This window comes from Crinia signifera, chromosome 6 (genome assembly GCF_055691185.1).
Source record: "Crinia signifera chromosome 6, ASM5569118v1, whole genome shotgun sequence".
Classification (NCBI taxonomy): domain Eukaryota; kingdom Metazoa; phylum Chordata; class Amphibia; order Anura; family Myobatrachidae; genus Crinia; species Crinia signifera.
Genome location: NC_139222.1, coordinates 224,777,495 through 224,921,673, shown reverse-complemented (window position 1 = coordinate 224,921,673; position 144,179 = coordinate 224,777,495). Strand labels below are relative to the sequence as shown.

General features: G+C 43.4%; 2 protein-coding genes across 4 annotated transcripts in view; both read left to right on the top strand.

The window, feature by feature from the left end:
* The first annotated feature begins 33,609 nt into the window (after window positions 1-33,609).
* Window positions 33,610-107,676, top strand: TBC1D12 (TBC1 domain family member 12). Of its 2 annotated transcripts, XM_083149013.1 has the most exons (14): window positions 33,611-34,368; window positions 60,076-60,199; window positions 65,949-66,005; window positions 78,596-78,711; window positions 79,754-79,836; window positions 87,121-87,238; window positions 89,404-89,510; window positions 89,626-89,706; window positions 91,125-91,219; window positions 98,509-98,580; window positions 99,475-99,603; window positions 100,947-101,056; window positions 101,577-101,835; window positions 103,347-107,676. In XM_083149013.1, exons 1-14 carry the CDS (start codon window positions 33,806-33,808, stop codon window positions 103,410-103,412), a joined length of 1,980 nt encoding a protein of 659 aa, XP_083005139.1. In that variant the 5' UTR covers window positions 33,611-33,805; the 3' UTR covers window positions 103,413-107,676. The 2 variants fall into 2 exon arrangements, with proteins under 2 accessions (XP_083005140.1, XP_083005139.1); XM_083149014.1 differs by lacking the exon at window positions 65,949-66,005 and having other exon boundaries at window positions 33,610-34,368.
* A 20,413-nt stretch (window positions 107,677-128,089) lies between these two features.
* The window catches only part of NOC3L (NOC3 like DNA replication regulator), a 61,199-nt gene continuing 45,109 nt past the window's right edge, over window positions 128,090-144,179 (top strand). The window contains exons 1-7 of one of the 2 annotated variants that reach the window (XM_083149012.1): window positions 128,090-128,244; window positions 131,438-131,645; window positions 133,426-133,549; window positions 135,245-135,402; window positions 135,503-135,553; window positions 136,664-136,794; window positions 138,549-138,710. In XM_083149012.1, coding sequence (XP_083005138.1) covers window positions 128,236-128,244; window positions 131,438-131,645; window positions 133,426-133,549; window positions 135,245-135,402; window positions 135,503-135,553; window positions 136,664-136,794; window positions 138,549-138,710 — 843 coding nt within the window. In that variant the 5' untranslated portion in view covers window positions 128,090-128,235. Of the gene's footprint in view, window positions 128,245-131,437; window positions 131,661-133,425; window positions 133,550-135,244; window positions 135,403-135,502; window positions 135,554-136,663; window positions 136,795-138,548; window positions 138,711-144,179 lie in introns of both variants that reach the window. The other variant, XM_083149010.1, reaches the window with a different exon arrangement.

Below are 144,179 nucleotides of genomic sequence, written 5' to 3'. Positions count from 1 at the left end.
GAGTGAATTTCAAATTAAAAGAATTAGAGTTGAGGTGTGATACAAAAGAGAGTGCTGAAGAATAGTCCCCATCCCAAATAATAAATAGATCATCAAAATTATACTTGACTATATACACCTTTGTTTACCTCTCTCCCTGCCCGGCTGCAGGGAGAGAAAGAGAAGTTGCGAGTTTGAACATCAGCCGCCAGTGAAAGTTATGTACTAATTTTTATCTGCACTCTTATCGTGGTGAAAGGTTAAGGAAAATCTTCCAGTACACTACCATAAAGGCTACTGTGTGCACCAATTGGGGTCACACCATTGTGTTTGAACAATCATATTGTACTTGAGAGTGTATTATTTAAAAGTTTCTATAGATCCTTTCATATCAGTGAAACTTTAGAGAACCTTCACATAATGCTTCTAGAAGTTACTGATTGACAATGTTCTGCATTCTGCCAAATGTACACTAACACTTGTCACCACAAGCTGCAATACAATATGTATTGCAGATGAGAACAATAGAATAGCCATGGCTAGCAATGGCCAAAGGAGCAAAGATGAAACTTGCTCCTACTGTAATGTACTTGAGATCATAGAATGGCAGTTGTTGCTGTCCTCAATCACTGTTCTCAGCTAGTCTACCCATGCATATCCATATTGTACTAGGCATGCCTTCCAGAGTCAATTCTATTCTAGTGGTGCCTGTAAATACAGTATACTATGATACGATGAATGATTTCTAGAGCACATCTGCCCCGGCAATTATGTTTTCTATTTAATTCAGTGTATATTTAAGTAAAGTTTATAATCAAATTATAGTCAACTGAATACAAAAATACACTAGAAACTGCTTCCCTGGACTCTTTAAAACACATTGGAGAAAAACATTTCTGATTCAATGTTTGGTGCTTACAAAATCCTAGAACAAAGTAATCCTGTATCCTTTGGGCTTAAGCTACAGTACTCTATTGTCTCCAGATGTCTAATATTGTCCATGTCCTGATGATCAAGTGCTATTCCTTAAAATCTTCCTCCTAAATCAGTTTTGCATAGGAACTAACCAAGGAGCAGATTTTCTTGCTTTCATTTGCTCAAACCACAGGTTTTTCTGCACTTAAATATGGGTTGGAGTTTGTAAACCATATGGTTAAGTAAGTAGACCAAACCAGAACTGCCGTTAGAAATTGTGGGCCCGGTACTGACGAAATAGGCAGGGCCCCTTTTCATCTTCTTGAACCCATGGCTTGCCTGGTGAGACTAATGGTGCTGCAGTACTGGCTGCAATATTCAACCTCTACATTGCTTTAAGTGAAATGTGAACTTTGTTTATGAAAAATTATTCTTGATAGACTCCAGTACTTGGTCCCCTTCCTGTCTGGGCCTGGGACTGAAGTCCGCACAGACCCCTCCCCCGATGGCCGCCCTGGACCAAAGACAAAAGGAATCACATAGGGCCAGATGTACTAAGCTTGAAAAGTGATAAAACGGAGAGTGATAAAGTGCCAGCCAATCAGCTCCAAACTGTCATGCTACAAGCTTTAATTTAAAAAAAATCACAGAAGCTGATTGGTTGGTGGTTTATCACTTTTCAAGGCTTAGTACATCTCACCCATACAGTGGCAGGTGGCAAACGACGTAAACCATAGTTTATGCCCAAAAAGAGAGAGAAATTAAACAAATCCTTGATCCCAAATGACTTGTGAAAAATTGCTTTATCTGGTGGATTACAAGAGGAAAAGCCCTGAAGAACCCATCTCGCAGATAATGGAATGCCTAGTTCCTGTGTATATTTAATTTAAAAAAAAAATCTCCAGGCTAGTTTACTTGTGACCCTGACCAGGATCCTTGCTCTCTGCCCAGTGTTTGTCCTACCTTGTCTATCTAGTTTGGTTATCCTGGCACTGGGACCAGTGAATATCTTGCAGTGGAACAACAATCCTTAGCTGGGCTTCCTGGGAATGCTGGGTTGAGTCAGGAGAAATTCTATGAGCAATTGGATTTACATCTGTCTGCATACTGCAGATACCATATTGAGCAATTGTTCTCTTCCAGGCTGATTCATCTTAGGCATATCGGTATTGTTGGCTATAATTGATGGTGCAGGTGCATGCCTTCATCCTAGGCTACAGCAACGTTCTCTCTCAGAAATACCAAATGTCATGTTTTTCTCTTCATACTGTAATTTCATTCCACTATTTATTCTGTTTTGAAAGTGTGTCCTATACAATACACCAGCAGGCAATTATCCTTGATATTGTGACTGCCAAGCTTGTCAATCATAGTCTACTCTCAACTGAAGACGTAGGAATGTTTATACTGAATGTTTATAATACAGACAGCTGCCTGGCATCAAAATTGGTACAGCAATATGTTTACTTAATAACCGGCATGCTGACACAGTGGTAAGTATTGCTGACTTACTTATGCCCCTTTCAGACCGCACTAAAAAAATGGTATTTTGCTGATTTTTAACTGTTTTAAAATGGTAATATGTGCGGTCTGAAAGGTGCAGAGTGATTTTACCGTTTCCAAAAACCGTTTAAACCGGTAAAAAAGCAGGGTCCTACCCGTTTCAGACCAGTTTTTTTGCTGTCTGAACAGGTCTGAAACAGTACCCAGGCAGCAGTGAACACTATTGGTCCCCAGCGCAGTGCATATTTAATGAGCCGCTCATTACGTATGCGCATATGTAATCAGCCACTCATTACATATGTGCATATGTAATGAATGGCCGGCTCATTAAATATGCACTGCGCTGGCTCAGAGTGGACCAGCTAATGCTCAGTGTCAGACCCTTCCAGCGTCCTGCAGCTCTCCTCCCTGCCTGCCTACTCTCTCCCCATCGCTGCTTTCACACCGCAAACCTGCTTTAGATCAGGTATTTACATGTAATGTGAAAGGGGTAAAACTTGCTCTGACACGTTTTAAAAAAAAAACGTTTTAAATACCTGGTCTAAGCAGGTTTTGTGGTGTGAAAGCAGCATTATAGTACTATTAGGGATTTTCATTCAATTTTTCATAGAAGGGGAAAATATTTAATTTTCGGTACTGTGAGACTGAATGGCGTCTGGACCTACCTGCACTTCTGGTACAAATACTGCTCAGCAAGACTGTTCATGCCGCTTGGGGGCTGGTGGCTTAGAAAGCTGGTTGTTGAGGGGAAGGAAACCCCCAAATGGCCCTTTGGGCCACCAGCTACCTTTGCATGGCAAAAAATGCCTGTGTTTTCTCCTGGATGGCCTGTGTTTGATGACAACTAGCCTTGTTGACCGTCCAGATGCGGGTACCCTGCAACAACATCATTGTATGGTTTAGTTTCTACCACATGTAGTCCATATGCTCGGTCTGGCACTCCATAAATGAGATCTGGCGCTGGCAGAATCTGTGGAGAGAGCATCCTGTGTCCTGCACACGAGGCATGTTGGACTGTGAGGTGGGTAGTGGTGGTTGCAGCTACTGTTGGGTTGGCATAGGTCTTAGTTCCTCAACAAAAGTGAGGAACACAGTGTCCTCATCCTCCTCACATGATGACTAGACCACCAGCATTATTTGAGGAGGCTGGACTGGAGGGGCTGGTGGTATAAGGAGCGGCTGAACACAATACAGGAAGGACCTGAAAAGGAAACCAAAAAAGCTAAGTAAAAATACTTGTACTTTACCAAAAATACTGTTCCTAGTCATTTAGACCACCTGTGATAAATATATCCATGCTTGATGACTGCTGTATTCAGTAGGGACTCCATTAAATTAAGCAAAACACTGCAATGGTCCTAATTCAGCCCGGAATGCTAATTAGAGAAAAAACAGCGGACTGCAAGCAGTAAGCCACTGTTTAGACAAAGAAAAAATGTCATCACAAGTAGTGAACCATTTGCAGATCAATTCCACAAAAACAAACCAATGAACAGTTTTTTATATCTTCACTAGCCTAGGGCCTTTGGGTGGCGATACCCTATAGAAGCCTATGGGCTTCTTTTCGCCGCCCGCCAACGCAAACCCGCCGATTCGCCAACCCCCCTCTGGCTTACCTTCCTGAAGGGTCCTCCTGGACCCCGGAAGGTAAGCCCTGCCTCCCCCTAGTGAAGCAGCCGGACATCCTTCCGGCTGCAGGGGGGAGGAGTAAGCGCCGGGGACAGCATGCATAGCTGTCCCCGGCTTGAGGGGAGAGCGTGGCTGCAGGGAGGTGACGGAGACCCCCCGCACACCAGTGTACAGGCATCGTGGGGGCCTCCGTCACCGCACCGCGATGCCAGCCGCATATGTTAGTGGCAGCATCGCGGCGGGGGGGGCGGCGAAGGGCGGCAATGTATTTTAATACATCCCACCCTGAAGACCACAAGCTAGTGGCTACCATCCAACCCTCCAGCAGTGAGCCGGTAATGAAATAAAAACTGTGATCATCTCATTAATACCCGAGCCAGGGGCACTATAGGAACATACACTGCATTACATATTGCCTTGTTAAGGACTTTATCAATTTTAATATTATCTAATCATTACATTTCATTTGTATTGTATCATTTGTCAATTTATAATAATGTGTGCAATATATGCTTTTATTAAATAAATTAAATTTTATGTTAAGTCAATCCAATGTTCATCTAATCATCATTTAGCACTGCTCGCTTTATTCCTTGGTACACATCTGTTGTCAGGGGTGACTCCCGTTTTTTTTAAACAGCAGCAGCTTAGAGGATCCCCAATACAGGCACCTACCTCACCAGGCTTGTTGGTCACCCTTCCTATTGCCTAGTTGAAGCTCTAGACTGGTGCAGATGGGAAATAAATGTTTAATGGTTCTACACAAATTGTGTTTGTTGGATGTACATATTACACAGATAACCAAATGTCCCCTAAACCCCGTACACACGGGGGGGAGATATATTGCCCAGCAATATATTGCTAGCAATATATTCCTGAGCAATATATTGCCCAGTGTCTCCTTTGCATCAGCGACCAGAGATGATCGCTGATGAAAAGGACCTCTGCTGGGGGAGCTGCAGAGGTAATTAGCTGGTCGCAGGAGCAAGCTCCTGCGACCAGCGATTGCAATGGGGCAGAAAACGGGAGCACACACCCGGCGATTTATCGCTGGTGCGCACTCCAATCACTGGCAATATGGTCGCCTGCGACCATATTCCCAGCAATTATAGCCCCTATCGCCCCCGTGTGTACACAGCATTACTCTGCTAGGATCTCACACAGTCATACTATTGAAGAATCATAGTATTTACAAACATGAACACATGTCCCATACACACGGGGCAAATGGTATCTGGTATTGCTCAGAACAGACCACTCAGCACACAGCACTGCACCAGCAATGTGTGCTGAGTGAACTGTCACTGCCTCAATTTAGAAAACGCTGGCAATTTACTACATGTATACGGCATGCCGTATAAATCTAGTGGGGCGGTATTGATGGACGGCATTTACTGCAACTTTCATGGAATGCCACATCTTCATCCGTGGGCATAAAGCTTTGGAAAATCTGCTACCATGGCACAGACCAGGTTGCAGTTCCTCTAGCTCAGGCATGTCCAAACTGTAGCCCTCCAGCTGTTGTGAAACTACACATCCCAGCATTCCTTAATGGCAAAACTGTCAAGACATGATGGGACTGTTTCACAACAGCTGGAGGGCCATAGTTTGGACATGCCTGCTGAAGCCGACTTTACACCCAGTCTGTGATTTCCCATGGGTATGTGCAGTATCGGACACCTCCTTCTCAGTCTCCTCCGGCAACTCCTCCCTCTCCTGATCCTCCAACTAATTAGTGCTGCCCTTCTTCATACTCTCAGACTGCTGTTCAACAACCTCACTGTCTCCCTAATCTCTTGTAAGCCATGCTACTGCAGATAATCTCTCCTCCCCAAAATGTCTTACTTCCAAAGTTGGATTTTCCACAAGGCAACCTAGGTGCCTGCCTATTGCCCAGCAGGTCTCAAGATGAAGATATCCTGGCTGACGAATGTTCCCAGAGGAGCATTGTGCAACTACCCCGTGACGTTATGACATTTCATGGACCTTCTTACACACCATGGCTCTAACTGTGCGGAGTTTGTATTTTCTCACTGTACTTGTGTGGGTTTCCTTCGGGTGCTCCAGTTTCCTCCCACAATCCAAAAATATACTGGTAGGCTAATTGGCTCCAAACAAAATTATCCCTAGAATGTCTGCGTGTGTGTACATGTGGTAGGGAATATAGATTGTAAGCTCCACTGGGGCAGGAGAAAAAGGGATAAAATTATCCTCAAAAAGGCGCTGGGGTATGGGTATGTAACGCTAGTTAAGCAGCAGTCTATACAGAGGGGGAGTCAACCCCAATACAATGGCAAAGGAAAAAGAAGTGGTCGACTGCGCTATACAAGAGAACTGAATAGTAATAGTATACTGTAATAAATAAAAATAAAAATAGGTCAGGTGTATGATGGAAAAGATTTAGACAATTTATTAAAAATACTTAGAACATCAATTTGAATAAAAGCAATAAGAACAAGAAATGACACTGATGTTTTATAGTCACCCTTCGATCGGTCAGAGAGTCCGGTCCATTAGAACTTTGTAATTTGTAATCCGTTTGGGATATTTGTGTGGATGTGGGTTCACACTTCACAATGTTCCTGTTAGTAGAAAGTCACAGCAGAGTGAGGGGCCAATTCACTTAGCTGGTGATGTCTCAGATTGGTAGGTGGGTGTGCCAAACAGGTCGATGGTGTGCACCGGTGGGAAGCACTGGATCCTCTGTTATTGTTGCCGGGCTGTCTTTAGGGGGTGGCGTACCTCCAGATGTTATTAGCCTCGGATGGATACTGGGACCAAAGTGCCTTGCTCACCGATAGTGCAGGGGTTGTCAGTATAGGCAGCAATCCCACCGAGATTAAAGAGCTCCTTGCTGGAAAATTGTGGAATCCCAGATCACGAAATAGGACCGTGGGTGCCGATTCTGTAGGGTGGTGGGGGTAACTTGAGTGCACCTACGCGTTTCGCCGCCCTAAGCAGCTTTTTCAAGGTCTCTGCTGTGACTTTCTACTAACAGGAACATTGTGAAGTGTGAACCCACATCCACACAAATATCCCAAACGGATTACAAATTACAAAGTTCTAATGGACCGGACTCTATGACCGATCGAAGGGTGACTATAAAACATCAGTGTCATTTCTTGTTCTTATTGCTTTTATTCAAATTGATGTTCTAAGTATTTTTAATAAATTGTCTAAATCTTTTCCATCATACACCTGACCTATTTTTATTTTTATTTATTACAGTATACTATTACTATTCAGTTCTCTTGTATAGCGCAGTCGACCACTTCTTTTTCCACTGGGGCAGGGACTGATGTGAATGTTCAAATATTCTCTGTACAGCGCTGCGGAATATGTGTGCGCTATATAAGAAACTGTTAATAAATAAATAATAAGATGGGAGTCCTACTGAAGATGTGATGTTACCCATAGCATCCAATGAGATTCCATAAATTATCTTCTAGAAGGTGCTAAATAAATAAGAACCCAACATCCCATCTTCAATAGAACTCTGTTCTTTGTTAGGATAAAAAATGTTTGGACACATAAAATGGTCTCATCCACTGTATGTGGGCTGTCAGTTTACTTTAAATGTGACACATGTATTAAGCCTACTTCCAGTAAACCTAGAGCCGGATTCTGATTTGTACGCAATGCCAATATTCACGCACCTGAGCATTTATCGGTAGACTGTGCACGCTCCAAGGTACTCTATCGATGCCCCCTGGAATGTGCCGCAAAAATAGTCCTATGGACTGTTGGAGGGAGGAGGGCCCCAAACTTGTATCTTGCCTAGGGCCCAGTACCAGATTAAGCCTTCAGGGGGCCCGGGGCACTTTAGACAGGGGGGCCCCCTTGCACTTGTCATTACTGGCCACAAACTGCATGGGGGAATATTACACTGTCAAAACACAGAGTAAAGGCAGTATAAACTTGGTCAATGGGTAACTTCAGGGAATATATATATATATCTATTGGGAGAAAGAACAAGAGGGGCGCTCCATAGTGCGTAAAAGATGATTTTTATTACAGGTAAAACCAGTACCACGTCTGAGCAACAAAGTACCCGTACCGTTAATTTCAACACTGTGGGCTGGGTACCACAAGATATCAATATTGACAACCAGGCATAACTCCTACCACCACGCCGGGGCACCGCCGGGAACCACGAACCCCCGCTGGAATCACCAAAGGCTCAGGCAGCGTTTCAGGATACCGGACGGGAACAGCAGTTGGGGAGAGAGCCGGGCAGTAGAACAGAGCGGACGTCACAGGCCCCGCCCTAACGCGTTTCGTAATAAAACTTCGTCAGAAGTTAACGGTACGGGTACTTTGTTGCTCAGACGTGGTACTGGTTTTACCTGTAATAAAAATCATCTTTTACGCACTATGGAGCGCCCCTCTTGTTCTTTCTCCCAATAGATACTTTACTCCTCCCGTGAGTCCCGGGAGTTTATTGAGGAGGCTGCAGTCCATATTGGATTTAGTGCTACAAGCTACAGTGTGGATCTCTGTCTAGCCCTTTCCAGCTGGTGTGGAAATCAGTAATCAGCGCCGTGTGTCCATCACCTGCCCTTATATATATATATATATATATATATATATATATATATATATATATATATACACACACACACACACATTCATACATACATACATACCACATGAAAAGCCTGTGTTTGTCCCTCTGCACCTCACTCTGTAGGAGACCTCACAGTCCCAGTGCTGCCTCTGATTAAAAACCCTCCTATGACTAGGATGCTGCTGCTGTTATCCATGGGCCTGAGAAGCATGTAATGAGCTCCACCAATCAGAGCTCAGCACAAACATCTCAGCCTCTGCCCCCTGGTGCAAAGTGTCATGGGACTTAGTCAACTCCCAGTAATGCACTGCACACTTGGCTCCCAATGCTCAGCACCATTAATCATTGTCACATTGGCAGATAGGTGAAGCTGCAGCACTACCCCACTCCCATGCACAAAACCTTTAGCTAAAAAAAAAGTATTTTTTTTTAAATACATGCCAACTACAGGGGCCCCTAGCTAGAGGGGGGCCCAGGGGCACTGGCCCCTTGTACCCCCATTATAATCCGGCCCTGCTAGGGCCTCATAAGGTCTAAATCCGCCTTTGCTCACTACCTATCATAGGGCAAAATTGTTTATATAGGGTATGTGAGGGGCCAATGGGTTTTAAACTATGCAAATAGCATAAGGAAAATTGCATTCCAGTTGGTCAGAAACTCACACACCTCCTAGAGTGTTATCTCACATAAAGTGTCATGCAAGTTATGTTTGCGCCTGAAAACTGAGGGGCAGATTTATTAAGATCGGTGAAGTGATAATGTGGCTGGTACTTTATCACCGACCAATCAGCTCCTAATTGTGAAGTTTCATGCTTGGTTTGGAAAATGACAGGTAGGAGCTGATTGGCCGATGATAAAATCAGGCACTTTATCACTTCACGAGCTTAATAATACCCCTTTTCCACTAGCAACCTGGGTTAGACCCGGTATTTTTTACCCGGATTGATACCGGGTTGGACCTGGGTTTAAGACACATTTCCACTACAGTGCTACCCGGTAAATTGCTGGATCAGCCCCGTTTACTTAAGTGTAAACGGGGCTGATCCAGCAATTTACCGGGTAGCACTGGTAAGGCCTGTTTTTTCCTATAGATTACATAAGAAAATGCCTTTTTAAAGGGCTTTACCAAAGGGGAGGTCATAAAACAGGGCCACCATTACCCAAAAGGGCCACCATTAAACAAAACATTTTCTGATTAAAGAATAGACCAGAAATATTTATTTAAAAAAGTTTTGATTTTATTTTAGTCCCAAATATTCAATATGAAACCTTTTCAAAAGTGTCTTCACACACGACACGTAAAACTATTGTGAAAACTGTTGTTTGCAGTATACTTGAGCCATTGGTGTACCTAGACATGTAAAAAGTGCACATAAACACTTACAAAATGCACATAAAAATACCCCAGAAGCTCCAATCAGCTCTGTTTTTCAAATATACCAGGTTGGGAGCGTTTCCACTAATCCTGAACCCAGGTCCAAACCTGGTTAATTCATAGGGAGCATTTCCACTATCAGATTGGTCTAGTAAAAGTAAAACAAATGTCATTAGTTGATAGGATTTTTACACATTTGCACCATTGTTGATACAGGAGCCAGTTAAAGCAAATGTACAAGTGTGTAGCAGAATGTGATACTAAAATACTGATCACTTCTGGCTTGTGTTGGTGTGAAAGTCTGGAGCTGGAGCATCTTGTAGGAGGTGGTAGCACAGGGGCATAATCCAGCTTCTCTTCATGTAGGAGAGTACCATGCTGGAATGACAATGTAGAATCAGAGAATGACCCGAAGACATGAAGACAATGTAGTTTATGTTGAAATGGAGAGCAGATAAATATACTGAAGAATGCTGTAGACTGCAATGTATCAGCTGGAATCGATGGTGGAGTCAGGAAACAAGTGGTACCACCGTTGAGTATGAATATCGGTAGATACTGTTGTGGCTTGGATATTAGCAGGTACTGGTGGACAGTAGGTACCGATGGTGAGTAAGTACAAATGGCGACTTGGGTAACAGTAATCACTGGTGTAGAGTTGAAACTGGTGATGCCTTGGATACCGGCAGGTACAGAGGGACAACAGGTCAACATCAGTTGTAACCGATTGGGGAGGTCAATGTCATATGGGACTAATGACAGAGATTGGTGTTGGATTGACCTGATGGCAGAGGTCAATATCGCTGGGACCCATGGCAGAGGTCTATATGGCCTGGGAACGATGGAGCCAGGCAACTTAGCAAGATGGAGGTTGCTGTAATGGAGAGAATCCAACAGGAGCTCATAGGTGCCGAAACCGTGGGTGCTCCGGGCCCGAGCACCACGGAAGGTGGTGGCTGTTTTTTTTGGGGGGGAGGTTGGGAGCACCCACCTAAAAAAAACGGAAATCGGCGCCCCTGCAGGAGCTTCACTTGAACCAAACAGCTAGGCTGAAGACAACATTGCACTGGAGATTTGGGAGTGGTCAGCTGTCCCCCTTTATATTTGTCAGTGAAAGATGATAGGCTGCAGGGATCAGCTGACAGTAAGCAATGACAGGATAGGCTGTAAGATGGATAGGTGAAAGAATCCAACATGGCTGCACCACGTCTGTGTTTTGGAGGGAATTCTGGCATAGCAGAGGTAGGCCAAAATAATAGAGAAATAGAGAGAGAGAGCAAAATGCCGGAGAGCAGTGCTTGGAGACTGCTTGGATCCAAGAGGCACACTGTACAGCGGTAACATGGACTGTCCTTAGTACTCACTGGGAAGAGGACTGAGCAACAATCTATATGCTCAAGTGTGAGCGTACTCTGAATGGAAAACCGCAACACTAGCCTGCCATCTTAATGGTAAATAAATATTTTTAATACCTTGGATCCTGACAATACCATGATGTTTGTCTGCTTTGACTGCTTTGCACAGTTTAATATATTAAAAGATTTATGGGAATCACTGTAAAGCCATACTAGCAATATGAATTAATTCCTTCTGGCAATGATTGTACTAACAGCAAAATAGGAATTACAAATTCCAATATGGAAAATAAATAATGAAAATGAGATGCTCTGAAATGAGGGGCATTCTAAGGTGTAGCTCAAAAAGGAAATGAAAAACCCTAAAGCAATCAACGTGTATAAAGATGAATATATTACATATTATTATATTTTTTATTACAGTATTATTATTAGGGGATTTAAATCGGATCGGTACACATTGTTATACCTGTTTATCTGTCTCCATAACATAATGATGTTGGCCTCAATATGGTAATAATTTACTTTCTGTCCATACAATACTCATCAAACACCCAAATTTGAAAAAGCCACACTGAGCGCGGCGAAACGCATCCTAAGAATTGGTCTACCATCAAAGATCCCAACTATCTTTGTTCCTGTACCCCAAAGCGTATTGACAGCCACCAACATCAAGGCTCTCAACAGCAGTCGCAATTAGCATTAAGCCGAAAGAGGAACTATACCTGAAAGTTCCCAGGTTACAGACAGTGGGCAGATGTGTTAAGCATGGAGAAGAAATAAACTGGAGATAAAGTGAATGGAGATAAAGCACCAGCCAAAGAACTGTGTTGGGAGTTGATTGGCTTGTGCTTTATCTCCTTTCACTTTATCTCCACTTTATCTCCAATTTATCTCCAGGCTTAATACATCTGCCCCACTGTCTGATAAGAGACCTGACCTTTGTTCCAACGGGCTGTATAGATGCAGCAGTCCGTTACCGTGGACAGTATGGCTTACTCAAACAACACAAGGTACTGTTTGTCTCTTGCTACATGGGACCCAGGTCAGCACAACCCACAGCAATCGATCAGCTGTGTGAGCCTCAGTGCTAAAGCAAGGAGGTGCAGGCTATTGAGCACAGGCAAGTCTGGAAAGGGGGGTGTTCACTGGAGGAGAGAGGTATCGTGCACTGCAAGCACCTATAACCCTATACTATTAAATCCAGGGACATTATTCAGTTGCTCATTTAGAGCTATTACAATTGGACAAGCAGATCCACACCTAAGGACTTTACATCTAAATATTAACCCCTTGAGTGGGTAGGTTTCCCTGGGGCAGAACAAACCTGCTCCCCTGGACTGCTGCATCTGGCAGTGGCTGTGTGCGACTGCTCGGGATAGTTCTGGGCCACTAGGGGGTGGCTCGGGAGAGTTCGGGTGTTCGGGCATTCAAACGCCCAAGCACTCCCGAGTGGCCCCAATCTTCACTGAGCAGTGAGGAATTGGCAGAATCGAATAGCGGCGGAGACCAGCGGCGGGTGATCGACAGGTAGGGGTGGGAGCAACAAGGGGAGAGTGCACTGGAGCTGCTGAATGGTAGTGTGTCAGTGGTGCACCACTGGAGACATCACTGGCGCACACCTGCTCATCAGTAGCATGCTGGATATTTCTCAGGAGAGCCCGCTCCTGCCGTGCAGCTCAGCCCAAGAAATTTCCAGGCATACCACCAAAGTGGTTAATATAGTATATCATGCTTTCCCGCTCCTAGTCCAATATTGTGAGTGGATGAGGATACCTATGTATGGTGAGCACCAGATATTGATCTGGTCAATGAGCTAATATTTTATATTACATTTTTTTTATATTGTCTATTATATTTATTATTTAATGCCACACATGGTAACTTTGACTGACTCAGGGCTGTAGTTCATCCAGCTCCGCAGAGTGCAATCCACACCTCAGCACTGCCCCCTGTGGCAGCTGAGCTGTACTAAATCTGGAGAGTATTGCATTGGAGGCGGAGTTGCTGAGTGCTGCTGCTGAAGCAGGGCTGCTCGCTGCAGAACAATCTGGAAACACCACAGGATTTGATGCTGCTCACAGGTATCAGAAGCAGCATAGTATCACAGAAAGGTGAGTACTGTAGCATGACCACACATTCTCACTCACAGACACACAGACTTTGGCTAGGCAGTGCACATGTTGTTGTTTTATTATTAGCTCTGTGTTTGCTGTGCTGTGTAGTACTTTTAACTTTCATTTTACAGCACCAGATTCATGAAGTAAAGATCCAGTGAGCTGGGCTCCATCTGTCTGTGTCTCCCACTTGCTGTACTTCCTGGTGTATGACACCTCTATTACACCAGTGACCACTAACAGCCATGTGCTACATCATTGTCTGATATCCAACGGTCCCCTCTGTCTGGCTTCATTTACACACTTGTGTGTGTGGTGTTGAACACACTGAGGCTTGACGTTGTGAAAATAATCATTTTAGCGGCTGTATCGGACAAGTGGGTCCGGTGGCATATGGGATCTTATCGGAGTTCAGCAGGATAAATAGAAAAATAAGTGAAAATAACCACCTGTGGGATTAATGTATGAAATTCACTTTACATTACTAGAATCGATTGAAATGTAAATAAAACGAACAGATACTACACTTAGTACACTCAGGGGGAGGCTCTCTATACTAAAAATGCTGTAAAAACCCTGTTATCAGGGTTTTTACCACACTTTGGGATGCTCTATACATCCCCGCCGGGTAACCGCGACAGGGGCATTGCCAGCAAAAGCTCGCGACCCACCGCCGCCCCGCACTGACCCCCCCATTACCTATGTCCGGGCAACACTGTGCTGCTTGGACCTGTAACCTTCTCCTCCCTGCACTGTGATCCTCTTCTGGGTGCAGGAAGGAGGAGAGCCCGGCACAGCAGCAGCACAGACAGTACAGTCAGTGTAAACTGTAAGCCGGCCGGGTAAGGGAGGGAGGGGGGAGCCGCTGAGACCCGCTGACTCTCACCGCAAAGGACAGCTCTTAACACAAGAGCTGTCCTTTACCATAATTATCGCATATGTTAGAGCATACGCAATAATTATGTAGGCGATGGGCAGTGAAGGGCGGCGGAGCTGGGCTGAAGATGTTAGAACATCCCGCCCTCAATCTGTAAATAATTAATTTTTTCCCAAAGCGAGCCCGTGAGTCACCCAAAAGAACCAGATCTCTTCACTGAGCACTCATTTTTTTTGATCCCTGCTCTCTTTAGTGAGTCACTTTGCCCATCTCTACCCCCGGGAGGTTTATGTATGTGTACAATTTATGTTGTTTAATAAATTTATAGTTTTATTGAAATTGTTGGTTTGTATCTTAAGGGCCACTTGAATTTGGTGTTTCTGTTTATGTATTGGAGGCTGGCATACCTCCATCATAGTGGCTTCTGACATAGAAATTGTGTGACCCCTCTAGGCTTGCTGACTATCTTCCTACAATACTCATGGCCAGATCTTGTATGCACTGGCAAATCTAAAAAAAAATATGGTAATAGGTGGTCCCAGATTCAACTACTCCTCTAGTAGTAATGCTCCTTACATATGCCATACAGTTATGCACCTCTATATATACCACACAGTAATACCATTTTATACACACAGAAATGCCCCTTACATACTGTATGCCACACAGAAATTTCACTTTATACACACAGTAATGCCCCTTTATACATAGCAATGGTCATTTCCACTGCAGGCTAAAGCAGACAGGGGCTGTTAAGTGCCCTACAAACCGCCGCTGTCAACTTGATTAACACCGAATCGGCATCATGTTTAATAGGTCCGGTCCGGTGCACCCTCAGACCACCCCTTAGATCTGCCTATGCTTGTATGTAGAAATCACATATATGCCTTACTTTCTCATAATTCCATACAGCCAATACAGCTGCACATATGATGCATTATTTTACACACGTCTTAAGCAGAGAACAATCATCAGTAACTTTAACATATAAGATTTGTACATGATATAAATAGAATACGTTATATATTGGATATAACAGCTTCTCTGGGCTAAAATAATATTCAATTATAAATGACTTCAAAGATCATGTCTCTGAGCATCTGCAGTGCTTTGGACAGCTGTCAAGAACACATTTAATACAGCACCTGCAGTACAGTACCTTGGACAGCTGCCTTGTTGGCAAGCACTACAACGCCTAATTGGCTTCCCAAGATTACATAATATATTAGGCCTGGTGGAGGTTTATGGTGTATTTTTACATTTAAACCGCAGGTTCTAAAAAAAAATAAAAAAATGTTGGTAGATTTTATTTTTAAAAAACTGACACTGGTAGGAAAATTGCCAGTATACAGTAACTTCTCAACTAATCAGAGAAGATTTTAGATATCCCTCAAATGTAACTTTTATTTTTAAACTTTATATTTGAATCTGAACTTACATATAGAGTTTTTTCATGTTCTTTCTTCACAAGCCTATACACGTCGATCCTGGGATTCTTAAATAATGTGCACGGTTGTCGGACATACCTGCCTACTTTTGAAAATTACTTTCAGGGAGATTATTATATTCTTCAATAAGAAGCATTAGGATAAACCAGCCAGGATTGGTAACACTATACAGGGTGAGTATCCCTTATCGAAAATGCTCGGTAGCAGAAGCATTTTGGATAATAGATTATTCAGTATTTAGTAATATTTTACATGTCAATGAGGTATTTTGAGGAATCTTGCATTTATGCTGTACAAGCACATGAAATATAACAAAATATATGGTACTTATGTAGTATCTGGGCTGCCGATTTTTTGATTGTATGCCTTAAGTTAAGGCATACAATCAGATGCGATGCGATGCGATATCGCATCGCATCGCATACGATGCGATGCGATGCGATGACCCGATTTTTCCATAGGATTCAATGTTAAAATGGACTGAGTCCATTTTAACATGGAATTCATTGGGAAAAAGGGGTCCTTTTCATACCCCTACTATCCAAGTGGGCATGGAGTTGGATATAAACCTGTGGCGAGCGTAGCGAGCCACCGAGCCCGAAGCGTGGCGAGCGAAGCGAGCCCCGCGAGGGGACGGTATTCTGCGTCCCCTCGCGGGGCTCGCTACGCTCGCCACGCTTCGGGCTCGGTGGCTCGCTACGCTCGCCACAGGTTTATATCCAACTCCATGCCCACTTGGATAGTAGGGGTATGAAAAGGACCCCTTTTTCCCATTGAATTCCATGTTAAAATGGACTCAGTCCATTTTAACATTGAATCCTATGGAAAAATCGGGTCCATCGCATCGCATCGCATCGCATGCGATATGGTCGGGTGCGATGCGATGCGATGGACCCGATTTCAAAATCGGCAGCCCAGTTACTACATAAGTACCAAATATATTTTATGTGTGCATGAAACTAGGTTTCAAAACATGAAAAAACGTTTGTGTATTATCTCAGGCACTGTATTTGAATGCCAAGCTATCATTTTCTTGTACATATTTAGTGCCAGTTACATATCATTCCCCCAGTAATGACAGATACATATCATGTTCCCAGTAGTGACTGTTACAAATAATTCCCCCAGTAGCTCCAGTTACAGATCATGTCCCCAGTAGTGTCAGTTACATATCATGTCCCCAGTAGTGCCAGTTACATATCATGTCCCCAGTAGTGTCAGTTACATATCATGTCCCCAGTAATGCAGTTACATATAATGTCCCCAGTAGTGCCAGTTACATATCATGTCCCCAGTAGTGCCAGGTACAGATATCCCCAGTAGTGCCAGTTATAGATGTCCCCAGTAGTGCCAGTTACAGATATCCCCAGTAGTGCCAGTTACAGATGTCCCCAGTAGTGCTTTTAGCACACAAAAAATATGTGCCATAATATTGACTGCTCTAAACTGGTCATTCCAGGACTACTAGGGTACAATGCTCTTCTCTATACCCGCAGGTTGTTAGATATAAAATTTATTATTGTTATTATTATTATTATTATTATTATTATTATATTGATCTTTACAGATGTCAAGGCTGACAGGGCATGATGGCACTTAGATAAAAAAAAAACAAGTGCCTGCTTTGCCCAAGCTTCAAGAGAATGCTGGCACCTGAAGTCCACTTATAAAAACAATATTAAAATAAAGACAAGATGCCCACACTGTAGAAACTTCTTTTAACAAATAAACACTCCCCCTAACGCAATGTCTAAATATTAAGTGCTCACTCAATCCAAAAAAGATGCACTTTCCATATAGGCATCCATGTAATTTGTAAAAAAAAAAAAAAATGACACAATGGGGAAATTTATTTAAGAATATGAATACGATTTTTCGTATTATATCTCTGCTGGTATAATCTTCTTGCATTGTTGCATTTCATAGTTATATCTAGTGTTATCTGGTTTCGGCACCTGTGTATTGTTACACGAACTGTTGTTTGGGATTTTGGTCGCAGGTAACATCTTATGCATTGTTGCATTGGTGGGTCTAAACCTGCATTTGAAGGTGTGTGCTCTCAAGCCTGTTAATACCCATCTTGTGGCTCTCTACCTTCTGCAGCAGCCTTGTCACCCATAAGACCTGGCGGCACCGGGGTGGGGGTGCAACTAATTTACCCACACGGATGTGGCTGTTATAGGTGAAGCCCTAGTTTGCAGGAGGCCATCAGGACAGTGGAGTTTCCACAACAGGGTCCCCGTGCACACCTTTCCTAACAGTGGGGGTCATTCTGATTCACTCGGAAAGGCACAATCACTCTCTAATGGACAAAATCATATGCACTGCAGGTGGGGCTGATGTAACGTGCAGAGAGCGTTAGATTTGGGTGTTTTATTGTTTCTGTGCAGGTTAAAAACTGGCTGCTATATTTTTACACTGCAATATAGATATCAGTTTGAAGTACACCCCCCACCCAAATCTAACTCTCTCTGCACATGTTACATCAGCTCCACCTGCAGTGCATATTGTTTTGTCCATTAGAGAGTGATTGTGCCTTTCTGAGTGAATCAGAATAACCCCCAGTATTCCTTATCCAAATATCTGTTATTCAAAATATTTTGAAAAGTATTGTTTTCAAAATTTACTTTTTTTTTCTTTTTTGGTAAAAACCTATTGGGTACATCTGTAAATGCCACTACTGGGGAAATGATATGTAGCAGGCACTAAATATGTGCAAGAAAAAAGGGGAATAAGCCTGGATTTGGCATATTCGTATGCAAATATAACTGCCTACATGTATTTTTGGCATTTACTATGTCGAAAATACGCCAATTCGTATTCATGGCACATTCCTATTCGTATTTACTAATACAAATGCATACATCATTGAAAGAGTACTAGTAGGAATAACCATTCAGTCAAATGGTGTTTCCTAATTTACTAAGCAGGTGTATGTAATATGCGGCTGCTAATTGCTGTGAAAATAAACCAGGAATATACAACAAATTTTCCAGGCGTATTTGGCTTTAGCCTGCACGGATCAGATCCTCAGGCTTCAGTGTAAAAAAATAGAAAAAATAAATAAATAATTAAAAAGACATGGCCCCATGGCTATAACCAGCCCTGGGCTCAAAGAGCTGGTCGTGGTTGTAAAAATTCAGGGACCAATGAAAGTCAATTTTAAAACCAGCATCAGGCTCAAAGGCCGGTCCTGGTTCCCAAAATACAGGGGACAAACTGATTAGGAATCCACCCTGATGAAGGTTATTATAAATCAAAATGGTATAGTACAAACGCACGAAAAAGGGGTGGTGGAGCGCTAAATAGTACAATTTAACAGGATATGACCATTTGGGTAATACAATTTTATTTCTACTAATAAAAAAATACGATTAAAAAGCAATTGAATAATAATAATAACAATATTGGTGTACAGCCTGAGTGGGTCTCATGCATTAATGGGGACAGATGTATAATACAGTTTCTCACTTGTTCCTATGGTTACTCTCACGGGTGGATAGATCACAATCTCCCAGATAGTAGTGGGGAAACGCTGGAATGGCGGGTGTCCATAAACCTGACCAGAAACAAGAACCTGATCCTGATAGAATTGGGATACTTGGTCTCAGTCCTTTAGTAAGGCAGTCCGGTGAGTAGCAGGTAGTGGTGTCCCTTGTGGTATCCAGTTTAAGTTGTCCCAGATGGAATGGCTTGGGGAGTGGAGAGTTGGTCCAAGTGAGGGTAGTTGCTGTTTAAAGTCCCAATAAGGATGGTATCTGTTTGGAGTCCCAATGTCAGACTGAAACACCTGGTCTGACGCGTTTCGTTGTCCACAGACAACTTTTTCAAAGGTCATATGCCTGTTAAATTGTACTATTTAGCGCTCCACCACCCCTTTTTCGTGCGTTTGTACTCTGTTTTTTGGGGGCTGACCTCCCCACGGTGTGAGCAGCTTACCAAAACAACTCACCCAGAAGCGCCTGAAATACACTTTTCCACCTAGGTGGTCAAGTATGTACTTTCCAAAATGGTATAGTAGCCTTGGGGAGTCTGCAGGGTTGGCCCTAATCAATTGCATGCCCTAGGCAAGAATTTGGCTGGTGCCCCCTAGCACCAGTGCTAGTTCTGCGCTTGACCCATCATCAATCGGCATAGATCATAACAGCAGCAAGCAACATCTGTCACCCCTCATCTAAAGTAATCCTCATTCACAAAGCCATAAATAGACATTTTAATGCCCTATGACACAAAGAGCATTGGTACCCCACCATTTGAAACATGGACAGTTTGTGCTGAAGGTGAACACCCCAAGAAAGGGGCGTGATCTTGATGGAAAGGAGCGTTGACACTCAATATTGCCCGCAAAACAAATGGAACAACCTTATTCACATTACGTCACACAATAGTGTCCCTTATTCATGTTACGTCACACAGTAATATCCCTTGCACCATATTAAATCCCATACAGTGGGCCATATCATGCCCTACACCACAATGCCCTTTCACCTAATTACGCTCCAAAAAGTACAAATTACATGTACTATAAGTCACCAACAGTAAAACCAAGGCAGCACTAACCTTTAAACTTTGCCAATGGTTGATATGTTCTTGCTTGTTGCCAGGGGTTTTCCCGCTTGTCACTTAAACAAAAAAAAACATACACCTCTGTCACTTCTAATAAAAAAAAAAAATTCACTGCACGGATGAGCTCCTTAGGCGCACGATTGAGCGTCCCTCCTCCGGATGCATCAAAGTTGGAAGGTATGTTATTATTATTATCCTTTATTTCTATGGTGCCACAAGGGTTCCGCAGCGCCCAATTACAGAGACCACATAATCAAAACAGGAAAAAAGGGACTTACAGTTGAAGACAATACAGGACAAATACAAGGCAAATGATTATAGGAACATCAGCTGATTACTGCAACATAAGTATCCAGGTGGCATAAAGCAGCATGCTTTGGTGTATTTGAAGACTATTAAAGTAAGAAAGGATAAGCACATGAGGTAAGAGGTCCCTGCTCGTGAGAGCTTACATTTTAAAGAATTGTATGTATTGGTAAATACCGCCCAGATTGCATTGCATATGCGATCCTATATTAATTTGGCCCCATAGAAAGATATCGGTGCACAAGAAAGAAGATGTCTACGGTTCTACCGACCCTTAAAACCTTCCCACGGCTCCTTGATATTTCATCCTTGATTATATGTGCCTTGATCATAATGCACCTCTCCACACCATTGTTCAGAACTGTCCAATTCTGGACAACTTAGGACCAATGACAATGTGCATTTTTCCGCTGGAATTTTCCATCAATGTGTGAATGCATGAAGTCCATTAAGTGCTGCAAATAGTGAGCAAGCATTGTAACATAGCAGTTACTGTCAATTACATGTTCAGATGGACCTGCGGAACCAACCCATGCCATGTGAACACACCTTAAACCATTATGGAACCACAACCAGCCTGCATGGTGCCTGGTTGACCACCTACTTTTGCCTTTATATACTACTATCCGATGTCTTTTAGCACTTCATTACTAGTTTGCTTCCTTTGTTCTGTACCCATCAAACTAATATTGCTATAGTAAATGATCCTCTTGCTAACTGTTAATATTCCACTAGGTGGCAGCCATGCACTGAAATAAAAAAAAATGAAGAGCAACATCAGAATAATAAAATCCATGGATTGCTTTACACCTTGAATGTTCTGTATAATGTATTAGAATTTTGCTGTCCCATACAAATGTATCTGCTTTAGTACTGTATTAAATACTTCACCTATTGAATCATTGTTTATGTAACACACATATAGCATACCTCCCAACTGTCACGATTACAGCGGGACAGTCCCGATTTTCGGGTCCTGTCCCGCTGTCCCACCCGCGGCAGGCATTGTCCCGCTGCGGGGGGTGGCAGTTGGGAGACCCCCAATCTAATAGAATAGACGCTGTGCGCATGCGCACAGCGTCTATTCTCGTATGAAAATGAGGTTGCGGCTAATTAGCATAAGCTGCGGCCTCATTTGCATATGCCCCGCCCCCTTTTCGGGCGCTCGTCTTCAGCACACAAGTTGGGAGGTATGATATAGTATTATTCTTATGTGTAGTGCTGGAAGTGGGAATTTAAAAGTAGGGGTATGGAAATTTGGGTAGCCACAATATCTTCTGTTCTTGTTTATATACATACCTCCCAAATTTTGAAAGTTGCAGGTCAGGACGCCCGCAAGTGCCCTAAATTTGGAGGCGTGTGCTAGCAGTCAGGGGCATGGTCTATAAATCGCGTCACCCCCACTAGACCACACGGGCTATACAGTGTATGTTAGGCTGTATAGCCTTCTGGCTGTATAGCATTCATAGCTGTAAAGTATTGTTAGCGTTAAGTATTTCATATTAATATAACTTTGGAGATACACCAGGGTTGCCGACCCTCCCGGAATTTCCGGGAGTCTCCCGAAAATCGGGACCCCCGGAAGGGTGGGCAACCCTCCCGGATTCAGGGGGGACCCCCGCTGTCCCCCGGATCGCGGCATTAAAATGCCGCAATCCTCGGGTCTCAGAGGAGGGGGGCGAAAGGGGCGGAGCTACACGGACGGAGGGGCGTGGCTACACTGACCAGAAGGGGTGGAGCTACAAGGGAGCAAGACTGCCTGAAGACAACAGGAAACAGGACAGGATGAGCTGCCACCATTGTAAAGTATACTAATGTCGGCAACTGATGTGGGCACGTGTGTAGGCAGCACTACTAATGTCAGCAACTGGTGTGGGCACATGTGTAGGCAGCACTACTAATGTCGGCAACTGGTGTGGGCACATGTGTAGGCAGCGCTACTAATGTCTGCAACTGGTGTGGGCACGTACATAGGCAGCGCTGCTAATGTCGGCAACTGGTGTGGGCACATGTGAAGGCAGTGCTACTAATGTCGGCAACTGGTGTGGGCATGTATATAAGCAGCACTGCTAATGTCGGCAACTAGTGTGGGCACGCATATAGGCAACGCTACTAATGTCGGCAGCTGATGTGGGCACGTGTATAGGCAGCGCTACTGACGTCGGCAACTGGTGTGGGCATGTGTAAAGGCAGCACTACTAATGTCGGCAACTGGTGTGGGCACATGTATTGGCAGCGCTATTAATGTCGGCAACTGGTGTGGGCACATCTATATGCAGCGCTACTAATATCGGCAACTGGTGTGGGCATGTGTGTAGGCAGCACTACTAATATCGGCAACTGATGTGGGCACGTGTGTAGGCAGCACTACTAATGTCGGCAACTGGTGTGGGCACGTGTATAGACAGCACTACTAATGTCGGCAACTGGTGTGGGCACGTGTAGAGGCAGCACTACTAATGTCGGAGCTGGTGTAGGCACGTGTAGAGGCAGCACTACTAATGTCGGCAACTGGTGTGGACACGTGTATAGATAGCGCTACTAATGTCGGCAACTGGTGTGGGCACGTGTAGAGGCAGCACTACTAATGTCGGCAACTGGTGTAGGCACGTGTAGAGGCAGCACTACTAATGTCGGCAACTGGTGTGGGCACGTGTATAGACAGCACTACTAATGTCGGCAACTGGTGTGGGCACGTGAAAAGGCAGCACTACTAATGTCGGCAACTGGTGTAGGCACATGTAGAGGCAGCACTACTAATGTCGGCAACTGCTGTGGGCACTACTTGTAAGAAGAGCAATTACTTTTCGCAACTGCTGTGGGTGTTATGAATAAGCAATGCTACAAATGTGGGCATATGCAGGAGTACTCGGGGCATTATGTGTAGCATAATGTGTGTCAATGTCATATGGGCATTATAGTGCATGGCATAATATGTAAGGGAAATTACAGTGTGTGGCATAATGTGTAATGGGCATTATGGTGTTCTGCATATTGTGCAAGGGGCATCATGATGTGTGGCATTACGAATAATGTGCATTACTGTGTGTGGTTACTATAATGTGTTATGGGCTTTGAGGTGAGAAGCATAATATGTTATGGGGATTATGGTGTTATTGGTACTTTTATGTGACAACGCCAATTCCCCATGAAGCCACGCTTCTACAATTTTGCGAGCGCCTTCGGCGCGCACTGTCCCTGTTTTTTCACACATGGCACCAAAATGGCTAGTTACAGCTGTGTAAGGTGAATAATATTGTGCTACTGTGTGGTGTAATTTGGAGTAGGAGTACTATTGTGTGGCCACACCCCTCCCTTTGTAAAGTTTGGGTGGGCGCAAATTTATAGTTTGCAGGAGGGCGCCGAACCCCCTAGCACTGGCCATGTGTCCCTCTACACCTGCTTCTCACACTACTTGCCGTAACTCTGCATCTTTCTGAACTACACTGTGGTACTAGAGCCATTGTTCCTCAATCCTTTGCTATACCTATTCACTCTGCATGCTCTCTGCCCCCTAGCAGGGTGTGTTGTGGCATAGGCCACAGTGCAGGGCTGTTAGGGATCAAGGGTGTAGGTGGGGGGGGGATAGGAGGAGGGAGAGGGCTACTTTCTCTTTACCTGCTGCCTCATGTCCTGACCCTCCCTGCCATGCTCACTTCTTGCCTTCAGGTCTCCTTACCTGCACCTTATGGCACCTGTCTGTCTCCCCCTCCTTCTAGATTGTAAGCTCCTTAGAGCAGGACCCTCTTCCCTCCTGTTATCACAGCACTCTTCTGGCATTTCAATTACAGCTCTCTTACTCACCTATAATCTATACCTGCATCTATTCTCATTCACTTCCCTATATCTCAGCTGTACTGTGTACTATGAATTGTGCTGAAAATTGTGTTATGTCTAGTTCTGTGTACCCTATACTGTTCTAATGTGTTCTATATGTACGGCGCTGGCTGGTGCAATCACCATGTGGCTGCCTGGTTGCTGCACAGCTCAATAATTATATGCTCCCCATGTCCATGTCCCTCATTTAAGTACATCTAGTATATATCTGTACGTGTCCTGTATCTGTACTGTTACTGGCTACCTATCTGGCTGGTACAATCACCATGTGGCGCTGCTGAATGGCTGCCTAGGAGCTGCACAGCTCAATAATTATATGCTCCCCATGTCCATGTCCCTCATTTAAGTACATCTAGTATATATCTGTACGTGTCCTGTATCTGTACTGTTACTGGCTACCTATCTGGCTGGTACAATCACCATGTGGCGCCGCTGAATGGCTGCCTAGGAGCTGCACAGCTTAATAATTATATGATCCCCATGTCCATGTCCCTCATTTAAGTACATCTAGTATATATCTGTATGTGTCATGTACTGTTACTGGCTACCTATCTGGCTGGCGCAATCACCATGTGGCGCCACTGAATGGCTGCCTAGGTAAATATGTTCCCCATGTCCGTTCCCTTATTAGAATGCGTCTAGTGCATATCTGTTCATGTGATTATATCTGTACTGGCATTGTTGCTTGTTCCTTGTACTGATAACCCTTTGTATTACAGTATTTGCATTGTTATTTTTAATTTCTGTAAAGCGCCTTGAGTCCTGCTATATAAATAAAACCTACTTACTAACTCATTAATATATATCTACTTCAGGATTGCCGACTTTAAGATTCTCCTCTCCGGGAGAAGCCCGGAGAGGAGAGTTTCAGCAGCCACTCAGGGGGCGGGGCTTGCGAGTGACATCACTAAGCCCCGCCCCATGCTGTTAAAGCCGTGAATGTCCGTGGAGGGGGCGGGGCTAAAAAGACGCGATTGCGCCGTTTTAGCTCCGCCCCCTCCTCTGAGACCCGAGGATTGCGGCATTTTAATGCCGCGATCCGGGGGTCAGCGGGGGGTCCCCCCTGAATCCGGGGGCCGGGAGGGGGTACCCGATTTTCGGGAGACTCCCGGAAATTCCGGGAGGGTCGGCAACCCTGATCTACTTGAGGACATAAAGGAACTGAGAGCATGAGTTGTCAATCTCCATGTCTTTTCTTATTAAGTGACCTTTCATAAACAATATAAAGTGCATTTACTCATACCTCCCAACATTAGCATCTTGGGGATCGGGACGCTCACCTGAAAAGGGGGCATGACCTCTGCAGTAGGGGGCATGGCCTCACTGGGATGATGCAGCCACCAGCCACGCCCCTGTTTTTCAACACTATGAGAGCATGGCCTTTTTTACTGAAAAGTGTCTATGCACACAGTGTCTATTCCTAAGCAGAACAGCAGCAGGCAGGGGGGACTCCCAACTGTTCCCCCCACCACAGGACACTGCCGGCCCCAGACGGGATACGGAACTGTGCCGCAAAATATGGGACAGTTGGGAAGTATGATTTGCTCCCTGCTAGAACCAGGCACCTGGTTCGTGGCTGGAGGGAAGCCACACCTTACCTGAGGATGTGACCAGTGGTGTCATTAATGGGGGGGTCCTTTGTCCTCCCACTAAACACCTGTCCTACACTTTGTAGCCAGAGACATTGGGTGCTGCAATGGCCTCTTAGATGCCATATCCAGTGTTATGGACATTCTACTTTCACTCAACCCACTCAAAACCACCAAGATGGTAGTGGACTTTAGGAAGAAGCCTGTTGGTGTAACAATTTCTGACAGTGTGGTGTCACTAGTGGACCCCTTCAAGTTCCTGGGGACCACAATCTCCTGGACCTTAACTGGGGCCCAACGCTGATACTATTGTTGGAAAAGTGCAGCAGAGGCTGTTCTTCCTTAGGCAACTGAGGAAGTTCAACATCCCACAGAAGCTCCTGCTCCTCTTCTACTACTTCTAGATTGTGGAGTCTGTACTGTGCTCCGCGATACTGGTCTGGTACTGCTCCACCAGCGAGAGAGACAAATGCAGACAATGCAAAAGGTAGTCAGAACTGCAGAGAAGACTTTCCCTCTGTCCAGGACCTGTAACTGTCCAGAGCAAAAAAGCAACCAACGAAGATAGTCAAGGACCAACTACATCCTGGCAATGGCTTGTTTAACCTGCTGCCATCAGGCAGATGCTACTGGGCCATTCCCTCAAGTGGTTCACCTGCTGACACGTGAACTCCTGAATATCTTACTGTCAAGTCCTACCATAACGCTGTGCACATAATTTAACACTGTGTCCCCATAGAATATCTTTCTCTATGACTGTACATGTTCCCAAACCTGTTTATATTTTTTATATTGTATACTGTTTACTTGTTACCATCCTGGCTGTTACACAGCAAACCAAAAACAAATTCCTAGTATACGCAAGTATACCTGGCCAATAAAGCTGATTCTGAAACTCTATATAAGCAGAGCCTGATCAACCAAAAGGCTGCAGCCTGAATTGATGGGTCGGCACAATAGATGCTGCGACTGTACCTACTACTGGAAGCTGAGGCGGGGGGAGCCAGATTTTTACATAATCCATGTGGATGGCATGGAATCTAAAAAACAAGGCCTACCAAAAATGGCTGCCACCGTCTATCTAACCGATGCTAGAGGTCCTACGAGACTTCTAGCACCTGTCAGGGGAAGACAGTGTATCCAGCACTACCTGGAAATGCGGCTTCCGGGAGCATTGGTCTGCTCTGAGCAGTAACTCCCTGGATATGAGCACGAAACCAACCTTGCAACGAGCACGTGACTACCCTTGCAATGAGCATGTAACACCCTGGCAATGAGCAAGTAATCCCCCTGGAAACTAGCATGTAACCTTCCTGGCAATGAGCATGAAACCCCTGACAACAAGCACGAAACCCCTGGCAGCGGCGATGCGATGTGTGCTCCCACACATATCACATCACACAGCACATAAAGTATGTGCGGCACATACTTTTTGTACTAGATCGCATTGCATCTAGTACAAAAAGCATGCTGATTTAGCACATCACATGCTTTTTGTACTCGATGTGATGCAATCGAGAACAAAAAGTACAGAGAACATCGCTCCACGTTTAGGCACCTTAAGACTTTTTAGCCTATAAATAAAGGAGAAAAAAATGTAAATGTATGAATAACAATTACAGCAACGTGATCCAATACAAGGCCAATGTCTATAACTAGAGGTCCTGAGAGCCAGCATTCCAGTCCAGGATCATGCTGATCCTACATTCCCACATATTTTGCTGTAGGATTTACAGCAAAAAAAAAAAAATTCTCACATAAGGAAAGGACAAATTATTCTCTGATCATTTCAAAGGTAAAGTATGTTAAAGTCAGCATTACGTATATATCATAACTGTAGAAACCACTATACACTAATGCAGTCCTCTTAGGAGAAGTGCATTCACACATGGGAATGAGCGACATCCAAGTCCTAAGTGAGTCAGAGCAGTGCAAGTAACACAAAAGAGTCGGTCCATTGTGACAAAGCTATAAGTAGACATTTTAGGGCCCTGGTAACACCAACCAAGTATCCTTCAACTTATGCCACACAGGCAACCAATATCACTATGTCACTAAGGTGCCTTGACCAAGACCCTGAGAGGGCAGAAACGCATTGGTGGCAGCAGCCTGGATTTTATCGGATCACTGTGTTCATAGACAAGGATTGAAGGAGTTTGCAGGAGGAAAGGAGGGAGCACTTGCAAGCGGTGAGCTGAGCGGAGCTTGTGGGACTTTGTTTTAACAAGTGCATGGACAGTCCCGTAATAGACCACCCACCCGCTGAAAGAAACTGACTCTCAGACGCGGCGAGAGCTGACTACAGCTGATTGTGATCTGCACACCGGAGCAGGAGACGTGCTGGCAGTCTCCCCAGCTCCCACGCTTTTTTTCCCCGCAAGAGAAGTCAGGGGCACTGAGAGGCAGGAGAAACCAGGGGTTGCAGTGGCAGAGCAACCCCTGAGTATAACATTTCTCCTGAGAGGACATTATCCAGAGGAAAAGAGACTGCACGGACAATCACAGTGGCAGTGCGTGAGTCCGTGGCATCCCCAAACCAAGAGGAGAGGTCCCCCACCCGTGTTAACAGCGGAAGGGTGAGAGTGTTCTCCTTTTATCTATTTCTTGCTCCAGGACTTGGAAAAGGTTACTGTAGACTGTGTTAAAAGGATCATAGGAAGATACCCGGGGATTAGAACCTTTTCCGTGAGATTACCTTTTTGGGCTTAGCTTAGTTACCTAGAAAAGGTCTGGCTTGCTACATAAAGAACTCCCTGTTTTCCCAATGATACAGTGACTGTGTTATGTGAAGAAGCTTTCTTGGAATTTTTTTGTCTGTTTGTTTATATGGAAGCCGTTTTTTAGATGTGAAGTTTTTCATGTTTTTTTTTAACAAAAATTTTTTTTTTTGGACTGCACTATTTTTTGCAAACAAGGACCATCCAGTTTACACTGATTCCAAAGGTCTAGCGCGGTGTTGAAAGCCTCTAAAAAAAAAATTTTTAAATATTTTTTCCTTTTGCATGGTTTATTAGTATACAGTTGTACTATTTGAGGACAAGCAGCTGCAGGACTATTTTTTGGTGCTTAAGAGTGACTTTGTCGATTTGTGTGGCAATATCACTACCTGCCTTCAGTTCCTCCAGTGTCCACCCAGTTAGAGGCCTCCTAAATCATTGGACCACCTCAGCACCTGCTACCCACAGTGTTCATCACTGGTATCTCATCACCATCGGTACCAAGCAACATCAGATTCCAGCAGTGGTACACAGTAACACCCTATTTCACCTCTGGTGCTCCTTTGACTCTACCCTGCCTACCAAACTTCCAGTGGCATTGTTTTCATCATCGATGATCACCATTGGTTTCAGTCGATAACTCATCTCCATTCGGTTCCAGCTGATAAATCATCTCTGTTTGGTTCTATTCGATTACTCATCTCCATTCAGTTCCAGAAGATTCCTACATCTCCTTTGGCTTCCAGCTGATTCCTGCATCTCCATTCAGTTCCAGACGATTCCAGAATCTCCATTCGTTCCAGTCCGATCCGGTACAAGCCTCTTCCGGTTCCAACTCAGCATCTGTATTCTCCAGTTTCAGCACAGCCTAATTCCATTCTACGTAGTTCCAGTTTTAACTGCACCTATTTACAGACTCCAATTATTGCCTCACAGTACCAGACATTGGTGTCATCCTCTTGTTCAATGAAAGTATGCCTTCAGGCAATAATATTTATAACCATCTCCTCATTCTGGTTGTGCTCCATGTGCAAGAGTTCCACACCAGACCCAGGTCAGATCAAGCCCTCAGGCATTTCTCAATTCCCCTTTCAGCAGTTTGAGACACCATCAAACATTTTTCTATTCATTTATATTAAGTCAAAGAGGAATCTAGGACATACCTCTTCCCATTACAGTTTCTGACTGGATAAGAAGAAAGGTTACTGTGCTTAAGTAGGAAGATAAGCAATGGCTTCCAACTAGACATCTATGTTTAAAGGTACCCATGTGGAAACTTGCTTTTTGGGCTATTCTAATTTATCAATATAGTTGCAATCAGATTGAAACTTCCACCAACACTCAAGATCCCTACTGTCTTCCACATCCACCAGTAATTCCAAGTTGGTTTTATTCTTCCAAGTACCCTACTTCTGCCATCTTGGCTGACAACTGAGAGATATAAAGTAACATGAAATAAATAAAATCCTGGACTCCAAATCTATTCAGTATTTAGTAAAATGGAAGGTGTTTGGCCCTGAGGAGAGATGTTGAGTGAAGTCCTTGGATGTCCATGCCCATCAACTGGTAGGCAAGTTCCACAGGAAGTTTTCCAATAAACCATTTGTAGGGTATTCACTGCCAACCTCTAGATTGAAGTAATATCACAGTGCACCAAAATCTGGTTCCTACTTATTGAGTCTGGAGGAGGGGTTGGTCCCATGGTGCAATTCTGAGGTTGCCATGGTGAGCTGACTTCCTTGCGTGCATCTCCTCCCCTGCCAACTTCTGCTGGAACTCCCTATCGAAGTGGCTCCCATAGGGTGTGGTAGGCACACCAACACAACGTAACTTTTGAATCTCCTCCCTATAAAGGGATCTGGTTTATTCACTGAAACTGGGGTAAACTGGGACAAACCATGGGCATCAGGAGGAGGATGTTATGTAGGAGCAGCTTTTACAAATAAGAAACATCAAAGTAATCCGGTGTAACTAAACATTTGTATTCTCCATAACAATGTACTGCTGAAAATTCTGTGTCAGTCCATGTAATAACTAATGCCTGGTACACACCAGGACGACTAGGGCCCGATCCCCTCAATCTAGATCCAATTCCGAGCAATTGGATGTAGATTGTGTGGTGATTGGGCCCTTTTCTGTCCTGGTGTGGACCGATACCGATCCGATGCGCGGTCCCGCGGGTCGGTCGGTCGTTATTCAGACCCTACCTGCTGCAGGTAGGATCTGAATAACGACCATACTGCCGTGTGCGGGTCGCCATCGGATCGGACCCGCTCACGGTGCACATCGTGAGCGGGTCGTGCCCCCCCGCATCATCGTGAGCGGGTTTGAAGAAACACTGACGACCCGCTCACAATGTGCATCGTGAGCGGGTCTTCGTGGTGTGTACCCTGCATTAGTTCTATATCTCTGTTAGCTGCCCTGTCTTGTGTCAGCATGTTTATAGGCACTCTGAGCTACATTCCCTTTCATCTTTCTGACATAATAGATGTTTATACATTGGTTAATGAAAGGGAACTAACATTGTAGGTTCCTACTAAGATTGTTGATATTCGGACAGGAATCTCAAAAAAAAAAAAACCTACTGATGACTAGTAGATATGTCTTAATGTTTACATTGACTAATATTAGGAAAATGTGAAATGATTTTCACTGCTCTTAATTTTATAAACAAAAAATATGATACTCAATCTTTGTTTCCAAGCCCATGCCTGGTTGCCAACTATGACTGATAGCTTGGAAATGCTGGGTGAAATGAGCCCTTATTTTGTATGTGTTAAACACAAGATTAGTGAACTTTGGCAAGTGTCAGGTATTTACAGTACTGTATGTCTAAGAACTGGAGATTAACGTAAACTTTTCAATATTCAAAATGACAAAAATTACAGTGAGACATAAAATGACTTGCTAACTGTCCTGTTTGATACGGCACAGTTCCAATCGTTACAGCTGTATCAAGGAGCAGCAGGATGTAAGGTTGGGAGATATATCTCGATCACTGCTCCTCTGTATAGCAAAATGGCAGGTTCATGCGTCATTGAATGTTTATTTTTAGGGGATTATCCTGGAGGTGACCCTGCTGTAATATGTTAATGCGTCCCTTTCTAGTGTGTATGCAGCCTTGTGTGTGAAGGTTGGCCTGATACCCTAATTTAAGCTGGTCATATAATACATTGTAAAGTAACCATTGTGGCAGGGAAAGCATAAGCTCACAAGAGGCGAATGTGAACTAATTGATAAAGGTTTTAAAGCAGCAGCAGGATAATTAGATCCAGTCCAGGTTTTCTAGGCTGGTGTGATCAAGGTTTGGCTGATGAGCAGCACCTGTGGCTTTCTGTTAAATCTGTGTCCAGGGCAATGGCTCCTGATGGTGGAATAGGTGCCCAGGTGATAGGCTGGGGGTGCAGGCTACGGTAGGGCCATCATTGGAAGCTGTGAGGAGTTTGGTGCTGCTGACACCTGTATGCTGCTGTACTGTAACCTTGTGAACATAATGGAAAGCTGTGGCCTGCTACAAATAAAGGCTCAGACTGCATCTGTGTCCAGTGTTTGTGATTCCTAGACACACCGTACAAACCAGCCAACTAGTTGGTTTGAAAATGGAAGTTCAATTTATGGTACTGAAGGAGTAGCCTGAAAACAACTGAAAATGTTCTGGATTATTTGTTTTTAAAGCTGAGCTATCTTTTGGAAAGGGAACTGGTTAGAAGAATGGCCCCAGAATTCCGACATTATTCCCGATGCCAGCACCAGAACCCTGACTGCAGGCATCCTGATCATAAGTATGCCGAGATGATTAGGGTCTAGGTAAGGGTTAAGGCCCCCATACACTTATGCAATTTGGGCCGATTTCACCCGAATCCGACGGAATCACATGTGTTTTACATCAGATCTACTCCAATGCGCAATCCCATGCGCATCAGATCAGAGTCAAAGGTCGTACCTGCCTGCACGTCTATCTCCGACTTGGACACCAACGGAACAGGATCGGATGGCCATAAACTGCTGCAATAAATCTAATAAGTTTATCGCCATCTTTAGGCTTCAGGGGGGAAGGATAGGGTTACCCAGCAGGTAGGAACAGTTAGAGGGTGAGTGTTGATGTATATGGAGTTGACATTGCAGAGTTACATAGGCCACACATCAGCAAATGGCTCAAAGCCTGAACAGCCCAATTACTTAACCAATGATGTTGATTTCTTGATAGATAACTTGAACACTTATGATGGAGCAGAGTTAGTTTTCATACAGCTGACAGTGAGTGTATGCTGCAAACAACATATATTATCATAGGAGCCAAGCAGGAGACTTCTTTATCCCACCATATCACTCTCCAGAGTCTCATACAGTCTCAACATGGTTTCCAAATAGTAGAGATCTCAGTGGGCATCTAGGGATAAGGTAAGGAGCCTCTCTGTGGAACAGGAAGACTGGAGTCAATGCAGTAGTACTAGTGCATCTTTTTTCATCCCGATTAACCTGATCAAAGTACTGTATGCAGGGAATCAGACCGGTGTACTGTACACTGGGGATCACCCAAATGTACTGTACACCACCCAGAGGTACTATGTAGGCGACCACCCAGAGGTACTATACACAGGGGATCAGATGTAAGCTGGTAATCACCCAGCTGTACTGTAAGCCAGGAATCAGCCAGGTGTACTATACGCAGCGGATCACCCAGGTGTAGTATGCACGGTAAACTCAACTGGGAAAAAGCTCTCTAAAAACTGGTCTTGCAGACTTGCAGAGGATAGATGGGAAAGGATGGATGTGCGGGAAAACTACATCTCCCAGAAGCCCGCTGTGCCGGCGATGCTCCTTGACGGCGTCATGTGACTGCGTTGCGCAGCAGGAACGTCTCCCAGGATCAGAGAGAGTCCTGGCAGGGGAGATACTTGTGTAGCGGGCTGTAACCGCCCTCACCACGGAGCGCATCACCGGGACCAGGCGGCGGCCGCTGCACCGCTCCCGGGGCCGGCCTGTCAGCAGCTGCTTAGGGCTGAGGGTGGCCGGGCGCAGCAAATGGTTGGGCCGGAGGATGCCGGCGGCCAGGGGAGTCCTCCTGCCTTCAACCGCTGCGGGGAGGACCTGACAGAGGAAGGGGAAGAAGCGGAGGAGGAGGCCGGGGACGGGAAATCGGTCCTCCAGCTGTACGGCGCCGGCTCAGGCATGAGGATGACCAACGGCGACCTGGACTACCTGCCCCAGCCCGCCCTCAAGCTGCCCAACGGCATAGCGAGCCCGGCCTGCGCCTGTCACCGGCAGTGCTGCTCCGCTGAACGCTCCCATAGGCCGGAGCCCCCGGACACCTCCCCGGCCGCCGCTCCTTCGGACAGTTCGTCCAGCTCCGATTCCTCCCCGGTCAGCGCACACACTGTGGCCGGCTACTTCGTGTCAGCCGAGGCCGATCGCTTCCGCTTCCTGGATGTTACCCTGAGCTCCCGCAACACGTTCGAGGTGAGCCGGCGGCAGAGCGCTCCAGATCACCTGGACGACGGGCTCGGCATTGCAGAAGGGGACCCGGGGCCGCAGGACCAAGGCGAGGAGAGACCCTGGCGGATAGGGATCGCCGACTTCTTTTCCAGGTGAGGTCTCCTCCCTCCCCTTCTCCAGGGTGACAGGGCGACAATCGGGATGGTATAGCCACTGCCATATTACACACACACACACACACACTGCCCAGGGCATACACTATACACACACAAACGTACTCCTATATACACACTGCCCAAGTTCTACCCCATGCTTGCCCACTTCCCATATAAACACTGCACATGTCGTGCTCTATATACACACACTGCAAAAGTCGCACAATGTGCCCCGCTGCCTTTATATACACACCGCCCAGGATGTACCCTACACACACACAATACTATATACACACAGCCCATGTCACCCTATGTGTGCCTACTTCCCATATACACACCATCCAAGTCATACTCTGTGTGCCCCCTGCCCATTTACACACCTGCCAAGTCATACTCTATGTGCGCCCACTGCCCGGGTCGTATTATATGGGCACACTCTCCTATATACACACTGCTCTGTGCATGCCCACTGCACATATACACCAAACAAGTTATACCCCATACACACCCACTGTCCAGGTCATACCCTATGCACACACAAGTACTCCTATATACACCTTGTTCAGGTCATAAACTAGGTGCACACATGTCTATATACACTATGCACAGTTAATACAGGCGGACTGACTTGAGCCTGGATCCATATGTGACCTGCGAGCCCTCAATTGCATACATCAGCTGCTTGCATTGTCATGTTTATTTTTTATCAGCATTCCTTCCCAACAAGCATTACATGCTATGTGTTTTTACAGATGTCATTCATTGATCAGATGTATCCATTTCATTCATTGCTAGATTAGGAATAACATGAAGCCCTACTGAAGGTTCGGAGGCTGCCCGATTTGGTTCCCATAGTATTTCATGTTGCCTATTGGTGTATATACCTTTTACTTAGATACTATTATTTATTTATCTATATCGTGTCACAAGGGTTTGTAAGTGCCCAATTACAGAGTACATAAACAGGTATGTAAAACAAGAACAGTGATTACAGTTAAAGAAAATAGAGGACAAGTACGGGGTCCATAAACATAGCTGCATCAGCAGATGTCACTGAAATAAGTGTCTTATACCCCTTTCAGACAGAAAACAAAATTACCGGGTGAAGCAGTTCTACCTGGTAATTTCGTGAATAACATGGGTCCTTTTTCTGTGTGAAAGGGTCAACCTGGGCCGTAAATCCCATGTCTCCGACCCTGGACTTTACCAGAGTCAAGGACACAGGATTTATGACCCGGGTTGACCCTTTCACATGGAAGAAATACTGTACCTGTGTTGTTCAGCAAATCACCGGGTAGAAATTTCCAACCCGGTAATTTGGTTCTTCTGCGTGAAGCGGGTGAGGCTGCTCTCTGCAAAATGACCCGGCATTTGAAATGCCGAGTATTTGCCGGGGTTTTCAGACTTTTCTGTCTGTAAGGGGTATAACTGAATGGGTTATTGGCAGGCCAATGAGTGTCTCTTCTCATTTTAGAAGGGTCCTCATAAAAAAAGATTGGATCTACTGAGCCAACAATCGAACCCTTGTAGTGAGCAGAGTTGGGTACTGGTAACGTGACAGAGTACATGATTGACCGAAGTCATCTGATCTAGGACCCATTACATGCTCCTAGAGAGCTGGCACTTGGAGATGTCACCTCCAGGCTCCAGCAGGGGGAACCTTGTCAGTAAACCAGATCCATCCTGTGGTTTAAACAAGGTCTCAAGGGACTGTGACACTGCTTGAAACACATGTTCAGAGACCCAGGTTTGCAGTGTAAAAGGAATATAGGTTGTACATCAGCTCCTAACTGTCATGTCACAGGCTGTGTTAGAAAAATGAAAGGTAGGGGCTGGTTGGTTGTTTATCACTCTACATTTTATAATTTTTCAATGCTTCGTACATCCCACCACTTATTGAACATTTGACCGTCATACAGGCTGTCGTGGTAGAGTAAAGCTGCCCATACATGCTGCTAAGTGTGCTGAGCCGATGTGTGCTTTGAGGTGCGCGCTCCCGCGCACCTCATCGCACAGTACAAAAAATATGTGCTTGCACATACTTTTTGTACTTAGGTTTCATCAAATTGCATCGCATTGCATGCACATGGAATGCAATGCAATGTGATCCCTGCTATTGCAGCCCGCATCGGGACGTGTATGGGCTGCTTTATGGTGATTTCACTGCCCGACTCATCACCTTGTGCATGATCTCATCATGAGACATCACTATAACTATATTATTTTGTAGCATTGACTCATCAGCAGTGATTTAGGACCTCATTCAGGTCCATTCGTATCTGGCTGCTCGTTCACACGGGGACCGATTGTGTGCTCATGCGCAGCCGCATTTCTGTGCATGTGCCGGGTGCGTGTGGCCACGGCGAACATACTGTTCGCCAGGTGCACGTGGTGGAGGATAGGTGCATGGGAACACCCTTGAAATGCTGGGTGTCCCCATGGAAATGACCCCATGATGTGGGTGCCGGGGGGCGGACAGCTGCCCGCCCACTTCCCAAATGTGCACGCATATCTAAGTGACCTGAGAGTCATATATATGCGTGCACTCACCACATCATTCGATGGTCGTCGCGTTGTGGGCGTTTCCCCCTGGCCTGCAAATTGATTTTTATGTTCAACATCCATTTGTGTGCCAGGCGAACAAACCAGGCATGTGGGGGGGTGGGGGTGGTGCGGGCGTACTGGTGTTTGCAGGGTGGCATCTGGGGGACTCGCAATGCTGCGATATCTCAAGCCTTGCAAATCAACCAGAATCACCCCCTTAGTGTAGACGAGCTCGGTAACATCAGCAGCAAGTTTCTTTTTTATTACTTTATAACTTAATTTCACCTATTGAATAATCACCTATAGTAAATTAATGTGTACTACGATCCAGTCATCGGCAGTACTAGATCATTTATTTTATAAAAGAAGTAATGTCTTGGCTGTCTCTGTTTCTCAGTGCTCAGAAATATATAATTATAATGCATTGAAAATTGTCACCTTATGCTTTTGTACAATTTATGGGTTGGCCAGATGACTTCATACGTGCTCATATGCCATTCATTAAGCTCCTTTACAATGTTCCTAGAGACTAACCGATGTCTGGTCAGTTTTGGATTAGGATGAGGCCATACACTATTTACATCAGTTTGTTTGGTTATGTTGAGCAATTAAAATGTTGTTTTATTGTTACATTTTGGCTTATTTAGAACATTCGTGCCGATTTCAGCATCCTCGGTGACTGTTACTTTCTTTTCTATTGGTCACTGGCCACCTAGGCTAATCTTTTCTATTCCTGTATCCTGGCATTACACAATTGTGTGACCGCTGGATTGTTAGATCTCTCCAATTTGGCAACTGACGTATGGAAGATTGGGTCTCTTACATGTCACTGTGTAGATATTTGGACACTTCCGGAACTTACAGACAGATATTACATCCTTTTGCATTGTGACCAGGAGTTGGAAATTATTTCTCAGTGATTGGTGTCATTCTGTATATGCTGCAATGAAATAAAAACATAGCACGGTCTATTCTCTATTATGCGATCTGAAGGAAAAAAATATAGATGGATAGATCACTGAACTGGTCCTTTTTATTAAGTTTATTTCACAACCTCGGATTGTTTTAATGTTTTGTTTACTATTGCACCATAAATTGGTAAACATTTATTTATTATGGCTTACACCATTATAGTATGCCACAACAAACACCTCTATTGTGCCAAATGAATTTGTCTAAATAGGTGAGTGAAAATTGCTTATGGTATGCTAGGTCGACATTCATTAGGTCGACAAATTATAGTCGACAGTCAGTAGGTTGAAATCACTGAATGGTCGACAGGGTCTAAAGATCGACACAAGCTTTAAGTTGACAGTCAAAAGGTCAAATTTTTCGTGTGTTTATTTTTTTTTTGTCCCGAATTTTAACACAGTCGACATGGACACTAAAAAGTGTACTGCATACTTCGGGCATGGTGCCTCGCTACGCTCGCCACACTGTTTTATTCTCCCACCATGCTGTAGTAGGCATGAAATACCGCCTGTCAGACCAAAGAAAACCTGAAAAACTTGTCGACTTTTTGACTGTTGATGTAGAGCTTGTGTCGACCTTTAGACCCTGTTGACCATGAGTATGTCTATCTACTGACTGTCGACCCAATGAATGTCGTCCTAGGGTCTGGATACCGTGACAATGGGCAAGCAAACATTTGTATTCGTCATAATGACCTGTAATGTTTTTTTTTTTTTTATAGGAAATCCAATTCAATTATTTCTTCTTGGCTTTAGCTCCAGTCTAAAGTGTCAGAAGCAATTCAGTTGTTTGTGCCGCTGCCTGGTACATATAAGCTCAGATTTTCCCTTGCGGGCTCCATAGGGATGAGCAGAAATGCCTTGCCTGTGCACCTAGTAGACTGCACAGGTTTAGCCACTTAATCCCCAATGCATTTGTGAAACCTCAGTGGCACTCGCACCCAATGACACAATCATTGAATAGCTCCGGCCACTTTAGATGGAAGCTATAGCAGAAAATAATAATAATATATGGCCTCAAACTGGCATCACAAATTTCTTTATTATTCAAGTTAAGTGGCCAGAGCAGAAGTTGTTTGCTATCCAAGACATCTTACATGCTCTGCTTGCATGGTCCTGTACACAGCCTTCTGGAAAAAGCCCTGGAGGGAATGGAGAAATGAACACAGCACCAGCTGTGACAGGAAAAAACATCGCAACTAGTGCATAAGATCAAAGAACGTGTGTTTAACTATTCTGCAGCCACATCGGTCCTCATGACATGGATAGTAGATTGGCATTCACTTTTTATGCCAAGAATTGTTCTCTTGAGGTAGAAGGAAGCGCTAGAGATAAAACATTGGGGCTGCGCTATGAAGTTGTAGAAGTTCTGCTGCTCTTATTCAGAGTATGAGCGCTCACGGAAGCAATTCAGCACTGACATTTTCTTTTATTAATGTGTGCAATTAATTGAGACCGTTTTTACTTCCATGACATAATGCAAGTCATAGGCATTATTATTTACAGACGTGGGAAGTATGTAAATAGAGCGCAAAATGGGTTACTTCCTGCTTTGATTTTTGCAGCTCTGCTTTTTCTGGATGTCCATAAATAGCCCAAGTAACATGGCTTTAGTTGCCGGCTGTGCACATATTTCTGGGTGTTATTTTGTCTTCCATGCTAGCAACATATATTGTGCCTATTATTACTCAGAAATGCAGAATACAACTGGTTTGATGGCAGCAGGTTTGAATGTAATACATAAGCCCTATTGTGTGTTTTGTTGCAAAAAAATTAAATAAGACCGTGTCTTATTATCGGTGAAACACAGTAGTAAATTTTTTCAAATTTTTTTTTAAACAAAAACACGCAAGCTTGATTACCTCCAGATGTCGCTTCGGACAAATATCACGACTAATGACAAATGATCCAATTAGCTGCAGTTTAGTTCAGTTGAAATTGGAACAGTGATCAGACAAAAACACATGGGATCTGGGCGGCTGATTATTGGGGTCTAGTTTTAAGGGCTGTCCCATGGACGGGCGTTAGTTTATGCTTATGCAATTCTTGTTTCACCTACCCTACCCAACCACAGCAGAGCAGAAGCTGCTGCAGCAGGCACAGCAAGTCTTCAACTATCCACCTACCCTACCCAACCACAGCAGAGCAGAAGCTGCTGCATCAGGCACAGCAAGTCTTCAACTATCCACCTACTCTTCCCAACCACAGCAGGGCAGGAGCTGCTGCAGCAGGCACAGCAAGTCTTCAACTATCCACCTACTCTTCCCAACCACAGCAGGGCAGGAGCTGCTGCAGCAGGCACAGCAAGTCTTCAACTATCCACCTACCCTTCCCAACCACAGCAGGGCAGGAGCTGCTGCAGCAGGCACAGCAAGTCTTCAACTATCCACCTACTCTTCCCAACCACAGCAGGGCAGGAGCTGCTGCAGTAGGCACAGCAAGTCTTCAACTATCCACCTACTCTTCCCAACCACAGCAGGGCAGGAGCTGCTGCAGCAGGCACAGCAAGTCTTCAACTATCCACCTACTCTTCCCAACCACAACAGGGCAGGAGCTGCTGCAGCAGATACAGATGATCCCAATGAATACAAAAACAATTAAGAGAAAAAATAACTGACTGGTAATCGATCTCGCATGGATTTCACACAGATATCTATAGCGTTTGATTCACAGACCACTCTGCCGATGAGTCGCTTATCAATATCAGTTTGTAAAGTGAAAATGTCTTTTATTTAACCCCTTCAGTGGTGTTTTTTTTTTGGGGGGGGGGGGGGGGGCGCTTTCCACTGGGCGAGGTTTTTTGGGGGGGAGCACTCCCTTTAAAAAAAAAAAAAAAACACCACTGCCTCCCTGGGTCCGGGCAGCGCCGCTGCACTGTCAATCAGCGGCTGCCCGGACCTGCGTCCCTGTCCCCGGCAGCCGGCTTGTCATGCGCCGGTGCCTTCAATACAAAACCCGGAGGGGAGGGGGGGAGAAGGCGCCGCAGAGGGGAATGCTGAAGCTGCCTGAGTTCAGTGATTGAACTCAGCAATGCTGCCCGGCTGTAAACAGTGACAATCCCGAGAATTTTCTGGGCTTGCCAGACTGGGCACTGAGGCACAGCCTGGAAAATTCTCAGGATTGCCACTGAAGGGGTTAATAGACCCTTATAGGCCTTTAAGGGTCCACTTAAGGAAGTCTGTTTGTGTTGTATTCAAAAATTCATAAGCTTTCCAACCGCATATCACAATGCATGAAAACACTGTTCCAGTTCTACTCACTTCAAAACAGTTTATGCATGGATAGCTGGGTATTAGAAATAATAATCTAAAAAAATAAACTTTGTGCACAAACCCAATTCTCCAAGACCTTGTTTTTCTCAGTTTAACATGGGAGTATCCGATTTCTTACCAGGAGCAGCTTATTTAAATAAGCACAATGTTGCGTAAACCATACAGAGGATCTCACTTTTTTTTTAGGGGCAAATAAGTTTTCTATGGTAGTGGTTGTGAAACTAGAAGTCCCATCAGACCCGGTCAGCTTCTGTGTATACAGAGTAATGGGTGAGATTTAATAGGATGAGAGATTCAGAAAGTGAGAGATTTGGTAAGAAATCTCCAGTTTTTTTAAAGCGGCAATCATTTACACTGCAAATCCAAACAAGTTTTGCAGTGTACACTTTGAAAAACTGGAGATTTCTTACCATATCTCTCACTTTCTGAATCTGTCATCCTATTAAATCTCACCCAGTGTTTCAGTATATCCTTTTGAAGGCATCGGCAATTATTATTTTTGTGATAAGTTTATATAAAAATAATTCTGCACTTGTTTCTCTTTCTTTCTATTTGTTTAAATACCTGCTGATTGAAATAAAAGGTGTTATACAAAGCCTATTTATAAATGTCATGTCTTGCACGCTTCCTTATCTCTGTGTAACATTCAATAGTTTTGTTTTTCAAGCTGCGCCAGACACTGCCATCCATCATCCATTACCCTGTAGCATCTGCTGCCAACTGCGTTGGTCTCTATGATAAGATCTATGGTGACTGGTACTAAATGGCTTTCTTGACTTATCTCTGTACCTTCACTGTAGGCTCATGTATGTGTCTTTTGGACAAATGGCACAAAATAATATTACCGATCAAAGTAGAGTACAAACATGTCAAGGTTTTATATAAATGAGCGATATGTCCCTGCCCAACTTTTAGATGAATAGGGTAAATAATCACTTGTGCAGTAAAAGAGCAGTGACCGTGTATGTAACATCTCAGTAGCCAGCATTATTCTTTTAGGCAGTAAGGGGATGGGTGAGCTGCAGGCCAGATGGAGCAGCTCACATTGGAGCTGCTCCTGGCTATTCTATTTGTAAAGTGCAACGGAATATGCTGCGCTATATAAGAAGCTGTTAATAAATAAATTCGCCAGGTCCCGCTAAGAGAAGGGGTCAAGCGCACACAAGATGCTTATGCACCACATTCCGCTGGCTACCCGCTGCTCCCCTGTCGCCTCCCGCAGCCCCCACTAACTGTCTGTCTCCCTGAAGCGGAGACGGGAAGGGAATCCGCTCCCCGCTGCTGTGCTGACGGGGACATGCGCGTGTCCCAGTCAGATAAAGCACCTGACTGCCAGCTCAGGGGATCTGGCAATTTCTCAGGCTTGCTGGGAGGTGCTCCATATGTATGTACCAGTTGCCTGTTTAAATACGAGTGTTGGTTATTTAATCCCACAAGTGATGCTGTCCATATCCTATTAAGTTTTCTGTGAACCGTTTTGGCTTCTGTGCATCTAGTGGGCATAAGAAAGAGGCACCAGAAAATGGTGACTAGCTCATCTTAACACCTCCTAACGTGGTTCCAAGCCAGGACAGACCTCATTTCAACTTTAGCTCCAACTCTGGTGTTTCCCAGGTTGGCACCATTCATACAACCAACAAGTTTAGTCTCTTCTGCCGAGACTTGGAGATGACATCTTCAAGAGCCAGGAAATCTGACTTTCCCCATGTTGTAAACAGGACAGTGGTCAGATGACCTGGAAAGGATACTGGCTCACTGGCTTTTTTATTTTTTATGAGACCCTTTCCCACTTGGCACTGATGCAGATGTTATCACTGGCAATAACCTGGATTTTCACGATAGTGTAACATGTTTTATCGCTGTCAGATTAGAGTATTATGTAACATTTATACCACTCATACACTGTGAGATGGGGTGCGCGCTTCTGCGCACATCCCATCTCACTGCACAGAAAGTCTGTGTTGCCCATGATTTTTTTTAACTAGATTGCATCACAACTAGCAGAATGCATGGAGCTTATCGCTCCCTGTATGGGCGGCATTAGACTTGGGCAAATCCACTTGTTAAAGTAATTATTAGTTTTTTTTTGTAATTTGTCATTCTCTTCCTTTGGAAATTATTGGGCTGTTATAAAATGTTCCCCCTTCAAGAGGTACAGTTATTTGTGACCTATTCTGACATGGAATCTGTTTTCCCTTGTTTGACGAGGGTGAAGACTATATAATTATTTTAATATTTTTTCTTTCTTTATGGACAGTGTCAAAGACCATGAAATTGCTTTGTAACTGACAGACACTGGAAAATACATTTTCAACCATATCTGGTGCAGTTAGCATGTTTGGAAAATAACATTGAGGTTTACCAGGCCAGGGAAAGTTTTGTGCTCTTTTTCCATCACCGTTTCACTGCCCTGCTGGAAATTTCCAGCCTTGCTCGCTCAACCTGGAACTTCAGATTTCTGATGGGATAATGACACTTCACTTTTTGGAAATATTCATACATTAAATTTTATTCTTTAAAGTTCTAATGTTCCCATCTGATAAAGGGAAAGCATCATAGTGCACAGTGGAATCTTCTGTACTCCCTATGCTGCACATGTGGTAAAGGCATGCCGGAGTACATATGGTCAGAAAGTCATACACAAATGTGCCTACAGTATTTGTAAGGACACGCCAGATCCAGTAAATGAAGTTTAACTGCTGCATCTGTGATTTTATAAGCAACGCTACTGTTCACTATTTTATTTTTCTTTTCGTGTTGTGTTTTATTTTTAAATAGCTTACTACTCTTTTGGGGAAGGCTGCCCCATGTGTTAAGGTGTGTACACACGGCAGATCCTGCCGGGAGATGCGAGTCCCGATGCGATCAGATCGCATTGGGACTCGCGTCTCACGGCATGCTAGAGGGGCACTATATAGTCTTGCCTGCCCTCTCTATGTGGCTGCCGATTTGCGCTCACACGGGAGCGCGCATCGGCAGGACATCGGGCTTGCAAGCCCTAAAAAAAGCATGCAATTTGCATGCGATATGGCTTCGGATGTTCACTATATCGGGAACATCGGAAGCCAAATCTTACCATGTGTGCACACTATTAGTGTATTTAAGAGTTACAATTGTATGCAGATACGTCCTGCTATATATTGTCTGCAGTCATGCCAAGCATGCCAGGTCACGTGAGAATCTTTTAGCGTCTGGTGATTGATTTGTCCATACGCATACATATCTGTGTGACAGAGTCCCTGCATCTGTACAATGCGCTACAATGTAGCAGCCATCACTAAGTTCTGTTCTGCTCTGTATACAGACTCGGTCACACACCATATACACACAAGTGTCATGTTACATTAATCAGTGCAGTCTGTGTGTCCTGGCCACTTTGCATTGGGACTAAGGGGGCAATTCAGACCTGCTCGTTAGGCTGCGTATATTCGCTGCTTAGTGAGCATGTAAATCTGCCCCACAAAACACACGTTCCCCCCCCCCCCTTCCCCGCGACACAATCCACTCACATACATCCGCACCGTGGAGAAATCATGTGATTGTTACTCCCCATCAAATAATTTCTCCCCTCCGTAGATGGAAGTAAGCCTGGACTTTTATCTTGCCTGTTCATGTGTGAATTTGGGGGTAGTCGCTGAGGATGTGTGACAAGCAGACAGGGGCGTGCCTGCATTCACAGGTGTCTGCCCAGCGTTCCCATCAGCGCAGCCTCTGTTTTTGTGGGCACACTTCTGAAGAACCACACCCTGCCTGTCAATTTTGCCAACCGGTCTGAATTGGCCCCTTAGATGCATTTTCAGCAGTAAAGATGCCCAACGTTATCGGAGGTGTACACAACCTGGAGGCATCTCGTGCTGCGTGGCGTATGGGGGTTAGAAGTATGAGGACATAACTGTATTTGCATGTTGCACATAATAAGGTTCAAGCTAGATGGACTTCTCCGGCCATTTACTTCTGTGTGTTTTAGTTGTGCACAATGTTCTTCATATCATCTGTATTCCTGTGTAGCCACTCCTATAGCATTTCTGGTCTATATGCTCATGTTACTAGTATGGGAAGAGAGGAACACTAGGTACCTGAGCTGAGGTAGTTTAATCTGGGTGTGGTATAGGGGTCCGACAGTCATTATCCCGACTGGCCGGACCCAGACAGCATGGCGAGCGCAACAAAGCCCCTTGCAGGCTCGCTGCGCTTGCCATGCTGCGGGCACGTAGCGAGCCACCTATTCTATTCTGCCTCTATGGGGGTCGTGGACCCCCAAGAGGGAAAATAGCCAACTGCCGTCGGGAACCCGGCTGTCAGTGTTTTGACTGTCGGGATCCCTTCCGGCACCCGTTGCAGCTCACGTTTGTGGCTATCTCTGTATAAGGTATTTAAAGCAATTACATTCTAACAATACAGTTTAAAAATTGTAGCATTGTTGTACCTAACCTGTACACAATGACTAAACTAATTAGCACCACTCCTGGAGTTAACGAGCTGAGACAATTGCATATCGCCGGCATGCACATGGGTGCAGGGATGGGCGGGCGGGCAGCAATTGAATATGCCTCTCTGATTAACTTGATGGTTACACAGAATGGTTATCAGAGCTCAGGCGCTTGTGCCATGTGTTCTGCATATCAGTGGCAAATGCAGGATTCTGAAAAGGGGTTTCCAAATAATTGATTACTGAACCAATAAAATAATCTCCCACCTCCCCTCTATAGATAGACAGCACAGACTCCCCCCTCCAACAGGCAGGATGCCAGCATTTACTACTTCCCCGGTCAGCGGCTAGCCTCTTGTTCTGTCCTGTGTAACGAAGCCACTTGCAGAGGCTGCTGGGATCGGCAGCCAGGGGACTTTCTTGGTACTCGTAACCCCCCCCCCCCCCTGTGTGCGCACATGCATATGGATTGGCGTTTATGCACATTCCACCAATAATTGTGTATAAATCTGACTCTGGCCCGGTGTTCATAATTATTTAAATCACATTCATGTCCTTGTTATCTGCATCATCTCACTCAATATACTGGGCTGCTTCAAATTTTGTCCCTTTATAAATAAAAATGTATAAAACGGAAAAAAGGTGTGGCCTGTGTTGGTGGTTTAATCAAACTGTTTCTGTCCACCTCCACTTGTATTTCTTTGCTCGGTGCTTAGAATACACAATAAATATTCAGAGTTTGTGGAATCAGCATTGTTCCCGGCACAAGATAGATCAGCTACTTTTCTCTATTATCTAATTATATTGGATGTTAAAGTAGCAGATTTGCACTGAGCTCTATTGTGCTCACCAGAACAAGAGGAATATACCACCCAGTCTCCATGAACATTTATTAGGGTTTTTCTTTGCTTATTTTAGAACACAGAAACAAAATCCCACTTCCATTACCCAACCCCTGTGATTGAATATGTTCATGAGGAATTGAATAAAGACCTTTACAAAACATGATCAGAAGTGATCAAGATCATTTCTTTATCTATGTTCTATTTATTTATTTTGGTAACTGGCACCATATCAACATTGATCAGCGGGAAATAGTCTTGTTCAGTGGTTCCCAAACTTTTTGGAATCACGGCACCCCAAAGTTTAGGGTTTTAAAAAAATAAATAAAGGCTAAACGTGTCATCCTTTATGGTCTGTTATGTGGAGGTGTACAGTTGTACTTCTGTCTAATTGTTTTATGATTGGTAGCTACCAGTACTGGTTGTGTCTATTCCTTTGATCATAAATAATTAGATTTGGCCCTGAGCCACTGTTGCAATAGTATCAAGGCACCTCATGTAACCACTGGTCTAGCTGATAGTTATTTTTGCTGATTAATGATTGTCCACCCTTCACTCGCACCCCAAAAGAACGCCTCTACCGGGACCGGACTGTATAGGTTGAGTATCCCTTATCCAAAAATGCTCGGGACCAGAAGAATTTGGGATAACTGATTCCATATTTTGGAATATTTTTATTTGAATGAGGTATCTTGCATTTATGTTGTATAAGCACATCAACCACATAAAATACACACAAATATATTTTATTTGTGCATGAAATAACAAAGTTTGTGTACTATCTCAGGCACTGAATTGTGAATGCCCAGCAATCATGTCCTTGCACATATTTAGTGTCTTATTCAATGGTGCAGCGAGCGGCCCATGAGGGGGTTAAACAGCGAGGATCACAGAAAACTATCCTCGCTGTTTAACCCCCTCGCTGGCCGCTCGCCCTATTCAATGTTCCGGGGTAATCCTCGCCTTCACAGTAAGGCGAGGATCCCCCAAACAGCCACATATGCTGATTTCCCCCTCGCTCAAAAAAAAAAAAATGGAGAAGGGGGGAATCGGCATATGAGGGGGGTCTCGATTGAATACTGACAGGGCGAGCGGTGACAGTGAGCAGGAAGCCACGGTATTGAATATACCCCTTCGTGCCAGTTGCATGTTATTTCTTCAGTAGTGCCAGTTACAGATGTACCCAGTAGGTTTTTAGCAAAAAATAAAAGTACATTTTGGAGACTATGGTTTTCAGAATTATTTGGATACGGGATACTCAACCTTTAGTACCTCTGCCTATAATTCCTATAGCCACTAGGACATGTACATTATGTCATATTACAGTGTGTGTGCGCAGATGCGTTCTCATACACCATTGCAGCAGTCACACAAACAGCCTCTCATGTCTCTCACCAATTCCCATGTGTCTAATCGCTCAAAATGTGTGTTTATTCAGGTTTATAAAACAACCTGATGCAAAAATCTACTTTTTCTAGATTGTACTGATCAATTTGGTGTGTGACGTTTCTAAATCTGTATACAAAGTGCTACAACGCACACCTGGTTCTATTCTTTAGAAACTAACTTTGTACATGTGTAAAACTAAAGCTGGTTACACACTTAGCGATTCCCATGGTCACAGATCTAGTTATCTATATTGGTGGTGGTGCATACACACTGAGCGATATCGCACGCCGATCCGTACATGGCAGATATGCAGGTGATCTTGTCCATATCCTTATGATCTATTGTCCAGTGTGTACCCAGCTTAATTCCTGTGCAGTTAAACTTTCACCCAACATATTGATTGGTATATCTGCAATGCAAATAAAATGCTAATTTATAGCGTATTGATGTTTGGTGTACAAATCTGTATGGAAACCCGAGTATCCCACACCATTCAGTACATCTTCTAAAATTGCTACATATGTTGTAAACTCCAACAGATTTGGCATTTAGCGCTTGTAACCTTATCCTATCCTAACAGAATTATACAATGTCACCTGCTGCTTTTTATTTTTCAGTTCCCAAAAGCGAACATCTCAAATTGCTTTCTCCAGTGGGACAATCCTATGAATAATACTGTCTGCATTTGTATTCAGTCTGGCCAAATATCCATGGGCTTGATCAGTGCGTTCGTCTATGACCACACACAGTGTGATAGTGTTCACAGCCGGATGTATTATATATTCTGCAAAGCTTTAGATGTGGCCAGATTTCAGTTATTTTTTTTCCTCGCTGGTGTTTGGTAGAACTATTTATTGCACGATTACTGTGCATTGCCCCAAAACTAATTGAATATGTTCAATTGATCTATCAAAATCAATCATCAAATTATAATTGCACACACATCACACTGACTGAATCGTAGTTTGTATATTGAAGAGCGTGAATATTTCATTGGTAGTTTTTTGTATAGTATACTTTTTCTTTTTTCCATATAAAATAGATATTTTTATGCAGTGTACTTTTGCAAGCGCCTCCTATATCGTTTGTGCATATTTAGTAACCCTTGTGACCTTCTGAGTATCTGACTGTGGTGACTGATTTTTTTGCTTGTAAACCTTTCAATGCATTTTACAGAAACTGCAACATCTTGTGAGACCCCAATGAGGCCGATTCCAAGATCGCTGGGCTGCAAATCTTCGCAGCCCAGCGATTAGTTAGCTGCTGCCGCGCAAGAGTGGAAACCCTCCTCTGTGCACAGCTGTGGATGCCATCGCAGCCGTGCGAAGAGGTCGGAAATCCACTTGATTTCAATCACCGTAGAATGACCCCCTCCCATGTGCAGGGACGTGCAAGTCAAGACTCAGCACTGTGATGTTTATGGGGCGATTGCTGCCGCTGCTGAAGTCAGTAGCCCTCCCTCCCAACGACTGTGTCCACCTGCATTTTTTTGCTGGCCTTGTTTGCAGGGGGACCATGTGCACAGCATACCGTGCACATGCATTGTCTAGCGAAAATAGTTATGGCTGCCAATTTGCAGCCCTGCCTCCTAACCTGAACGAGCACCAATTTCTTCAAATTGTTAAACAAAACAGAAATGCCAAACAGACACTGTATGAAATTGAGATAAGGTTAAAAGTTTTTTTCTTCCAAATGTAATGATGTAAATGCGTGTGTTGCACTTGGCGCCGAATTATTCATGTATGTTATTTTTAATCTTTGCAGAAAAATGATTTGTAAACACAGTCCCATATTTGTCAGGGTGTGTTATTTTGTATAATTCCCCCTATTGTTTCTTGCAGGATGGAAATGCTCATTGACATTCCTCCGCCTTATTCATAGATCAAACTGATAAGTTATTTGAGTTCCAAATAAATAGTCAGCCAAGGAATTCTGTTAAGTAGTTTAAGCTACTTGCACTGAAACGTTTTTTTAGTGCTAGCCTCACGATTTTCATTTGATGTAATTATTTTTATGTTTATTGATGAGCTTTTAATTTAAACATGCATGGGATAGAGAGAGGGATATTTTTACAAAATTTGATGTTTCTGTGTAAAACACAATAAAACCAATTCAAAACGCTGTATAGAACTGCACTGGAAATACATTATACTGCATTGTGTTGGCATTTCTGTTACTGGCTTATGGCTTGAACAGAGTGTTCCCTGACTTGTACATACAGTATATGAACACTATCTGTATAAGTGACAGTGGTGGTAGAAGATCACAAGCTTTTTCTGTGACTTTATGGATGAAATTAGTACATAATGCATATCTAATGGATTTATGCTGACTGAATGCATTCCATTGATTTCAGTTATGGTAGTCATCTACTGGGCAGTATGAGCTGCTATTTGCAAGCATCTTGCAGAGAAAGAGAATATAAAGGGTATATTCAATTAGTCTGATCCATTTGTCGCAATGGATCCAACATGCCCTATTCAATGCGGCCAAATCAGACTGTCTGATTTGGCTGCTGCTACTCCCCTGGCCAGGACCGGGTGAGCAGCAGAGGAGGAGGCGGGATGGCGAAGAGGGCGCTGGTGCCAGCTGGGGTGGCTAGTTTAAAAGGTAATCTGATAGTGCGTGGAAGCAAAAGATTATCAGCTGGTTGCTCTCACACTCTTTCAAATATTCTTCAGTCTAGTTGTGACAAATCAAACCTGCTAACACTGACAATGGCACACCCTATCCCCACCCCCTGCTATCACTGACATCAGCATTTCTTATCACCCTGCAATCACTAACAGCAGAGCACCCTGTTCCCTCCCATCTCCCCCACCTTGCTATTACTGGCAGAATTACACCATATTCCCCTGTGGACAGCAGCACCAGTGATCACCGCTCAGGCCATCCCACCCCTCGTTGGCATCGGTTACCATCGCATATTACTCCCCGTCGTCAGCTGTGGCTGTGAGACCCTTCCGGTGTCATGTGGCCCACCCCATAAGCTCGTAATATATCATTACGATATCACCTGAAATCACCCTGCACCCACAATCACCCCTTTCCTTCTACTTAAAGTATTCCAAATATGTAGGAGTAGGCACTGATGACTTCTGTGTCCTCACACTTTGAAGAGAAGTTGACTGGTCTGCGGAAAAAGTTCTCAGGTTGGCTAGTTTGCTGAAAATGTAGGTTAGGTGTGTGGGGTGGGATTTTAGTGGGACAGGCAAGTTGGATGATTGGAGGAAAGTTGGTCTGATGGCCAGCATAAGTCACTCCAAATGTCTTATGCCATATGGTTAAAGGATAGGCGCATGAGGCCACATTAGTACTATATCTCTATTCAGTTATTCATGTTGCCTTACATTTCCAATTGTTTTCTGGTGGATATACTTTATCTGGCAATTTATTTTGCAAGGCAGGGCTTTCTTACTTTTGTCGGACAACTCCTATGGTGAGATCCACAGGCTTCTATCAGCATAGCTAATTCCCTTTAACAGGAGTAAGCTGTTTAGGGGACAGGATGTCTGTCCATTAAACTGAAAGTTGTGCAATGACCGGAATAACAGGCTTGGCTATAAACTGTGTGTACAGCAACATGCTAATAAAGACAACACACGTGCAGAGTGTTGCAATCCACCGCTGTGTATTGTGGTGAGATTTCTGTGAGATCCCTTAATTCCTTTTGGTTGAGGAAGTCAAGCCACAGTGTGGTGTTTATGTATGGCTATGTATTGCTGAGCTGTATAATAGACCTGAACCTATACCTGGGAATTACTTTGGTACTTGTGTATTATCTTGGCGCCCAATGTTGAAATTGTATGCCAGTACCTTAAGCATGCGATGCGACACGATTTGACGTGATTTCCCTTGAAATTCCTTTGAAGAGAAAATCACGTTGCATTGTATGCTATTGTGTGGTATACAATGCGACGCGATTTTGGCTAGATGCCCCCCATTTTTATATGTACAGGCACCCAGATGCAGTAAAATAGTCACCAGTGGCGTAACTATAGCACCGCAGCCCCCGCGGTCGCGGGGGGGGGGCACTGTGCACATGGGGGCGCCGGGGGGGCTGCGGTGCTATAGTAATCCCCCATCCCCCGCATGCTTACCTGTCCGCGCGTCCCGGCTCCCCTCCTGGCTTCAATCAATGCTATGGAGACGGACCACGATAAAATGGCTGCCCCATAAAGCAGACTGTTCTCTGAAACTGTCTGTGGTATGGGGGCGGCCATTTTATCGTGGTCCGTCTGCATAGAATTTATTGAAGCCAGGAAGGGAACCGGGACGCACGGACAGGTAAGCATGCGGCAATGGGGGGAGGGGGGCCGGACGGGCGGGGAGGGGGGGGGGGGCGCCCCCCCATTAACGGTGGGGGGAGGCGCCCCAAACAAAGCTACGCTGCTGATGGTCACTAATGGTTCTATTTAATTCGGCGCACATTGGGTCCTACCATGTGTTATGGCAAATTTACACAATGTAACTCCATTTGAAACCAGCCATCAGTTTCCACAGCAAATTTGCATATTGTGGGCACATTCCAATGAGCAGATGTAAGGGTAAAATCTAATTTTAAAATAAAAAGGAAGGGACAGTACACACCCGTGTGTACTTGGGGCTTAAAATGGGTAAACGTAAACACTTTTTTCTAAAAATAGATATGTTATACCAGGTGATAGAATTACTTTTCTCATTTATTTTTTAGAAGAGGCTTTCGTAAATTAAAGTAGTAGCTGTCAGAGTTCATCTTCTATTGAGAGGTGTTCTCTGCAGTTTTGCAGTCACAAAATGGTAAAGCAGATGTCATGGCGCCTTGTAAGTATGGCTAGAAAACAAAAGCATCACCTCTGGTTTTTAATGAAGGCTGTAAGCAACAACTGAAGTGATTATCCACTGTCCTTCAGATCCCACTACAAGAACTCAGCATCGTGCCCTAAAAACTTACTGACACAGGATCACCGAATACTGATCTATAGGAATAACCGAATGCAGAAGCACTGAGAACTATGTTATCCGAATGACGGGACAAAATGTTTTGGGTGATTTTTATTTAAAATTCTTTGAACTTTTTTGGAGTTGCCCACACCTTCAGGAGCTAAATGCAAGACTCCCATCATTTGTGGGTAATTTCTAGCCTGCAGCTAGCAACAGAATGGTATGTTATTTACTAAACACCCCCCCCCCCCCATTATACCATAATACTAACTAGGAGTTACATATCGATTCCACTGTGATTTTTGGTACTTATGTTAGTTGGACGCCCACTATAGTTAGTATGCTCATTCCCCCACTATCCATGTCGGCATGGAGTTGCTGTTATATAGTGTGGCGAGTGCAGCGAGCCAGAAGCGTGGCGAGCGCAGCGTAAAACTAAGCAAATAGCTTAGTGGACGCCCAACTAACATATAAGTAATATATATATATATATATATATATATATATATATATATATATATATATATATATATATATATATATATATATATATATATATATATATATATATATATATATATATATATATATATATATATATATATATATATATATATATAGAAGTATATGAAATGGGCACTCACCAAGGTCTTTAAATTCAGCAAAAGAAATTTATTCACGAAATGACAATACATCCGACGTGACGTGACGTTTCGATCAAAAGATCGTCATCAGGAAAATAACAACACAGGTAACAGGTATCATTCCCAACAGCAGGCAACCTGGTATCCATCCATGGAGGAGATACAACTGTATGGCCTCACCGGGCCAGTTTAAATACCCTCACACAGGAAGTGACCACTGCACTTCCTGGTGCAACATCAACAGCGGTACAATCTCGTGTGATGTTGCACCAGGAAGTGCAGTGGTCACTTCCTGTGTGAGGGTATTTAAACTGGCCCGGTAAAGCTATACAGTTGTATCTCCTCCATGGATGGATACCAGGTTGCCTGCTGTTGGGAATGATACCTGTTACCTGTGTTGTTATTTTCCTGATGACGATCTTTTGATAGAAACGTAACGTCACGTCGGATGTATTATCATTTCGTGAATAAATTTCTTTTGCTGAATTTAAAGACCTTGGTGAGTGCCCATTTCATATACTTCTATATCCTTGTGATGTTCATTCATCTGTTGGAGCACCCCCTATGACAACAATCTACCCTGAGTGCGGACTCTTCCATATATATATATATATATATATATATATATATATATATATATATATATATATATATATATATATATATATATATATATATATATATATATATTATGTATGTATGTATGTGTATATATATATATATGTATGTATGTATGTGTATATATATATATATGTATGTATATATATATATATATATATATATATATATGTATATGTGTGTGTAAACCTCTTACTACAGGAACCCTTATTTATGCGGATTTATACGCCTTAAGACGTTTCCATGAAACACAAGCATGATAGCTTCAAATTGTAAAGCGCAACGGAATATGCTGCGTTATATAACAAACTGTACATAAATAAAAAAGTAACATTTTATAGTCATCAAATATAACAAAATTGGACTAAAAAGTAACTTTTTTTTTTTATCAAGAACCAAATCAACAACAAAAATAGTCAGTAAACAATATTGTTAGTTCCCATTTGAAACGGACACGCATTGCCGAACTTCTTGTAATGAAAAAGTAGGGATCTCTTTGTGTTTTTCAACAAACAACCCAATGTGTGTTGTACAGTTTTTTGACATCCAATCAAATGCACAGCCCTGTGATTCAAGAGATCGTATGTGATGCACATATGCACTCCCATCGGCAGGGAACGTGATTGCATGTGAAAAGACCGCAAGCGATCCTTGCGACATGGAAAGGCCCAGATGGCTCACGGAGGATCGAAAGGTCGTACAGTGCTCCGAAAGGAGCAGTGATTGGCCAGTTATTCAATTCCAATCACGGCGATTCAGCTCCCACATTAAGGGCCAGATTATCTAAGCTTCAAAAGTGATAAACAGCCAATCAGCGCCTACCTGCCATGTCACAGACTGTGTTTGAAAAATGTCAAACAGGAGCTGATTGGATGGTTGGGTACTTATGTAGTAACTGGGCTGCCGATTTCTAAATCGGGTCGGATCGGGAGATCGCATCGCATCGCATGCGACCATGCGATTCGATGCGATGACCCGATTTTTCCATAGGAATCAATGTTAAAATGGACTGAGTCCATTTTAACATGGAATTCAATGGGAAAAATGGGTCCTTTTCATACCCCTACTATCCAAGTGGGCATGGAGTTGGATATAAACCTGTGGCGAGCGTAGCGAGCCACCGAGCCCGAAGCGTGGCGAGCGAAGCGAGCCCCGCGAGGGGACGAATACCGTCCCCTCGCGGGGCTCGCTTCGCTCGCCACGCTTCGGGCTCGGTGGCTCGCTACGCTCGCCACAGGTTTATATCCAACTCCATGCCCACTTGGATAGTAGGGGTATGAAAAGGACCCATTTTTCCATAGGAATCATTTTAACATTGATTCCTATGGAAAAATCGGGTCATCGCATCCGATATCGCATCCGATATCGGATGCGATGCGATGCGATATCGCATCGCATCGCATCTGATTGTATGCCTTAACTTAAGGCATACAATCAAAAAATCGGCAGCCCAGATACTACATAAGTACCGATGGTTGTTTATCACTCTCTATTGTATCACTTTTGAAGCTTAGAGAATCAGTCCCTAAGTGTCCTGAAGTTATTCAAAATGACTGTATACTGTAGTTCCCAGCAATTAAATCAGGAAATTTAGCTTTTACTGGATCTAAGCACTTGTTATTAGTCATAGTAACCAGCATCTCCTGACTTAAGGTCCCCATACACTATCCGATTTTGGGACAATTTCATCCGATTTCGGCACTTTGTGACGATAATCGGGTGAAATCGGCCCAAAATCGCAGGTGTGTTATATCTGATTCGATCCGATGTGCGGTCCCGTGCGCATCGGACCGGATCAGGGAGGTCGGACGGTCAGTACATACGATCACATCCGACCTCCCTGTATGCATATGCCTGTCCACCTGACAGGCATATGCATGCAGACACCGGGGGGGCAGTGGGTCCCTGAGCGCCAGGGAGTGCTGACCTGGCCGGGCGGTGATGTTCATATATATCAGCAGCGCTGCGGGAGTCGGGAGGGGACGTGCTGCTGGCTGACCTGGCCGGGCATGTGATAACAAATAGCAGCAGCGGGGACGGGACGCGCAGTGGCGGCTATTAGATTTTTAAAATACCTGTCAAATGACCGGCCGTTCTTTGATTGGCTGAGAGCTCTCTCACTGCGCGTCCCGTCCCTGCTGCTGCTATTTGTTATCACATGCCCGGCCAGGTCAGCCACCAGCACTCGCCGCACCCGGCACCACCGCCCGGCCAGGTCAGCACTCCCTGGCGCTCAGGGACCCGCTGCCCGCCCCACAGCTCCCCCTGATGAGAGCACCGCCGCCCCCTGCCCCTCACCGCCTGCGCCCCGACATGTGATAAATCGCAAGCGATTTACCACATGTCAAATTTGGCTCATCAAGTTCCAAATTGTATGTGAGCCTCCCGGGGAGCTCACAGGAGAATTGGGTCCGACTTGTCTTAAGGACAAGTCGGCCTAATGTATGGGGGCCTTTACAGCAAGTGCCAGATGTGATGACTAAAGGAGTGAAAGTGATGAGCCCAGCAGCAGATAAATGCTGCACACACTGTACATTTGTCTCCAGTTTGGAAGTGGCTGCGGTGGAACACTCGGTTACTAAATAGCTTTCAGGAGAGGATTGTGATCTTTTCAATGGCAATGACCAGTCCATATGTGGACATCTCCGTTAAGGGATGGTTGGTTGTTGTTGTAGCCATGTACTGGTTTGAGATTGGAATTGGAGTTTAGAATAGTGGAACAAGTGAGACACCAGGCAACATATATGGTTCTATAATGCTCGTGTCACGTGGGAATACACCCCTTTCTATTTAATACACTACTAACTTCCCTTCAAAATGGCTTACTATTAAACTGTGTAGGCGGGTATACTTTATAGAAAAGCTTATACACCCAGCATTTTAGTTTTTGTCTTTCTACAAATTCTGGTGCAGGCATATTTACTGACATGAATTCTGATTTGTGATCGCTACTCATGAATATAGCTTTCCTTTGTACATGCAATTCTTCATCTCCACAAATCCTTTCTGCTGAGCCAGTAAAGGCTGGGGGACAGTGTCAATAGAACATTTGCCAGCACTGCATAGTTCAGGCAGAAGTTCCTGGGATGGTGATGTTGTGACACATGTTTTCACTCAGAATTCATGGAGAAGGAAGAAAATAGGAAATGACTGTGGTAGATCATAAGGATCTTTAATTCATTTAGAATAATGTTTCTGCTCTGCTTCTTTCCCCACTGGCTGTTTGTGCGAGTCTGGAAGCACCAAAGCGAATTCTAACTTCTACCCAGAGATTGTTAATGAAACACTTATTACTTGGAGTTCAGATAAGACTTCAATTGAATGCTAGCCTGGTAATTAATAACCAGATGGAATCAAAAGAAGTGGATGCTGCATGAATTTGCTGAGTGTCTGCATAATGCAAATCATTTGGATTAGATCTTTTTACTTTTTAACCCCTTCCCGACATTTGACGTACATGTACGTCATGGTCGGGAAGTACTTCCCGACATTTGACGTACATGTACGTCATGGCTTCTAACTGTCACTGCGTCTATAGACGCGGTGACCGTTAAGAGATGTCTGCTGTCCCTGACAGCAGACATCCCCCCTCGCCGCCTTTTTTACACAAAAATGCAGATCTGGCTCAAAATTTTTCATTTTCACAAGGAATGAAGGAGACCAAGCACCCCAAAATCTGTGCCCCAATTTCTCCCGAGTATGGCAATGCCTCACATGTGACCAAAAAATACCAGTTGGGTGCATGGCAGGACTCAGAAGGGAAGGAGTGATTTTTGGATTTTGCAGCACAGATTCTGGTTGAATGACCCCTGAAGCGCCCATACAGTGGAACCCCCCCACAAGTGACCCCATTTTGCAAACTACACCCTTCAGGGAATTCATCAGGGGGTATAGTGTACATTTCAAACCCCCAGGGGTTTCACCAATTTTGATACAACTGAGCTGTGAAAATGAAAAATTTAATTTTTTCATTTTCACAGCCCAGTTGTATCAAAATTGGTGAAACCCCTGGGGGTTTGAAATGTACACTATACCCCTAAATGAATTCCCTGAAGGGTGTAGTTTGCAAAATGGGGTGACTTGTGGGGGAGGTTCCTAACTTTTAGCACTTATGGTGCCTAGAAACCTACATGGTGCCTAAAAAAAAATCTCATAAAAAGGAGGCTCCAAAATCAAGTAGGTGCTCCTTCTATTATGAAGCCTGTGGTTTGGTCAACGTGCACACTAGGGCCACATATAGGATATTTATGAAAACAAAAGAATTGGGGGAATCAATTTTTAGTCACATTTCTCTAGTAAAATCTACTGTGTTCGTTAGAAAAACGTATTAAAATTGAAACTCTGCAAAAAAAAAGAAATTTTGAAATTTCACCTACACTTTGTTTTAATTCCTGTGAAACACCTAAAGGGTTAACAAACTTCCAAAATGCTGTTTTGAATACTGTGAGGGGTACAGTTTTTGAAATGGCATCATTTATGGGGGTGTCTCACATACAAGTCCCTCAAAGTCACATCAGAACTGACCTGGTCCCTAAAAAAATCAGTGTTTGAAATTTTCTTGAAAATTTGAGAATTTGCTATTCATATTTGAAGCCTCCTAGTGTCCAAAAAAATGAAAAGGAGGTTGAAATAATGATTGCAACATAAAGTAGACATATGGTCTTTGTTAGTTATTAACTATTTTGAGTGGTATGTTTATTTGTCTCACAAGCAGAAAATGTGACATTTTGCAAATTGCAAAATTTTCCATTTTTTCACGACATTTTGGTATTTTTCACAAAAAAACACAGACTGTATCGACCCAAATTTGCCACTAACTTGAAGGACAATGTGTCACGAGAAAACAATCTCAAAATCACTGGGATAAGTAAAAGCAAAAAAAAGTTATCCCCACTTAAGTGAAACATGTCAGATTTGAAAAAAATGGCTCTGTCAGGAACGCAAAAACTGGCTCTGTCAGGAAGGGGTTAAATGAAAGCACGTTTGTTACAACATACTTATATAGTCTAACTCTACAGAGAGCAAATGTGCCTAGATTTCCTTACTGATAGTCATCACATTATATCTCATGATAGCATATGTGCTGGAACAGAAGGAGACAAGGGGGTTGCTCATGCCCCCCTAAATATTTAAATGACACCATCAAAGTACTGAGTCGAGGGGCGACAGCCATCTACAGTTAATATGGGCAGCCCTCTCTGCTTCACCCCTCCCACGCCAAGCTCCAACCACTAGGTTTAGATACTGTGGGCTGGCCCCTCCTCTGTGACCTGCCCTGGTATAACCAGCAGATGAGCGGCTTTCCCGGCGATGTTGCGGGAGCGCGCAGCAGTGCTCGTTGCCGGGCCATACACACTGGGTGGCTTTGAGCTGAAAGCCGCTCAAACATGCTGTTTTGAGCAACTTTCAGCTCAGTCACCCAGTGTGTGTGGGCCTTAAATATAACAAATAGTAATGTACTCATTGGTGTAAATATGTAATACGTTATAATATTTGTTGGAATATTATTTAGTATAGTGCTGTCCTGGTACTCTATAAGCTCACTGGGTATACTAGAGAGAGAGGGGGGAAAAACAATATCATAGAGTTTATAAAGTTTCTTTGAGATGATGGGAGCTTTCATTTTTATCTTATTTTTGTATATATTTTTGGTGCGCCACCTGTTTGGATACCCCAGACCTTTTAATTTATCATTGATCTATAGACAAAGGAATGCATTTTGAAAGGTGTAATGAGACACTGGTGCCGCAAATACTCTGCTGTAAATGATGATGGATGATGTTCCTTAATACATGAATGGTCAAAGTAATTTGCTGATATAGTATTGCAGCGGGCGAACAAATGCAATTGACTGCTTCCATGTTGTAGAATAAAGTGTCCACAAGACCTTGCCTGTCTTGCATTTTTTAGCAAGTATATTAGAAGATCTGAACAAGGGGTTATGCTGAATAATTTGCCCCCTGGTAACTTCAGCATTCTCTTTTGATCTGACATACTAGCAGAATACTAGCATCTTCTGTCACATTGAATGCATTAAAACATGCCTTTTAGATCTTCTTTTTCTTTTACCAGGAACTTCTTTTCAAAAAGATCAAAGGATCTTAAATCGCCATCACTGAGTGCCCCTGGCTGGAAGTTGTTTGGTAAAGTTCCTCCTAGAGAGAATGCTCAGAAGGACTGTAAAATGATTCAGCAGGTAAGCAAACCTTTCTGCATTAAGCTTTCCATTCAATTTGAGAAACTGTTCCTCTATCCCACTGGTCATGCTAGCACGTATGTCCTTTTACAAACGCCAGCCTAGAGTAAGACATGCGAGGTAGCCACCTAGGTTGCAGGCAAAGTAAAGCCCTGTACACACTAGACTAAGGGCTATAAATGATATTGATGGTAAGCCTGGCCATGCAATATTGTGAGTACATACATAGTTTAACAATATCGTTCAGTGACGTCACTGTGTCTCCCCCGGTGCTTTCGCAGATGACAACTGGATTGTTAACAGTGTGCGGGACTGGGCATCGATAACTATTTTGAGCATACACACAATACAAGTTTTATAAGTGATAATTCTCAGAAGGGCCCAAATATCTTTTTAAAAAACTAGTGTGTACGAGGCTAGTAATTCTTCTGGACCTTTTAGTGGCAATTTCAACATTATTTAGAGGTAGTCTATGCACTTCTGCCTCACTGTAACCATTGTTGGTGGGCTTCACCCAGAGAAAGCCATGGTAGACCCAAGCAGAATTTACAGAAGCACCTGCAAAACAAAAACTAGGACTTTAACTAACTTGGTGCCCTTTTAACTAATGACCATCTTGACCTTTTTAATTGTCTATTTCATTTCGGTCGGCTTCATTTTGCCTTTTTTTTTTTGGTCACAATTATGTATATTGTATGTAGTAAGTGTGTGTATGTATATAATTATATTTTTTCTTCTTTAGGTGGATTATTTTCTTTTAATCAGTAGATAAGTGTGCATGTGTGTACATGCTTCCTTTATTTCAGATGCTTAACTCGCAAGATTTTCTTTTAAAACTGCTGTGTCAGAGAAGTATTCACCTGGGGCAACATTTCTGCTGTCCATGTGGCTACCCACTCCCCACACTGCTTTCCACTGCTAGAACATGCAGCAAGTAGGGAAGGAGAGGCATGAAGAGGGGGATGTGAAACTACTGCCAGATGAGAAAAAAAGGATGTTCATTTGTCTATTTTACATACTGGGCAATAATCATGGTTTAGCCAACATTCCTTTAATTTCTGCAGTTCTTGGGCCAGAAGCAAGAGTCAGACAGTAATGATGTTATTTAGCAGTCATTGGGATCAGAATTACTAAAAAACATTTAATTTTTAATTAAAATGTTATTATATATGTAGTGTTCTTGTGTCTCAGGTAGTTTCTATTTGTAAAACACCGCTCTTGAAGTGTTTTTTTTTTTTTTACACAATTATAGGGTCTGCACACATAGATAATTGTGCCAGGGATTTAGCATTGAAGATTCAGCATGAGAGATTCGCCTTGAGCTTCCCTGAATTTAGATCGCTCAGAAAGTGCCAGCAATGTGCACCAGCAACTAAGCGTTATCTTGCAAAGCTTGTCCCGCTGTATCTATTGCCGCTGGACAGAACCCTGCGCTACCCGCTCAGCAAGTACCTCAAAGAAGGGAGGTGCACAGGCGCTCTCCCTGCTCTGCTGAGTTGTAGCTGTCGGCTGCCACAGCCTGCAACTGTCTAATTATGACACCGACAATGGCATCACAAAGAGCGGGCAGCCCCTGGTCCCTCGTCCTCCTCTGCAGTACCAAGGATTGACTGTGACTGCTCTCTGCTTATTCAGACTATAGCAGGCTTTATAGTCATTCTAAAATCCTCCCATCAAAGCACTGGTTGCAATGCCGTGAGGATTTTAGATTGATTATAATGTCTGCCACAGTCTGAATGCGTTCAAAGCACACGGAGCATCCCTGCCAAGAGACCCCCAGGCTAGCTTCTGCCTGCTTTTCAGTTGTAAGGTTAGAGGGGTGCATGCTATGTTAAGAGACCTGCTCATGAAACTTTCCCACCACTATCATCACGAGGAGGACCCCGGCACTCCATCTCCCCTCCTGTGTCAGGTGAGGTTCTCCTCCACCAGTCTGTATGGTGGAGGGGTGGCAAAGGAGAATGTGTGCAATATTGGGCACGGGGGGGGGGGGTGTTAGGGATGGGGGCACAGGAGGGATGTGTGTGTCAGGGGGGGCGGGGTGCACAGGAGGGATGTGTGTGTTGGGGGGCACAGGAGGGATGTGGGGGGGGGGGGCATACTGCCCATACTGTTCCTTTATAGTAATCTCTCTGACATATACATTTTGCATGTGTTTTCGGTACTTGTTTCCTAGCACGGCCACAATCGCGGGCATCGTGTACCTTTAAGTTAAGGTACACGATGGACCCGATTTCCTTTGAAATCAGGTCCATTTTGCCGGCAAAGGCAAAATCGGGGGCATTCCGTCGGTCGCGTGCATTAACATGTCCCCCGACGCCATGCCCGCGATTTTGCCATAGGCTTCAATGTTAAAATATTTTTAACATTGGAATCGGGAGCATCTAGTCGGTCTTGTGCCATTATAATGGCACAAGATGAGATGGACTTGATTAAGTCCATCTCACATAGGAAACAATGTGAAATGGGCCAATATGACCCATTTCACATTATATATGGCCCCGTCATGTGAGCGTCACCCCACGATTGACGCCAACCCGAAGCGTGGTGAGCGCAGCGAGCCCGCGAGGGGCGGCGGTGCGCGTCCTCCGATTTTTTCATACCCCTACTATCCACGTCGGCGTGGAGTTGAGAATATAAAGTGTGGCGAGCCCGAAACGTGGCGAGCGGACGCGTATACCTGAAGTTGTACGCGTCCCCTCGCGGGCCTCGCTGCGCTCGCCACGCTTCGGGCTCGCTGCGCTCGCCACACTTTATATTCTCAACTCCACGCCGACGTGCGCTCGCCACGCTTCGGGTTGGCGTCAATCGTGGGGTGGCGTTGAGGGGGTAAAATTGGGGGTCTGGGGACCCTATTCACATTTGATTTAATGTAAAAATCGGGTCGCATCGCATGCGACCGACGCGATTTTTCCGACACGATAACCCCGATGCAAATCGGTGTGGCCGTGCTAGGAAACAAGTACCGTGTTTTCTTTTTGATATACCAACTTTTTAACAGATCGCAATATCTCTTCTCACTAAACATTAGGTTGTAAATACAGTTTTCAGTCTCACTATTAAAAACCTTGAATAGTAATATTTTTTGAGATGAGTCGGTCTACAGATAGATGTCAGATCGCCGACACCTCAGTAGTTGATCTGCATGACACAAATTATTTTTGTCTCTTTAGTTTGTAGCATGAAATGGATTTGCGGTTTGGAATAACTCTTCCAGCAGTTGATTACTTTTCATAATGTGTTCTGTACAGTAGTCTGCCTATGTACAATATGAGACCATCAGTGCTCCAACTCCTTATACTCATGCTGGCATGAGCTTGGTATTTCAGCCAAAATCAGCCAGTTACGCCCATATTGGATTGTGTGGACCCAAAATCATTATTACAAATTCATTCAACACAGTTTGGATCATTATGGGCATGACCTGTGTGTGCATTTATTTGTCCGCATTAACAGGTCATATGAACTTTGGTGCTCTAAATGGATGTTCAGTTCAGGTATGGGCAGCATTGGATGGAATTCTGTTGATCCGGACATTGGTTAATCCCCATTTTGATAAAGTCAGTGACACAATACCTTATGATTGGTGTCCACTTGTGTTGCATGCTGAGCCAATAAACAACTAAGCCGAGATGTTCAGATGTCCACAGAACAGCTGATAAATACAGTTTGGCAACAGCTGACTGTCTGTGGTCATTGGCAAACCACTCTGACTATATGACCAAACCTGAAAGAATGGCCTACAGTATTCATCCAGAAATGTTCTTTCAGGTTTGTCCACACACTTATATGTAAAAGTATGGTGAAATCTTCCAGAGATCCAGTCACTTATCCGTCAGGTTGCCCAGTTTGCAAATAGGTTATTGAGTAGCTTCTATACAAACCATACACAATGCAAATCCAGATCTACTGTAGGTGAGGACACTCTATGCTCTGGCTTCAGTACTCTGCCTTCTTTGAGTGAGACACTTGGATGGTTACGTTGCATGCTTTGCTAGCTATATTTTATTCCAAAATGATCAAAGAAACCTCAAAAAAATATTAATTTGTGGCTGGTGTTTTCATGTATTCTTTTCCTCTCTGATTGCCCTTTGTTAAGCTTCCCTTTGTGCTTTAGTATTAAAAATGACAGAGAAATGTACATATATTCTAATGAATTAAACTGAGTTTGCATTGCTTATACCTTGTATTTAATTAAGTCCCATCATGCCTTGCCACAGTTTTGCTATTAGGGAATGCTAAACCTATGGCAAGGCATGCTGGGATGTGTAGGTTTACAGTGCAATCACAGTGGTCTGGCACCAAATACTCACTCAAACTATGACCCCTTTAGTTCTTAACGGACTAATATTTTAGGTTTTAATGATTGTATTCGGTAAGAACATTTAACATTTAGCCACAATGTTATTTAAAAGAAAAACATAATAAACTTTGATGGTCAGAACATTCTGACAATCACAACTTCAGTTTCATGGCACCTGAACCTCTACAGCCTCCGGTGATTCCACAGGGACGGTGAGGATTTCATCCAGCAGGGGCCACTGGAGTCCTTTTTACAATGGGTATAGAGGTGTGGTTAGTTGGAGCTGGGTACTTACTAAATTTAAGAGTGTACAACTCCTTGCTCCAGCTTTCCAGTATTTAATTGCCTTTTATTTAATTTATTTAATTTTATTTAGTTACACTGCACCCTTGCCCACGCATTACAGGAGTAGGGGTCCGGGTGTCTAGCGCCCCTGATTTTTCAGGACAAAGTTGGTCAGGACTTCTAAAAAGTCCCTGCCCTGACTTTAATGGTAACTGCAGTCTCTCACCAAGGTGGCTGTCATACCTACTCTGGGGGGGGTATTCAATGTTAGGGGAACGGCTGTCGAGCAAGCTCGACAGCCGTGCCCCTCTCCCGTTCTCGGTCAGCTCGCCCGGAGCTCGGCAGTCGGGATTCAATGTCCCAAGCGGCAAGAAGGGGGGGTGGCCGCGAGTTGATGACGGAAATAGACGAGCTCCGGCCAGGAGCTCGCCTATTTCCGGCTTTTCTCGGCAGAACGAGCCCGACAGCTTGTGATGTCGGGCTCGTTCTGCGGTGAAACCCTGTTCAATGCTGTCGGGGAAGACAGCATTGAATAGGGCCCCGCAGCCATCTCCCCCGTCGGGAGATGGCTGCCGGTGCACGACAACGATTGAATACTCCCCTGTGACTTCTATACCTGCAGCCCCTCACAAAGGGGCTGTAATATCCACACTGATGCCGAAGGCTGGCAGAAGCATCTATCTGTGCGTACGCACACTGGGCCAGATGTATCAAGCTTCAAAATGTGATAAAATGGAGAGTGATAAACAACCAGCCAATCAACTCCTACCTGTCATTTTTCAAACCCACCCTGTAACATGACCGTTACGAGCTGATTGGCTGGTTGTCAGATGACGGCGAGGATTCCCCCAAACAGTGAGGCTCGCTGCTAATGCAGGAAGCCCGCTGTATTTAGCCACGAGTCTCGCTGCTTCTGCAGCCGCATACACCAATTACCCCTCGCTCGACATCTCTTGCCTGATATTTGCTTGTAGCTTTAAGGTCTGTATTTTAAGAAATCTTTCATGCATTTTTATACCCTTATTTGGTACATGTTTCATATCTAATTTGACTAAAATGTTTTTAGTTCTTGAAATTATACTTTTTTATTATTATTGTTGTTGTCTGTGTAATGTAACTCGTGTTGTGTCACTAAGGCTTGGATTCTGTTTTTCTCATTAGGATGACAGTTCTGGCAGTCTATCGTCCGTCTCAACACCAAATCTATTAAACGCAGGGGTATGGAATTTCATATATATTTGTGTCCTAGTCACTCTTTGCTCCATGCATGGGCTGCCTCAGCCATAGAACTTTCAATTGTGCATGGAATGGTCCATCCAGCATGTATGTTAAGCCCCCACCTCATTAAAACTATCTTTTTGATCAACACATGCATCATGCTTCTACCTAGTCTAACATAGATCTTTGGACTTTCTGCCAGAGCAGTTCCTGCTAAATGTTATAGTATAATATAAACTGGTCACATGGTGCTAACTTTTATTCATGTATTCTGTCATTTCGTCCATTACCAACAGTACTCTATTTTTCAGAAAAAAATGTTACATTGAAATATTATATCGAAGTCACGGAAAAAATATATTTACAGAAAATGTTCAGGAGAAGTGTGTGTGTGTGTGTTTGTGTGTGATTAGAATGTATCTTTGGAAACACAGTATGGAAAGTGTAATGGAGATGTGCCAGAGAAATAGAATTGCTTCTAGCCAGGTCAACTGACTGGGCACTGTTTGGATGTACTCCATGCTGGCTTAAAGTTTTCCAGCTGTAAGATGAAATTGCTGCCTAACCTCTGGAAGCTCACTCTTCCACCTCTCCAGAACGCACTTGAGGCTCAGAGATAAGATAACAGCTGGTAATTGTGAGGACACCAGGACTAGGTTGAGTTCTTTTGTCCACCCGGCACCGCCTGAAAGGACACTTGTTTGCTAGCTGAGGGAACCGGTTACCCCCATACATGTTCACAGCCACCTAGGTGATGGAAACGGAAAGTAGGCTTATGAAAGCACACCTGATAATTCATGTAGCAATTAGCAGTGAGTAGATTGCACAAAGTGCATACTCCACAACCCTCCCCTAAAGGGTCTATTATCTCTATCTTGTGGAACACAGTTACAAATGCTGACTACCACCTTTCACTCTGATGGTCTCCCGCTTCTGCCAGCCACACAAGGTAAATATGATTTCTGGGAACTCAAAGTTCCCCCTCCCCCACCTCTGTCTATTACAGTATTCACCCAGTTACCACAACATGTGCCGGTTATATAGGCTAAAGGCAGTGCCTACCCCTGCCATAAATTCTGATACAAATGTGAAACCCCTCACCAATTGTAGAGGATATTTGTGCAGGTTGGCCAGTCTCAGAGAAGCAGTAGACTAGTGGAACCAACTGGCCAAGACTAAATTTGACTAGGCCAGTGGTTATTCCTGTATGCGCATATGCAATGTATGTCTTCCCTGGCCTTGCAAGAGGATACACCTCTCTACAAAACAGCATGTTGTGTATTTCAGCATAGTCTATTACATATTAATGTCCTATAGAGGCTGTATTCTCAGGAAGCAGTCTCTTTTAAAATTAGAATTGAAATAAAATCTAAGATGTAACAAATATGCAGTATTGTGTAGTTTACCAGACACCTGTAGCATTAGGACATTTAGATGATAGATTTTACACATTCGCATAGAGATCCTCCGGGGTGCATCCATGATGGGAATATGGCGATCTGGATAGACATGATCAGCTGAGGCAAGATCTGATTTTGCCTCAGCTGATCATCAGACCTGAATAGCTGAGGCAAGATGTCGCCACATATATAACCCTGGAACACACCTGATGACAAATTTTATGAACCGTGTAATTATAACCTAGAATGCTCAGAGGGTTATACATTGGCAGCATTCTATTAAGCAGTTTCTTTCGGTTTGAAGAAGTTATCATACACACCCTCATGCTAAAAAAAATCAGTCATTGAACATTTTCCATCCTTTTATATGTTAGAAGTGAAAACACATTTAAAAACACAATTTCAGACCAACAACTGCTTAGTTATGATAAAAATTAGTATGTTAGGAGTCTTTAAAGTGCTTAAAATGTCTCTCGTAATTAATAAACACTAGTAAATGGTAAAGTGCAAACACACACAGTACCAAAGCCTATCAAATGCTAGACACGCTAATGAAGCCATAATAGCAGATAAGCAGCACTGACAGATCAGATATAAATCCATCAAATATTTCCTTGTATTTTCTAATGAGAGCAACTAAGTCAACACTTCGCCAAACACAACTGTGAAACATGCAGAGAACATCTGTTCTGTATGCTACCTTTCACTCTTGTAATTATCATGGACCTCTCAGCGATGAAGAGCCCTGGTTTATTCTTGGCCTCCGTAGGTATTCACATTATATACAATACTGTCACCTTTGTACATCCAGCTCTGCAACTTTTCTTCTATCATTTAATGTTCTGAGGTTGTAGACTTCCACTCAATCCCATTTCATGCAGAATTCCACAGCAAAAAATGCTTGTTGCCCACACAAAACCCATATGTTTACTGTACTTCATCCTACTTGTCCTAGCTGGAAATAGGACAACTGATATAGGGGGATGGGGTCAGTAGGTCGACACCATGTGGTAAATACATTACCAAAAAAATCATGTTGACCTTTTTAATGTGTCGATTTCTTTGGGGGTTTTTTCTTCATATTTTATCATCCATGTGGACTCTGATTGGGATCAGTAAGGTGTCTCGAAGATAGTGAAGCGAGGAACCTGGCCCGGAGTATGGCGAGTGAAGCAGTATATTAATGAGTCCACATGCTAAAACTTATAATGTAATACCAAAAACACCGTAAAATCTCATGTCGACCTGATCAATGTTGACCTTTGGCATGCGTTGATCTTTTGTCTATGGTTCCCCTTTTGGTGTCAACATAATGACTGGTGACCCTTTATAATAGAACCAATATAGGAGGGTGGGAAAACACAGGACAAACAATCGTCTGGTCGGAATCTTTCTCATGACCCCCTTACCACTGCTGAATTTGGTAGATTTAACAATTGAATCTGTGAGAGATGTGCAAAAATGCCTAAAGCCAGCGTCGCTCACATTTGTTATATAAATTCAAATTAAAAAATTCTGTAAAATAAGATTATATTATATAAGGTAATTACAGGTCATTATGATGACTAAAAATGTTTGCGTGCCAATTTTCACACCTATTTTGACAAAATAATTTGGCACCCAAAGGGTCAACGGTGATGAGCAGGTCTAACAGTGTGTGGTCCCATGTTTCACATCTAGTATTAAATAAGCTGAACACTAGTTTCCAGGCAGACTCCAGTCTATAGTACTGTATTTTGGTGAATTACTGAGGATAAGTGGCATTAAGGGTAGAGCTTAGCATTACGCATTTACTGTGTTGTTAGTCATTAATTCACCACACTCCAAACATTTTATGTATCCCAGATCATAAACTACATGTAGTATCACATGATGTATTACAATGTGATATTTAAATGACCAGTATGTTTTTGGAAAAGGAAACCCTTGCATCCATGCTGCTGGTATTTACTCTGACACTCTAGGTCAGTACTGTACTTGGGACTCCTGTATATATTGAGAGATTTGTGCTCCAACCATATTCTTGAATCTCCTGCAGCAGCCAACTCTACAGAACATTTACTGTTTATTGTGTACTTAATTATATTTCTCTTTGTTACTCTGTTAATGTGCTATGTGCGTTTTGTGTCCAGAATTGCCCATATCCAATTATGTCAATACACTGTACCTCTTTCACACTGCAGCATCGGATCCATTCCTGGGTACTGAACACTTTCAATCGATGTCAGACCCCTTTCTCACCATTTGTTGGTTAATCCTAGGTTGACCATCTTTACACTGCACCTCTGTCTACTGCCTGCTCAGCCGATGTTAATCAATCAGGCAGCTGTTAGTATGACTCGGGTCAAACCTGGGTTGCATCATTCACACTGAAGGCATCCCAGGTCAGACACTGGATTAACCCTTGTCACAATGTGGATAGTGGTCCTGGTAGGCACAATATATGTCAAGTCTTGAACTCCGAGCCAGGACCCAGTTTGGCCCAGTTATAACCGGGGTTATCTGCTCGGTGTGAAATCGCTATAGCTATTGTGTGCCTAGGTTTGCCCCATGCTTTCCCTCCCTGTTCCATTTATCAAATTGTAAGTAAAAAAAATACACAATTTGCATTCAGTGTTGTATGTTAATAAAGCAGAGTACACACTAGAGTGTATATCACCCAATATATAGCTCCAACATGGATCGAAATATCATCTAGTTTGTACGCATGATCAACGTGCAACCACCATCATTAGCAGTGTCTTCTGGTTGGCTCTCCTTCAGGTTTTATCATACGACATTGCTAGTGATGCCAAAAGCAACATGCCATTCCCCACCTCTTTCACCACCATTCCTCAGCAAGTGTGTATGCCCATTGGCTCGTGATGTCGCCCAGGTACACATCACTCTAGTGTGTGCCCAGATAAGGTAAAAGCATATTTTGTGCTTTAAAAAAAATAAAAGGATATTGACCTGTTTACATGAACAGGGCTGCAGTAACATTCCGACTAGTGCTGTACGCTTGAATGCCAATTGCTGTGGAAAACAATGATGTAATACAATAGAGACTATTAAAGTACCTAGAATCTGTATAGATAATAACTGGCCAGGATATCCTGTCACTGAATGCTTGTTATACATCAGAACCCTGGGATGTTAATCTATTTCTGACCTAAACATGTATCTTAGTTTGACCCAAAATGACATTTAGAAATGTCAAACCCGCTGGTGCCATATTACAGTGTAACTGTTATGTGACTGTATCAGTGCCTAAATCCATTACCTAAGCATATTGAGTTTGTAAACAACACAAAGGAAATGAAGGGCTTGTTCTCCTTACATGTGCAGGGATGTGGTCAGGAACCATTTAGATTGGTTGTAAGCCCTGTGCTCATTACCACCTGCATTTGATGCCAGTGCTTTGATCTAGTGGCATTCAGTTTGGGGTATCAAACAAAATACCAGTGATGCCCCCAAGCACCATCTTCCAGCAGCTGCACAGTGGGTGTTTCTGACTGATCGCATCAGATCGGACCATGTCAAGCAAAGTCCAGCCTGGTTTGGTTGCATCTGATACATCAAGGTCAGCCAACTGGATAAGCATGACTGATTCTTTACACCGCATTACTACCATATTGGAGTAGCTAGCTCAAAAGATTTGAAATCCCCCCCACCCCCCCAACCCCTAACTGTTGCATGCCAAGGGTCATGGGCATTCTGCTGTAAACCATCTTCAGATTGAAGGTCTTAATGGAGTGAAGACAAATAATTGTAGCACCACCAGCTGAACAGTTCTCCTGGTTAATGCATAGTTGCACTGAATGACTTTCCCTGTGCTTCCAGAAACGTTTAGGTACAGCTGGGGCTTGACTCATTTATCAGGGCCTGGAGAGCACTAACTATTAATTCTATTGTAGTACACTTGGGACCCTGTAACAATGACCTCATCCCAGCTTGAACATATCAAAGGGAGGGACTGTTTGACCTTGTGTACCGTTGGCTGATTTCCTAAATAGCATCATTCTAATAAACTGGGGACATCATAGTTGTGTTGCCAGCAGTAGGGTGGGGGGGTCTTAACTGTGATTTTAGAAAAGATTTATTTCATATTAAGCAGAGAGCCCAAGTGCACATCACTTAAGCAGGTCACTTCATTAATGAATTTCAGAATCAAAAACGTGGTATAGGAATTTTAATGTCACTGCTAATGGAGATATTTTGCCGAATAACCTTGCTTTTTTTTTTCTTTTTGGCAACATCTATAGGTTGCTCAAGCAAACACTTTTTCAGTTTTGTGTTGAATTTTGATTTGTTTGTTTTTTTGGTGTCCCCACGTTGTTTTGCCCATACAACTTATTTTAAATATTATTAAAACTTGTTTATCTAGTAAATTATTTGCCTGACCAAATCTAGTTAGAAATTGACATTGCGTATAGTTGCGCTTTGGCAAATAGGACTTAACCCCCACTTTGTGTGCACAGTACATGGAACCTGTTGAGCACACGGCAGTGACCCTTACCAGAGACAATGCACAGAGATCCCCGCCAGTCATACTGAGCTTAATACTAGCTAACTCGCTGTCACTGTAAGGAATTGGTCGGTAGTGTATGCTGTGTGCGTTGGATGGGAAAGACTGTGCAACTGTGTTTATTTTATTACTACACTTGAAGTTCTCAGTGTTTCCTGCTGTGTTAGGCATCAAAGATTCACAACCTACTGGATGTATTTCCTCTCAATAGTTTAAACACGTCATTGGAAAATGTGTTGGAAAATAAAACCTGATCATCTGCATGTACAGCATATACCAATAAATGAATACGCCCCAGTACTGTGCACCGAGTAAAGAAAAGGACTAGCATGTCACATGTAGGTTATGGCTGCCAAATCACACTTGGTAAATGAAAGCACTGCTACACCATTCTCACGATATGCCAACACCACCCCATCAAGGAAATTCAATTTTTTTTCATAGACTACTAGCAACCCGCCCCGGCTTCGCACAGAAAGCACTAATTATCTATAGCCAGATGACTTCGGATGTTTGTAGTTGGTTGTTAGATTTGGGAATACCTTGTTGACAACGGCTTGTATATTCAGTTGCATTTGACAGAAGTTCGACAGGAACGAAATCTCATTCGGATCAATTAATTGCCAAAAAACAGACAAAAAAATTCTGTTGATCCAATTGCTACTAAACTTCACAGGATCACCTGCTGGGCTAATCTGAAGATTGCCTGAAAATGTCACAGCAGGATCCGGCTCTCCATATAATAGTAAATCAGCGCCGGGTGCCCATACAGCATAACAGACAGCAGGAACACGGGGGGTATAGCACTCCAGGCGACTTAATGATAAAAGATGCTCACAGACCAATAAATGGTTCACAACGTTTCAATGCCCATTTATTTGTGGCATACCTGACGAAAATGCCACAAATAAACGGGCATTGAAACGTTGTGAACCATTTATTGGTCTGTGAGTATCTTTTATCATTAAGTCGCCTGGAGTGCTATACCCCCCGTGTTCCTGCTAGATAGATATATATATCTATCTATCCATCCAAACAAGAAATCCGGCACTCCGCAATTCTATGTAGACGATACTTGCTCCGGTGCCCTCCCAGGTCAGGGACCAAACGAATTGTAGATGGCAAAAAGGGCGTCACTTGGAGACTGGATACAAATTCAAAGATTTATTGTGTGGTGACCGACACCAGTGTTTCGAGACAACAGCTCGTCCTCAGTGACGCCTTTTTGCCATCTACTATATATATATATATATATATATATATATATATATATATATATATATATATATATATATATATATATATTATTATCTGGGCTCCCATGTTAAATACACCCCATTTTTTCATACCCCTACTATCCAACTACGCATGGAGTTGATTTTATATAGTGTGGCGAGCGCAGCGAGCCGCCGCGCCCGAAGCGTGGCGAGCGCACGCGGTCTCATAAGAAAAACGGGAGCCCAGATATTACATAAGTACATATGTATGTATGTATGTATGTATATATATATGTATATGTATGTATGTGTGTATATATGTATGTATATATATATGTATGTATATGTGTATGTATGTATATGTGTATATATATATATATATATGTATGTATATATGTATGTATATGTGTATGTATGTATATGTGTATATGTGTGTATGTATGTATATATATGTGTGTATGTATATATATGTATGTGTATATGTATGTGTGTGTATGTATGTATGTATATATATATATATATATATATATATATATATATATATATATATATATATATATATGTGTGTGTGTGTGTGTGTGTGTATGTATGTATATGTGTGTATATATATATGTGTGTGTGTATATATATGTGTATATATATATGTGTGTGTGTGTATATATAGGCTTTGTTTAACTGTGCGCGTGCCGCTCTAGCTCTGCCTGACTGGGCTTGTGCCGCTCTAGCTGTAAGCTACGTATTGACAGCTACGTTAACAGCGTGGCAGCCGGGCAGCGCTAACAGGTCACTGTGGGACTTGTAGTTCCACAGTTAAATAGGCAGCCCTGCGCACCGCTGACAACGGGGGCATGTAAAAGTGGACACCCCGGGCACCCCCCGGCAGAACACCGCTACCAAAGGGGGAGTCCCCCATGCACACGCTTAATTTAGACGCAAAAGCGTCTGAAAACCGGACAACCTGCAAGCCGCTAAGAAGGAGGAGTCAGGATTCAGACAATAAAGCGTCTGAAACCCGACTACCAGCTAGCCGCTACGAAGGGGTCCCCCCATGCGGACGCTAAAACTTAGACGCTTTAGCGTCTGAAAACCGGACTACCTGCTAGCCGCTAAGAAGCCGGGGGTTTTCTGGACTTAAACGCCTAAGCCTCTGAATTTAGTTGGGACTAGGGGTACACTATTTATACCTTTTTGTAGTTTGAGTAGAGTAACGTAGCGCCTCTACTGGGGATCTGCCTGATCTATACCTTAAGGGGTTTCCCAAAGTATACCCCCGAAAACAGAAAGGCTAGATAGGTTGGGTGGTATAGATATCTGGGCGCTCCCTTTTACTTTGGACAGTTAGGCGTATTGGTATAAGGTGTGTGAAAGTGGTGTCTACTTCCCCTGATTTTGTTCTGTGTTTCGCGTACTCCACTTCACGTTTTCTCCTCAAATTTGTATCGCTCTCCAAACGTCGGAATATGAAAAATGAAGGAAAATATGGCAATGTGAAGAGCTGTTAGACTTTTGTATCAGTGTACCTAGAGGTACAGTACTGAATTTTGATATGTGATAGTTGGAAGGCGTACCAAACTCACAGAATGTGGGGTTGGTGTAAAACACATCTAGGTTTCTTTTAACAGGAAAGAAATTGGGATTCGTACCCGTACTCACAGTCGGTAACGCAAGGTCACTCTCATCAAGGTATCTTTTCTTGTGTAATTTATTTCCAATAAAAAATTGCAATAAAAACTTTTTGAATGCAAAGGTTAATTAAAAAGCGGATGAGAGTGGTCAGTTCTCAGACATCACTGTGATCAACATGTTTCGAGAGGTATACTCTCTGATCCTGAGGAAGAGAGTATACCTCTCGAAACATGTTGATCCAGGCATAAGTGTGTGGCATACGGAGAGAGGTAGGTAAAGTGACCAGTTACCCTGTGTTGAACTTGGTGGGTGATATCCGGATTTGATCCCTCCTAAGAATCACAGTGATGTCTGAGAACTGACTACTCTCATCCGCTTTTTAATTAACCTTTGCATTCAAAAAGTTTTTATTGCAATTTTTTATTGGAAATAAATTACACAAGAAAAGATACCTTGATGAGAGTGACCTTGCGTTACCGACTGTGAGTACGGGTACGAATCCCAATTTCTTTCCTGTTAAAAGAAACCTAGATGTGTTTTACACCAACCCCACATTCTGTGAGTTTGGTACGCCTTCCAACTATCACATATCAAAATTCAGTACTGTACCTCTAGGTACACTGATACAAAAGTCTAACAGCTCTTCACATTGCCATATTTTCCTTCATTTTTCATATTCCGACGTTTGGAGAGCGATACAAATTTGAGGAGAAAACGTGAAGTGGAGTACGCGAAACACAGAACAAAATCAGGGAAGTAGACACCACTTTCACACCTTATACCAATACGCCTAACTGTCCAAAGTAAAAGGGAGCGCCCAGATATCTATACCACCCAACCTATCTAGCCACACTATTTATACCTGTCCACAGTGGCACTAGTCGACGCAACAGCTGTCGACCTTGTAAATCCCACTATCCACGCCAACCCGAAGCGTGGCGAGCGCAGCGGTACGCGTCCTACGACCTTTTCATACCCCCACTATCCACGTCGGCGTGGAGTTGAGAATAGAAAGTGTGGCGAGCGCACACAGGTGTCCTTGTCCCCTTGCGGGGATCGCTGCGCTCGCCAGGCTTCGGGCTCGCTGCGCTCGCCACACTTTCTATTCTCAACTCTACGCCGACGTGGATAGTGGGGGTATGAAAAGGTCGTAGGATGCATACTGCCGCCCCTCGCTGCGTTCGCTTCGGGTTGGCGTGGATAGTGGGATTTACAAGGTCGACAGCTGTTGCATCGACTAGTGCCACTGTGGACAGGTTTAAATAGTGTACCCCTAGACCCAACTAAATTTAGATGCTTTAAGGTCTAAATTTAGATGTACCCCTAGTCACAACTAAATTCAGAGACTTAGGTGTCTAAGTCCAGAAACCCCCTGACTTCTTAGCGGCTAGCAGGTAGTCCGGTTTTCAGGCGCTAAAGCGTCTAAGTTTTAGCGCATGCATGGGGGACACGACCCCTTCGTAGCGGGGTGCCCGGGGTGTCCACTTTTACATGCCCCCGTTGTCAGTGGTGCGCAGGGCTGCCTATTTCACTGTGGAACCACAAGTCCCACAGTGACCTGTCAGCGCCTGGGCAGCGCGCTGCTGATGCTGCCCGGCCGCTACGCTGCTAACGTAGCTGTCAATACGTAGCTTACAGCTAGAGTGGCACGAGTCCAGTCAGGCAGAGCTAGAGCGGCACGCGCACAGTTAAACAGAGCCTCTGGCAGGCTGCCAAGTTTCTGTAACAGACTGTGCGCGCAGCGGCGCCGTGAAACTACACAAGTACCATATATATATATATATATATATATAGATAGATAGATATATATAGATATATATATAGATATATATAGATACATATACATATACACCCTTTCCTATTTAACCATATTGTACCCAGTATAAAGTATGACCAAAAATCTAGCAATGGAAAAATCATATTGGAAAACACAGCATACTTTATAAAAAATATCTAACAGATTTTACCCAGGGACCCAGTCAGTAAATTAAGGGCTGCACTATGGTACTGGCCCACACTCAGCAAATTTATGCTGGCCATACACTAGTACAATTTGGCAATTTTGCACCTGCCTCCAATGGATCAGGCCAAGAAATCCGGTGAGAAGTGGCCAAATCGAATGTGTTTGACATTAGAGCCAATGCGCAGTCCCATGCGAAGCGGAGTCAGAGATCGGCCAACCTCCAGCATAGACAGTCTCCCAGCAGTGGGGAATGGGATTGCATGCTATGTATCTCAAGGGAGATCGCTTGTGGCGACTTCCCTTGGAGAAGTCACAGTAATGTATGGGGGCCTTAAGGGGCTGTCCTATCATACCATAGATATGAACGCTATACTGTATCTCACTTGGCAAACGACAGGACTACCATATCTTACACTGTATATCAACATGTCATGCTCTGCAGATCAATGGAATCAAAGGATGATTACCATATCACACCAAGGATATAATCACCATATTATATCCAGAAAATTAATACTTGACATATCATAGTGAAGACTTGATGAACATGAAAAGCCTAATTCCCAGAGTAGGTCCACCATATAACTATTGTGTGATATTACAAACAAACAGGACATTGCACACTATCAAGAGTGAATTTAGGGAACGGTCTTAAATATTTCTTTTTTTAATTCATGCTTATTAGTGTGTTCAGAATGAGAAAGGGGCTGGAGGTTAAGTTTAGTGGTGTGACTTAAGCTGTGTACGCACAATGGGGCAGATGTATTAAGCCTGGCGAAGAGATAAAGTGGAGATTCAGTGGAAGGAGGTAACGCACCAGCCAATCAACTCCCAACTGTCATATTTCAAACACAGTTGATTGGCTGGTGCGTTATCTCCTTCCACTTTTTCTTCACCAGACTTAATACATCTGCCCTCTTCCAAAACAGTCTGCCATCCTCTAGAAAATGAATAAAAACAGTGCTGCTGCAGCACATCAATATGGAGGCAGCAAACTGATGCTGGCATATACACAGACATACATGAATACTGTTATTGAAAATGGAAAGTAGATAACCAGTGATACTGAAAGCTCATCAATCTTGTGTATTTTCAGTATTTTATACGATATTCTTCACTTTCATCCCTCCAATATATTTATTTGCTTTGCTGTCATATTGCACAGCAGCGTTCCCCAGTTACACTTGTTCAGAGCACAAATTCCTCTGGAGAGTGTAGGATCTTCGGATGGGCGGTACGGATGGTATAATGGTTAGCATTACTGCCTCACAGTGCTGAGGTCATGGGTTCGATTGCCGCCATGGCTCTAACTGTACGGAGTTTGTATATTCTCCCCGTGCTTGCGTGTGTTTCCTCCGGGTACTCCGTTTTCCTCCCACAATCAAAAAATATACTGGTAGGTTATTTGGCTCCTAACAAAATTAACCCTAGAATGAATGTGTGCGCGTGTACATGTGGTAGGGAATATAGATTGTAAGCTCCACTGGGGCAGGGACTGATGTGAATGTTCAAATATTCTCTGTACAACGCTGCGGAATATGTGTGCGCTATATAAGAAACTGTTAATAAATAATAAATAAATCCTTTTCAGCTGACCAGATGGGTGCGGTTGTAACAATGGCATTGACCGTTTAATTTAAATACAGATTGGGCTCGCTGTGACCATTTTTGTTTTTGCGTTCAAATAGACAGTGATTGTATTAGACTAGTACAAGTGTAACAAAAAATTGGAATGACTCAATGAAATTTTATATGGTTATCTTATTGAATAGTACTTAATGACAATGTTGCATTTAGTTATTCTGTATTCAGTAAATCGCCTTCTGTTTAAGCTGGCTAAAATATTTTCTGTTAAATCACTTTTCTTTTTCTTTTAGGAATATGAAGCTCGTACAGGGAGGGCATGTAAAATTCCAACACAATCCACAAGACGTAAAAAATGTGAATTTGAGCCACTTTCTACGACGGCACTTATTTTAGAGGACCGGCCTGCGTAAGAATAGTTATTAAATTTTTTCCTATAATCGCTCTTCCTTTTTTAATTTTTTTTTAATGGTACCTCTTAAAATTGGAAATATTTAGTTGATTTTTTTTCCCATTATCGTTGTGCTATATGGTATAATATTTACTATAATTATCTAGAAATATGTAATCTTAGTAGGGGTTCTTCATATAGTACTGGTGTGAAAATGCTGGCGCCGGAATATCGGATGGGTTCAGGATGTAGACTCCAGCATCCCAAACTTGTTCTTGAGTATGAGAGTCTTGGTAGTGTGAAGGCAGGGAAGGGTATTGGTGGGGGGACTTAGGGTCAGACTGGGGTCAGGTGGTTTAGGTTAGGTGGCAGGAGTAGGGTGGGATAAGGTTTAGGCACTTGCTAGGAGAGTTTGGGTCAGGCTGTGGGGGAGGGCATGGTTAGGCTGGTAGAAGGGAGGGAAGGGCAGGTAAGTATACTAACTTGACCACTGGTCATCAGTATTTATGTATCCAGTTACAAACACTCTATACCAGGCATGTCCAAACTATGGCCCTCCAGCTGTTGTGAAACTACAAGTCCCATCATGCCTTGCCACAGTTTTGCTATTAGGGAATGCTAAACTATGGCAAGACATGCTGGGTATAACTGAGTCTGTTTATTGAACACTGGGATGCTGACTGCAACACTTTGTCATTTGTTTGGGCATTATGATGTAGAACTTTCTTGTACTGACAAGCATCATTGACAAAAAAAAGTGAACTGTATATGTAAGTTCCCCCTCGACAACTAGCAGAACCATGTGTGCCTAGGTTCCGTATGATTCAAGAGCTATCTCCCCTTCTGTGCATAGGGCTGTATACATGGGGTTAGCGTGTTTGTTCTGCTGTGTAGTGTATGTGATAGACTATATTTGAACTAGCAGAATAATTATTTTTGTACATATCTAATCCTTCAAAACCTGATCTGTCATCTGAAAAAATCCCAATAGTGATGTGCACATGTATATTTTAGTTAAATGATGATTAATATATTTATATATATTTTTTTTTTAATTAAGAAATCTACCTGCAAAGTCTGTCCATGAAACCTTGCGCCACCGACAAGAATATGATGAGATGGTAGCGGAGGCAAAGAAACGAGGTGATTATTTCTGTTCTGTAATTTGTAAATGTGAACTTTTCTTTTCAATGTGGAAAATTTACTTAAAAAATACTCCTATATCTTACATGGTGGGATTTTTATTTGCCAACAGACATCTTACTCGGATATACATACAGATAGTGGTAGATGCTCAAATTAGTTCAGTAATACCATTCAGGTGCATGCAAGGGAGGGGTTAATACTGAGTAAGTAAAGCAAGACATTGGTTCCCCCAGCACACTGAATGGTATTAGTAACCAATCTTGAACACTACATGACAGTAGAATTCAGAGATATTGGTTACATATACTTGCGCAGGTGTATGTAACCAATATCTCTGAATTCTACTGTCATGTAATGTTATATATTGGTTACTAATACCATTCAGTGTGCTGGGGGAACCAATGTCTTGCTTTACTTGGATATTTGGTGGTCTGAATCAATACTAATGAAGACTTTCTATTCCCTGGGACCCTGGAAATCTCAATAGTTCCATGTAACTTGATTGGCTGCTTCCTTTCCTATTAATATTAGGGCAGCTGCCATCGTGGCAGGCCCTGCTATCGGTATAATATGAATGCACTTTGCAATGGGCCTCCTTGCCTATAACATTCGGGCATACGAAATGCACAGAAAGACCCTGTTGCCAGGTAGACCGTAGCTGCATTGTTATTGCAGCAGTGGAAAATAAAACATAGAGGGGCAGATTTATTAAGTTTGGAGAAGAGATAAACTGGAGATAAAGCGGAGAAAAGGTAAAAGGAGATCAAGCAGCAGCCAATCAACTCCCTACTGTCTTTTTCAAACACAGCTGATTGGCTGGTGCTTTATCTCCTTTTACCTTTTCTCCGCTTGATCTCCAGTTTATCTCTTTTCCAAGCTTAATAAATCTGCCCCTCAGTTGGTTTGGGTAGAACCAGTTTCCAGTCCTTTTCTGCTGGTTGTCAATGTTTGTATAACAGGGTTGAACTTTGACATACCCAAAAATACCTAATCCGATCCGTGGTCTCGTGCAGATGGGAGGTTTAATGGTCTGCACATAAGATAAATCTTATGTGCAGCCGTTAGTGGCAGATCGCAGGTACTTTATAGCACCCACGATGTATCACATCCGATTCCTGAGCTGGGAAGCGCTATACAGATGAGGCGCTCTGCAGCGGGCCGTAGCATTTAAAAAAAAAAACATTCTACAGAATGGGCGGACGGTGATTGGCTGAGAGAGGCCATCAAGTGCAAGATCTTATGTGAGCCTCCTGGGAAGCTGCCGGAGGGAGCTCAGGGGAAATTGACAAGTTGGACATGTGTATTGGGGCCTTTAGACTTGTTACATGTGTTATGTTGACAAAAACTATACAATTATACCTGTAATGTAATGTGCACATCACTGTTGTCCTTGTTTAATCCCCCAATATCTCCTAAGCAATTAAATGTTACTGCAGGGTTAGCAGAGAGCACTAAAATACTTTACTTTAGCACTCCTATGATCTCTTTTATTCTTTTTATATAAATATATGTTAGAAAAATTATTTTAAAAAGGAAAGTATGTGCAACATTCTAATAATTATTGGGGTCTCCAGGAACATTGTATACAAGCTGAAGAATCTCTTATCCTATAACGCTTGTCTATAGTAAATTGTAATATATATTACTGTACTGGCTCTATAGCGTGTTTGTCCTCAGAATGTTGTACTGCAATATTTACTTTTTTTTGAAGTTATCACAACACTAAAATGAAGTTCTCATACCTGGCAAAAATAATTATGTTAAGGTGCCCACAGACGCATCAATTATCGAATGAGTTTTGTACTTTTTAAGTACAAAACGCATCTTATGTACAATTATCGGGTGGTGTTTATGGGCTTGTGCGACGCGATGCGCGTTCCCGGGAGCCCGATATTGTATGTCTAAAAAAAGTACGTGCTGCACATACTTTTTAGACTACATCTGAAAATTAACATTACATACATCTGAAAATTAACATTACAAACATGGGTTCATCACATCGCATGCATCCAAGTGCACATCACAAGCTGGAAGAAAAATTGTATAGAACCATTGTACAGTCAAAAACGCATAGCACAGTAAAATTGATGCGTCTGTGGGCACCTTAAGATATGTAAGGATCTACTAGTGGTAAATAAATACTAAATACCTGATTTAAAGAGTTCTAGATACAAAAGAACATTATTAGCATCTAATTCATATTTTAATTCTGAAACCCCTAACAATTGCTTTATGTTCTTTAGTTTTCCTGATTGTTCCACATACTTGTTATTATTTTCCTGCCTGTGCCTCTCTGACAGGAGGAAGCTGCCACAGCCAGTCTGCTCTCTAGAGCAGGCAGCTGTTTTATACATATAGAACAGCTGGGTCGATGGATTGGCAAGTGGGGGTGGTTTCTAGGTACTTGGAAACCCCCCCTGCATGCACGGGTGTGTATCTGCTGTTGCTTTCCTGTACAGTTCTTCCACAATCCATAAATAAACCTTTCTATCCAGCCTGATTTGGGGTCAGTAGGTCAGCTTGTAATGTTTTGTGTTTCATTGGAAACAGTATATGTAATTAAATCAAAGCTCTAGGCTCCAGTCCCTATAACCAGACCCATCCGACATGCATTACACTGAAATTAATGTTGTAGGCTTTCCAAGACCAAAGGCCTTTCCTCTAAATGTCTGTATCTGTTTTTTCTTCACTGTGCTGCAAACTAGATAATTGCACTCATTTCACGGTGGAGTTGTTTCAGCTAAATAGTCTGGTGTATTGCTGGTGGACAAATGGATTTATGTGCCGCTAATATATTACTGTTCGGTGTGTTCGGAAAGAAAAGTGTGTGTAAACGTGTATAGATTGGAGATTGTAACATTTTACAGAGAATTACCTTTTGTTATTGATTTTTGTTTTCGAGTTTGAAAAAGAGGATGTAATATCTTGAAAAGAGAAGGGAGTGGAGGACAAGCTGGAAAGTTCAGGACATACTGTACAAGCAGGTTATGAATACCAGTGTGCACAGATAGACACTGTATATATGAGGAAGCTGCAAGTAACACAAGCCATTGACAGTATAACAGTGGAGAAGGAAAAAGAGTGCGTCACTAATAAATTAATGTTTGCTGGATATGCCTTAGTATATATTTGTATAGGAAAATGCAGGCTAACAATACAGAGAGTTATAGAACAATACATAGTTATAGAAGTTAATTCTACAGATGTGTATACATACATCATGCTAGAGGCCTAGCGTGAGTGAATGGATATGTCCTCTGCAACTCCGATAGTGTCAGGCATCTAACTGGGGGACAGGAGAGTAATGGGGCCTACACAGACAGTGAGTGTGCTGAGCGATCTGAGCTATGCTAGATTGCTCAGATCGCTTAGCCACAGGCATGTCCAAACTGTGGCCCTCCAGCTGTTGTTAATCTACGCATCCCAGCATGCTTTTCCATAGTTTCAGCATTCCCTAATAACAAAACTGTGGCAAGGCATCATGGGACTTTCACAACAACTGGAGGGCCATAGTTTGGACATGCCTGGCTTAGCACATAGTTCTGCTCAGCACACACTCAGCAATGTGCAGTGCTGTGTGCTGAGCAAGCCGTCCGTGTTCTCCAGTGAGAGAGAACTGGCAATGACGATATTTATGGTTTCTGCACATTCTTCATTCTACCAGCGATAGCTCTGTGCCGTGCACCGCTATTGCTGGCCCCTATGCATACAGCAATGTAGGGTTATTTTCTATGTGTGTGTAGGCCCCGTAAGAGCACTGGGGTGCCTTATAACTCATCAGATCTCTAAGCCAGTGATGCAAGGAGTCTGAAGTAACAGACCGTGCAACTGATTTTTTAGACTTCTTGGATCTCTGACTCAGATCAGAGAAAGATGATGGTCAGTAACATGATGTCTCAACCCCATGCTGAGATGGTTGTGACCTACTTTGGGGTCAGGACCCACAGTTTGAGAACTGCTGTATTAACAGATTAAAATTGTGTTCACCAGTTGGCTTAATGCGGTACCACCTCCCTTTGTGTGGCTTATTGTGCTCGCAATGCTACGGGAATGCCCCCTTGGTTTGTGAAGTAAGAACAAGTCAGTTTCAAAGACAATCACTGCCTGCTGTGGCTGACTTTAAAATAAAAAAATATCACATTGGGCGGACATGCTAGACCAGCTTGCTGGTACTTGTGGTTTTCCAGGTCCAAGCCTGCCTTAACCTGTAGTTCCACAGCTAAAACACAATATTCGGTACTTGTTTCCTAGCACGGCCACACCGATTTACATCGGGGTAGTCGTGTCGGAAAAATCGGGTCCATCGCATGCGATTTGGTCGCATTCGATGCCACCGACCGATTTTCGACCCGATTTTTTTTTTTTAATGAAATGTAAATCGGGTCCCTGGGACCCGATTTTACATTGGATTCAATGTAAAATATTCCCAACCCCCCCAAATTTAACGGCGTACACCCCACCCCACGATAGACGCCAACCCGAAGCGTGGCGAGCGCAGCGAGCCCGCGAGGGGCGGCGGTGCGCGTCCTCCGACCTTTTCATTCCCCTACTATCCACGTCGGCTTGGAGTTGAGAATAGAATAGTGTGGCGAGCCTAAAGCGTGGCGTTGGCGTCTATCGTGGGGTGACGACGGGGACATCTATAATGTGAAATGGGTCATATTGGCCCATTTCACATTTTTCACATTTTCGCACTATTTCAATGTTAAAATATATTTTAACATTGAAGCCTATGGAAAAATCGGGGGCATCACGTCGGGACCAATGTTAATGGTCCCGACCGACGCGATGCCCCCGATATTTTACCTTTCCCGACACGATTTCAATGTTAAAATATTTTTTAACATTGAAGCCTATGGAAATATCGGGGGCATCGCGTCGGTCGCGTCGGGACCAATGTTAATGGTCCCGACCGACGCGATGCCCCCGATTATTGTGTCCTAGCCGGCAAAATGGACCTGATTTCAAAGGAAATCGGGTCCATCGTATGGATCGTGTACCTTAACTTAAAGGTACACGATCCATACGATTGTGGCCGTGCTAGGAAACAAGTACCCAATATTCTATATTTACATTCCATTGCTATCAACTTTGCATCTACCGTTCAGGAGGGCATGGGTGCTTGGGATAACTCATGGTCTTCAGTCCTGGCCATTGGGTGCCATTTGAGGGGGGAGCCTCACTTCCCAGGGACCCCAGCCAGGGCTTACTATTTGGAGGGTAATTGCACAGAGACTGATCTAAGCGTGTCCCCAGACTGTGGCATTGTTGTACTGACTAATGGAGTCCGGTTCTGGTTCTTTAAATACAGGGAACGTCTATGCAAATCTTTCTCATGAGACCTAGCATGCCGAGGGGGGCTATTTGGCACAACTGCAGCAAAGATATGAGGACACATGTAGCAGATGCCATGTTGACACGTGGGTTTCCTGTTTACCTTGGTGCATTTCCTCAAAAATAGATGCTGCATATTAAAATAGTTAAAACCAGATTCTTCAGTCTGTCTGTAAGACCGTGTGAGTTCACCATTCAGCAATCGCTCACTAAATAGTAGAATTATTGTTCTTGTGCCAGCAGCCATCTTTCTGCTGTATCATCAGGGCAGGACACGTTTATTGAGATGGATTTGAATGCTGCTCTCTAAACACCATGGCGCCAGCATAAAATTACATCTAAAAAGAAATAAAAGGGAAAAAAAAAAAGAGTCATTGGTTGGAAGTCTGTTTACAGCACACAGATGAAGATTGCATTGGAACGGATATAAATCCCTTAAACCCCGTGTGGGTCTTCATAGAGAAATCACTGCTGGGAGCAAGTTCTTATTCAATCCAGTTTATCATCCTTACCCAGCAGTAATGCATCTGGCAGATGGCGTTCATATAATATAAGTAATGACGGGGAACAGCAAAGAGGGGAATAAATCATCATTTGTAAATATTCATTGACCTTCCTATTCAGTGTACCGCTCTGAGGCATAGTTACTTAACGAAGATACTTATTCTGATTAAGAGTCTCTTTATCTCCTGTTTGAGCATGACCTGCCCCACATACACGGAGAGCAAAGTCTTCCGTCACCGAGCTGTCACCGGGACTGTCTAGTTATAGGAAATAATGTCATTTGCAGAACGCTCACGTCTATTCTCTGTCCTTGTCTGGTATACCCTGCCCCAGTGTTTTATGTCTTTGACTGGAGACGTGCATAGGTTTCTGCAAGGAGGCCTCTGTTCTAAGCATCCACGTAAGATTTGCTCTGTGTTCTGAACATACAATCTATTTTACTTTGGTCATGTCCATATCTGCTTTGTAGAGTTTTAACCTCTCTGCGAATCTTACTTTTTAGGGGTTTACTTTGTTTACTAGCACAAAATGAATTCATCAGCTCTGTAACTGCCTCTTTAAATAAAACTTACAGGATTCCAATTTTATTTCCCCCCTTCTCCGTCTGACTGATCACCTCCTTGTTTCTCCTGTGTGATTAATTCAGCTTGAGTAGCCCTCAAGATGGGAATCAATAGGTCACCATGAGTATGCTGGCTGCCTTTTAATGTTGATTAATAAACTAATGTGAGCAGCGTAATAAAATAAACAGATCAATAATGATCCAGACCACTGTAGGGATGGGCACGCCTGGAGTAATGCTATAGAAAGGAAAGTCTCTTGTAGATAGAGATTACACAAAGAGGATTTTAAGAGTTTAAACGGGGTATGAATATGGATGTAAAGGAACAGCAAGGTATGGCTCAAATTGTATCTAGAGGCAGAAAACAACAAAAAATAAGTGTAAACATACCATCAAGAAAGATTTGTGTGGATAGTTATTTGACTATAGAATGTTGTATAAACTATAAAATATAAACTGTTGTTACTCATAAATTGTAACTATTAATAAAAGTACTGTAGATGTTGGATTTGACTCGTATGTTCACATAATGACCCCCCAGTACCAAGTAGCTCAGTTATTGTGAAGATACACATTCAGTTTAAGTATCCTAAAAATGCTGTTCCTTTCTGTATATTGGCACGCATATTCCCAAACAGCAGGAGGAACCCAATATGGAAACTGTATAGGGTGTCACATCGGTGTTCTACCATAAATGCTGAAGCCATATACATTGTTACTTATCGTCCTAGTTAATGCTGGTTCTGCATTCCTGATCTATTGGGCATCACTGTTTCATAGGCAGAATGTTCTTCTAAACGCTTTAGACAAATACCTGTTCATATAGGAAAAATGAGTGATACCAGTGAGGAAACAGACCCTATACTTTTGCATTTTTACAGAGCTAAAAGAGGCCCAGAGGCGGAAGAAATTAATGAAGGCGAGATTCAAGCAAGAGGAAAATATTGCAAGCGCCATGGTGGTCTGGAACACTGAAATCCTGCCAAACTGGGATGCCATGTAAGTATTTACAGAGGATGCTGGCAGGGAAGGTGAGGGAAAGGCTGTGGTATAACCTATTTGGAAAGTATCTTGGCAGCTTATAAAGTCTAATGTTTGTAAAGTGCTGGAGATTTTTAAACCGAGAACTTACATTTTCTCGTAAGTGGATGCCATGTATTGGACGGCCAACACTATGGGCGGATATCCTATTACCCGCAATTGTGGCTAATAGGTTAGCATGGGGCTATCTGATTGGCCCAGTTTTCACTGCGTTTCCACAGCAAAACAAGTCTTTTATTAGGCAATCTATTCGGATAGCCCACTTAAACACATCGGGGAAAAACACGTTTTTTGTTTTTTTGCTTCTGATGTTTTGAATACTCATACACAGCAAGCTGTGTGGCTGTGTGTTTTCTGACGGCTTTCTGCCATGGGGGGGTATTCAATTAGTGCCCATTTTTTGACTGGTAGTAAAATCGGCACAGTAGGAAAACATGGATTTCCAATCCATGTGTTTTTAGTCAAGTGGCTGTTTTTGACAATTTTCCACCAATGCAGTTTCTACTTTTTACAAAAGGGAAACTGCATCAACCAGAGAAATCCTCAAAAGCGGCTTCAATTAAATAGGAAAGTCCTTTTTTGTTTTTTTTCCCGGATAGCCCCCCCAAAAACTAAATACCCCCAAATGCCAGCATGAACTCCTTTTAGCAATTTGTGCCACTGTAGCCTATGTTTGGGACCAGATCAGACAGGTTAGCCTGGCTTCCCCACACACATCAAGGAGGCTTATGACCCTTTTGGTGGTTCACCATTGTCATTCCTGATTTATTGTGGCAGGTACTAGACCCTACTGGAAACAGCCCACAGGTCCTGTCATTTGGAGATGCACTGATCCAGTTTGCCTAATCCTCACAGTTTGGCCCTTGTCAGTCTCTTAGATCCTTTCACTTTCCCATTTTTCGTGTTTCCAACACATCACCTTGAACTGACTTCATGCTTAACCCTTTGAGTGCCAACATCTGTGAGATGTTCAAAATAGCTGCTAAAAATGCCAGCGTCGCTCACATTTGTTCTATAAATTCAACGAAAAATATGTATTAAAAAAAAAAAGATATCCTATATAAGGCAAACATTACAGGTCATTGTGATGAATCAAAATGTTTGCTTGGCATTTGTCACACCTATTTTGACAAATTCACTTGGCACTCAAAGGGTTAATATATCCCACCCCTATTATTGGTGCCGGAGTAAATCCATATTACACTGGACAGTGGTTTTAATGTTATGGCTAATTGGTGTGTATAGCATTAAACTCATTGCTGTTTCAGTATATAAAGGTTGGCAGATAGTATGGCTTCTTTATAGATATTTTGCCTTATTATTATTATTATTATAATTTTATTTATAAGGCGCCACAAGTGTTTCGCAGCGCCGTACAAAGGAACAATACAGGGAGACAAAACTTGGCATAACATTAAATAAATAACAAAAATACAGTACAAATAAAGAGCGCCACAGATCAATACACATTACAGCTTGGATATAAGTAGTGAGGACTCAATCAACATACAACTAGAGGCTTGAGGCCAATGATGGAGATGAGTATGCAGATGGTCACTGAGTGTTGGAGTAAAGGAGAGCGGTCAGTCACATGTGAAGAGAAGTGGGCTTTGACAACAATAGGGAAGAGGGCTCTACTCGGAGGAGCTTACAATCTTATTCTGAGTCACACGCAATGTGGCCACATCTCACAGTTTTTAGCAAACTGCACATAACATTTCGGAGAAGCATACACCCCGTTAGGAACTTATCAGCGATTCAATCTTGTACACATGGAATAGATTTGCTGTGATGGCTAAATGGGTGTTACTGGGTGAGAAATGAGCAGCAACAGGGATTTGTATGTAAGCAAAACTTTCACTGGATGTGTGCCCGGTTCCAATGATTTGTACAGAAGACCTACACAATTGCTTCCTGCAAGTTCTATTGCACATTCTATTGTTCTTTATACAAAATAAATGTTTATATCATAATTATGGGACTGATAGCAGTAATGCGATGATGAGATTTTCATATATAATGCTCAGAAGATAAATGTTCAGACTATTTTACTATCTGCTTTACCTGTATTAGATGGAATTCAGGTTAGTGGGTATTAAGTATTCAATATGTATTCTTCCCAGGAGAAGTACGAGAAGAGTTCGTGACCTCTGGTGGCAAGGCTTACCACCCAGTGTACGTGGCAAAGTGTGGAGCCTGGCTATAGGGAATGAACTAAACATCACACCTGGTGAGCAAACCCATTTAATGATCTATATGCCTTATATCTCTGTGGTGTTCGGGTGTGGGTACAAATGTTTCAGTGGTTATTCCTATTTTCACTGATACCGGTTTTACATTTCCAGAACTTTATGACATCTTCCTATCTAGAGCTAAGGAGCGTTGGAAAAGTTTCAGTGAGACTAGCTCAGAAAATGATACGGAAGGTAAACCTTTTTTATTAAGTCCTTATTGTTTAATTGTAAGGTTTCAAAAGGGTTCTGTAGTCATGTACACAGTGTAAGAACAGAGCAACAATACAAAGTTAAAGGGTCTTTAAATATATATGTCATTAAAATCTGCAGATCACATAATAATATATTGATGCTCAGAGGGGCCCCGATTACAATACCATACATTCTAGAGGGCTGTAATAAATAAGGGAGGTGTAGGGGCACAGTTGGACAGTGCTGAGGCGGAACGTTGAAGGCTGGGTGACTTTCTGATGGAGTAGAGCAGGAATGTTGTGAGTGGGAATGAGGCTGGAGATGTATGAAGGGGATGGGTGGTTGAGGACTATTGAATTCAATTTGTAGAGGGACAGGGAGTCGATGGAGCATATAGCAGAAGGAGACAGCCGAGGCGGAATTATCGCAAAATGCAAAGAATGGACTGAAGGGGGAAAAGACAGAAAATGGTTGGGTGTAGATTACCGTAAGGTTCAATGTAGTCAAGTCAGTGTTTTGCTGGTGTTGGCACAGTTTAAGTAGATTGTCCTCCTAGTTGAGCACTTGGTCAGTGTCCCGTCCCTTGGATCCTAATGTTGCCTGAGATGACCTCCACAACAGTGTGCATGGCAGGTTCCAGCACTGGAGGGCTGCAGTTGTGCACTACCCAATCTTCTATAGACAGAATAGCAGGAGTAAATGATGGTAGATTAAGTTGTGGCTCTTATTCACTTCTCACTTCCACTAAATAGATAATTTGAAGTTACCCATCCAGTCTAGTCATAGAGTCTGAATTTACCTGAGTCCCATGTACTGCTAACAGTGGGCGATTGGTCTTCCTACTACTGGTTGATTCCAATATTGTATTCGGTTCTGCAAAGGATTTTCTCTGGCCATCATTCATATGATTACTGTGTGACCCGGGTTTATGTTGATCATACATGGAATGCATGTAATACACTGATACTCTGAAATTCAGGGTGTGATCATCGTGATATTGGGTGCATGTGGTCGTTGTGGTCACATTATGGGTCTTGCACATTACTTCTATTTAATGCAATGCTCTTGTATACAGTAATTAGAGAGAATGATGTACATATACACATGTAATAAATATGGTATATCACAACCTCATGTCTTCCCGTAGAGCTCTGCTACTTAAGGCTATTTTCAAACCAGAATGCTTTTGCTTGTATATTGGTTTGTTGAAAATGTGCCAGTCTGTAATCATTGTGACCTCCAGCGGTGACATGTGTTACAGTTAATGTTTATTTGAGCTACAGCACAATCCATTCTGTTTTCGTTCACTTTGCCTTGGCGCAGAGACTTGTAGGAATTCATTTATTTAGCTGTTAATAATCTGCATTGACTACATCTATGGATTACCTTGAGGTGTCTGTTTTTCTATGTTTATTTAGATGCAGGGGTATCGGTTGCTGACAGAGAAGCCAGTCTAGAGCTAATAAAACTAGACATATCCCGAACATTCCCATCACTATATATCTTTCAGAAGGTAAAGAAAATCAATCATTGGAACATATTTTTTTTTAGTTTGGTGAACTATATAATCTGTAAATTTCTTCTACGATCCCCATGGCAGCCATAACACTGGGATGTTCCCTTCCCCCAATAGATCCGACAGGATTTTTTTCTAATGGACCCCTCACCTTGGGTATAATAGACCCCTCCTCCTTCTTCCGTGTGTCTTTTTTTACTGTCTCCATTTAGAAAGGACAGAGTAGGATTGTTGTTTTTTTTTTAAGCAGGGTTACCTCTGGTCAGCAAGGAGCTGAATGGGGTGGCGCCCCTGGGAGGAGATTTGGAGTAGCAGCGGCATCACAGGCTGAAAAGCCGTGGCTGCACGCTGGAGAGAGTAAGGCAGAACATTTGTGCACACCTGGCGCCGCTGGGCGGAAGTGTGGCGTGATCGCGCATTTCCGCCCGGCGCGCACAAATGTTTCCCCACGGAAACCCTTGGGAGACTTTTGGTTCCACTCCGCCATCCTGAAAGTGACCTGGCGGCAATATAACAGTTAAAGCATGGGTTTTAAACCCAGCAAGCTGAGAGGAGATTCATTCAGCAAAGTTTGGTGGTGTGCAGCTGATCGAATACCAGCATGGAGGTGCATTCTCCCTACAAGCCGGATAATGCCCCTGTGAGGTAAGCCCTTTGGTTTTGGGCATTAGATGTTTGTTTTTTAGATTAGATACTTAGTGCAGTTCTGTCTCTTATAGTGTGCCTACTTCACCGGTTCATTAAAAGAGAACTTCAAAGAAAAAGTTTATTGAATCTACCTGCATGTCATGTGATAAGTCATTTGTATTCGCTCAAAAGAGACCTTTATGTGAAAGTTCAGTCAGAAAGAGGGCTCTAAGAAGATCTGGAATGCTTAGAAAAACGGATGAAGCAGGAGAGTTAGAGGATGTTAGATCCTTTAACTTGTAATTGGTGGAAAGCATGCATAAAAATATTTATAAGGCAATGAATTATAAGGAAGTGCCAGCTACTTCTGAGGAGACTGATCCGCTGTTTGAGGACAGATCTAGAAAAGGAAGAACTTTTCCGGTCCACAAGGTGGTGAGGGAAATGATTGGGAAGGAGTGGTCCAATGTAGATAAAAGATTAACTTTGGGGAGCAGAGTGGAGAAGATGTATCCTTATAGAGAGGATGAATTTTTAGGTTGCTATTCGATACCCAAAGTTGATACAGCGGTGGCCAGACTTACTTCCAGATCTACTATACCAGTGGAAGATGCAGCAGCCTTTAAGGATGCCATGGATAGGAAAATTGGGTACTCTTTACCTAGAACGGCGCCCGCGATTAGAATCGCGGGCGTCGGGGTAAAAAATCGCGGGCATCGCGGGTACATTAAAAACGGGTGCGACGCGATGCCCGCGATTTTCCCATAGGGATCAATGTTAAAAGTCAGATTGGACGCGATTTTAGTGTTAAATGCCTCAATGCCCGCGATTTTTACATAGGAAACAATGTTAAATGGGCCACAGAGCCCTAATAGTCCCCCTGAAGTCTTAAATGGCCCCCACAATTTTTAACGCCACCCCATGATCAACGTGAACCCGAAGCGTGGCGAGCGCAGCGAGCCCGCGAGGGGCGGCGGTACGCGTCCTCCGACCTTTTCATACCCCCACTATCCACGTCGGCGTGGAGTTGAGAATAGAATAGTGTGGCGAGCGCAGCGAGCCACCGAGCCCGAAGCGTGGCGAGCGGACACCTTCACAGTTATACGCGTCCCCTCGCGGGCTTCACAGGTGTCCGTGGCGACGCGGACACCTGTGAAGCTCGCGAGGGGACGCGTTTACCTGTGAAGGTATCCGCGTCCCCTCGCGGGACTCGCTGCGCTCGCCACGCTTCGGGCTCGGTGGCTCGCTGCGCTCGCCACACTATTCTATTCTCAACTCCACGCCAACGTGGATAGTGGGGGTATGAAAAGGTCGGAGGATGCGTACCGCCGCCCCTCGCGGGCTCGCTGCGCTCGCCACGCTTCGGGTTGACGTTGATCGTGGGGTGCCGTTAAAAATTGTGGGGGCCATTTCAGACTTCAGGGGGACTATTAGGGCTCTGTGGTCCATTTAACATTGTTTCCTATGGAAAAATCGCGGGCATTGAACACTAAAATCGCGTCCATTGAACACTAAAATCGCGTCCAATCTGACTTTTAACATTGGTCCCTATGGGAAATCGCGGGCATCGCATCGCACCCGTTTTTTAGTGCATTCGATGGTCGCGATGGGCGCCGTTCTAGGTAAAGAGTACCGAAAATTGCAAATTCCTTGCTTAAGGTACCGTACATTCTGCCTCAGCTGGTTCACTTAAGTCAAGTGTGGCGGTAGCCTCATTCTCTAGGGCTCTAAGGCTTTGGGCTTCTAATCTGCATACTGATATGAAGGAAAGAATTTCCAAACAGTATTTACTGAGGAGTTTAGAGATTGTGCAAAAATCTATTGATTATCTCTGTGAGGCCTTGCTTGACACGGTTTCCTTTGCATCTAAATCGATGGCAGCAGGAGTAATGGTGAGAAGAGCTTTGTGGCTTTAAACCTTGGAGTGCAACCGCCAACTCTAAGAATAAGTTAACAACTTTACCCTTTGAAGACAAATTTCTGTTTGGTTCAAAACTGGATATGCTGATACAGAAAATATCTGGTGGGAAATCAGTGCGTTTACCACAAGACAGAAGGAATCGATTCCCATATCCGGTATCGACTAAACAATCATATAAAGAGGCCAAGAGTTACTGTCCAGGTAGACCTTATTATAGGAAGGGGAACCCTAACAACTTGCGTCAGTCCTTTCGGCAGATCTTTTGTGGAAAATTCAAGGGATAGAAGTTGGGGCCAGACTTCTTCAATTTGCAGAGAAATGGGAGAATTTGGTAAAAGACAAATGGGTACTGAACATTGTACATCAAGGTTACTGCATTGAATTCGCAAGATTTCCCAGCCAGAGTTGATTCTTGAAGTCAAGGGTACCAAAAGAGCCGGAAGAGAAGCAGGCACTCTTTCTGAAGATAGAACAGCTTCTAGAGGTAAAAGCTATAGAATTGATACCAGAAGATCAACACAGAACAGGCTTCTACTCAAATCTATTTCTGGTTAAAAAAAAAAGACCAATGAAGAGTTCAGAACCATCTTAGACTTAAGAGACTTGAACCACTTCATTAAGCGAATAAAATTCAGGATGGAAAGTCTGAGTTCCATAGTGGCTGGGATAAGAGTAGATTATCTGGCATCTATAGATATCAGAGATGCGTACTACCATATACCGATAAATCTGAGACACAGACGATTCCTAAGGTTTACAGTGGCGGATCAGCATTTCCAGTTCACATGTCTACCCTTTGGTCTGAAGACATCACCAAGAGTGTTTACAAAAGTATTGATTACATTAATTGCAGAACTAAGGAAACAGTGTAAATCTGGCTTTACTTGGACGATCTGCTGATATCGGGGGAAACTTTGGAAGAAGCAAAGGAGAGTGTCGACCTGACTATGAAGATCTTACAAAGACAAGGTTGGATCATAAAGGAGGAAAACAGTCAACTATGTCCGACACAAAGAATTCAGTTCTTAGGAGTGTTGATAGACACCCAGAAGTATCCAATTGCCCTTTCCACCAGTAAGATGCCTAAGGATACAAGATCTAGCAAGGTTGATCTTTCAAAGAAGAAAGTTTCCCCTAATTCTAGCTGTTCAGCTAGTAGGTATGATATCCTCCTGTATCAGAATCATACCCTGGGCGCAATGGAATATGAGGAAACTGTAATGGTATTTGCTTCCTCTGTTAAGAAGAGGATACAGCGATCATCAATTAATATCTCTAAATCACCAGGTAAGAAAATCGTTCGAATGGTGGACACACGATTTAGGAGTCAGAAGTTCCTACCTCAAAAACACGGTCTTTCTAGTACTAACCACAGATGTCAGTCCGACAGGTTGGGGTGCACATGTCGATGGTGTGTCAGTCCAAGGGACGTGGTCTCGGAAGAAGCACAGAACTCGTCAAATGTTAGAGAATTATAAGCGGTTTGGGAAGCAATATGCCTTCTGAGAAGAAAAAATCACAAATCACATCTAAGGATCATGTCGGACAATGTGACAGTGGTATCCCACATAAATCCCCAAGGGGGTACCAGAAGCAAGAAATTGTTGAAGTTGTCAGAAGACATAATGACCCGGGCAGAAAGAAATCGGAGATCCATTTCAGCTGTGTACATACTGGGCAAGAAGAATGTAGTAGCAGACTTTTTGAGTCGCAAGAAAGTATCCCCAGGAGAATGGGAACTGAAAGAAGAAGTGTTTCTAGAGATAGAAAATCAATTTGGGATACAAGAAGTGGACTTGATGGGCAGTTATTCCAACAGAAAGGTGAACAACTTCTCAAAATCTTATCCTGAAGCGTTGGCATTGGACAAGTTTTCAGTACAATGGAACTTCAATCTGGGATACATATCTCCCCTCTTTCCTATGATAAACAAAGTACTGAAAAAAGTAAAAGAAGACCAAGTACAAGTGGTGGTGATACTACCATATTGGTTCTCGAATGTCAGTACAAGAACCTTGGACACTCCCAAGCAGAACAGACCTGTTAAATAAGGGTCGGTGCTCCATCCAGACCCAGCAACATTGTGTCTAAAGGCATGGAAATTGAACGGCAGACTCTGAGGCGTTATAATTTGTCTCCACAAGTATTAGAGATGCTGAAAGCTAGGAAGGATGTTTCCTCTTTAGCTTACTACAAAACTTGGAATAAATTCATTAATTGCGGACAGTTTGTAGGAGATTTTTCCTGTATTTCGACTGACAAGGTGGGTGGTACTAAGAACGCACCCAGATTTCGTACCCAAAGTACCTGCTTTTCATCTTAATCAGGAGATAAGCTTGCCCAATTTCTATCCTGAGCCACTGAATGAAGAACAAGTAGCATGGCATACGTTAGATCTTGTCAGAGCGATAGCTATATATCTGTAAAAAACTAAAAGCTTTAGATCTACTAAGCACCTGTTTGTGATTCCGGAAGGAATAAGAAAAGGGAATGCACCTGTAAAACAGACGATATCTCGTTGGATCAGGGATATGATTTTTACAATCAAGAAGACCAGATGGAGCCCCCTGTTGTACAGGCACATTCTACTCGGCAGTTTCCACTTCCTGGGCTAATAAGGCGAAGGCTTCGTGACGGAGATTTGCAGAGCGGCAACTTGGTCTTCAGACCATACCTTTTCATATCATTATGCTCTTGATGTTTCTCTTGCCCACTTTGGGAAGCATGTTCTACAGGAGGCACTGTATGGTTGACTGTCTTTTCAGTAATAAATATTTTACATGCAGTATTTAGCCCTCCCATGTGTTTACTTGGGTATGTCCCAGTGTTATGGCTGCCATGGGGATTGTAGAAGAAAGAGGCGAATTATACTCTCTGATAATTCCTTTTTCTTCCTAGAGAGCCCATGGCAGCCACTGGTTTCCCTCCCTTGTGTTCTATGATGTGTTTTTTTCTAGGGACCGTGATTACGGAGACACTCAAAAGACACAGGGAAGGAGGAGGGGTCTATTATACCCAAGGTGGGCGGTCCCAGAGGAAAAAAAATCCTGTCTGATCTATTGGGGGAAGGGAACATCCCAGTGTTATGACTGCCATGGGATCTCTAGGAAGAAAAAGGAATTATCGGTGAGTATAATTCGCCTCTATAACCTCAAACAAAAAATCTATTTTCTTTCCTTTTAATTTTGATCTACCAATTACATTGAAGTTGCTATTTCACTTTTTTTTTATCAATTAATAAACACTATTAGGCCTTATCACGTGGGTAAATGAAAGCCTCACATTTTTTTTTCTAATGGCTCATTCATTATTAGGGGCCCAATCGAAAGAGTTTTCAAGAACCGACGCTAACTCCTATGGGAATAGGGTCCTCAGGTCACGCAACCGCAGTTATCTCTGATAGGTATCACTGCTACTTCTCTAGCGATGGTGAATAGGTCCCCTAGCATAATCTTTTACCTGCTGTTCTATGCTCTAGTGAAGTTTTTTTCTGTACTGTTACAGAAAATATGATTAGCATGATCTCTAAAGCAGCAAATCTTAAATTATGTTTATTCCTTTATAATAAAAAAAAACGGCATTCAATATTCAAGTGCCTTAGTTATGAGACGCTACGTTCCATTACCAAGTAGGGACACATTTTGTATAGAGTGCTGCATCACATGTTTTCAGCAGGAAAGTGACTACACTGACAATAACATATTCCAGATCCGCTAGATCATAAACAAACCTGTACGTCTCTATCAGGTGGCAGTATTGTGGGGTTTGGTCCAACAATTAATAGCTTGAACTTGATGTTTCGAGGGTACCTTCCCCCTTCTTCCATCCTCACAATATAACAGGCGAGCTAGGAAAACGTTCCACAGTGTAATGCGTAGGCCAGATGGGGAAAAAAGTGAAGCTGGGTACTAATCGATGTGTGTATCCAACAACATCGAGGGTGATAGGACCTAGCATGGACAAATGCATATACAGATTGGCGATGCAGGAATTGATGGCGGCCATCTCCATGCAGGGCAGAGGATATCGCTGACAACACCCAAAAAAATGGAAGCGGGAATACGCATAGTCAGCAACATGGTGCATACACACTGAATGACATGAACATCTTAACATTCCGATCCATCTAGATTTGTGAAAATTGTTCAAAATCTATGAACACTGAATCTCTCTAGTGAAATACTTCACTTTTTTCAAACAAGAAATTGTCAATCTTTGTATATTTTGTATTTGTTTGTTTAAATCATGCATGCCCAAACTGTGGCCCTCCAGCTGTTGTGAAACTACACATCCCAGCATGCTGTGCCATAGGTTTAGCATTGCCTAATAGCAAAACTATGGCAAGGCATGATGGGACTTGTAGTTTCACAACAGCTGGAGGGCCATAGTTTGGACATTCCTGGAATCCTATATGGTTGCATTTACAGTATTTTCTCTGCTTAGCCCTGTATTGTACAGTCTCTTACTACTCTGGTGATTTGCTGTATATGCTGATTGTAACAAGTCCAAGTAGCGCACAGTACTGAAGAGCTGAACCATTTCTTCTTACACATATGCACCCACCCTGATAAAGAGGTAGAAAACCTCTCTGCATATGTGTGTATTCAGAATAATTTCTTATGTATAAAGTATATTTCTTCTCCGATTTATTTCTAATAGTTTAGTATTGCTACAGAGGTCTGCCTTAAGGTTTAGTTGAAAGAAAGCAGATTGACAAACTACTCTTAATCGGTTGCAGGGGGGACCCTATCATGACTTGCTGCACAGCGTGCTGGGGGCTTACACATGCTACAGACCAGATGTTGGCTACGTAAGTTGAGCATCTTTTTTATTATTATTATTATTATTATTATTAATGGAGGAGTGCAGCAGAAAAGTGTTTTCTTCCATGGTGTGTGGAGAAAGATCACATAAATAGGGTAGTAGCTAAACCATAGAAAGACTGGAGTATAGCCCAATGTACACTATTTGATTCAGTTGCTGGACAGATAATATAAAGCATACACTCTAAATGGTATCATTCAGTGATTTCAGCTCCCCCCACAGATAGCACGCCTCATTGGCGATATAGTCAACATTGAGCATGCAGCGCAGACGACGGGGGGAGTTGGTGGTTAACTATTTTTAGCATATACCCACTGAACATTATTAAAGGATGTCACTGACAGGCCAAAAAATGGCCACTGAAATATAATTTCAAAACAAAATTTCTGGAGCTGAGGTTCTAAGTTCCCAGTGGAATCAGACGATTGTTACTAGAGATCTATGTACATTTTCTGTGTAAAGCACAGTTGCTGGAGCAGCTAATTTCTTTTTGAAATATGACTTGGCACCGTAGTCTCCAATTACAGACCTCATACCTACAATGGAAACTAAATTCATTGCAAAGGCGGCTTCTGTCAGTATTCGATGAAGACATCAGGATTTTACATTTTAATGCTCTCCTGCAGATATGTAGACTTTAATAAGTTAGTTTCAGCACAAATTCCCCGTTGGAGATCGATTATCATTTTACAGGTCATATTCCGGAGTGCATTAGCCAAGTTAAAGTGATGTGCCCTCTGTTTATAGAGTCTAGCCATAGCTTATATCGGTTTCAAGCCATTACATAATCAGTCAACAGCTGTAACCCTGTGTCTGCATGAATATAGCCATTGTATAATAATCCACTTCTGTTCTTCCGACTCTCTCTACTCCTGTGTAGGTCCAAGGGATGTCCTTCATTGCAGCAGTGCTCATTCTCAATTTAGAAGAAGCTGATGCATTCATAGCATTTGCAAATCTTTTGAACAAGCCTTGCCAGCTGGCCTTTTTCCGGGTAGATCACAGCATGGTACGCCATCCTAATATCTCTGTGTTGTGGTACTGACTCCGAGCCATTCTTCATAGTGGGCCTTTTCGCTTCCTGAGTTGGCAGCGTCAATAAAGATCTTTTTATGTGGACCAAGTAAAATGCAGAGGATGGCTTAACACAACAGTCACCCGACACTGAGGAAAATGTATTCCGTAACGGATAATGTTTTTATTGTGAATTGTACTCATAGAAAAGTCAAATGTTGGAAATCCTTTACCAAGCAGAGTTACTTCCTGCTTACATTCTGTCTGCACAGTATTCTAGATATATATATGCAAGTAGACCTGACTATCTTTCAAGCAAAGATCACAATTCTCTTACACTAAAAGCATAACTTTATAAACAAATTATTTACATATTAGAGTCTTTGATTGTCAGACACTACATTTCCTACAGTTGCAGCATTTATTTTATAACGTGTAGTGTTTTATTGGAGTTGGTGGAACCACTCCTCGCCATGGCACGTAATAGAAGATAGTGTTAGTGTTCAATGTATCGCTTTTTGTGTTGGAATACTGTATGAATGAACATGACTTTTTTAGACCACTTTGGTTTTAGACTATTTGTGACTATTAGACTATTTGTGACTTGGTCACACAGATGTATAAGTACTGCAAGCCCCAATGATGTGTGTATGCTACAGTAGTTCTGTTTTTAGGTGTGTGACTAAGATGCACATTTTTATAAAAGGACACTTGCCACACAAAGACTCTGGCACACCAAGAGGGGTTATTTGGTGCACCCAGAGCCACATTGTATAGGGACGCATCTTTTAAATGTCACTGATCCTATATAGCAGTGATGGCTAACCTTGACACTCTAGCTGTTGTTGAACTACACATCCCAGCATGCCCTGCATCAGTTTTAGCATGGCCAAATAGTAAAACTGTAGCAGGGCATGCTGGGATGTGTAGTTCAATAACAACTGGAGTGTCAAGGTTAGCCATCACTGCAATATAGCCTATATTTTTAGTTCTAGATTTAAGAAATCCACAAGGAACATGCACTTTCTTAAATACGAAATACAAAATGCAGGCAATAATGACTAGACTGGGAGGTTCATGAATCCAATTAAACTAGGCACTCATGTGGTTGTAAAACCTACAGTGCCTTATAAAGTAATATGGCAGTGAAGAGTAGTCATGTATTCTTTACTTTTAGCTTTTTGTATTTGGTTTTGTTTCGTAATATGAACCACATTGTTCTAGTTATTGAAAGTTAGATTATAGAAGTGTAAGTCATGGTGGAGACACATTAATGCCTTCGTACTGGACTCTATGATGTCTCTATTCTTTTTTCATTAATCCGGATTTCCTTTCTAGATGCTGAAATATTTTGCAGCTTTTGAAGTATTCTTTGAAGAGAATCTCCCCAAGCTCTTCCTGCACTTCAATTCCTATAGTCTTACACCAGACCTCTACCTGATAGACTGGTATGTTTAACGCCACCCTTCTCTGTGTCCTAATACAGAAACTATTACTTTATCAGCTCCCAACATTACTCTGGAATGGGTCAGTAGCCTCATGGTTCAGCATTTGTGTCTATAGTAAAGTAAGTATACAGGTCCATACACACTGGCCGATTTTGAGCTAAGCTCAGTTTACTCATTTGAGCTGCTTTCAGCTCGAAAGCCGCACTGTGTGATCGGGGCAGCAATGAGAGGTGGGTTCTGGTTTGCGCTCCCGTATCATCGATGGCTGGACGCTCATCTGCTGGTACTACCAGCAGATGAGCGACAGAGTGGACGGCTTTCCATAGCTTCCTGCTATGGAAAGTTGTCCACACAGAGAAAATTGTTAAAACTGGTGAAAAAAGGCTCAGTGTGTATGCAGCATGAGGTGGTTTCCAGATTGGTCCAGCTCCCTTTTTGGCTGCTGACAACTGTCACTTGTTAGTGTTTTAGTGTAATTTGCATATATATCAAGAAATGAACTTAAGTTTCCTGCCAACAGGATATTCACCCTGTACAGCAAATCACTGCCACTTGATCTTGCCTGTCGAGTATGGGATGTGTTCTGCAGGGACGGAGAAGAGTTTCTGTTTAGGACGGCTCTAGGAATCCTGCGCCTCTATGAAGAGATCCTATTACAGATGGACTTTATTCACATAGCACAGTTCCTGACCAAACTGCCTGATGGCATCCCATCGGAGAAGCTCTTCACCTGCATAGCTGCTATTCAGATGCAAAACAGTAATAAGAAGTGGACACAAGTCAGTGAAAGCACCTGGTGTTTTATTGATTTCATTGTAAATATTTTACTTTCCGCCTTAAGGTGCCCATAGACGTTGTGATTATTGCATGTGTTTTGAACTTTTTAGTTCAAAACGCATCGCATGCAGTTCTAATCGCACCGTGTTTATGTTGTGCCTGCGATGCGCGTCCCTGCGGTACAATATTGTATAGTCCGTTATGTTTCTAAATAGCTTTTACTAATTAAAGACCCAGACATCCTATACTGTGGTAAGCCAACTGACACATTCTCTGAATAGTTTGTGCCATGCGCAAACAGAAAATTGGTTAAGTTGAGTTATATGATTAGGGTTAGGCCACAGTCTGCAGTGGATGATTAATGTACAGACCCTTTTAAATAACTAAATACTGATGGGTTTTGTTTTTCTATTCTTTAGCATTAGAAATTGTGTTTGGGTAAACATTGGATTCCCTGAAGCTGACATGCCTTTGTGCTGAAACCGCCTGGTACTAATAGCCTCAGCAAAGTTGACACGATATATGAATTATTTGATCTATTTAGTGTCTCTTCTTAGACCAGCAGTATTACTGCAGAAGTTTGGTAGAGGCATTATTAGTTTTTATTGTCAGAAACCCTCCTGTTTCTACTACATTCCCACTTGCCATCCTTTTGCTCCTAACATAAGTGTCCCAATCATATATAAATGTGCTCACTAGCATAATCACACAATTGGACAAGTCACTGCCTCACCCACCATTGGGACACTCCTCTCCTTACAGTGATTTAATTGGCTTGATGTCATACACACCTCCTTATAACTTCAAAATGAATGACAATCCAGGCAGACAAGAAATTAAGATCTAATGCAGTGGTAGCCAACTCCAGTCCTCAAAAGCTACCCACAGTTCACGGTTTCCAGCTCACTTCGCAGATGCACTCATTACTGACTAACACATTTTAAAAGCTCCACAGGTGGAGCTAATTACTTCACTTGTGATTCTGTGAGGAGACCTGGAAAACGTTAACGGTTGGTAGCTCTCGGGGACTGGAGTTGGCTACCCCTGATCTAATCCAATACAGTGCTTGGACACTAATCCGATGCAGAATAAATGTCCGATCAAGTAGCTGTTGGGTTTTTTAAATGTAATATATTTTAAAATATGCTTTATAATAGTCCTTCACTGCTAGTTATACACATTGGACCAATAATGTCACCAGACATTTAGAAAAAATGATATATTTACGACGTGGCGCGAAGTAGAAATGGCAACATTTTGGTATCGCTTCATTGGCAGAATAACGACACGAGTGATTACGCAAGAGTGACACTTTGAATAGGCGGGCCACAAGTCAGGTGATCATAAGAGCACCTGTCGATGCAAACGTAAGTACAGAATAACGACATTTCGGAGTCATCATAACAACATTGAATACCCCCCTCAGTCTTTGTTCTAGAACTGCCTGCAGATATTATGATGGTCTCTTATGAGTGTATTGTTTCTTGTCTGAATTCTGTTTGTGTCTTTTTAGGTATTCGCATCACTAATGAAGGATTACAAAGATGGTGAAAAAAATAGCCCTGCATCGAAAACTTAAAAGTAATTAAACCACTCTTAGCAAGCAAAAGGGCGCAGTGTTTGTCTTAACATTGAAAACCACTACGAATAAGTATGACCCGAGTAATCACAGGGAACAGCACATGGACTTCAATGCCGAGAAATACACAGACCGGCCTTTCTCTTGTCAGTATTAAAATGAAAACACAGATACGTGCATTTGGTTTCTGGAGGATACTAAATGCATTTTTTTTTCAACTACATGGGTCATATTTAAGGAAAAAAAAGTTTAATGCAATAAACCTTTGTAACAGAACTTTTACTTGGTACACAAAGTTTTCGAGTATACATTTTTTTAAATGATCGATGCACTTTTTATTTTCCCTTTTCATTGATAAAAGTGCAAATGCTTCTGCCAGGCATACATTTAACTTGAGTGTGGACTGAGCTCTTTGGTACCAATAGATTCAGTTCTGCAGAGGACCAAATGCCTGTCTGAGATTATTTTTGTGTCTGAGATGGTTTAACATCTGTGTTGGAATGAAGGCAACGCTCCCAATGTGCGATCCAATCTGCTAGACTAATCAGACCAGTATACTGTATGTAACTGCGGCCAGCTACAGGAGCAATGATGGACAAGCTGCCAGAGTGAAAGTAACAAAATCTTTAGGATGTGTATGCACTATTATCTGTACAATCACTCCGTGCTCTGTTCTCACGATTGGCTCCACTGACAGTCGTGCATTTCCAAAGTGTTAGTAGCATTTCTGTTTAGTTTGTTTTTTGTGTCTTTTAATTCAAATGGTGGCAGGCACTTTTTACTGGGCGAGGAAAGCACATGCACATGTCTCCTTTCTGTTCCACAGGATACTTTCAGCTATTTTTTTTTTTAGGCTGGGTATACACACTGGGGCAGTGTGTCCCTAGCCGATATGTCAGTCCGAAGAGACATATCGGATCCTCGGTACACATTGATGATGTAATGAAGATGAGACCTATTGCTCCTGCTATGCAGCATGTCGGACATACACACTAAACAATATAACCGATATGTCATCGCTATTCGCCCGGAACATCTTTATGGGCCTTTATCGACTCAGTGTGTACTCCGCTTCATAGTATGTGATATATTATAGGTTTTACACAGTCATTGCAGTATAAGTGATATCTGTTTCATTTTATTTTCTAATGGATCCTCATTCACGAACATGGTGTTACTAATGTCATTTTAAAAAACTTTGGATTCAACACCCAAATATTGACAAAATATGTAAATGTATAGGTATATGCTAATATTCTGGCATTAAACTTTTAGGGGGCGCACAAGGGTCTAACCCAATATGGCCTATATGGTATGGCAATATCACTTGTTTTTGCACACATCTCTGAGATGTGGGCTTAGGTAAGCAATATTTCCCTACATGCTTATCACATCCTCTATTAATTTGCAACGATCCTTACCATGTGGCAAAGAGATTGGCCCTCATAAGTTTAAACAGAATATTAACTTTAGCCACACCTAAATTTAAAAAAAGAAACTTTTATATTAAAATATATCCATTACTTCTATCCATACCTGTGTTAATAATACATTGTTTCAGTCATTTAGCTTTATTTGGGTAGCAGATACTATTTGAGGGAGTTCCCAGGTTTAAGCTCCCAAGGTGCAGGTTCTACATGTTTGTTGTATTATAATGATGTGTTACTAGGTTTTATATTAAACTGAGTGTCGGAAGCTTGTACCTCTGTCAGAATACCATCTCCTAGCTGTGACATGTATAAGCGCACCACTACACAACCTTTCCATTTTACACCTTTTTGGTGTAAAAAATGTCTTGGCATCTAAATATAACAAAAACATTTGTTTTTGCAATAATACTAATGTCTTTGAATAAGAGACACTGATTTTGGACTTGACTTAGTCTGTCATTCTTTTAAATATCATAGTGCAAAGTGCACCGTGCAGAGATTCCCTATATGAGTAAACCAACTGTAACATTGGAGCAGGATGTGTTTTTTTTTTTTTTTTTTTTGGAGTGATTTGTTCTGTTACATTTTTTATTACTGCCTGCACTAGTAGGATAGTTCATCTGCCTTTTTATAATATTTGAATCTATTAGTTTTTGTTGCTCATCTGCAAGCTTTTGCACAGCTTGTATGGAAAGCAATGAATGCTGTCATCACTGGGGGGAAAGCCGCTCAGTGTATACACACTGAGCAGCTTTCCCCCCGCCCGTCGATTGTTATTGAGGGGGGGTAGGGCGGACGGCTAGTGCAGCCCTATTCAAAGTAGTCCAAAAAGTTGCTCATCTGCTGGTAATACATGCAGATGAACGGCTTTCCCAGGAGCACGCATCACGGCCAGGCCGTACACACTGGGCGGCTTTGAGCTGAAAGCTGAAAGCCGCTCAAACTTGGTGTTTTGAGCGTCTCCACTCAAAATCACCCAGTATGTATGGGCCTTTACTCCCTCCAAATACCTATATATAATGTATGCAGCTTAGATGAGTTTGGTTGTCTTGGGTTAAGCCAGGGGTTCCCAATCTTTTTTTAATCAAGGCACCCCTAAAGTATCAGAATTTTTTCACTGCACCCCCAGGCCAATTTTTTTTTATTACATTGTGTTTATATGCGATTCTTCGTGTCAGTTCTGTGGATAATGGCAGGGTTTGCTTCTGTTTGTACACATTTTATGATTGGCTGCCACCAGCACTGTTTTTTCTCATAAATAATTAACCATTAATATATTTAGTTGGTCCTGGACCACCAACCCAGGGCACCCCTGCAAGTGTCCTGAGGCACCCCAGGGAGCCACGGCACACAGTTTGGGAACCACTGGGTTAAGCACAACTTGTGTTTTGCTCACTGGATTTTGTTGTACAAACAAAGCAGTTTGTTTCTGATCCCAGTGCAGCAGAAATAGACTACTCTGAATTATACAGAGGCTTTGGTGAAAGACACATAGTTAAACTAGGTTACTAAAACAAAGTAATAAAAGTTGCAGGTGGGTGTATAGAAAGTAATCAAATTGCAGAGAGATTCAAATATATACACAATTGGTATGTGATCATGATTAGTGGCAGGCAAATGTGTGTATTGACTGGTTATAAATATCACAGTAGTAGAGTCTGCCCCTTAAAACCTACAGATGTGATGATTATATTTGTCCCACATTATGAGGAAACTTGTGTCCACCACACACCTTAAAATGCTGCTCTAGAACAGTCCTGCTAATGGGGACAATCCTTGGAGCAGACTTATACATTCAGTCTGTCGATTGGCTTTGGACAATCTCAAGTCAGATTTGCCATTGTTTTATGGCACCAGGTAACAGTAAATGTGAAATCCAGCGTTCCGTATTGCTTTCCTCCTGGTATCCGTTATTAGCATTTCAGACATTTTGGATCTTGAAAGAATTTGTATGATTGCTCACTAACACTAACCATCACTCTCTCCTTTTGTATGTCTGCTCATAAAAATAACCATGCTCCTTTATTTTTAAATATACTCGTCTTAATATGTCTATGTATCACAATTATATCTAACACTATTGGGAAAAGTGGTTTATGATGTGCAATACTATGTCTCTGGCCATCTCTTTTATAGACTGTTCTTATATTGTCTTGGAGGGAATGTTATACAAAACTTTACTTGCATTACAGAATACTGTATTTCAACATTGTGTGAAAACAATGGATGACTGCATTTTTTATTAGGGAAAGCTTTTGGCAAAGTATAAATTTGTATTTATACTTGTTTGTTCGGTGTATTCCAGCATTTCTTAGTAAAACATTGTTGATATCCCTTTAAGGCAGACTACACAGCAAACGCCAGAAACCGGTCATTCAGAAAAGTTGATTAAATTCTGTAGATTTCACGATCTTGTCGAAACGACAGGTTTTTTTTCCCCCCTTTTACCTGGCATTTGCAAGTAAATGGCAGATTATCATTTGCTGTTATACTGTACATTGCCATATTTTTTGTTTCACAGAGTCCAGTAGTTGGTTGGAATAACAAACTTTTAAACTGGCCTCATGATTAAAGATTCATTCCAATCAGGCAACTATTTGGTGAACTGATTTGACTAATTAGTCTGTCAGATTTTGTCTGTTTTCTGCCATTTGGGAGCACAGGGCCCTTTGTTTACCCTTGCATATCACCAGTTTTTCATTCGGGATGCAGTTACAATCCCTGCGGTCGGGATCCCGGCGTTCAGAATCCCGACGCCGGAATCCTGACCGCCGAAATACCGACACATTCTCCCTCCGTGGGTGTCCACGACACCCCTGGAGGGAGAATAAATTAGTGTGCCGAGCGTAGCGAGGCACCGGGCCCGCAAGGGGGGGGGGGGGGGCGATCCACGTCCCCCCCCCCTTGTCGGCATTTCGGCTGTCGGGATTCCGGCGTCGGGATTCTGAACGCCGGGATCCCGACCGCCGGGATTCAATACTGAATCCTTTCATTCTTATGCTGGCCATACACTAGTGGGCCACTTTCACCCATTACAGACAGATCTGACCGAGAAATCGGGTGAAAAGTGGCCAAATCGCAGGTGTTTGACATCAGCTCCAGTGCGTGGTCCTGTGTGTGTTGGAGATCGGACCTACGTATTTGTCAGACCTCTGACTCGAACAGCTCTCCCGACAGCAGGGAATGGGATCGCATGTGATCGCATGCAAAAAGACTGCATGCGATACAATTAGTGCATCCGGCTCTAAAAACGCGGGTCTCATGACCCATCAACCATGGTTTGATTTGTTGCTATGGGAAACATCACCTTTTTTATTTATTTTTTTGTAGCTTTCGTAAATTCACCCCAATAAGTCTGTACTTTGTGTAGAAAGATGGAATAAGAGGAGAGACTATGGTGTTTTATATTTATGTATCAATCCTCTCCAAACCTAAGTACTTTATACCTACTCCCCGCCCATTCACACTCCCATTGCTTTACAGCTTGTGTGAAAGTTATGCAAAATATCCGTTTCAGCTGTCCTGCAGTTTTTATAACCCCCTCACATCCATAGTTCTGTGTAAGCTTTAGCCTTCATTCGTCACCTCTGTGTGTGTGTGTGTGTGTGTGTGTGTGTGTGTGTGTGTGTGTATATATGTGTGTGTATTTACATGATATAATATACACACACACACATCCATACATACACAATATATTTAGTACGTTAGGGGGAGTGTTCTATTTGTATCAATTTGCATGCTAGCTCTGCTGAGAAGCCTGGTTTGCGGTAGTCCTGTCTCTACAGTGAAGACACAACAGGAGAGTGTTCTGTACAATACGTCTGAGTAAATAACAGCTGCCTTCTTCCTATTGAGGTCAAACAGTTAATTCAATTTCTGATGTATACATTTATCAATGTATGGAAATCTTTGTGAATGGCTTATTCCCCTCCCCCTCCTAAAAAAGGTTTCTCACAGAAGTCACTTATTTTACTACAAAAAATTCAGTCCTTAAAGTGTTGAAATTTCCAGTTCAACTCTAACCATCCCTTCACTAGTAATTGGTATTGTTTACCTACAGTTTTGTAGTGCCCCCCCTTTTCCATGCCCCCCCCCCCCCTTCCTATTCTTGGTGTGTACCAGTATTCAAATATCTAAAATGTGTGAAATGAAACTGCAGAGATCCTACACTCGACTGGCCAGAGTCCCGTTTCTGTTGCTGCTCTATGATATTTCTAAAATACACACGTGTAAACTCGAATGTTACATATAATTTATGTATTTCTTTTGTCTTTCAAAGTATTTCTAATTTTTTTGTGGCTATTGTACAGTTTTCTTACTTTTCAAGTATAAACCTGTATATAGAACATGTACATAGAAGGGACTTAGCCTTCATTTGAAACCACTAGCTGAACAATTCCTATGTAAATAAACTTGGAAGCTAAAACTATAAAACAGTGTTTTGTATTCTGTTCTCACCACACCGGGGGGATATTTATTGAAAGTACTTAGCTTTTTTAATAAGCTTTCTAAAATAAAGCAGTTTCTCGCAGCCTTTCCCCGGAAAGATTTGCATATATATATAATATAGGATGTAGAGACTGACCTTACATGTCAGCGCACAGCAGCAGCAGTAATTCATGTAGTTAAAACGATTGTAAAAGACAAATTAAGTATATTTTTACAATGTATGTAAAATATATTAATCAATAACCATTACTGTAATCTAGAACACAAGTACAATCATTCATAACTTTTATCACAAGCTGTAATTTACATTAACAAAAAAAATTTTTTTGTTCATTCATCCAAGGCTTGAATGGTTTCCCAAGCTGAACATTCCTTCCCTGTATAAGTGGGCTGGTGTAATGCAGAAAACGTTTATTGCTATGGGATCACACTGTTGAGCTGCGTGTTTCCGAGCTGAGTCACCTCCTTAGTCACCCACTTGGGACTGGCATTTAATTTTTAGTGTACTGTTATTTTCTTGCTGAATGGAATCCTGGAAACGATGCTTTAGTGTAATGGATGTTTAAAATTGTATGCATAACTTCCAGTTATTAAAGGTTCTAGGGAATGCATATCCTTTCCCAATATCCTTCCTTTCCATCACACACAACCATGCAAATTCAGGCTCCGAGTGGCTATATATATGTCCAACATGGGCGCGGCACTCATGACTCCAGGAATAAAGAACAGTTTAAATGCCAAACGTGATCAATGTTTCCTTGTTTTCGTTTATTGATCAGGATAACATACAAACAAAACACATACCTCTATTAAAGACGCATACCTAGATGTCACTCCGGTGACATCCCTTTAGGGGTTGCAACCAGGCAACGCAGAGGCGCCCTGTCTGCCCATGTAATAGGAAATTTACCCGCAGAGGGTGCCAAAATGAAAGGCAAAGGGCGTCCCAGAAGGCCACCCACCAACAAAAAGAAAAAATAATTTTATATTTATTACACAGTGAAATGTAAGCTGTTAAACCGTGGCCTTTCATTTGTACCTACGGTACCTTTTCATGACATTCAGAGGCAGATTAAAAAGCATGAACTTGTCTGTAAACTTAAACTCAACCAAATTTTTTTGCAAATTACCCTACATCTACTGCAACGGAGATATCCCAGATTCCTACATCTATTAAAAAATTCAGCAAGGCATCTACTTTTGAACCTGTTTTGTCAAATGCAAGTATCAAAACTTTTGCGCGGTTACTAGATTGACAACGTGGGTACAAAACATCACAATCTATCTGTCGAAGAACGGCATGCTCTGAACAGTTTGAGAAATAATTCTACTTTAATAATTTGTCCTGCGGACATGGGCAGAGCTATTGTCCTTCAAGATGTCCAAGATTGTAACAAAGAAATTATGCAGCATACAAAACTACTTACAGAAAACATCCTTGTACTCCCATAAAGGAATGCCAACAGCAACTTTCTAACATCTTACAAAGAGGGCTAGATGCTAACATCATTACATAATCTATCAAACATTCTTTTACCCACGTTTCCTGTTATACGAGTCCTATATACCTTACCCAAGTTACATAAGGGCATTAATCCCCCACCAGGCCGCCCTATTGTGTCTGCACAGGGCTGTTTGCTTCAACCAGCTGCCACGTGTTTGGATGATCTTTTGCATTAATACAATCGCAAACCAACTTTTCTGTTGGATACAATGTATTTTATTAGAACAACTTCAGCGCTTTGAGACTCTTCCTGTTAATTGCTGGTTGGCCATAATTGATGTGGTTAACCTTTTGTTCGGTTATTCCTCATTTATTTATTAACAGTTCTTATATAGCGCATACATATTATACAGCGCTTTACAGAGTATAGTTGAACATTCACATCAGTCCCTGCCCCAGTGGAGCTTACAATCTATATTCCCTACCACATGTACATGCACACAAACATTCTAGGGTTATTTTTTGTTGGAAGCCAATTGACCTACCAGTATATGTTTGGATTGTGGGAGTAAACCCACGCAAACACGGGGAGAATATACAAACTCTGCACAGTTAGGGCCATGGTGGGTATTGAACACATGACCTCAGTGTTGTGAGGCAGTAATGCTAACATTACACCATCTGTGATGCCCTTATGTCTCACAGCTATGAGAATTTCTTGAGTTTCACAGTGATTTCAGTATTGATGATAGAATTTATGATTTTGTTACTGGAATTGATTTTGAACAATATTTTTTTTGTATGCTATGAGTTTTACTTACAGGAAAGTGGTTGTTCTATGGGCTCGTCAGTAGCACCTTCATACGTGAATGTTTTTGTTTTCCATTGAAGCTGATTTTTCTGGTTTGTCTTCCACTTCATGTATTAATCTGAAACATTGACAATCTATTTGTCATTTGGAACAGGGACAAAGCCTCTTGTGATCTTATAAAGACAGATAATAATTCAGAAAACTATCAAATGTACATATGAGATTAACCAGGATAATGTGCATCTCTTGGATGTAAACATTAACTGTTCTCTGAATAAATTAACTACTAGCGTTTTTGTTAAGGAAACTGACAGGAACACCAATGCTTCAACCTCAAAGTTGCCATGCTAACTCATTGGTGAGAGGGCTCCCTTCTCACAAGTGATCAGGTACAGACACAGTAATAGTGATCTAGCTACCTGCATTAGTCAATTAGAGGAACTTATTGACAAATTTGTCACACGCAGCTATAACAAATGAACTTATTGCCTGCAAGGCACAAGTCCTAAAAATTGATAGAAATTCCTTGTTGTATCCCTAAAGCAAATATGTTTCTTCCAAGGAAGTAATACCTTTGGTTAACCATTATAATACTGTCTCTGGAGCCATAAATAAAACTGTTCATTCATACTGGCCCGTTGTCCAACATGATACATCTTTACCTTTTAATAACTATCGCTTCATGCCCTGTTTTTCTCGTGGGCGTAATTTAAAAGATATGTTGGTTAAAACTAACGTTCTCTTTCAACCACTGATATCAGAATCCTCGTGGCTTGGTACCATACGTAAGGGTTGTTTCAAATGTACTTGTCCGTTTTTTTTGACAGGTGACTTTCAGCCATCCTCATACTGGTCAAATATTTTAAATTCGTCACCATTTTGTTTTTATATATCGATTTATTATCGGTTTTCTTCGTTTATTATGTATCTTTGGTTGTTATGGTGATTAGTATGCATGCTACAGCTTTACGTCCACTGTTTCTGACGTCAGCTCCAACTAGCTGAAGGACGGGTGTGTGGTCCCGCCCTAGCCAGTCTGACCTACACGGGTGTCATGTCTATAAAATAGGTATGTGTTTTTTTTTTGTATGTTATCCTGATGACCATTTACTAAAATTGAAACGTTCATCACATTTGGTGTTTGAACTGTTTCTTATTGCTGGAGTCATAAGTGACGCGCCCATGTTGGACGTACATTGCTACTTTTTGTGAAGGCACCGGCTGAGGTTTTTGGTTTGTTTGGAGTGCCGAACCCTTGTTCCGTGTAGTTTCTATGAAAACTTGATGTATGCACAGAATCGCTTTCTCTATATTTACCATTTGCTAACCAGGGATTTGGCAGTGATATATTATGGTCATGCTAAATTACAGTACAGAGATTTCCCAAGTTATGAAATACATAACTATTAAAATTAAAGCACTCCACTTATTTGTGTATTTGATACATTTGTATTAAATGTACATTTTGATTCATTGTAATTCAATTTTTTGACACTCTAGCATCTCCAATTACTGTTCGCATAATCGCGGTGTTGAAATGCGATTGATAAAGTACTTCATTTTACTTGTATGTGGCATATGCCCTTATTCTGGTTTCCTTGCAAAGGCAAAGTCCTTCTCAAATGGACAAAATCTTGTGCAATTTGAACTGTCTGCACAAGTTACATCTGCCCCACCTGCCCCACCTGCAGCGCTCATGGTTTTGTCCATTTGAGAAGGAATTTGCCTTTGCAAGGAAACCAGAATAAGGGCCATAGTCACCTCATGGGGATCTTTCTGGAATAAGCCATCTTTCCAACTCTGTGGTGCTGCATCTGATGGAAACCTTTTCACAGTAGTTTTGTACATTTAAATACATAGGAATTTGAAGGCTACACAACTCTTTTTAAAAACATCCATTTACATAGAAAATGGGTCTTAAAGGGTTAAAAGCAATAAAAATGCTTTATTCATTAAAATCTGTTTTCCTTCAGGCATGTAATTAATGATCTATAAGCAAACAGAAAGTTTAGCCGATCGGAGTACTAGAATCTTTTGTTCTCAGCATGCCGTATATAATAGTGTAGATGGGCTTTGTAAATGATACTGGGACTGTCTGAAATGTAAGGAGACTAAATCCGGGGAAAACAATTTATTGCACTTTCAGATAAATATGGTTACTCTTCAAAGTATGACCCTTGAGCATTGATACATCATTGCCAGTGTGTCTGCTAAGCGTGGTACACCTCCTGGAAGGCATTAACCGGTACGTGCTTGAGTGCCCTTGTAGCAGCCACTTCCACTTTGTCTACGGTCGAGAAAAAGTATACTTTCATGCTGCGTTTGATCTGGGGGAACAAAAAGAAGTCAGCCAGCACCAGATCCAAACTGTAGGGTGGTTAAGGCAGCGTGGTCGTGTTGTGCTTGCCAGAAAACTTTCTTACTTGCAGCAATGTGTGACTTGGCGCATTTTCGTGATGGAGGAACCAGGTAGTGGCAATGTCCTTTCAAATGCGGAGGACCATGTTTCTCAAATGTTTTGATCACTCGTGTTGAAATGCACCACTTGGCCGGTAGGTAGAAATTCCTTGTGGACCACAGCCTTAATTAAAAAAAAAAAAAAAAAGACCATGAGCATGGGTTTGCTCTTTGATTAGCTCATTGGGGCAAGGCGACGATGGTGTGTGCCTTTCGAGTTTTGATCTTACGCAAACAGCCACCTGTTTATCATGCTCCAAAAGTTTGCGTGAAAATGCCACAAGTCAAAATCTTGGGAACCTTTTGCATCACTAATTCATTTGTCACGAACTTTTGCACAGCAGTTTTTAGAAGTTTCAACCTTTCTGGTACCATTCTAACACTCAAACAACTTTGTGTTCAAAACATTGCACTCTTTGTCCACATGTTGCTCATTTCGGCTTGTTGAAGAGCATGGTTCCTCTTTAACATCTCCACAAAAATATTAAACCAGCGATATACTTGTGCATTGGCCAAGGTTTCCTACCCGAAGGCCTTTTGAAGCATGGCAAGTGTCTCTGTACATGATTTCCCAAGTTTAACACAAAACTTGATCGCATATAGTTGCTTGATTGTATGCTCCATCCCTCCCTGAACCTCAACCGAGGTAAAAAAAAAAAAAGACACTTCCTTCATAGCTTGATCCATACACTGGAAAGGCTCACAGGCAAATTCTGCCGATGGGAATGTGTAGCTGAGACACCCCTCCACCCATCCCGCCATGTGACTGTTTTGCGTGGCAAAAAAAAAATGCAGTCCCATTACTTTGCGGACAGACCCTGTATAGCAGCGGTGGACAAAATGTTGATCGTGATCTACCGGTCAATCACAGACCTTCCACAGGTAGATCACAATCTTTTTCTAAAGTATTAAGCCCCTGTTACTTCAATCTTCCTTCTGAAGCCTCTTCTGGCTTCAGGTTTCCTAGCAGTGCATTGCACGGGTGACGTCACCACATACCAGCGCAATGCAGGACAGAGGAGATTTCATCTGGTGGGAGAGCTGAGCAGCGGAGGAGGCTGAGCGGCGTCCGCGCCCAGATTTTACATTAAAGTGTATAATGCGGTTAATATGCTGTGAGGAGGGGGGGTAGACCGCAGCATTTTTGAACCATTGATCAAGTTATGCTTGAACATGGTAGATCAGGTCACACGTGTGAATTATGAATATGCACACTGTAGTTGATCAGGCTCATATATGGCCTAACCTGTTAAACTAAATGTTTTTTAAATTGGAAAAGTTTATCTAATGTTCCTATAGTCTCACTATACCAGTTGCAATGGGTTATGCTGCAAAAGGGGCCAGTTGAATGGGATATTGTAGTATGGAGCCCTGAGGCAGAGTTTTGTGCACATTCCGTGTGTCAATGAGAATTTCTGCTCATTCCGTGTCAGAATGTGAATTTCGGGCACATTCCTTGTGTCAGAATGTGAATTTCGGGCACATTCCCTGTGTCAGAACGTGAATTTTGGGCACAATCCCTGTGTCAGAATGTGAATTTCGGGCACGTTCCGTGTGCCAGAATGTGAATTTCGGGCACGTTCCGTGTGCCAGAATGTGAATTTCGGGCACGTTTCGTGTGCCAGAATGTGAATTTCGGGCACGTTCCGTGTGCCAGAATGTGAATTTCGGGCACGTTCCGTGTGCCAGAATGTGAATTTCGGGCACGTTCCGTGTGCCACAATGTGAATTTCGGGCACGTTCCGTGTGCCACAATGTGAATTTCGGGCACGTTCCGTGTGCCACAATGTGAATTTCGGCCACGTTCCGTGTGCCACAATGTGAATTTCGGCCACGTTCCGTGTGCCACAATGTGAATTTCGGCCACGTTCCGTGTGCCACAATGTGAATTTCGGCCACGTTCCCTGTGCCACAATGTGAATTTCGGGCACGTTCCCTGTGCCACAATGTGAATTTCGGGCACGTTCCCTGTGCCACAATGTGAATTTCGGGCACGTTCCCTGTGCCACAATGTGAATTTCGGGCACGTTCCCTGTGCCACAATGTGAATTTCGGGCACGTTCCCTGTGCCAGAATGTGAATTTCGGGCACGTTCCCTGTGCCAGAATGTGAATTTCGGGCACGTTCCCTGTGCCAGAATGTGAATTTCGGGCACGTTCCCTGTGTCAGAATGTGAAGTTTGGCTCATTCCGTATTGCATAATGTTTAAAGGACGTATTGCATTTGAAGGGGTATATTTTTTACAGGGGGAGATGCCGGTAAGTGTACAAAAAGTAGATCCTGGGTTGCAAAAGTCTGGCCACCCCTGCTGTATAGCATAGTCACTTTCCTGACCAATATCAATCACACCCAGGAAAATTCTGCTACTTGCCACAAGCAAACAGGATTGGTCGTTTGCCAGCAAGCATAGGTCAACTGGAATGCCAGCATGCATGTAGAGCAGTGACAGATAGCAGCATATGTGAAAAACTTTACAGCCAACTCTGTTATAGCAGCAGCTGCATCTTTAAACTTCACCATCAAAGCTTATAGATTCTGTCCTGAGTATGGCTTCCACAGTGAAGGAAATTCCACAACAGAAGCAAACCCTGCTCTTGACCAGGGTCGGAGTGCCGGGATTTAAGATCTGTGTTGACCCTTTCACACCAAAGAAAAACCTGGGTTTTTCAGCAAATTCTCGGATGGAACAGCTTTAACTTCTGGTATGATTTGGGACCAGGCTTCACCCGGCAAAATGACCCAGCACTCAAATACCGGGTAATTGCCGGGTGGCTGCTGTGAAAGGGGTATAAGATAGGCCATCTCTGTGAGTGGTGGGATAAGCAGTCGTATGGGAGCTATGGATCGCTGAACAACCCCTGTAATGTTACACTGTGGTTTGTGGCATTAGGTTGTGCGGGTGAGGTTATGGTGATGCAATTCCTAATAGAAGACCTCATAACTACTTCCCACTTCTCCAGAGAAATGGGCAGAGGGTTGCCCTCTTTTATCCCCTGGGTACACAAATACACAGGTTGGTTGTTCAGATATCAAATGTGCCAGTGGTTATAATACATAGGCAAGTATGCTCCCAGTGTGAAATACTGCATAACCTTAATACAGCAGGATATGAGTTTTGCTATTTTATTTTTGCTATTTACTGGCTGTGAGATATAGTTTCTGCCTCGTCTGCTTTTTTGGTCACCTCTGGAGCCTGGATTGCAAGGCACGTTACTGCATTGCTGCTCTGTCAAGTTACAGCCTCTTATGTGTTACCTACAATATTCTAGCAAAGACTTCACAACGTCCAATACTCTTGTTCTCCTGTCCTTAAAATACATTTAATGTCTCTACAGTCAGCTATTACAATTTCTAATTAACTACACCACAGGAATCTGGAAATGAACTCCCTTCAGTGTGCAAAGAAGCCAGTTATGTGTTATAGATGCACATTTTATTGTCACTGCAAACTCTTTGTATCTCTGAGGTATCTGTGCTTTGTAGTCCTCAATCTACTGTATATTCCAGAAAGAGATGGAAGCCTTTCATTTCTGCATATTATTGTGTAAGACTGGAACTGGGAATTTCCTTTGCTTGCTGTAATACCCCATACACACTTGAAGAGAAAGTAAAAGATAAGCTCCAAAGCAGTGGCGTAACTATAAATTTTGCTCCCCCCTGCCATAAAGTTTGTGGGCCCCCCCAGCTCCTCTCCAGCGTGTTTCCCCAGTGTGTGACGTGAGGACATCACACGCATAACGGAGAAGCGGAAGCAGGTCAGAGGAAGAAAGACCAGCAGACACTGCTGATTCCCATGGCTCCAATGCATCCCTGGCCACCCTAGCACGCCCATCCGCCCGCCCATACTGTACACAGTAGTCAATAGCCAGCTCTGTGTACAGTCAATTGAATCAGTGGGAGGGATTTGTTGTCTATGCCATGGCCACACCCACGCTGTGGAAGACTCTGCTCCGGTGCTCAGTCAGTGGGCAGCAGCATGTCAGTGCGTCAAGCAGGTGCCGGCGCTCACACAGACCCCAATGCGGCTTGCTCCCCCAAGCGGCAGCTGGGGCTGCCTTACAGTAGTTACGCCCCTGCTCCGAAGGGCCCTTCTGAGCGATATATCTCACTTTCTCGTCTGGTTTGTACACTCAACATAGTTAACGACCCCCTCCCTTGTCTGTTCAGATGAGGAAGGCCCCTGTTAACGAGGGCCATGCTGCCAAATGGCCCCAGATCCCCTGACCGTCGCTACCTCCCTGTCAACATGTATGTATGCTAGTGGCTTCTAAACTGTGTGCCATGGCTCCCTGTAGGGTCTCGGTACTCTCAGTACACATGACCAGTTAAAATTTTCTATGTGGTCATGTAACAGGTAAACCCAGATCTGGCGCCTGCCAACCCTAAAATATATAGACAAGTGAATCCTGTTCCTCCTCATATATCTGAGCCTAAGGATGACACCGACACAATTTACTTGTTTTTTTTTTTTTTATGTTTCTCAAGAAGCTTTTGGCCTAGGGTTGCCATGAGCACAATTCTAATACTCTGGGACAGTGGTCAGTGGTAGGATTCAAAGTGCTTCACATTTGTTTAATACCACAAACTACTAAGTAAGGAAATAACAAGCAATTAGGTTGTCATTTTTTTTAGGTATTAGAGAGTTATTTATGAACTGCTCAGTAAATAGGTAAGTCTTGATTCTACATGTAGCGGAGGCTGCTCACACTGTGCAGGAAGTGAGTTCCATAGAGTCAGAGCTACAAAGCTGAATGCTCGATCTACAGATGAATTCAATGAGATTCTAGGTAATGCTAATCGTCCATCCACTGCATTTGCTAAAGATCTTAGTGGGAGATGGCAATGCGTGGGACCATCACTATGGGGCATACATTCAGGGTGATGCATACCTCCCAACTGTCACGATTTTAGAGGGACAGTCCCGATTTTCGGGTCCTGTCCCGCTGTCCCACCCGCGGCAGGCATTGTCCCGCTGCGGGGGGTGGCAGTTGGGAGACCCCCCAATCTAATAGAATAGACGCTGTGCGCATGCGCACAGCGTCTATTCTCGTATGAAAATTAGGTTGTGGCTAATTAGCATAAGCCGCGCCCTCATTTGCATAAGCCCCGCCCCTTTTTTGCGCGAGTGCCCCTATTTCTTCAGGCCAAAAGTTGGGAGGTATGGTGATGTGTGCTTTATTTGTAAGCAATTTCGACAGATCACTTAGATCAGTGGTTCCCAACCCTGGTCCTCAAGTACCCCCAACAGTGCACATTTTCCAGGTCTCCACACAGAATCACAGGTGACATAATTAGCTCCACCTGTGGTTCTTTTTAAAATGTGTCTGAATAATTAGTGCACCTGCCGGGTGACCTGAAAAACATGCACCGTTGGGGGTACTTGAGGGTTGGGAACCACTGTTGGGTTGGGGCCAGGGTTGGGAACCACTGACTTAGATAATAGGGAAAAAGACACCCCATGTGTATGCACCCTAAGACAGTAGAACAATTTAAACCTGCATGGGATAGACCTAAGGATAGGCTTACAAATAAATAAATAAGGCTTGAGGTAACATTGATTCAAAAACCGGGAGACTGGATGGGCTGAATGGTTCTTACTTGCTGTCAAATTCTATATTTCTATGTAAACTTGGTACACACTATACGATTTTGATGAATGTTATGCACATTCAGTGTGTACCCACTGTATAGTTTACAATGCACGCTCCCATATCTCCCAACAGTCCCGAAAACCGCGGGAATGTCCCGGTTTTCGGGGACATTCCTGCGTCCCTCCCGCGGCCGGCAGTGTCCCGCGGCGAGGGGGGGGCTGTTGAGCAGCGGGGAATAAACGCTGTGCGCATGCGCACAGCGTCTATTCCCGCAGCCAGGGGGCTGGGGACATGGCTAGAGGCTCACAGAGCCTCTGGGTCATGACCTTATAGCGGCAATACGGGGTGTGGCCTCGCGCGTGAGCTGCGAGTATAGGCCACGCCCATGAAATGAGGCCACGCCCCCCAAAATGTTTAGACGCGCCTATGGCGTGCAGACTCCTGTCCCTCCTCCGGCTCCCAAGAAGTTGGGAGTTATGCGCTCCCACTATATCATTAACTATATGCTCGATCATCAGAGTTTTTGAGTGTCTGCACTTTTCTTTAAAGCAGCAATCATTTACAAGGCAAAACCAACCTAGTTTTACCTTGTAAATACTCACACAAAATCCCGAACCTCCAGCAACTCGAAGGCTATTACATTCAGCCCTTCCTGTTTGTTCATGACACTAACAGGCATAGGGCCAGATGCACTAAGCTTTAAAAGTGATAAAATGGAGTGATAAACAACCAGCCAATCAGCTCCTGGCTGACATTTTTCAAACACAGTCTGTGTCATGGTAGGGGTATCCGGACTATTGTTAGACAGCACTTACATAGACAGCCATTACATCGACACCATTAGTTCGACAGCTCAATAGGTCGACATGGTTTTAGGTCGACATACCATTAGGTCGACATGTCATTAGGTCGACAGCTCATTAGGTCGACATGTTTTTAGGTCGACAGTGTCTATGTCGACAGTCAAAAGGTCGACATGGTTTTTTTCACTGTTTTTTGAGCCGACATGTGCTGACAGGCGGTATTTCATGCCCTACTATCCACTAGGGCGTGGTGGGAGAATAAAATAGTGTGCCGAGCGCAGTGAGGCACCACGCCCGAAGCATCGCGAGCGAAGCGAGGGGCTGCGGTACACTTCAAACTGTGTCCATGTCGACTGTGTCGACATTTCGGCCAAAAAACAGTGAAAAAACCCATGTCGACCTTTTGACTGTCGACATAGACACTGTCGACCTAATGGCAGTGTCGACCTAAAAACATGTCGACCTAATGAGCTGTTGACCTAATGACATGTCGACCTAAAACCATGTCGACCTATTGAGCTGTCGAACTAATGGTGTCGATGTAATGGCTGTCTATGTAAGTGCTGTCTAATATCCGTCCCACATCCCATGGTAGGTAGGAGCTGATTGGCTGGCTGTTTATCACTCTCAATTTTATCACTTTTGAAGTTTAATGCATCTGGCCTACAGTCCATTAACCTTTGGTTCCTTGCTTGCTATAATCTCTGTGTCTGTAACTTTATGCTAATTCTACTACAAGGCCCTTCCTTGGTGTTTGAAATATTGAATTTACACACCCACATAGCTAGCCACCCTATATCCCATAACACACCCTCCCCACCTGTCTATTTCTAACACACCTTCTATACCCTAACACAGCGGTACTCAAACTATTTTGCTCTGGGACCCTGTCAGGACAATAAAAATTGTTACGGGACCCCAGCAAGTTACCACAGAATGGTCACACACGTGTGTGGTCAGCAGAAAGCACATACATGACAGCATGGTGGAGGCACCTAATGATGGGAGGAGTCTGAAGTAACAGACCATTCAACTGATTTTTCAAACTACTTGGATGAGTGATTAGAGAAGTCATCAGCCATGAGGGTCAACAATATGGAGTCGCGACCCACTTTGGGGCCAGGACCCACAGTTTGAGAACCACTGCCATAACACACCCACCCCACCTGTCTATCCCTAACACACCCACCCCACCTGTCTATCCCTAACACACCCACCCCACCTATCTATCCCTAACACACCCACCCCAACTGTCTATCCCTAACACACACACCCCACCTGTCTATCCCTAACACACCCACCCCACCTGTCTATCCCTAACACACCCACCCCACCTATCTATCCCTAACACACCCACCCCAACTGTCTATCCCTAACACACACACCCCACCTGTCTATCCCTAACACACCCACCCCACCTGTCTATCCCTAACACACCCACCCCACCTGTCTATCCCTAACACACCCACCCCACCTGTCTATCCCTAACACACCCACCCCACCTATCTATCCCTAACACACCCACCCCAACTGTCTATCCCTAACACACACACCCCACCTGTCTATCCCTAACACACCCACCCCACCTGTCTATCCCTAACACACCCACCCCACCTGTCTATCCCTAACACACCTTCTATCCCCTAACACACCTACCCCACCTGTCTATCCCCTAACACACCCACCCCACCTGTCTATCCCTAACACACCCACCCACCTGTCTATCCCTAACACACCCACCCCACCTGTCTATCCCTAACACACCCACCCACCTGTCTATCCCTAACACACCCACCCCACCTGTCTATCCCTAACACACCCACCCCACCTGTCTATCCCTAACACACCTTCTATCCCCTAACACACCTACCCCACCTGTCTATCCCCTAACACACCCACCCCACCTGTCTATCCCTAACACACCCACCCACCTGTCTATCCCTAACACACCCACCCCACCTGTCTATCCCTAACACACCCACCCCACCTGTCTATCCCCTAACACACCTACCCCACCTGTCTATCCCCTAACACACCTTCTAGCCTATAACACACCCACCTTTGTCCAGCATGTCCAAAAGATCTAATAATGGTGCTCCAATTTCAACTATCTGACATGCTGTAAACATAACTTGACAGTCACTTCGACAGAGCCGCTGACCCAGGTAAATACAGATCCATTTTCACAAGTTAAGCCGACAACAATTGTTCTTATCTGGTTATTTTCACTGATTGCCAAAACAGTGAGTGGGGAGTGGTTTCTGTAGTGATAAGTAGCTTGGAGCATATTGGCATAAATGCCCAAATATTTCCAGCCTGAGAGGGAAAAACAGAACCTTTTTGGGTACTTATGTAATATCTGGGCCACGCTTCGGGCATGGTGGCTCGCTGAGCTCGCCACACTATATAAAATCAACTCCATGTGTAGTTGGATAGTAGGGGTATGAAAAAATGGGGTGCATTTAACATGAGAGCCCAGATAATACATAAGTACCCCTTTTTGTATTATAATGCTGCCATCTAGTGGTATATTTGTAAACTGGCTGTTCAAAGTTGCAGCCACACTATCTACTGACTAAATAGAAGTGAGTAACATAAATTATGCAGAAATCCTGTCTTTTAGATTAAGAAAAATACTTAATGGATTTTTAGAGAATGATCTAAACCAGTGGTAGCCAACCCTAGCCCTCGAGAGCTACCAATAGTTCACATTTTCCAGACAACCTAGCTGCTGCACAGCTGCACTCATTAATCACTGACACATTTTAAAAGATACACAGATGGAGCTAATTAGCTCACTTGTGATTCTGTGAGGAGACCTGCAAAACATGCACTGTTGGTAGCTCTCGAGCACTAGGGTTGGCTACCCCAGATCTAAACCAATGAATACTATGAAATTGGATATGTTACATTTGTACCAGGCTTGCATACAATGACCAATTTGGCCATGGGATCCTACAATTCTCTTTCCATCACTGTAGGATGTGGGATTACATACAGGGCCGGCGCCACCACTAGGCAGCTTTAGGCATTTGCCTAGGGCGCTGGCCACTGGAGGGCGGTAATGAGCCGCCAAGGAGAGCACCAGAACTCATCCCAGCAAGGTCAGAGAGCGGGAAACAGGTGGGCCCCCTGGTGGGCATCAGCGGCAATCTAGTGCCCGGAGATTATTATCGGCGGGTGGCTGATAATGCTGGGATGCAAATGAATTGGTTTATACCATAGGGTCAATATTGGATATTTTCCCCTGCTCGGAGCCTGAAAACGTATTTTGTGAAAATCTCGTTGGTTTCTTTTGTTTATAGAATTTAACATAGAATTTGATGGCAGATAAGAACCATTTGGCCCATCTAGTCTGCCCCTTTTTTTTACCCTTCAGGTAATCTACCCTGTTTATACCCTTCCTTTGTTAATTGCAATTATTACACACATATAATGTCCTTATATATAAACAGGACATGCACACTTTAACAAGCCAATCAATTCAGCGACAGGGTCTGCAACACGACTGTGGCTGAAATAATTGGTTTGTTTGGGCCCCAACAAAAAAAAAGCAATTAGTCTCTCCTTGCACAAACTGAATTATTAATTTGTCCCTGCGAGAATCCACCATCACAGGTCTCTATGTAATTTCTGGAGGAAATTGCTGGTCTTCTTGGAGGAATTCATAATTCATTTTTATGAACATCATCTTCTCCACATATTGTAGAAGCAACCGCCTACGCCGACTGTGCTAAAATTTCTTGAAGTACACGCTGGAGGGGGAACAACTTGGGTAATATAAAGCCAGTTTATGCCGGGGCCTCCAAATGGTCTCTTCTTCCTGCCTGGACATGCCTACTTGGATGTTGTCACCGAAATAATCCTCCATCATTCTTTCAATGGTGACAGCATCATATGCAATGACAGTAGACATGTCAGCAATTGTAGGCAGCTCCTTTAGTCTGAATCAGAAACTTGCTCCTGACTGTCCTGCATCACCAGCAGCAGTTCTGCTATGAAAATGTCATTCCAGTTGCAGGAGAAAATGAAGGAGGAGCTGTTGCTGTGTCATGTTCTTGCTTGAGCTGACCATTTTCTCACTAGCAGGTCTTTGCACCTCTGCAGACTTGTGTCGCCCAAAAGAGAGCGAGGCTTTTAACCTAGGATCGAGCACGGTAGCCAAGTTCTGATTTCAACATATTGACCACCCTTGAATCTTGGCAAAGAGAATGAAGGGCTCCATCCGCATCCCACATACTTAGCGGAATTGCACCATTTTAGCTCCTCCTCCACTTTTTCCAGCTGCTTCTGCAATATCCTGCTGAGTGAAATGACCTGACTTAAGCTGGCAGTGTCTGAACTGACTTTGTGTGTGGCAAGCTCGAAGGGTTGGATGAACTTGCACAACATGATAATCATTCTCCACTGCGCTTGAGTCTGGTGCATTCCCCCTCCTTTGCCTATGTCATAGGTGGATGTATAGGCTTGAATGGCCTTTTGCTGCTCCTCCATCCTCTGAAGCATATAATGGGTAGAATTCCACCCCGTTACTACTTATTGCTTCAGGTGATGGCAGGGTAGGTTCAAGAGGGTTTTCTGGTGCTCCAGTCTTTGACACGCAGTTGCTGAATGTCAAAAGTGACCTGATATTTTTTGGGCCACCGACAGCATCTCCTGTCCCTATAATTTTTAAAAGTGCTGCACCACCAAATTAATTGTATGAGCAAAATATGGGATGTGCTGGAATATACCCAGATGTAATGCTCGCACAATATTGGTGGTGTTGGCAGATATCACAAATCCCCAATAGAGTCTAAGCGGGGTAAGCCATTGTGCGATGATGTCCCTCAGTTTCTCTAAGAGGTTCTCAGTGTTGTGCCTTTTGCGGAAACCGGTAATATACAGTGTAGCCTGCCTAGGAACAAGTTGGCATTTGTGAGATCCTGTTACTGGTGCTGCTGCTGTTGTTGCCGGGCATGGCAATACGCAGTGGGTGGTCACAGTCATGTAATCCTTAGTTAGCCCTGTTCCACTTGTCCACATGTCCGTGGTTAAGTGCAACAGCATTTTAAGGACACTTTTCTTTGAGTCCCTGTGCATTCTGGTAATCACTTGCCAAGTGAAGCGGCAAGTGATTACTTACTTACTATAAGTAGTAAGTAGTCCTCACTACTTATATCCAAGCTGTTATGTGTATTGAACTGTGGCGCTCTTTATTTGTATTGTATTTTTGTTATTTATTCAATGTTATGCCAAGCTTTGTCTCCCTGTATTGTTCCTTTGTACGGCGCTGCAAAACACTTGTGGCGCCTTATAAATAAAATTATAATAATAATATTTGGTGCCAGGGACACAGTACGTCCATCAACTGTCTAAATCCCACTGCACTTATGGCAGATACTGGATGTACGTCTAAAACCAGCATAATTGTTATGGCCTCAGTAATCCACTTTGCAATAGGATGACTGCTGTCATACTTCATCTTCCTCACAAAGAACTGTTGGACAGTCAGTTGCTTAGTTAAAGCAGTAGAAGTGGTCTTCTGACTTCCTCTCTAGCAGGGGCGTAACTATAGCACCGCAGCCCCCGCAACCGCGGGGGGGGTGCTGTGCATGTGCGGGCGCCGGGGGCTGCAGTGCTATAGTTACACCCCGCTGCCCCGCCGCCATCCCCCGCAGTCTTTACCTGTCAGTGTCTTCTTCAGTACGCGCTGGTCCCGGCTCCCTTCTTCTGCTGTGAGGACCACAACAAAATGTCCGCCCCAGTTCTCTGAAACTGTCTGCTGCATGGGGGCGGACATTTTGTGGTGGTCCTCATAGCAGAAGAAGGGAGCCGGGACCAGCGCGTACTGAGCGTAGGTAAGACTGCGGGGTATGGGGGGATTGCATGGGCGGCGAGGCGGGGGTTGGTGCGGCGGTGCGGGCGGGGGTTGGTGCGGCGGGGTGCGTGGGTGGGCGCCCAAAAGCTAGTTACGCCTCTGCTCTCTAGGATGATGATCGACTCACAGCAGCAGTAGCCGTAGTGCTCAAGGATCCTCCGTAGGAATCCTGGATAGAAGAGGAGTCAGTTCTGCCAGTGACATGGCCTGCAGGACTACATGTGATCCTGATTGAGGAGGAAATTAACAATAAGGGAGTTGGTGGTGTGGATTGTAGGTGCTTGGATACAACAGGAAAAAGGAATTTAGGTGTCACTAGACTGTTTAGGCTCTTAGCCAAAATTTCTGAACATGACAATGACTTATACTCACTGCAGGTGACGTATAAGGGAGGATGTTCCTGAGTGGATAGCATCCTTACCCCTACTTAATACGCTTTTAGAAAGACTACATGTGGTGAGACAGTTGTGGTCTGGATAGAAATAATTCCAGACCAAAGAGGTGGATTTTTTGGTCTTTTCCCCAGGCATGACAATGGGCTTTTTCATCCCACATCCAACAACTGTCTCCACCGATTCAATCAAAACATATCACCATCAGAAGCCTCGTCATCAACTTCTTCCTCAGCGCCAGATACATCAGTATCCTCCTCATCCTGTGTACTTCTACATTGACACCTCAATCTCAATGTCAGCAACTGGACTGGCAAATCCTCCCAGCACTTGCAGAGGGCATGCAAATGGTGGAAGGACAACAAAAACAAAAGAAAGTGCTCAGATTTAGGTAAAGATTAAAGTTTTTGGAATTCCTTATTTTTTTTAGGCATACTTACCTGTCCCCTGGTGGTGCCCCGGAGTCCACAGCAGACCTTCAGCACCGTCTACGGAGTATCCAGCGGTCCCAGGAGTGCATTGTGCGAGTTCCCAGGCGTGCCGGTGACATCACCGGGACTCGCGCAAAGCACTCCTGGGACCTTAGGAGTGTGTCCACTTATACGGCAGGATATATTATTGTATATGTATATCCAGCACTTCTAACAGCACAGGAGAGCAGCACCCCTAACCGCACAGGACAGCACCCCAGGACAGCAGGGGTGTGGTATAGGGGTCCGACAGTCATTATCCCAACGACGGGATCCCGACTGGCCAGACCCAGACAGCATGGTGAGCGCAACAAAGCCCCTTGCGGGCACGGTGGCTTGCTATGCGAGCCACCTAGTCTATTCTCCCTCTATGGGGGTCGTGGACCCCCACAAGGGAAAATAGCCGACGCCCGTCGGGAACCCGGCTGTCGGTGTTTTGACAGTTGGGATCCCATACCTCCCAACTTTGTAGCTGCAGAAGGGGGCGTGGCTTATGTAAATGAGGGGCATGATTTATGCGAATGAGCCGCGTCCCCGTTTTCGGCCGTATTCTGTTAAATTGGGGGGGCTCCCAACTGCCCCCCCCCCCGCAGCGGGACACCTCCGGCTGCGGGTGGGACAGCGGGACAGGACACGGTAATCGGGACTGTCCCGCTGAAATCGTGAGTGTTGGGAGGTATGGGATCCCGACGTCAGGTGAATGACTGTCGGGATCCCATCCGGCACCCGGACAGTAGCTCTGTACACCCTTGTGTACAGTGCAGCACAGGACAATAGCACCCAGTACAGGACAGCACCCCTGCAATTATAAGGCAGCACAGCACAGGACACCACCCCAGGACTTATACAGCAGCACAGGGCAGCGCCACTGCACTTATTTGGCAACACAGCACAGGAGGACACCACTGCCGGACTTATGTTGCCAGCAGGTGGCGCGCTTTAAACCATCTTATGTTTTTATCCTCCGAGCCGCTCTAGCTGCCTGTGCCCGGCTCTGTCTCCGATCTGCAGTAGCTTCCTGTACTACTCACACCACACGTGTGTACTGTAGCTGCTGTTGCTGCTAGTGAGAGAGGCGGAGGAAGAGCGGCTGCCAGCGACACAGGTACCGGCACCATGAAGCCGGTGAGTATGTGCAGCGGGCATTACTGCATCTATCTGTAACCATAGGGCCACTGTATAAGAGGTTAATAATCTGTCAGCTGTCACATTGTATGCCCTCCTGCTCCAGGTGATTTCCTTGTGCTGCGGGATGTATACTGAAGGTCCTTCTAATAGTGAATGTGCCAACATGTATGGATGTGTTGTTATATGAATGTATGTGTGTGTATTTGTATATTATACACAATATAGGCTCAAGTTTAGGACATGGGACCCCTGGTGCATGACTAAACTGCTCATGAACACTATCCACATTCTGACACAGAAGGGGAAGAAGTGAGCATAAACAGTAGGTTAGGATGAGAGATGGTCAGGTTTTATGCAGGAGGGTGGGAAGAGGTCAGCATAAGGCCCCCATACACTGCGGTTTTGGGACGATTTCATCCGGGCCTATAACCGTGTGAAATCGGCCCAAAATCGCAGGTGTGTGATATCTGATCCGCGGTCCCGTGCGCATCGGACCGGATCAGGGAGGTCGGACGGTCAGCAAATAAGATCGCCTCTGACCTCCCTGTATTGCATATGCCTGCCCACCTGACGGGCATATGCATGCAGACTAACCGGGGGAGCAGTGGGGCGGGCAGGGGGCCCTGAGCACCCTGCCGTATGGACAGGGATGACGGCTGTCATCACTGGGGGGAAAGCCACTCAAAGAATACACACTGAGCGGCTTTCCTCCTGCCCGGCGCTGCCAGCAGGGGGCTGACAGCTTTGCATAGCACAGAGCTATGCAAAGCTGTCCTCCAAGCCGCTCATCTGCTGGTATTACCACAGCGATGATGAGGGAGCATGTGTCACCGCTCACCACCGGGCCGTACTCAATGGGCGGCTTCGAGCAGAAGGCCCCCTTACACTTGTTCAACTTATTGATCAATAAATTGAACCTGATTGACTCGAGATTTATCCTATGTGCAGGAGGATAAATCTATTACAATCTCTTGGTTATACCCAATGGCACGGGATTGTGTCCTACACATCAGGCACATAAGATTTTGTCAGATAAATTGACTCAATCCACCTGAATTGGGTCAAAGCTCACAAAATCTCACAAGTGTAAGGGGCCCTTTAAACTTGCTGTTTTGAGTGGCTTTCAGATGAAAGTCGCCCAGTGATACAATGAAACAGTTTAGTTCTGCTCAGGGCCTGACTAAAGGTTCCAGGTGCACTAGGCTAATACATATGTAATACCCCTTGTAATGCTGATAAACACATACATAACAAAGGTAAGGCCTGGTACACACCAGAACGATCCTGATTGTTAGTAGATCGTTAGCAGATTGTGTGATGGTCGCACGATCTGTTGGAGCACACGATCTGCTAACGATCTGATCCCAATCCGATCTGAGTCTGTATCCAGTTGAATGGATCTTTTACAGATCTTACCTGCAGCAGGTAGGGTCTGTAAAATGACCAAACGACAGCGGGGACGCGCATCGGATTGGCATCGGATCGGAATTGGATCTAAACATGCCCAATCTACATACAATCTGCATCCAAACGGTCGGAATTGGATCCAGATTGATGGAATTGAGCCCTAATCGTTCTGGTGTGTACCCCCCCCCCCCCCTTACACAATTTGTAATACAGTTGAATACTTACCCGCGAGTTATCAACACTGCTCGCCGTCATAGCTTGTCTAAAGCATTGAATATACCCCATTATAGGGACTGGAAGCAGAGCAACAGTAGATAATGTAGTTTTACATTATTTAAACTGTGGATGTGAAGAAAAGTGATTACTCCTTTGAGTGCCAACATCTGTGAGAGATGCGCAAAACCTTCTCTAAAAATGCCGGCGTCGCTTACATTTGTTACATCAATTCACATAAATGTTGTCTAACAATAGATTATATTTTGTGTATAAGGTAAGCGTTACAGGTCATTATGATAAATACAAATTGTTTGCTTGGCAATTTTTGCACTTATTTTGACTTTCACTTGGCACGCAAAGGGTTAATATGACTATCTATGTGCGCACAGGGTTAATATTACTATCTTATGTGCGCACAGGGTTAATATTACTATCTATGTGCGCACAGGGTTAATATTACTATCTATGTGCGCACAGGGTTAATATTACTATCTATGTGCGCACAGGGTTAATATTACTATCTATGTGCGCACAGGGTTAATATTACTATCTATGTGCGCACAGGGTTAATATTACTATCTATGTGCACACGCTACCATAAATATGAAGAATTTAGCAAAAACGGGCCTGCGGCTGGGCTTTGACTCCCAGATTTCACCGGAACTGTGTGTCTTTTTATCAGGCCATTCTGTTGGGGGGGGGGCGGGGGTATTAACAGCAGATGAGCGGCTTTGCGGATGGCTTTCAATAGCGCTGCGCTATTGAAAGCCGTCCGCCCCCCAGCGGACCATGCCTGGCAGGGGGAAAGCCGCTCAGTGTTTTTTTCCAGCTCTGCTTTGTAATGTGGGCTTCCATGGGTCATTAACGACCCCCTCTGTTGTCTGTACATGCAGTCAAATCCTGACTATATCATCGACAGCATGCTACTGGATGTGACCACTGAACAATATTGTTAACAATATAATTTGATGTGTATGCACTATATCATTTGTTTAGGGATTTCCAGCTGTTTAAAAGGAAATCTTTAATATTTGTTATGGACAATTTCGTCTTAAGGTGCCCATACACTGGTGTGATTTGGCCACTTTTCACCTAATTCCGATGAATCGGGCCGAGAAATCCATCTGTTTGACAACCCATCCAATCACGTATCAGGTCAGGTCAGATGTGCTGCACATAAAATAAATTGGATGTGTAATAGTCATTGCACATTGCGGGTGCTTTTTTTTTTTTTTTTAGCGCCGTATGACATCCAATTTCCCTTGAACTCACCTGGCAGCTCCCTGTGAGATTTTTAAATGCGATAAATCGCATGTAAAAGGGCACATCAAGTGCCAAATCAGAGGGAAATATTTTCGGGGTACTGTTAAAGGGAAACCAGGTCCGACTTTTGCCTCAAACAAGTTGGACTAGTGTATGGGCACATTACGATATATACTGTTTGCAGGTCCTAATAAGAATTATAATAATGTCTTGTGTTATTGATGGTGTGACGTGAAATAAAGTGTTTGCAGATCAGCTGTATAGTTATGTCCTTGTAACTTGTTGCTGGTTGTTGCCTATTCAGAGAAGAAATCGCAAGCAAGCTCCCAGCTTCCGGAAGCTGTTGAAGACCAGCAAAATAAAGCTTGACAACAAGTTAAAAAACAAGCAATATAAGCAGGAGAGCTCTGCAAAGAAGCGAAGAAAGGAACAGAAGAAGCTTCGGGAAGCAGTGCGGGATGTGGGCAACAGAACCCCCGTACCCTTGGATAGAGTCCAGAAGAAACAGCCAGGTACAGCCAATGAATGCAAGTCCTATTTTCATAACATAATGCATTTGTCAATTGTGTAGTGTAACCCAGTGGTTCCAAATCATTGTGCCTAGGTGCCCTGGGGGACCTGCAAGACTGGCAGAGGTTCCTCAGGTTGGTGATCCAGGACAAAATAGAATTGTTTATGGCCAAAGTGATGAGCAAAACCAATGCTTTTGGTTGCCAATAATAAAACATGTGGACAAACAGAGGCACCATCACCTAACTCATTCTGAGAACAGATAGGAACAATTTACTTAATTTTTTATTATTTTTCCCAAATTTATCAATATCAAAACTTTTATCCAGGAATACAGAGAAAATAAATGCTGATGCTCTCTGTGCTGTGATTAAAAAAAAAAGGTGTAGGAACCACTGGTATAACCAACAGCAACCAATCACATGCTTCCTCACACACCCTGACCAGTAATGCTACAGTAACCTACGGATCGAGTGATGAGAGCAACTGTTTTTGTTGTTTGTTTTTTACAGATAGACAAACATGAGCAGCGAAAGGGCAACCTGTGGCAATGACATCACCCCTATGACATCACCACAACCTGTGGCAATGACATCACGACTATAGGCACCGCACAGACACTTAAGGGTAAACTTACTAAAGCTTCTAAAAATGTAAAGAGCTGATGTTGCCCGTAGCAACCAATCAGATTTTTGTAATAATTTTCTATGATGCAATAGAGAATTAACAGACGGAATCTGACTGATTGCAATGGGAAACATCACCTCTTTTCATTTTTTAGAAGCATTGGTGAATTTACCCCTTCACGTGCTTAAACAGTGGCCTCTCCCGCTCATGTGATTTTGTTTGTGAGGAGGGCTGCAGGTGACCGGGTTAGGACATGAGTTCTCAACTCTTCAAGTAACCCGGGCAGGTCATGTTTTCAGGATATTTATATGTGGAAACAGGTGGGATAATTACTATCCCAGCAAATAGATGAACATAGCTCTGTTCTGCTTGTGTAAAGAAATCCATACAGGATGACCTGTTGAAAACTGGTATGGGGTATGGATCAGAGGATAAACAAATATTATGTCGACATGACTGAAGGTTTACATGGTCATTAGGTCAACACAAGCATTATGTTGACATAGGAAAGGTATACAGTCAAAAGGTCGACATGAGGTTTTTCACTTTTTTTTGTCGACATGGACTCTAAAAAAAAAAGTACAGCGCGTCCCGTCACATCGCTCGCCATGCTTCGGGGCACAGTGCCTCGCTACGCTTGACACACTATTTTATTTTCCCACCATGCCCTAGTGTTGCGTTCTAGCCGACATGTCCACATGTCGGCTCAATAAAAATGAAATCCCCATGTCGACTTTTTGACTGTCAACATTTTCCAGGTTGACACTATGCTTGTGTCGGCCTGACCTATGTCAACCTTCCCCTTGTGGACCTAGTGACTGTATCCCATTGAACTGGGTTAGAGCCAAACAGGCACGTGGTAAGCCCCAGATATGGGAGTGCATTGACCATGGGTTTCTGGGTGGAAATACTTTTTATATCAGCCTTGAAGGTGTCTTTATAGTGTAATTACACTCATGTGACGGGAGAAGGGAATTACAATCTGCTCTTTTCCACCTTGAAGAGCCCCAGTGGGTGACCTGGCCCAGAGCTAGCTTAGCAGGGTTCCTCTGCAGCATGGCATAGTGTTGCAAGCCTCCTGTTATACTGGTAACGGATGATTGTTGTGCTGTATACACTTTGCTTTGAATGGCACAATGAACTTGTTTACCACAGCTCAAGAAGAACATGAATTGGAAGAGGAGTACCTCCCGCTGGACATGATAGATGAGGATGATCTGCAGCTAATGCGGGAAATGGCTCAGAGAGCCTCTTTCCTAACCAGGGACCTTTCCTCCAGGTAAGAACAAAATGTCCTGCTACAGTAAGTGTGTCCAATTCATTCTGATGCTAATTATACTGAAGCAGGGTGTTCTGCACAGATATGCTATTAGGGCATGCTAGAATGACAGGGATTGCTGGGATGTGTAGTTCCGGTACTTGTTTCCTAGCACGGCCACAATCGCGGGCATCGTGTACCTTAAAGTTAAGGTACACGATGCCCGCGATGGACCCGATTTCCTTTGAAATCAGGTCCATTTTGCCGGCAAAGGAAAAATCGTGGGCATTGCGTCGGTCGCGGCCATTAACATAGCCCCCGACGCGATGGCCACGATTTTGCCATAGGCTTCAATGTTAAAATAATTTTTAACATTGAAATCGGGAGCATCGCGTCGGTCTTGTGCATGAATGGCACAAGATGAGCTGGACTTGATTAAGTCCATCTCACATAGGAAACAATGTGAAATGGGCCAGTATGACCCATTTCACATTGTATATGGCCCCGTCGTTACCCCACGATTGACGCAAACCCGAAGCGTGGCGAGCGCAGTGGTGCGCGTCCTCCGACCTTTTCATTCCCCTACTATCCACGTCGGCGTGGAGTTGAGAATATAAAGTATGGCGAGCCACCGAGCCCGAAGCGTGGCGAGGGGACGCATATACCTGTGAAGTAATACGCGTGCGCTCGCCACGCTTCGGGCTCGGTGGCTCGCTGCGCTCACCACACTTTATATTCTCAACTCCACGCCGACGTGGATAGTAGGGGAATGAAAAGGTCGGAGGACGCGCACCGCCGCCGCTCGCCACGCTTCGGGTTCGCGTCAATCGTGGGGTGGCGTTCAGGGTGTCAAATTAGGGGTGTAGGGAATATTTTACATTGAATCTAATGTAAAATCGGGTCCCAGGGACCCTGTTCACATTTGATTCAATTAAAAAATCGGGTTGGTCGCATGCGATTTTTCCGACACGACCACCCCGATGGAAATCGGTGTGGCCGTGCTAGGAAACAAGTACCGTAGTTCAAAATCAGCTGGAAGGGCCGCATATTAATTACCCCTACTATATAACTATACAGTAGTTAACCCCTTATAATAAAAACTAGTAAAGGTAGTCTCTCCCGTATCTGATGATCTCTTATCCGATATATTCCAAAAACCATGGTTTTTATTTTAGAATATTTTGGAATTTATTATTATTATTTTTTTTTTCTCCTGACCATTTTTTTCATACTCACCAAGTCCCCCGATGTCCACGGCGGCCTTCAGGATCTTCTTCAGCGGTCCCAGGAATGTGCTGGTGACATCATCGGCACGCCTGCAAACTCACACAATACACCACTGGGACCGCTGAAGAAGATCCTGACGGCCGCCTGGTGACCATCGGGGGTACCAGGTAAGTATGTAAAAAAAATAAAATCCAAAAACCATGAAAATTTCTTATCAGAAATGCTCGTGGTCCAGAGCATTTCGGATAAGGGATACTCAACCTGTAGTAAAGAACTTGTTTTTACTTTATTTTAAAGTAACTTTTAATAAACCTGGACTAAAAGGTTTAGTAATAAATGAATCTGGTAACTATTCCCTTATTGTAGCTCGTAGGTGAAGATTTTATGCTTATCAATTATTTCTATACAGAAAATAAATTGCAGAGCTAATCTTGATGGAATGCAGTAAATGGTATGAAGTCTCCATAAGTGTGTTTCTGCATCCCTTAGCGAGCCAGTTCATGCTGCAAAAAGAAAGCGGGACGATGTGGTTGAGGCATATGAAAAAATGCCAAGGCGTATGAAGGTGGAACCACAGAAAGAAGTCATTCATCTACTGCCCATCAAAGACAAGCGGGGCATTATTCCACAGAGCATGGAAAAGCCAGGTAATAGCGCGTTACAGGCCTTGTGTCTAGCAGTGTGTGTAATGGGGGATTGTTGGCTTCTGGTGTCATCTGATATAATCCAACCTGTTATCTTCTGCAGCTGCCCCCGCTGAGGAACAGGAAGAGGAAGAGCCTGTGGAAGACACTGAAGGTAACTGTATACTCCACCTTGTCCTTATATTGTCTTTTTATTGATGTATTTTGGTGATATTTAAGCAATTCAAGTCCATTGAATAAGTTTAAATAAGTCTAGTTTCTTCTTCCTTTGTCTGAGGGACATTGCTTGGACATGGGGTATAGTGAGGGTTGAGGCGCTAGCACTTAACTAGTTAATATTTGTTGTAGTATAAAAGCTCCTCCCATCCATTACTTTCTTCAGTTTACAATGAAGTGCTGAATGGGTCGGTCATTGCTCGGTCATCCTGTATAATTGTTTTTCTTCTGCTCTCCACCCAATTTTCTTTTCTATCTTGCATCTTTCCCCCTTAGTATCACTGCTCATAGTTACTGTGAGCTCTGGTGCAGGGTCAGGCAGTTAGCAGCAGATAGTGGGGAATTGAGGGCCGTTAGGAGGGTCCCCTTTAAAGTTGGTGGCCATGGAGACAGAGGTGCATGCATGAGCTTGCCCGCAATTACTTCCTCTGAAAAAAGTCCTGTGGCAGTCCGGCTGCAGAGGCCTTGTTCGGAGATTAGCATCGCAGTGTCTGGCTCATTCTCACCCACACACGGTGTGCTGCCTCTCAGGACATTTTGTGAACTGCGATTGGGTTAGATGTGGTGAAATTGATATCTGGAGAAGACTGACCATATTTATACCATTCTTTATACTGCTAAGAAAAGAGGTTGACTGCCATCCTCACAGTCTATACACAGGTGGATTTGGGCTATGATACAGCACGCATACCAGGGAACTGAACAACCTATCCAAGCTAGGATCTCTGCTCATGCCATTCGCTTGGTTGGGACTTTGTTGGCCACTTGGCATAGAGCTTAACCCTCACTATAACCCATGGGCAAGCAGAATTCCCCAAATGGGAATGTGCTCAGTCTATGCTCCCATGTTATCTAACCACACAAAGACACATTTATGTTAAGAGGGAGCTGTATGTATATAAACAGGCAGCAACAAAAGCTTGTGAGACCCAACCTAAAGTGTTCAGCATCACTTTCATATCCAATGATATTATACGGTGTGTGTGTGTGTGTGTGTGTGTATGTATCTCTATGTCTCTGTCTGGATTTTTATTATTTCTTCCCCCAGTTGTGCAGGAAGAGCCGCTGTGTGTACTTAGTACAGAGGACCTTATACAGCATAGGAGAGACAAGCTGGAGGAGAAGAAGGTTCACATTGCAGCCTTGGCGTCAGCTATATTGGCAGATCCAGAGAACAGTGTGTGTGGTTTGTATTCCTTAGATAATTGTAGGCTTCGCTCTGGTTTCCTGTGTTTGCTGACTATGGACTAGAACTGTTCTGACAATTAAAGTGATTCTTCTAAGCAATTTCGACTACATTCTCAAAACTGCTTAGTCGGTTTACCTGAATCACGCTGTGTCTTTACAGCGGGCGATAGCGATGCATGACCCCATGGCGTTGCTATTGCCTGCCCACATAGTCAGTGCAGGCAAGAATCTTCTTGCTACACTGTGTATTTGGCTCCCTGGGGTGGCAGGATGTAGTTCGCCATCTCTCTGACAGCTTAACTACATCTTGATACACATGGGCTCAGCCGAAATTGCCGGAGCAGAGTCCCGTGTGTATGCGGCTTTAGGTGAGACCATACAGTGTGTACTCAAGGTATTTTTATTTCTCTTTATTTTTTAAATGCAGCTTCCAGTTGTGATACTTTTTATAATTACCAAACATGATTCAGTTCCTGTGCAACTGATAACTAAATACCTATTAGTAACATAATGATGTCACTAGATCTTGGAACTCCCATATTTCTTGCCAAGAGGACATAATCCATATCTCTTCTGGTGCTCAAATACTCAAATGATAGGTCTTATAATAGCATACCAGCATGAATTGGATAACTGTTAGTGTTCTAACATAATCATACATGTCTATGAATAACATCAGTGCTAGATTGTTGTGCGGGGCAGTTGCTTCCAGGGCCCCCACACTGCATGTAACAGTAATTAAGGCTGAAAAAAGACATTAATCCATCGAGTTCAACCTATCTGACTTGTAACTACTGACTTGAGTAAGTCATATCTATAGGATTCCCTTAGTGGCCAAACATGTCCAGTTTTGATTTAAAATCATTAACAGTAGTTGCTGTAATCACCCCCCACCGGCAATGAGTTCCAGAATGTTACTGCTCTAATGGTGAAGAATCCTCTTCTTAATTCAGTACGGAATTTCCTTTCCTCAAGCCTCAGTACATGCCCACGTGTCCTAAGCATAGGCCTGTTCGTGAACAAATCATCTCCCAGTTCCATGTGATTCCCAATCCTGTATTTGAACATACTAATCATATCACCTCTCAACCTCCGAATCTCCAGTGAAAACATATTCAGCCTGGTTATCCTATCTTTGTATTCTAGTGATTCGAGACTTTTACTAGCTTAGTCGCCCTTCTCTGTACCTGTTCCAATTAATTTATGTCCTTTTTAGGGTGCAGTGCCCAAAACTGAACACAGTATTCCAAGTGTGGTCTCAGCAATGCCTTGTAAAGAGGCACTATCGCATTGGCATCCTTTGAATCCATACCCCTTTTAATGCATGCCAGTGTCCGGTTTGCTTTTGCTGCTGTACTTGAGCAGCGTGCACTATCTGTCGCACATACTCTCCGGGTCCTGATATCTGCTGGCTGTAGTAGCTATTACCGGACTGCTACCAAAAGTAACCAGTGAAGTCATGGGATGCTCCCCCCCCCCCCCCCCCCCCCCCCCCCCCCCCCACACACACACACACACACACACACACACACACACACACACACACACACACACACACACACACAAGTTGCCCTGGAGACCACACAAACCTTAATTTGGCACTGAATGAAGTTAGACTGGTGTAAGAATTGCCTTATACACTGAATTCCATTGTCACATATAGTATGTTATCTCTAATACTAATTAGTAACAAGTTTATTCATTTTTGGGTAACATTTTTAGTATTATTGTATCTTATGCTACAGATTAGAAAGCTGAAAGAGCTGCGTGCTATGTTGATGGAACAGGACCCTACCGTGGCAGTGACCGTCCGGAAGCTGGTGTTGATTTCACTAATGGAAATATTCAAAGACATTGCACCTTCCTATAAGATACGTCCGCTCACCGAGGAAGAGAAGAATTCCAGGGTGAGGCGTCTGTAAAGTTGTCTGTTTTCTGACATTTCCTGTTTTGGGCAATAGATAAGTTTCCGAACCACAAAAAAAAGATTCAGGCGCTAATTTATTAAACCACGTAGTGACTGTAAAGATTGTGTATCTATATTTTGTTAACGCTTTTAATATGCTCGTGAATGCATATTGAGATGCCCTTATGGGTACCAAACAAATATTTATTTATTATCAGTTTCTGATATAGCGCATACTGATTCCGCAGCGCTTTACATAGTATAGTTGAACATTCACATCAGTGCCTGCCCCAGTGGAGCTTACAATCTATATTCCCTACCACACGCACACACACATTATAGGGTTATAATCCGGGCAGCACGGATGGTGTAATGGTTAGCATTACTGCCTCACAGCGCTGAGGTCATGGGTTCGATCCCCACCATGGCTCTAACTGTACTGAGTTTGTATATTCTCCCCGTACTTGCGTGGGTTTACTCCGGGTACTCCGGTTTCCTCCCACAATCCAAAAATATACAGATAGGTTAATTGGCTTCCAACAAAAATTAACCCTAGAATGTCTGTGTGTGCATGTACATGGTAGGGAATATAGAATGTAAGCTCCACTGGGGCAGGGACTGATGTGAATGTTCAAATATTCTCTGTAAAGTGCTGCGGAATATGTGTGCGCTATATAGAAACTGTTAATAAATAAATAAATACATTTTTGATGGGAGCCAATTAACCTACCAGTATATTTTTGGATTGTGGGAGGAAACCGGAGTACCCAGAGGAAACCCACGCAAGTACAGGGAGAATATACAAACTCCGCACAGTTAGAGCCATGGTGGGAATCGAACCCATGACCTCAGCGCTGTGAGGCAGTAATGCTAACCATTACACCATCCGTACTGCCCTAAATAGAAAAAAAAGTAAACCATACACTTTATAGAAATTGAGTAGGATTGAGCAAACCGCCAGAGGGATAGTAAATAACTATTTTTCCTATATAAGTTGTGGCCTGTTTATACCTACCAGTCCTGCTATATTTCTATAAAGCTCAGCCGTTACTTTTTTCTTATCGTTAAGTTTCCCTTTGCAAAGGGCTGATTCCACCGTGGGTGCAATAGAAAATAACCAAGCAAAGCTACATGCTCAGCAGGGTAGGAGGAGGCATGCACATTATTACATAGTTCATGGCATTATATCCTAATTACATATCTATTACATTACTACGTATGTACCTTTAGAAACCTAGCCCGGCTGCATGTTACCGGAATCCTCTATGTGGGAGTAGTACAGGGCAGCAGCCACGCGCTCAATGACCAATTTTAGCATTGAGTCGTTGCAGTGCAGTGCAGTGCAGTGCTGCATTATGTACAACGATGGAGGGTTTTAAGCTAATTATTGGAAATCATTCTTATGTTCTTTTTGCTTTTTCTCTCCTCTTATTTCCATAGACCATAAAATAATAGTGATTAGATCTACACTAACCAATATAATAACTTTCCTTCTACCGTGTGATGGGGTAATATGCTGTGGGTAATTTGAGCCATGTTCTAAATGTTATGAAACCAGTTGGTGTTCTGTGTCTGAGGATGGACATATGACATATTGAAGTCCACGAGAGAGATGTATGCGGGATGGTTCTGGAATGTACAACATTTTTATTGGTAAGCTGCTCAATCAGAGGTCTGTCATTCAGGTGCCAACAGGGAGGGGTAAATCTGGTTAGGAAAGAAAAACAGTTTGTATCCCTATTGCACACTGAATGAGAAATATACATATAATAATCAGACAATACAGAGATCTTGGTTGCATATATCTGCAGATATAGGGTTAAGCCCCCAGGCCGTACGTCAAGGCGTCTCTGTCACTGGGGGTCCCTAACACTGGGTATGGGTCTGGGGTGTGGGCCCCCAACATGCCGACACAGGCTGACTACTCCAGGGCAGCACACAAATGAAAATTAGTAAGTGTTAAATAAGAAGCACATAAGTGCTATGTAGGGAGGTGAAGGTGTGATTAAAATAATACATACAATAGGGAAAAACATAAATGTTAATAAAGTGTTAGGGTGTGCTACCCTGGAGCAGACCAGCCATACCAACAAAGGGGGAATCACACTCCCAAACCCATCCCATGCACAATAACAAATTTATGGGCCTAATAGCCCAGTGTAAGGCCACATGATAATGGCTTTACAACATCTGAGAGCCAGCTTACCTGGAGATACCCCTGGCTTCTCCAATGGCACTCAGGTGTCAGCAATCCCTCCTATTGCTGACCCATCTATGCCTCTCAACTGCACAACATTTTTATTGGTAAGCTGCTCAATCAGAGGTCTGTCATTCAGGTGCCAACAGGGAGGGGTAAATCTGGTTAGGAAAGAAAAACAGTTTGTATCCCTATTGCACACTGAATGAGAAATATACATATAATAATCAGACAATACAGAGATCTTGGTTGCATATATCTGCAGATATAGGGTTAAGCCCCCAGGCCGTACGTCAAGGCGTCTCTGTCACTGGGGGTCCCTAACACTGGGTATGGGTCTGGGGTGTGGGCCCCCAACATGCCGACACAGGCTGACTACTCCAGGGCAGCACACAAATGAAAATTAGTAAGTGTTAAATAAGAAGCACATAAGTGCTATGTAGGGAGGTGAAGGTGTGATTAAAATAATACATACAATAGGGAAAAACATAAATGTTAATAAAGTGTTAGGGTGTGCTACCCTGGAGCAGACCAGCCATACCAACAAAGGGGGAATCACACTCCCAAACCCATCCCATGCACAATAACAAATTTATGGGCCTAATAGCCCAGTGTAAGGCCACATGATAATGGCTTTACAACATCTGAGAGCCAGCTTACCTGGAGATACCCCTGGCTTCTCCAATGGCACTCAGGTGTCAGCAATCCCTCCTATTGCTGACCCATCTATGCCTCTCAACTGCACAACATTTTTATTGGTAAGCTGCTCAATCAGAGGTCTGTCATTCAGGTGCCAACAGGGAGGGGTAAATCTGGTTAGGAAAGAAAAACAGTTTGTATCCCTATTGCACACTGAATGAGAAATATACATATAATAATCAGACAATACAGAGATCTTGGTTGCATATATCTGCAGATATAGGGTTAAGCCCCCAGGCCGTACGTCAAGGCGTCTCTGTCACTGGGGGTCCCTAACACTGGGTATGGGTCTGGGGTGTGGGCCCCCAACATGCCGACACAGGCTGACTACTCCAGGGCAGCACACAAATGAAAATTAGTAAGTGTTAAATAAGAAGCACATAAGTGCTATGTAGGGAGGTGAAGGTGTGATTAAAATAATACATACAATAGGGAAAAACATAAATGTTAATAAAGTGTTAGGGTGTGCTACCCTGGAGCAGACCAGCCATACCAACAAAGGGGGAATCACACTCCCAAACCCATCCCATGCACAATAACAAATTTATGGGAACACACGGGAATTTATGGGAATTAAGCCACACGGGCAGGTGATAAAATAAACAATGTAATTAGTGGTACAGGTGACCCTATGTCTGATCGAAAACCTTTTGCCGCTGTATGGATGGCAAAAACTGTCACCCACCACCAATGAGCGGCAGGTAATACAGTTAAGGCAGCGAAAACATCCCTTTCTAAGAGCTAAAAAAGAAGATGAAGCACCAGCCGTACTGCTGTGTGCGACATCTGCATGCATTACCCAATCACGGATGTTGCGTCCGCGAGTGTAGCATGGCATGATTTTAGTGGTAGTTAAACCAAGGTCAGTATCAGACTGAACAATGGGCCAAAGTTTTTTACTGACTCCCCCTATATCAGGACTAACGATGTTAAAGTGATTGACCCATGGGAGTTTGTTGGTATTAGTCTGTTTGACCCTCTTGATCAACAGCTGATGACGGGGAATGGCCAAAGCTTTGTGTTTAGCTGACATGAGTAAGTCGACAGCATACCCACGTACTAAAAATTTCTCATACATCAAGTCAATCTGTTTAATGGCTTCAATGTCAGTGCTACAAATGCGGCGGGCTCTCAAAAACTGGGAGTAAGGCAACCCGTTTTTGAGGGGTCTCGGGTGAAAACTAGTGGAATGTAAAAATGTATTACGATCAGACTTTTTTTGGAATAAGGAGGTCTGGAAACCACTACCATCGAAAGATACTGCAACATCAAGATAATTGACAATATGTTCGTCAATACAGTAGGTGAGTTTAATCGGGCTATTGGATGAATTATGGCCCTCGATAAATCGCACAAATGCATCCCTACCGCCAGTCCACAGCAGGAATACATCGTCGATATATCGAACAAAAAATTTCACATGACCCGCTGATAATGGATTTTTGAAAAAAATCTCTTGCTCAGTGCGCATCATGTAGGCGTTGGCGTACGATGGGGCCACATTGGACCCCATCGCACAGCCAGACACCTGCAGATAGAAGCACTTGTCAAAAAGGAAATAATTACAAGTCAAAATCATGCGCAAAAGATCACAAATAAGAGAAACATTGGGTCCCTTGTAGGCTGTATGATGGGTAATCAGCTGTGCCACAGCACCAATCCCATCATCATTAGGGATCACAGTATATAGACTACTAATGTCAATACTGCACAGTAGACAGTCAGCAGGTATGTCGACAACAGTCGATAGTTTGTTTAAAAATGACGTAGTGTCAATTAGATGGTGCTGATAGTCCACTATGCAGGGCTGTAACAAAGTATCAATGTACACTGCACAATTTTGAAACAAAGACCCTCTTGCAGCGATGATGGGGCGACCAGGCGGATGTTCTAGGTTTTTGTGAACCTTAGGTAAGGAATAAATCAAGGGCACAACAGGGCATGCAGGAACCAAGGCGTCTGCCAGGTCCTGTTTAATATGACCATCCATCACCGCTGCAGTGAGTCTCTGCACCAGAGCCTTCTTGAATGATAAAGTAGGGTCATGATTCAATTTCTGATAAACAGTACTATCAGCCAATTGGCGTAATATCTCATTCTTATAATCACCCACGTCCTGAATGACGATCGCCCCGCCTTTGTCAGCGGGGCGTATGACAATATCATTATAGCACGATAAAGCACGTAATGCTTGCATTTCTTTATTAGATAAATTTGGAAAAACATTAGAAGAAGAACCAGACACAATATGATGAACCTCAGAGTCCAACATCCTACTAAAAGTCTTAATGGATGTGTTATTAGAAAAGGGTTCAAAAGTAGAGCGGCTTTGTAACTTACGCAAAGCAGGAGGGATGATGACACTGTCCTGTTGTTTGGAAGGGGACTTATGGAAGTGTTCATGCAGCCTGAGCTGACGATTAAGTCGATACTTTTCTACTTCCCAGTCGAATGGCTTAAAGGGGCATGTTGGCACAAATGAGAGTCCTCGACCAAGCACCTTGGTTTCATCAGGCGTAAGGACTCTGGACGATAAATTAATTATCGGTTCCTGGGTAGGGGTGGTCTCCCTCG

Excerpts from the sequence above, each read along its gene's own strand:
- TBC1D12 (XM_083149013.1), top strand. The coding sequence starts at position 33,806 with ATGGTTGGGCCGGAGGATGCCGGCGGCCAGGGGAGTCCTCCTGCCTTC. Across the intron at positions 89,511-89,625 it reads TGAACTAAACATCACACCTG|AACTTTATGACATCTTCCTA; the intron begins GTGAGCAAACCC and ends TTACATTTCCAG. Across the intron at positions 99,604-100,946 it reads TCCGGGTAGATCACAGCATG|ATGCTGAAATATTTTGCAGC; the intron begins GTACGCCATCCT and ends TTTCCTTTCTAG.